The sequence below is a fragment of the Prionailurus viverrinus genome, chromosome E1 (assembly GCF_022837055.1).
Source record: "Prionailurus viverrinus isolate Anna chromosome E1, UM_Priviv_1.0, whole genome shotgun sequence".
In the NCBI taxonomy this organism is placed as follows: domain Eukaryota; kingdom Metazoa; phylum Chordata; class Mammalia; order Carnivora; family Felidae; genus Prionailurus; species Prionailurus viverrinus.
In genome coordinates this window covers 46,735,730-46,857,625 of record NC_062574.1, presented here as the reverse complement: position 1 = coordinate 46,857,625, position 121,896 = coordinate 46,735,730, and the positions used below count along the sequence as shown (strand labels likewise).

At 55.8% G+C, this 121,896-nt stretch overlaps 6 protein-coding genes and 1 long non-coding RNA gene across 21 annotated transcripts in view; 4 read left to right on the top strand and 3 right to left on the bottom strand.

Annotated features, from left to right (window-relative positions):
• The first annotated feature begins 255 nt into the window (after positions 1-255).
• On the top strand, positions 256-12,458 carry GRIN2C (glutamate ionotropic receptor NMDA type subunit 2C). The gene is made up of 12 exons (XM_047832825.1): positions 256-904; positions 3,172-3,770; positions 4,101-4,215; positions 5,157-5,368; positions 5,524-5,686; positions 6,023-6,176; positions 7,524-7,649; positions 7,980-8,209; positions 8,593-8,753; positions 9,287-9,474; positions 10,401-10,633; positions 11,056-12,458. Exons 1-12 carry the CDS (start codon positions 506-508, stop codon positions 12,148-12,150), a joined length of 3,675 nt encoding a protein of 1,224 aa, XP_047688781.1. The 5' UTR covers positions 256-505; the 3' UTR covers positions 12,151-12,458.
• Positions 12,459-14,942: 2,484 nt separating this feature from the next.
• Positions 14,943-74,856, bottom strand: TMEM104 (transmembrane protein 104). Its single transcript, XM_047832826.1, has 10 exons — positions 74,767-74,856; positions 74,019-74,140; positions 65,580-65,701; positions 63,282-63,363; positions 62,703-62,799; positions 61,885-61,965; positions 58,567-58,666; positions 58,037-58,145; positions 33,763-33,856; positions 14,943-18,975 (listed from the first exon to the last, which is right to left on the bottom strand). The coding sequence occupies exons 2-10, from the start codon at positions 74,061-74,063 to the stop codon at positions 18,215-18,217; spliced, it is 1,491 nt and encodes a 496-aa protein (XP_047688782.1). The 5' UTR covers positions 74,064-74,140; positions 74,767-74,856; the 3' UTR covers positions 14,943-18,214.
• A 108-nt stretch (positions 74,857-74,964) lies between these two features.
• Positions 74,965-79,088, top strand: NAT9 (N-acetyltransferase 9 (putative)). 6 transcript variants are annotated; one of them, XM_047832829.1, is made up of 7 exons: positions 74,965-75,072; positions 75,705-75,790; positions 76,715-76,824; positions 77,349-77,492; positions 78,076-78,135; positions 78,357-78,451; positions 78,557-79,088. In XM_047832829.1, exons 2-7 carry the CDS (start codon positions 75,714-75,716, stop codon positions 78,689-78,691), a joined length of 621 nt encoding a protein of 206 aa, XP_047688785.1. In that variant the 5' UTR covers positions 74,965-75,072; positions 75,705-75,713; the 3' UTR covers positions 78,692-79,088. The 6 variants fall into 6 exon arrangements, with proteins under 6 accessions (XP_047688785.1, XP_047688784.1, XP_047688787.1 ...); XM_047832828.1 differs by having other exon boundaries at positions 74,977-75,101; XM_047832831.1 differs by having other exon boundaries at positions 74,988-75,101; positions 75,544-75,790; positions 78,360-78,451.
• Positions 79,089-80,890: 1,802 nt separating this feature from the next.
• Positions 80,891-98,799, bottom strand: NHERF1 (NHERF family PDZ scaffold protein 1). The gene is made up of 6 exons (XM_047832636.1): positions 98,102-98,799; positions 86,655-86,816; positions 85,612-85,765; positions 83,292-83,332; positions 82,062-82,151; positions 80,891-81,815 (listed from the first exon to the last, which is right to left on the bottom strand). Exons 1-6 carry the CDS (start codon positions 98,561-98,563, stop codon positions 81,624-81,626), a joined length of 1,101 nt encoding a protein of 366 aa, XP_047688592.1. The 5' UTR covers positions 98,564-98,799; the 3' UTR covers positions 80,891-81,623.
• A 1,009-nt stretch (positions 98,800-99,808) lies between these two features.
• Positions 99,809-108,704, bottom strand: RAB37 (RAB37, member RAS oncogene family). 9 transcript variants are annotated; one of them, XM_047832637.1, is made up of 10 exons: positions 108,471-108,616; positions 108,225-108,322; positions 105,303-105,413; positions 104,212-104,253; positions 103,641-103,707; positions 103,509-103,561; positions 102,477-102,542; positions 101,804-101,860; positions 101,650-101,726; positions 99,809-101,456 (listed from the first exon to the last, which is right to left on the bottom strand). In XM_047832637.1, the coding sequence occupies exons 2-10, from the start codon at positions 108,306-108,308 to the stop codon at positions 101,351-101,353; spliced, it is 663 nt and encodes a 220-aa protein (XP_047688593.1). In that variant the 5' UTR covers positions 108,309-108,322; positions 108,471-108,616; the 3' UTR covers positions 99,809-101,350. The 9 variants fall into 9 exon arrangements, 1 of the variants encoding a protein (XP_047688593.1); XR_007146828.1 differs by lacking the exon at positions 108,471-108,616 and having other exon boundaries at positions 101,441-101,456; positions 101,804-102,542; positions 108,225-108,362; XR_007146829.1 differs by lacking the exon at positions 99,809-101,456 and having other exon boundaries at positions 101,635-101,726; positions 101,804-102,542; positions 108,471-108,703.
• Positions 107,879-114,729, top strand: LOC125151510 (uncharacterized). Its single transcript, XR_007146835.1, has 4 exons — positions 107,879-108,333; positions 110,038-110,266; positions 114,056-114,343; positions 114,425-114,729. It is a non-coding gene; the product is annotated as an uncharacterized LOC125151510 (long non-coding RNA).
• Positions 114,730-121,483: 6,754 nt separating this feature from the next.
• Positions 121,484-121,896, top strand: part of LOC125152051 (CMRF35-like molecule 1) — a 14,292-nt gene continuing 13,879 nt past the window's right edge. Inside the window, exon 1 of one of the 2 annotated variants that reach the window (XM_047833747.1) lies at positions 121,484-121,642. In XM_047833747.1, coding sequence (XP_047689703.1) covers positions 121,600-121,642 — 43 coding nt within the window. In that variant the 5' untranslated portion in view covers positions 121,484-121,599. The remainder of the gene's footprint in view (positions 121,643-121,896) is intronic. The other variant, XM_047833746.1, reaches the window with a different exon arrangement.

The window sequence follows — 121,896 nt, the reverse complement described above, 5'->3', positions numbered from 1 at the left end:
AGAAAACCTACCTGAGTGGCTTCCCCAGGACCACACGGCTAGTCAGTGGCGGAGCTGGGACTTGAACTCAGGTCTGTCTGACTCAAATCCATGCACCTGGACACCAGACTAGCATTTTCAGTGTGTCCTCCCAGGGTAGGGCCCAGACAGATGAGTTTCCAAGGCTCTGGCCTTTGCAGCCAAGCACACTGTTCAACAGCAGAATGGAAGTCATGAGCACTGATGGGGACTCCCGTTTTTCCTGCCCCCACCCCTCCAGAGAGCCCTGGGGACGCTCAGCTAACCTGTCTCTTTCTCTTTATCTGTGTCTGGCTCTCCCTCCCTCTCTGCCTCTCTTTGTGGAGGGAGGTTTTCTCCTTTTTTCTTTCATCCTTGGGATGTATGTGTCTCTGACTCCTCCCCCCCCCCCCCCCGCACTGTGTGCTCATCTTTTCTCTTCGTGCTTCTGTCTTCTGTCTCCCTCCCTGTACCCACCCTGATCTCTCTGCAGGACCCTCTGGTGGACATGGGTGGTGCCCTGGGGCCCGCCCTGCTGCTCACTTCACTCCTCGGTGCCTGGGCAGGGCTGGGCCCGGGGCAGGGTGAGCAAGCTATGACGGTGGCCGTAGTGTTTGGCAGCTCGGGGCCACCGCAGGCCCAAGCTCGTACCCGCCTCACCTCCCAGAGCTTCGTGGACCTGCCTCTGGAGATCCAGCCGCTCACCGTGGGGGTCAACAACACCAATCCCAGCAGCCTCCTCACCCAGATCTGCGGGCTCCTAGGCGCTGCCCGCGTCCATGGCATCGTCTTTGAGGACAACATGGGCACCGAGGCCGTGGCCCAGATCCTGGACTTCATCTCCTCCCAGACCCATGTGCCCATCCTCAGCATCAGTGGGGGCTCTGCTGTGGTCCTCACCCCCAAGGTGCCTGTCCAAACTCATGTCCCCTCATCCCGTGGGCCGGGAGCCGGGCTGGGGCTGCAAGAGCGGGGCTGAGGCTGGGCCAGGGAGAGACTTCAGCTCTGGGAAGCTGGGATTGGGTGGTACCAGCAGGTGTTGGGGGCTGAGGGTGTGACAAGGGTGACGGGGGAAGAGGCTGTGACAATTATGTCCTCGTGTTCTAGAAGATAAACTTTCTGGGCTGCTTTCACATTGTGTCTGGATGAGGCGGGGTGGGTGGCAAGCTCACCTCTGGTGGGAAGCCCCGGCCCACCTTCTCTCTGCTTCTCGGGCCTTCCTCGGTCAAGCTCCAGACTCAGGGGCAGAGGCCAGGCTGGGCAGGGGATCCGATGCAGTTAACCTGCAGGGAACACCCAGTGTCAGGCCAGTGTCCCAAGCATGGGGGAGGCATGCCCTCACAGATCTGCAGCCCGTGGAGACAGTTCTAAAGACACGCTAATCTACAGTCACAGCTGGGACAAGCATTCTGAAGGAAAAACACAGGAGGGTCTAAGAGGGCCCCGTTTGGGTAGAGGGTTGGTCAGAAGGTCTCCTAAGAAATCATATAGAAGCTGAGGCCTGGAGGATGAGGGAGAGTTGGCAAGGTGTGTGTGTGGGGGGGGTTCAAATGGGGGGCAGTGTTCCCACCGGAGGCATCAGATGGTGTGAAGGCAGCTAGGTGAAGGAGTTGGGAGGATTTGAGAGAAGGTTGGAGACGGGGGTGGGATTCTGAGCACGCAGGAAGATATTTGGGTTTTATCCTAAGTAACTGGAGAGCCAAAGAAGGTGTTGAGGGGAGAGACCTATCTGATTTGCCTTTCTTTTATGATTATTTTTTATTAGGGAGAAACTTGAGCATACATAAAAGTAGAAGTGTATAATGACCCCATGTACCATCCACCCCTGACCAACCCTGCCCCATCCTTCTCCCCACTACTCCTCTCTCTTCTGTGTCATTCTGAGGCAAAGCCCAAGCATCCTATTGTCCCACCCAGACATATGTCAGTATATATCTCTAATAGATAAGGGCTTAAAAACCGAACCACCACATGATCACATCTAGAAAATAATAAAAACTCCTTAACATCATCAAATATCCAGCCGGCGTTCAAATTCCCCCCTTGTTTCATAAACATCTTAAGTGCTTATTTTTATTAAAAATTTTTTTTAACGTTTATTTATTTTTGAGACAGAGAGAGACAGAGCATGAATGGGGAAGGGACAGAGAGAGAGGGAGACACAGAATCAGAAGCAGGCTCCAGGCTCTGAGCCATCAGCCCAGAGCCCGACTCGGGGCTCGAACTCACAGACCACGAGATCGTGACCTGAGCTGAAGTTGGATGCTTAACCGACTGAGCCACCCAGGCGCCCTAAGTGCTTATTTTTAAATTTGGTTGCTTGAATCAAGAAACCAGTTAGGTTTCCACGTGGCGATTGGCTGACGTGGCTTCAGAGCCACAATCTCTAGGATCCTCCAACATCTCCTTTTCTTGCAATTTGCCTGTGGGAAGAACTGGGTTACTTGTCCTGTAGGGTTGTGCCCGGTTTGCTTTTTTAAAGACGGGGACAGCAGTCGCAGTGTGGCCAAATCTTGGAGGGCCTACGGTGGCAGGAGGGACCCCTCAGTTAGCAGGGGATTGCCCTAGTCCAGGCTCGAGCTGGCGTGCCCTTGGCATTTGTGATGGTGGAGGCAGTGGGGAGTTGGAACCTTCTCACCCACAGGGCTCCGTGGGGTGTTTTCCTAGGAAGCTTTGGTCCTGGCAGTAGCTCTCAGCGTGGTGGCTGTCTTAACAGTGCTTTAGAAAAATACAGACGCCCAGAGTCCCATCTCTGAAAGTCTGATTCAGTTGGTCTGAGGCATTGCTTCCCAAACTAGCGGGCTCAAGAATCACCTGAAGAGCGTGTCAAGGTACAGATTCATGGGCGCCATCCCCAGAGGTTCTGATCCAGTAGGTGTGCGATGCGCCCGAGAATGTGCATTTCCGACACGCTCCCAGGTGACAGCTGATGCTGCTGGGCTTTGATCCGGCATTGGTCGGGCGCGAGCCCGCAAAAAGCCCTCCAGATGATTCTAATGGGCAGCAGGGGCTAGGGACCACATCGGGGGCGGGAGGCGGGTGTTGCAGCACAGGGTCTCCCGGGACGCCCCGCGTCTAGGGGACGCGGGCGCATTAGGGGACTGCAGGAGGAGGCAGAAGTTGGGGCGGGGCGCGCCGAGCCCCGCCCCGACTCAGGCCCCGCCCCGCCCCCAGGAGCCGGGCTCGGCCTTCCTGCAGCTGGGCGTTTCCCTGGAGCAGCAGCTGCAGGTGCTGTTCAAGGTGCTGGAGGAGTACGACTGGAGCGCGTTCGCCGTCATCACCAGCCTGCACCCGGGGCACGCGCTCTTCCTGGAGGGGGTGCGCGCCGTCGCCGACGCCAGCTACCTGAGCTGGCGGCTGCTGGACGTGCTCACGCTGGAGCTGGGCCCGGGCGGGCAGCGCGCACACACCCAGCGCCTGCTGCGCCAGCTCGACGCCCCGGTGCTGGTGGCCTACTGCTCGCGCGAGGAGGCCGAGGTGCTTTTCGCCGAGGCGGCGCAGGCCGGCCTGGTGGGGCCCGGACACGTGTGGCTGGTGCCCAGCCTGGCGCTGGGGAGCACCGACGCGCCTCCCGCCGCCTTCCCCGTGGGGCTCATCAGCGTCGTCACCGAGAGCTGGCGCCTCAGCCTGCGCCAGAAGGTCCGCGACGGCGTGGCCATCCTGGCCCTGGGCGCCCACGGCTACCAGCGGCAGCACGGCGCCCTGCCCTCCCCGGCTGGGGACTGTCGTGGCCACCCTGGGCCCATCAGCCCTGCCCGGAAGGCCTTCTACAGGTGGGCACCTGCCCAGGGCACGGAGGGGGAGGGGGCCGCTTCAGCGGACCTGGGTGGCTACACCTCCCACTAGCTGTGTGCCTGGGGCCAAGTTAACCTCACCTCTCTGGGCTTAGTTTCTTCAACTGAAAAAGAAGCCAGGTATGAGGTGTGGTGAGGATTGCAGGGGGAGGGGTGTCAATACAAAGAAACAACAATAATTGCACAGTCAGTGCTACTTGGGGGTGGTGATAGTGGTGACATAGAAGGTGGGGGAGGGGGCATCTGGTCCTGGGCAGGGCTGCTGGCAGAGCTAACCAGGGACACCCTGGTTTCTCTCCCCCATCGCAGGCACCTACTGAATGTCACCTGGGAGGGCCGAGACTTCTCCTTCAGCCCTGGTGGGTACCTGGTCCAGCCCACCATGGTTGTGATCGCCCTCAACCGTCACCGCCTCTGGGAGATGGTGAGAAGGGGGTGAGCCCAGGGTCCCTCGGTATCCTCTCATTTTGTCCCTAGTCCCTCTTGTCCCACAGCTGAGCAGAGGGTCCCTTCTGCCCTTCATCCAGCCCCTCATCCTTCAGGTCTCAGCTGAAACATTTGCACCTGCGCCAGGGTGGGTGCTGCATCTCGGCTCAGGGCTCGACTAGCACCCTAGCCTCCCTCCAATACAGAACTGATCAAACACTCTTATCATCTAGTCCGGCCCCTGGGGGAGTAACCCACAGCTATGCTGGCCAGGTGGACATGTAAACAAATAGATTTGGGGATGCTCAGTGCTTGAGGAGAGATGTGTGCAAAGCATTATGGGGGGGGGGGGAAGAGGAGGGCCAGAAACCGGTTCTGCCTTCAAAGGAAGAAACGGGGGAAAGATTCACAGAAGTTGGGACGTTTGGGTTGGGCTGTGGAGGGTTGAGTCGGAGGCCATCAGGAAGGGATACTAGCCTGGTATAGACAGAGGGGCAGAAGGGTCTGGGACATTTTAAAGTGATTTGTTTGGGGGGGGGGGTGTAGAGACTGAGGAGGAAGTGTGGGGAGGGGTAAGGTGGGCCCGAGTGTGGAAAACTTTGAGTACTGGGCAAAGGACTTTGTGCTGAGGTGGGGGGTAGGGAGGGTGGGGAGATGTCTCAGGTCTGGGCTCGAGGAAGATGCTGCAGGCCAGCAGCAGTGGGGTGGCTAGATGGGAAGGCGTGGGGGCCAGAGGCTGGGAGGAGACTGTAGGGAGCCCCCCCCCCTTTCTGGTCCATGCACAGCCCCTTGCTCTGCTCTCCAAGTGCTCCTGCCCCAAAGCTCCCCAGGTTAGGGAGGGACACTCTTGGCCCTGGCAGGTCCCACCAGAGGCCCCCACCTAGAAGGTAGGGGTAATCGGGCTGGAGGTCCCAGGCTGAAGCTGGTCACCTTTTGCAGGTGGGGCGCTGGGACCATGGTGTCCTCCACATGAAGTACCCAGTGTGGCCTCGCTATAGTGCCTCCCTGCAGCCTGTAGTGGACAGCCGGCACCTGACGGTGGCCACGCTGGAAGAGCGGCCCTTTGTCATTGTGGAGAGCCCTGACCCCAGCACGGGCGGCTGTGTGCCCAACACTGTGCCCTGCCGCAGGCAGAGCAACCACACCTTCAGGTCCGTGCGAGGGTGCAGGAAGGCCCGGTGTGAGCTGTGTGCTGCCGTGTGACGGAGGCGCGTGTGTCTTATGCCTGGGTGTGGGGGCAGGGGCCACCTGCCAAACTGGGAGTTGCTGCTGGCTCTGACTGCTGGTGGTCTCTTGGTGGCAGCAGCGGTGACACGGCCCCCTACACCAAGCTCTGCTGTAAGGGCTTCTGCATTGACATCCTCAAGAAGCTGGCCAAGGTGGTCAAGTTCTCCTATGACCTGTACCTGGTGACCAACGGCAAGCATGGCAAGAGGGTTCGAGGCGTGTGGAACGGCATGATCGGGGAGGTAGGCCCGCCCTTGCAGTCCACCTGAGCCCACCTCCCTGCCCGCCCGCCACCCCAGGCCCCATGCATCACTCAGCCATCCCTAGATGTTCCTGTGCCGGGGGTCAGTCAGGGCGGAGCCTGGGGCCAGCTCCCATGGCTCTCCCAGTCGGCAGGGGAGATGGGTTGTCACCAGTGATGCTCCCTGGGGTGGTCAGTAGTGCAAGTGGGGCTCTGAGGACCCCAGATGGGAACAGCCCACTCAGTCAGGGGGGTGGTAGACGAGGGTGGGGGCTGTGGAGAGTGCTCCAGCCTGTGGGACCCCTCCTCCAACCCGGCCCGGCCCCCATGACCCCAGGTGTACTACCAGCGGGCAGACATGGCCATCGGCTCCCTCACCATCAACGAGGAGCGTTCCGAGATTGTGGACTTCTCTGTGCCTTTTGTGGAGACGGGCATCAGTGTGATGGTGGCACGCAGCAATGGCACCGTGTCCCCCTCGGCCTTCCTGGGTGCGGCTCTGGGTGGGCGGGGATGGCTCTGGGGTCTGAGGCGCAGGCGCAGAGACGGGGAGTTTGGGGTGGGCCTTAGAGGGCCAGCGCAGCCGCGGGCGCCTTGGAGGTTGGCCGGAGGCCTGAGCTGCAGGACGGTAGGATGCAGAGGGATAGGAGGCGAAGTCCGTGTTCCATCTGAGTCTGAGTGTTGGGTAAGGAGGGTGGAGGGGTCACTGTGAGGGGCAGGGAAACCGGGAAGGCAGGCCGACTTCAGGAGGCGCCTGGGAGGCTGGGACACACCAGGGGAGAAGCTTCGCAGGGAGCTGGAGGAGCCAACCCAGAGAGTGGGAAGTAGCAGTAGGAATTCAGCCTTGTGGGGGCAAGCCCCTTCGTGCCAGGCCTCACACTAGCTGCTGGGGAGACAGCCACAGTCCTGGCCGCTGCCCAGCGTCCTGTCAGGAAGTCAGTGGGCCCTGGAGTGGGGGATTTTCAGAGAGCCCCGAGGACAGGCAAGCCTCAGCCAGAAGCAGAAGAGAGAATCCCCTTCCTGCTGTGTGGCCTTGAGCAAGTCACTGAACCTCTCTGATCAGGATTCCTCAGCTGCGTAAGAGACAATAAGCCCCACCCCCACGGGATGGGCATTGCGGCAAAGGACACAGTGCTTATGGCAGTAATGCCTGCTTGCTCTGGGAGACTGAAGCCACTGAACAGATTGGTCAGAGAAGCTCAGTTGGTCTCCCCAGCCTCTGGGGCTTCGGGGCCCCGTCAGGAGGATCAAGAGTGAGACTTGATCTCAGAGACCCTGATTCCAGGCAGAACAAACAGCCAGCCATCAACGCTGGGCCAGGCGGGGCACTTCCAGAACAGGAGTGTGGTTAGGGGTGCTGGCAGTCGAGGGAGGAGAGGGAAAGAGAATTCCTTGGGCATGCTGATGATACTTGAGATCAGGCTGGGTGGGGAGGAGGAGGGAGATGGGAGATGGAGTGGGTTGCAGGCAAGGGGGTGGGAGAGGAAGGGGAGAGAGCATGGGGTGTAAACTCCCTTTTTGTGAAAGGAAGTTGGGGGTCGGTGTGGGATCCAGGGGAGATGTGTAGTCAAAGGGAAGTTTCCTGGGGTGGGGTGATGGGACCTGGTCCCAGGGCAGAGGGGAAGGAGAGACAGAGAATGCTGGAGAGCCTGATCTCTCTTGGGGGTGGTCTCTCCTGGCGCCCTGCTGCTCTGAGAGTCAGAGACCCCTTGGCTCAGTCCTCGGAGCTGACGGGCCCCACTTTGACCATGAGGACGCACCTGTCTGCACCCAGTGCTCTGGGCTGTGGGTGGGAAGGACAGTAGTGAGGCCTCTGAGCTGCCTCCCTCTGTTCCCAGAGCCCTACAGCCCTTCAGTGTGGGTGATGATGTTTGTCATGTGTCTCACCGTGGTGGCCATCACAGTCTTCATGTTTGAGTACTTCAGCCCTGTCAGCTACAACCAGAACCTCACCAGTGGCAAGAGTAGGCTCTCACCTAGGCCTGGGAGGGAGGGAGCATTCTGGACGGGTGGGCTCAGGGCTGCAGGGGCCCTACAGAGAAGGCTGGATCCTGGGGGAGGTCTCTGGCTTTTGGACAGCAAGCAGGGGCCAATCAGATATATGAGAGAGAGAGAGAGAGAGAAAGAGAGAGAGAGAAAGAGAGAGAGAGAGAGAGAGAGAGAGAGAGAATGAGAGAGAGAAAAGGGAGACAAGGTGGGTTGGCTTGCCCTGGAGGGGCGATGGCTGGGGATAGGGCCCCACCCAGGACAGAGTGAAGACTGGGGTCCCTCTGTGCCCACCCTCTCACCCCCAGAGTCTGGGGGCCCATCCTTCACCATCGGCAAGTCTGTGTGGCTGCTGTGGGCGCTGGTCTTCAACAACTCGGTGCCCATCGAGAACCCCCGAGGCACCACCAGCAAGATCATGGTCCTAGTCTGGGCCTTCTTCGCCGTCATTTTCCTCGCCAGCTACACCGCCAACTTGGCCGCCTTCATGATCCAGGAGCAGTACATCGATACTGTGTCTGGCCTCAGTGATAAGAAGGTTCTGGGGCTACAGCTAGCAGAGGGCGAGGGGTGCTGAGAGCAGGGGTAGGCCTGTGGGACACAAAAGGGGAATCTGAAATGGAGCGGGGAGTAGGAAGGAGCTGGAGACCTGGTTGAGGGGAGGGCTGGGGCCTGGGGCGAAGGGGTGGATGGCTCAGGTGCACCGACAGAGTGGCCTTGGGTAAGTCTCTTCCTGACCTGGCCTCAGGTTTCACCGTTTGTAAAACGCAGGAGTGGCCCAGACGGTCTCTCTCAGACTCCTGTGCCCTCACTCTGCAAGTGCAGACTCCAGGGCTGGGCGCCGGGGATGGGGTCGGGGAGCGCTGGTGTGTCCGCAGGCTTGGACGGAGGTGACGAATGGCGCCTGCCCTCTGCCTGCAGTTTCAGCGGCCTCAAGATCAGTACCCACCCTTCCGCTTCGGCACGGTGCCCAACGGCAGCACAGAGCGGAACATTCGCAGCAACTACCGAGAGATGCACACCCACATGGTCAAGTTCAACCAGCGTTCGGTGGAGGATGCGCTCACCAGCCTCAAGATGGGGTGGGTCCTCAGCCCTGCACCCACCCTCTGACCGTCTCTACCCACATGGCTCCCCGTTGACCAGCCTCAGCTCTGGCCCTGTCTGGGAGACCCAAGGTGGAGACATGGAGGCCGGGGTGTCCTGTAGGACTCGTAGGGAAGGGGGAGGGAGGTCTGGGGGCAGAGTGAAGTTTCAAGCAAAACTGGAGGCCCACCATTTGGCCCACAGATGCAGCTGAGATACTGAGCAGGGTTCAGCCTTCATCTGAGTGGTGGCTGTGACCTTCTTAGGGTCCTAGGGAGACGGAGGGGCTGGGCACGGAGGGAGTGTTCTCTGGAGGCAGAGGGTCCCCTGGCCTCTCTGAGAGGAGGGGAGGTGGGGTCCCTGAGCTATGGAAAAGGGCTCTTCTCTGCATTCAGGATCCAGGGGAACCAGAGAAGTCTCTGCCCACCCATCCCGCCTGGTCAGTGCTCAGTGGGCTCACACAGCCCAGACCCCTGTCAGGCCCCAGGTTGGGTATCCTCACCTCACATGACCCCTGGCCTGTCCCCAGGAAGCTGGATGCCTTCATCTATGATGCTGCTGTCCTCAACTACATGGCGGGCAAGGACGAGGGCTGCAAGCTGGTCACCATTGGCTCTGGCAAGGTTTTTGCCACCACTGGCTACGGCATCGCCATGCAGAAGGACTCCCACTGGAAGCGGGCCATAGACCTGGCGCTCCTGCAGTTCCTGGGGGATGGTGGGTGCTGCTGCTGGGGGCCTGGGGTCCAGGGTGGGCCGTGGAACCTGAGGTGGGGACAGCTGCCTGATGGCCGGTCAGCATCTCCACTACCATTCTCTGAGTCCCAGGGCCTGTGGGCAGGAAGAGGTCTCTGGGAGTGAGGCTGGGGCAGGGAGGATGGGAGGGTGGCATTTGGAAGGACCACATGGAAACCTGGGGAAGGGGTGGGCTTGCCAGGAGGGAGTGGGAAATAGGATTTCAGGAGGCTCCCTGGAGGGCAGGAAGACAGGAAGGAGCTCAGGCCACACAGTGGGGCTTGGGGGAGGCTGACATCCTTTTTTCTCTAGACCCCTGTCCTGGCCATTTCCATCTTGAGATCACCTAGGATAGTGCCAAGGGCCTGCCTCATCCCAGAGCTGGGGCTCAGGCTTGCCTTGGGACAGGGGGCTCACATATGTAAGCAGTACAGCGGAACCTGCCCCCAAACCCAGAACTTTCAGCGCTATGAGGTCAAACTGATTTTCCATCAGTGCCACAGATTGACAGTGATAGCAGTTAAGGTGCTGGGATGTCCTAGAGGACCTGGGCTTTTAGTCTCTGTGTGCCAAGCTCTGTGCCTGGCTTGTAGATGACCAATAGGTTTGACCCAGGTGTGAATGATAGGTAACATACCACGTCTGCCAGCTTTTACTGGGTGTGTGTGTGTGGGGGTGGGCATGTCCAAGGCTGGCACTGTCTACCCCAGCCCCCACTCTGCTTTCCTTTCTTCCTGCTCATTGCCACCTCCCTTCCCCCACCCCCATCCTGCCCTTGCTGGCTAGATCCCTCTGTGCTCCTGTAAGGGGCTGGCTCCAGACCCCTCCTTGCTCCAGGCTTGGGCGAGCATTGGGAGGGTCTTTCCTGAGCCAGGTGTGCCCCCACCCCCCGCTCCCGCCTCTCGCCAGGGGAGACACAGAAGCTGGAGACAGTGTGGCTCTCGGGGATCTGCCAGAACGAGAAGAACGAGGTAATGAGCAGCAAGCTGGACATCGACAACATGGCGGGCGTCTTCTACATGCTGCTGGTGGCCATGGGACTGGCCCTGCTGGTCTTTGCCTGGGAGCACCTGGTCTACTGGAAGCTGCGCCACTCAGTGCCCAACACGTCTCGGCTGGACTTCCTGCTGGCTTTCAGTAGGGTGGGTGCCACCCCACCCCAGGCAGGTCCCAGCTTTAGGGGCACCAACCCAGATAAGTCAGAGCTGGCTATGGCCCCATGTACAGAGGTAAAAACTGAGGGCCTTCCAGCATCACACAGCAGAAGAGAAGCAGAGCCCTTCTGCAACAGGCTGGGCAGTGTTTCGGAGCCAGGCTGACCGGGTTCGAACCCTCACTGCTATTTACAAGCTGTGTGCCTTTAGGAAGAGATAACCTCTTGGAGCTTCAGATTGCTCCCTGGCAATTGCTCTCACAGTGGCGCAGTGCCGGGCGCATAGGAGGCGCTTAACGAATGTTAGTAGCTTCCTACCACTTCGGACGCCTGGGCTGGTGCTTGGACCGGGAGGCGGGAGGTCCCTGAGAGGAGCTGGCCACTCATGGCTGTCTCCTCCCGGCTGCCCAGGGCATCTACAGCTGCTTCAGCGGGGTGCAGAGCCTGGCCAGCCCCGCGCGGCCGCCCAGCCCGGACCTGACTGCCGGCTCGGCCCAGGCCAGCGTGCTCAAGATGCTGCAGGCGGCGCGTGACATGGTGACCACGGCTGGCGTGAGCAGCTCCCTGGACCGCGCCACGCGCACCATCGAGAGCTGGGGCAGCAGCCGCCGCGCTCCCCCGCCACCCGCCTGCCCCGGCCCGCGGCCACCCACGCCCGGCCCGTCCCCGGCGCCCAGCCCCCCGGGCCGGGGGCCGCCGGGCGGGGGTCGTGCCGCGCTGGCGCGCAGGGCTCCGCAGCTCCCGGGCCGCCCTCCGACGCCTGGGCCGTCGCCGCCAGACGTGTCCCGGGTGTCGGGCAGGCCGCCCCGGGAGGTGCGACGGCCGGTGCAGGCCGGGCGCGGCGGGCGGCACCTGTCGGCCTCCGAGCGGCGCGCGCTCCCAGCGCGCCCCCTGTCGCCCGAGCGCTGCCACTACAGCTCCTTCCCTCGAGCCGACCGGTCGGGGCGCCCCTTCCTCCCGCTCTTCCCGGAGCCCCCGGAGCCAGAGGACCTGCCGCTACTCGGGCCGGAGCAGCTGGCTCGGCGGGAGGCCCTGTTGCGCGAGGCCTGGGCCCAGGGTCCACGCCCGCGCCACGCTTCCCTGCCCAGCTCGGTGGCCGAGGCCTTCGTCCAGCCCCGGTCGCTGCCCACTGGGTGTGGCCGCCCGGCCTGCCGGCGCTTGGCGCAGGCGCCGTCGATGCGGCTGCCGTCCTACCGGGAGGCCTGCCAGGAGAGCGTGTGGGCCAGGGTCCCCGTCTGGCCGCACAGACAGCACGCCTGCCTGCACGCCCACGTGCCGCTTTGCTGGGGGGCCGTCTGTCCCCACCTCCCCCGCTGTGCCAGCCATGGCCCCTGGCTCACTGGGGCCTGGGGGCCTCCGAGGCACAGAGGCAGGACCCTGGGGCTGAGCACAGGCTACAGGGACAATGGGGGGCTGGAAGAGGTCAGCAGGGTGGCCTGTGGGACACACGGCTTCCCTGGACCTTGTACCTGGAGGCGGATCTCCAGCTTGGAGTCAGAAGTGTGAGGGGTCAGCTACTGTGGTTCCTGGTCAACTGGATTCTCTGCCTGGCACTTCCAGGGTTAGTGCGGGCAGGCGTTTCTGGATTCCGCCCTGAAATCCTGGCCTTGGGTCCCCAGTGACAGATGTCTTCCATGGTCAGTTGAGTGATCTCGGCGGTCTCCGGTCCTGGTGTGGTCCGGGTGGGCTGTTGTTGTCCTCTTATGCAAAGCCCTTCCCGCCTGTCCTGGAGTCACTGGGAGCAGTGATGTCTCCCTGCCCTGATGTTAGCTAGTTTCTAGTCAAGACTGCGGGGGCCTGGTGTAGGAGTATGGTGGCTGGAACTCGGGGTGGGGGCGGGGGCTGTCCCCCCACCCCCACCCCCTGCCCTCCCTGACTGGAGTTTCTTCTCAGAGCGCTGGGGCATTAAACAAATCTTTTACAACCCACTGGTCCTGGCTGCCTCATTCTGCATCCCTGGGAGGGAGGGGGGCACCATAGCCTATAGGCAATAAAGCACCTTTGGGGTATCCCAGCGGGCTGTCCGCCTAGAGAAGGTGGGCAGCTCCCTGTGGGGGAGTATCTGGGCAGCAGAAGCCGCTTGGTATTCAGTGGCTCCTACCCACCCTGGTGCTGGGTGTGACAAATGTGCTCAGCATGGGGGCTCTGGTGGTGACGGATGGAGTTCATCCTTCAATCCCCTTGAAAAGAGAGGCTCATGTCAGGGGCTGTGGGTGTCCTGCTTTGCCAGGGGCCCACCTGGAAGCCTGATGGTGTCATAGTGGGAATGGCAGAGGAGGTCTGCTGTGGGCAGCCTGTTGGGCTCTCCTGGGCCCTGGCTGGCTGTATTCTCTCCGTGGGGGATGTGCAGGGCTCCGAACTGCCTGCTGGCTCTGGAAGCTTGGCACAGGTGGCTTCCGAGGTCAGACACAGCTCAGCCTTGCTGGTGCTGGGACCCCTGGTGGGGGGGGGGGGGGGGAGAGATGGTCAGAGAATCTTCTGGATGTGTCAGTCCTTCACCCTCCCTCTGGGCTCCCAGCCCCACCTCCTTTCTCTGTCACATGTCATCAGTCCTGGACCATCTAGAAAGATGGCTCTTTTTTACAATTTCCAATGCTTTCACATCAGTGGTGAACATGTAGCCCCACAATGACTCTGTACAGTAAGCACTCATTCTTCCATTCCTTCCACAAACACGGTCAGTGTGATTGGTGCCGTCAGACCTTTACCAACCGTGAACATGTAAAGCCTGAGGCCTTTCTGTCCTTGACAAGTTGGGTGAGGCAGGGCAGAAATTACCTCCATGTAACAGGGAGGAGGTCGGGGAGGGCAATGCTGAATGCCAACAGCACGTGCAGCCGCTGCCCCGTGTCCTTTCCCATACATCCTTGCTGGATCCCAGGAAGCTGGGTCTCCTTTCCAGTCTCCAAACACTCTACTACTGGGGGTGGAGTCATGAAGACTGGAAGTTTTTTGTTTGGTTTTAGGCATGAGAGCAGCTGAGATGCTAGAGTGGGGGGAAATTTCTAAAAACCCTCCATTTGTGTCTGGAGAGCTGGACTATGCCAAGAATGGGAGGCCCTAGTCCATTAGTCAAGTTCGTGTCCTCTGCCCTATGAACTTCATGGATCCAGGTCCAGAATTGCAGTGGGGAGGGTGGACCTCAGGCACAGGTGGTAAATGTGGGTCTAGGTGAGTGCTCGAGGCCTTGGAGGGGAGTTTGACCTTGAATGCAGCCACCGGTGGTGAGAGAGTTAGGCCCCTGGACCTACCAGCTCCCCCTGGACCTGACCCCTCCCGCTCCCTGAATCTGAGTGCAGCTCTGGGTGAAGGGCTGCAGCAGGTAAGCCGGGAGGAGTCTTGAGATCCAGGCTGCTCTCCGCTCACTGCCCAAGATCATTAACCAAGAACTGGAAAGATAATTAAAAGCCAAACATGGAGCTGAGCCTGTTGCTGACTGGCTCCAAGGAGGGGCCCATCCTGCTCCTGGAGCCAGGCTCTAGGCTGCCTCATTCTTTCTCTAGGAATGTCTTCTGGGGAGAAGTGGGCCCCACAAGAAGTGGAGGCAGGGAAGATGCCTACTCTGGGTTCAGACCTTGCTTGGCCTGGCTCCCCAGCCTCTGGCTCAGAGCCATGATGCCCCCTGTGCCTCCACAGAGGACCAAGGGACCTGCACTATCGAGAAGAGGGCAGAAAGCCTGGTGGGGGGAGGAGGGAGCTGTGTCGCAAGGCCATAGGTGATTAATCATCATAAACAAAGGCCCGACTGTGTAGCAGAGAGCGAGCTGAGTCCACCCAGACGCCAGGCACCCAGATGCTGGCTTCTTTGTTTGGTGGGAAACAAGAGGGGGCCCTTGGTCACCTGTCTCAGTAGGAGGAACTCCTATCTCTCTGCTGCTGCACGGCTGTCTCCTCGCCGGGCTTTACTGAGAGGCTCGTCGTCCACACCACCTCTCTCCTGGGGCCCGTGAGCGGGCAGGGAGCAAAGAGCTTAGCAGGAGGTGGGTATGATGGCCTTGGTCAGGATACCTGGGCTTTAGTCCCAGCTCCAGAAGTCTCCAGCAGGGCCTGGGTTTGGCTCTTTGAAAGTGTCCTTAGGCTCCCTGGAGCCAGAGACCACTTTCTCTCCCAAAGCCCTCCGGACCCTGAAGCATTCAGACCAGTTTCTTGTTTCTGAATTGTAGCAGGCAGTTGCTACAATTCATCAGGCGGCTATGAAACCAACCAGGTGCCTGCGGACCCAAACCGGGGTCTTCAGTGAGTCTGGGGCCTGTGGCTACGAGTGTGGTTATGGCTGGCAGTGACAAGGGAGCCAGACATCAGTACAGAGTAGCTTTATTGAGCACTTCTGCGCCAGGCACTGAGCTCACTACTTAAGTTCCCACAACCGGTCAGTGGCGCAGGTACTATTGTCCCCGTGCTACAAATGACGAGGAAGAGTAGGAGGCTCGCTGCCTGCATGGGGCAGTTCTGCCTTCTTGGTCCATGGTCTTAATCCCCAGATTATGCCAAGGTCCACGCAGAGAGCACCCAGCACGGTGCCTGGCACATGCCAGGCACTGAGAAGCTATCACTTCTCCTTTTCTCCAACTGACACCACCGTGAGCCCCAGCCCTGGGGAGGAGGGACTGAGAACCTCTCCCGCAGTCCTGGATCTGTTTCAGGAGACCCAGCTTTTCAGTGGCCCTTAGCAGAGCCAACTGGGTGTCAGCCCTGCCCAGGAATCTGACCCTGAGACAGGCGTGGTCTCAGCCTTACACCTGCCCTAAGTCACATGGCCCTGTGCCAGGCCCCTCCCCCGGGACTGGTTTCTCATGAGGTGGGAAGCGGCCCCCATTCCCCCCCCGCCCCCCAACTCTGACTCTAGTTTCTATTGCCGAGGCTGCTCCCGGCCCCGTGTGGTGAGAACAGCTGTGTAGCTAAGGGCCTGGCAAGGTGCCCGCTGCCCACCTTCCACCACTCAGCAGTGCCTCCCAGCCTGTCACCTGCCATCTGCCCCATCTATAAGCCCGCAGCCGCCTCGCTGGCCTCAGGTGAGGGAACAGGCAGGAGCCCCTAGCAAAATGGCATGAGGGAACACGGTCTCCCACCTTGGCCTGGCCTCGGGGTCAGTCCGGGTGAAAGGCGTTAGGTGGAGGCTGGTGGGTTTATGTCCTCCTCCACGGAGACATCTGTACCCAGGTCAGGCTGGGCCGCATCCTTTTCTGCCCTCCCCACCAGTGACCTCGGGGGCCCATCTGTAAAATGGAAATCAGGAGCCAGCTCGCCCCCCTCACCACACTGACGTAAGCACTTGCAGCCAAGTGTGCCTGACGCACGTGGTGAACAAGCATCATCGCGGTTCTGTCTGGCTGTTGGGCCTTCTCCCCCTTGCCCTAAGCCCCCTGGCTATCAGCAGTAGAGAGGAAGACGACCCCATCTGACCTCCAGCAGGTGAACACGGAGCTGTAAAGGATCCCAGACAGTGGCAGTGGTGAGCGCCCTGGGTTACCGTCAGGGATGTGGCCAGCTAGGGCTGATTCCGTCCCTCTGGGCCTGGGGCTGCTCAGCTTGGAGTAGGGGAACGCAGCCACCAGACTGCACTGCTGTGTGGCTCCAGATTGCCACATTAATCAACCTGGGCTTTATGATGCTAATAAATTTGCGTCCAAAATTTGGTTTGGAGCCTGGGGCAGCAGGATGATTTAATTTGCTTTGTCCCTAAGCAAGAGGGAGTGTAAATGGAGAAGGGTAAGGACCGATGTTTTGAGTTTTCAGCAAACAGCTGGGCAGCTGCAGATCAGCCCAAGCCATGGGTGTCCATCACCCAGGGGCCCTCCCTGCTCTGCCCACCGGGGGTGGGGCCTCCTGGGAAGAAGCCACAATGGCACATGGGGAAGGGTCGTCTATTTTCCACATGGATGGAAAATCACGTTTGGGGACCAGCTGCGAGATGTGTGGCAGCAGTGAGAAAGCAGACCATGGCCAATCACGACCAGGGGTTCTCACAGGCTGGGGCAGCCAGGGGCTGGGGCGGGGGTAGCACTGCCTGTGGACTCCCCAGGTCCTCCTCCCTCTCCTTCGGAGACCATCAAGGGCCCCAGGACACCCGGTGGTGTCGCTCCGTCCAAGGTACGAACACTGCGCCATGCAGGGAAGGCTGCGGAGATCCCCTAACGAGAGCTGAGCAAGGCACTAAAATCAAAAGGGGGATGGGGTGGGGGCTTGAGACCCCACCCCAGAGAGGCAGCTCCAGGTCAAGCTGCTTTGGGCTCCAGGACAGGTGGGGCCAGGCCCAGGGTTGGGGGCACGCCAGGGAGGGTCAGGAAGGACCCCCAGGTCCTGAAGCGGAAGGCACATTGAAAATGCAGAGTTTGCTAGTCACCTGTGTTTCCGAGAAGGGCTGGCCCAGAAGGTGCATGCATGCCTGTGACAGGGAGGGGACCACGGAAGAGCTGGTGAGGTGGCCAGGAAGCCACCCCTCCTTCCGTGAGAATGGTGGCTGATGCCCCATCTCACTCCACAGCACCCAAAGGTCACAGAGAGTATGAACAGAGCACCCAGAGCCTGGCTTAAAAGGGAGCCACGTGAGCCACATTTAGTGCTGGAGTGGGAGCAGGGACAGCCAAGCCTGCTCTTGCTTCGCAGACCTGACCTCTGACAGGGTGGGAGGCACAGCCTGCTCACCGCTACATGCCCAGGGTGCCCCCGAGCCACCGTGATGGTGGGTGGGGGTAGCTCCCTTTAGTGGTCCTTATGCACCGCCCCCCTGTACTGCAGGAGACCCTGAGGGCCCCAGTGGGGCAGTCAGGAGAGCAGAGAATCCCTTTGAGGGGTCACAGGCTCTGGGCTTTAAACTGGCTGCCAGGCGGCTGTGCCCTGAGGAAGGACTGCTCCTGCCTGATGCTCCTGAGTCACCCCTGGTTCAGGAGCTCAGCCAGGTGCTGGCACCCACAGCAAGGGCCCTCAGAGCCACAGTCAAGGGACCCTGGTGCCTATCAGCACTTCCTGTTGTCATCGGGGCTGGCCAGGCCTTCTCTGGGGAGTGGAGTGGCACCTGGCCACTCGAGGCCTGAGGGGAAGGTGGGACCTGCCTGTCACTGGCAGTCCTGGTGGGGAGGAGAGTTAGGGCCTGGGATTTGCCCCAAAAAGGCAGCAGCTACGAGTGGAGTTTTCCCAGACGAGGATGCAGGAGGGGCAGGACGGAGGAGGATGGGACGTGGCCTCTGGTATAAATAACGGGAGGGCCAGCACTGCGTCCCTACTGTGCGGTGGGAGGAGCCCGCCCCTGGCAAGTAAAGCAGTAACCGGTCCTGGAACTGGGACGGCTGTGTGCCCAGGTTGTGCGGCTAGGCTGGCCAGCGGCAGCCCCAGGCAGGGGGGCCTGGGAGACAGGCTGCCCTGACGAGTGAAGCGAGGCGCGGACTGCGTGGGATCCTGGGTGGAGAGAAGACCCCTAGCAGGAGACGTGGAGGGTGCCCTCCGCAAGTCTGGCCTCGCCTGCCCCATGCAACCCTGGGAAGGAACTAGCTCTTGGCTCTGCAGGCGGGAAGGTGAGTGATGGGGCCAGAGTGGAGCCCCTGCCTCTCTCGTCACCGGACACATTTTGCCATCAGACCTTGGTCTCACTGAGGACGATGTTGGCAGTGACAAAGAAGAAGCAGGAGAAAGCCCAGAGCAGCACAAAGCCCACCCAGAAGGCGTGGCGGAAAGGGGACCTGTGCTTGTTGATGGTCCCGTAGCCCAGGGCCAGCTGGGTGTCCTTGCGGCTGTGGTACACCAGGAAGGCGGGGATGACGTACTGGATGCCCGTGCCTGCGTAGGCCCCTGTGATGCCCACCAGGGACTCCAGGTCGTGGGTGCAGAAGGCCACCAGCACCGGGGGCAGCAGGGTGATGGTGGGGAACACCACGCGGTCCACCACCCAGGGGTACGTGCCCCCGTCACGGTGGAAAAGTGTTTTCCAGTTGTTGCGGAGGGTCACGGCGATGATGGGGAAGTTGGTGCTGATGGTGAAGACAGGGAAAAGGCCCAGGAAGAAGCGCACGGCAGCCAGGCTCACGACATCGCAGCGCGCGAAGTTGAGGGTGTACATGTCCATGAGGCTGTCGCCGCGGAAGCAGAAGATGGCGGTGAAGCAGAGAAGGCCGTAGAAGGCGAGGATCAGCACGTAGTCCAGGAAGACCAGGCGTGTGAGGTGGCGCTTGGAGGACACCGGTGTGACAAGGGATGGCAGCGAGTGCTGGCACATGAAGGAGTAGACGCACACCCCAAACAGGTTCCGGACCCCGGAGAAGTCAGCCAGGGGCGGGTGCCCCTCTCTGTGCCCGTTCCCGATGCGGACCAGGGCCAGCACGATCATGATGGCAAAAGCTGAAAAACAAGAGGGCAGTTGGCCAGCTGAGTGGGAACCGGCCCTTCCCTGGGGAGTAGTCGGTTCAGTGGCACCTGCCCAGGGACCAGAGCGCCAGGGGAATCCCGGAGTTCACGTGACCCTGATGATCACGTCGTGGGGCAGGTCAGCCGTGGCTGCAGACCACGCTACCCCTCCCCAGCAAATAAGGGAATGGATCTCTTGGGGGGCCTGGGCATGAGAGGGGGCTGCGTGGGGCGGTCAGCATGCGCCCGCCCAGGCGCTGCCCAGCTCCCTTAGGGGGCTTCTCTTGGAGCAGGCCTAGGTCGGAACTTGTGCTCACACTCCCTCTCTTGGCTTAGAGAATGTATGCATGGGGAGTAGGGGCACAGAAAATGTGGGAGGGGGAGTCCTCCTGGGCCACGGGCACCTGCATCTGAGGGGGTGGGGAGTGGGAAAGTACGCTGGTAGTTCTGCACAGAGGTGGGCACCCAGGGGCCTACACCAGGCAGGAGGTGGGGGGGAGATGGCACCAAGACCAAGGCTGGGAAGAGCTGAGCCCTCTGAGCTGCTGGCATCAAGGCAGGAGGCAAATGGCACGTGGCTCTGCGGTCCTGGGCCTGGTGGCAGCGGTAGGGGACAAGGGAGTACCTCTGACCCAGGTTACCTATAGGACAGAAGGGGGCCTTGCATCTGTTCAGAGCAAACAGGGCCCCGACTGGCCTCACCCGGCAGCCTTTTACAACAGCCCTCCTAAGGTCTTATACCTGGAGCTGGGCTCATCGGCTGGGGCTCCAGTATGCAAGCTCCCGAAGGCAGACACACTTCTACATCCGGCTGGTGCCCCTCTGTGTCTCTGGCTTCCTGCATCTGCTATCCAGATTGCCCAGAACCCTCACTGTTAGCCATCGACACACACAGGCACCACTGGTGTCCCCTAACCCGTGTGTCTGTTCAGACCAGACCTGATGGCCTCTCTAGCCTGTCCCCCAGGATAGTTATGTCTCTCATTGGGCCACACGGGAGAGCAGGAAAAAGGACAGCGGGCTGAAAGAGGCCGGTTCCCAGACATGCAACTCTCCTCCCCAGCCCATCACAGGCACAGGGTCCCTCCCTGCCATCCCCTCAGGCCACATCCCACTCCCTGGCTCCCTGGAAGGAAGTGGCCTTTCTCCTGGGACTCACAGAAAGCCGGACCAGTGTCTTCCCACAATGACACTTGGGAGAGCAATGGACAGAAACGTCATCTATCACTTGTAATCAGAAATGTCTGATACCAGGGACAGCAGCCAGGGTGGGTGGTGCGGGGGGGGGGGAAGGAAGAGGCCTGTGCAAATTGCCAATAAAGAAGATGATTTGTTTCCTCTTCAGCCCGCTCTGGCCGCTCCTGACTCTGAGTGCCCCACAACTCTTGCTGCTCAGAGACATGGCCCCTCTTCCTTCTGTGCTCTGGTCGGTCAAGGCGAAAATGACGACCCAGCCCCTCCTGTGGGGTCTTAGCCTGGAGAACTGCCTCTGGATTAACCCTCTGGAGGGTGGGGAGGGGCTACAGGGCAGCCCAGAACCCTGCCAGCCTGGCTCATCCGATCTCTGGAGGTGAGTGCAGGAGGGGTGTGTAGGGCAGAGATCCGTGTGGAAGAGCCACAGCACAGAAGTGCACTGGGGCAGGGTGGAGGCGGAGGCCCCTGTGTGCCAGGGAGTCTATCTGGTGCCAGAAAGGGTTACAACACAGAGCTTGGCAGTCTGGGGCTGGGGTGGGGGTGGGGGCCTGGGGCCGCCTGGTGATTAGCTATTCCAAACTATGGAAGCAACCCAAATGCTCATCGACTGGTGAATGGATAAAGAAGATGTGGTGTATACATTGTGGAATATTAGTCGGTGATCAAAAAGAATGAAATCTTGCCGTTTGAAACAACATGGATGGAACTAGAGTGTATTATGCTAAGCAAAGTCAGTCAGAGAAAGATAAATATGATTTCACTCATATGTGGAATTTAAGAAACAAAAAAGACGAACACAGGGGAAGGGAAGGAAAAATAAGGGAAAAACAGGGAGGGGGACAAAACGGAGGAGACTCTTAAATACAAACAGGGTTGCTGGAGGGGTGTTGGGTGGGGGATGGGCTAAATGGAAGACCGGCATTAAGGTCACTTGTTGGGATGAGCACTGGGTGTTACATGTAAGTGATGAATCAGTACACTCTACTCCTGAAATCGTTATTCCGCTCTATGTTAACTAACTTGGATTTAAATAAAATTAAAAAAAAAAAAAAAAAAGAGGCTGCGGCAGGCGGTTCTGCCATAGGTTACGCCCCGGGGTCAGCCGCTGTAAGGCAAGATTCAAAACCTGCTCTGCCACCACCATTTCAGGTGTCACCTCGACACCTGGTGTGACTAGCTTGGAAACAGGCTAGTGGAGAAGCTGGCCCTGTGGCTCGGGCTCCGAGCCCTGGGCGCGGTGGGGGAGGAGGCAGAGGGCTGGCAACTCCCAGTCACTGCTGCCTCCAGCCCTGGATGCTGGTAGTGCCTCTCTGCCCGCCTTCGTCCTCAACGCTACATCTCCGGCAAGGTGTAGGACAGGCAGGCTTGCTGGTTCCAGGGTGAGCGGTCGGGACAGCCCTGACGGCGGGAAGGTGTTGTCCTTCCTGCGAATACACATATTTCTGGAGGTTCCCCAAAGGCAAGAGACGGGAGTTTTTAAAGCACACGAATTCGTGGGCAGCCTCCGCCCCGACAGTACAGCTACTGACAGTCTGGAGTCACTGCCTCGGGGGCTGGGTCTTTACGTCAATGACGGCATAGGGCGTTTTCTAGAACTTTCAGGATGGTTACAAAGGCATGGCTGTGGGAGATAAGAAAACTTATCTTATAATCTTCTAGCTATAATTAGGTTTGCATCACCATGCTGTCACCCCACCTTGCTGCCTTACTCAAGTCTATTACCAAAAATCAGATCTACCTCCAGGGGCTAGATGCTGGGTCCTATCCAGGAATGAAGACACAAGAGGCTCTTGGGAGGCAATTCCGGGAAAATTAAAAAGTGGCCACATCATGGGGCTTTAGCTCCTGGATAAGGGCCTGGAGGGGACAGTCTCACCTGGGGGCCACCCTGGGTGAGCCCCACACCCATCGGCCACACCGGCACTGCTCTGTTGGAAGCTCACACAGCTATGTGACTTGCCAGCACGGGAAAGCCGGGGGGGGGGCTTCATTCGCCCCCTGGATCCTGACCAAGCGTCTGCTGGGTGCCAGGCCCCACCCTGCTCTCGGGACACGCAGGCTCCAGTCAGGGGGAAGAGGGCCATTCATCGGAGCAGCATGTGATGAGCACACCGCTCAGAGCTGAGAAGCTCTCTGGAGGGAGGGCACATGATGCCCCGGAGCAGACGCCCCAGGAACAGAGCGAGCCTGGGCTTGGAACACAGTGGGGGCCGGCTCTGGGCGGACGAGCCCCGGCAAAGCTTAGGAAGAGGCGGTGGAAGTGGGAAAGTCCCACCAGGGACTTTCGGCGCCCCCCACCCCAATCCCTGTGAGGACACAGGGTAGGTGCTGGGCTATGTCCTCAGGAGTGGAGAGGGAAGGGCAAATGTTCTGGCCTGGTCTCCAAGTTGGCAAGTTCAAAAGAAACGAGTGATGCCCCAGATGTTGTACTGGAGGGACAGAGAGGGAAGGGGCAGGAAGGAAGCAGGAGAGCCTGGTGTGGGTGGCTCTGATCTCAAGGGGCCCAGGACTGGAGGCACCCATCTGGCTATCTGGCCTCTGCCCTTGTGACCACACCCCCCCATCCCTGGCTCCTCCCTCCCAAGGCTGCTGGACAGCCATCTCCTAGACTGATGGTCCCGTCCCTAGGAGACAGCTGCTCCTCAAACCCATTAGGCCTGTTAATAAATCAAGATGAAATGAGGGTGACAGTCTGTGAGCGACAGACTCTGTCAGGAGCATGACAGAGGGCAGAGTTCTGAGCATACACGTTGATGCCCGAGACTTGGCCGGCCCCTGCCACAGACACTTGTGCCCACCCGGCCGAGGCCGTGTGGGAGGTGTGGATGGACAGAGGACAGAACGCTGAGAGCTCCTCGACATCTTGCTGACCAGGGCCTGCAGTCCCAGAGGGCAGGGATGGCTTGTCTTCTCTCTGACCCTCACAGGCCACGCTCGGAGAGCCCACGTGACCGGACGTGGGTCAATATCCACATCCGCCTGCACTGGCACTGGAACTCACACTCCGAGGGGAGAGGAGAGGCAGTGAGCTGCCGGGGAGGATTCTGTGGCAGGGAAGGAGGTGAGGGCCTGACACAGGTCACATGAGGAGTGGCTGTCGGCCTTGGAAGGTGCAGCTGCGTGGTGGTGAGACAGGACATGAGCCTTCTCTTTAAACAGTGGAAGTAACAGCCAACGTGAAAAACTTGCGCTTGTTCTGAGTAACTCCTGGCTCAGCTGGGACCACCCACCCATCCACCCATTCGACAAAGCTGTTCCGAGTGCTCACGTGTGTCGGCGCTCTTCTGGGCACGGAGTAAATGCCACCCCTGTCCTGGAGCCTACGGCCCAGAGGAACCAACAGGTACGGGTTGCAGAGACAAATTACAACAGAAGAAAGAATTGGCTAACGGCCACATCAGCTGCAGGGGAGGTGATGAGATCCCTGTCCAGCGCACCTGGGCACAAGACCACCTGGGGTAACAGCGGGAGACCAGGCCCCAGGCCCCGATTCTGGCTGTCACAGTCCCTCGCCGCAGGAGGTGGAGAGGGGCCAGAGGCGGGGCCCCAGGGAGCGTTTGTTTCTAGGCTCCCACTGACGTAGCCAGGGGAGGTGGGCTACTCTCACCCGCTCATTCTGGCAGCTGCTCGGGGTTCCCGTGCCGGCCTCACCACATCCATTCGCCCTGAGCCGCAGCCTGGCCCCCTTCCCACACGTCCGGTCCTTGGGAGCCCTGGGCAGATGGCTTAGAGAGGACACCTCCCTTCCCTTTCTGAGGAGGCCAGGTTCAGAGTGAATTTATACCATGAATGTCCCGCATGACAATGTCAGTGTCCCATCACAGGGACGTTGGTGGCTTAAGCATCCCATCACAGGGATATTGGCGACTTAAGCAGGTGCCCTCTCACAACGTTTACCCAGGCACTGACTCGGCTCTCAAAGGGGTCCGAAGAGAAACACTGCTTTCCAGAGGCAGCCTCCTGCCCCTCCTCTCTTTTGCCAGCAAGAGCCTGATAAGCTCGGGCCAGGAGCTGCGGGGCCTCACGGCTGTCTGTCTAGCCTCACAGCCAGTCTCCTTTCAGAGAGTAGGACAGGTGGGCCAACACCTTTCTGAGCTCCTGCCAAGGGGCAAAGATGGTCCCAATTTACAAGGGGAGGAGTGAGAGACGAAAGCAGTGCTCAGCCTCCCCTGGCTCCCCGGCTCCTGAGTCTGCAACCTCTCTTGGGCCCCTCGCCCTGAGCCTCATTGGTTGTATGAAGCCATAGATGGGTCCAGGTCTCCCGGGAGCCAGAGCTGACTTGCTCTTGGGACAAGCAGGGGTCTGAGGTTGGGACCCAGGGCTCTGATGCATACTTCCTGAGAATCCAACCAGCAACTGTAGTTTACTTCTCTTGGGGCTCTGGGTAGGGGCAGAAATCAGAATGGTCATTAGCCAGCTTTGTCCTCCATGCATCAAACCCATCCCTGGGTAAGACCCAGCCTCTGGGCCATGGTGAGGCTCCCCCTCACTGCTCTTGGAGCGTGGGTGAGGCCTGGGAAGGGCTCCACTTTCCTTACAAAATGCTGGAGTCTGTGTAACACTGGCATGAGCTGGACCACCTGCCCTGGCACCACTGGAATTGGGGAACACGGGGCAGGGCTCTCCTTGCCTGGAGGAGGGCAGGGCAGAATTCTCCCAGGAGCTCCCTGTCCCTCCCCCAGGACTCTCCCCACAGTGGTGCTACAGGCACCCAGGCCCTTCCACAGTCAGCTGCTGTATCCTGCCTTGCTTTGGCAGGGTGCTTCCTGGAGAGCTGCTCCTCGAGTCTCTGACCTCTGGACCTGGCCCCAGAAGTCCCGAGGCTGTGCTGTCCCAAATACCTTGCTGCTCTGAGCTCCCTGAGTGGCTCTAGCTCTGACACAGGCGAGGCAGAGGCTATCCATCAAGGCAGCTGTCAGGAGGACGGCACTCTCTTCTCCAAGCAGAGAATCAACATGCCAGGGCTAATGATAATGAATGGCCGTGCTGTGCCCATCATCAGAGCTGGATCCGGGGAGGATCTGGCACCAGCTTCCTCCTTCACCACGGTGCTGCCCTCGGAGGATGCTGGGGCACAGATGTGTCTCTCGTTAGGCTGGTCAGAGGTTGGCCTGGGCCTCCGGAGACTCAGGAGGGCAGGGAGGAGTTGATGGGGTAACACCAGCCTGCGCTGAGAACAGTGAAAGACCGAGCAGTTTCTGGGCCCTAAAAGCAGGAGCAGGTGACTGGGCATTTGTTCCTTAAGTAACAGGACCAACTGGGAATGGAGAGCTGTTCTGTTCTGCAGGTTCCTGAGACCCACAGGGCTGGGGGTGTGAGTGGAGCTCACCTCTAGAAGCTCAAACGCCCTGGAAACCACCAGTAGGGGAGGGAAGCCGCTGCTCGTCCTCGAAACAAGCTCAGCTTCTCAAGTTACACTGGGTTCCGCGCTGAACTGTGTCATCTTGGGTGATCTTGTCACCTCCCACTGCTTCCATTTTACCACCTTTGAAAACAGAGGTGACCAGGGGCACCTGGGTGGCTCAGTCGGTTAAGCCTCCTACTTTGGTTCAGGTTATGATCTCACGGTTCGTGGGCTGGAGCCCTGCATCAGGCTCTGTGCTGACAGCTTGGACCCTGGAGCCTGCTCTGAATCCTGTGTCTCCCTCTCTCTCTCTGCCCCTCCCCTACTCACGCTTTTTTTTCTCTCTCTCTCAAAAACAAATAAACATTTTAGGGGCAACTGGGTGGCTCAGTCAGTTAAGCACTGGACTTCAGCTCAGGTCATGATCTCATGGTTTATGGGTTGGAGCCCCACGTCAGGCTCTGTGCTGACAGCTCAGGGCCTGGAGCCTGCTTCCAATTCTGTGTCTCCCTCTCTCTCTGCCCCTTCCCTGCTCATGTTCTCTCTCTCTCTCTCTCTCAAAAATAAACAAACATTAAAAAAAAATGGAGGTGATCATAGCAGAATCATGGGGGACAGGGTAGGATGGTGCAACAAAGCCTGGCCCAAGACATCTCTCAGGAACACAGAAGTCACTTTTATCATTGTAGAAACCGTATATCCCATCCTGATAACCCTGGTCCTGGGCAGGCAGGAACCTGTCGATCCCCAGTTCTCACATGATTCTCCTTTTGCTACAAGCAGGGGCTGGGATCATACTAGTGACGCTCCCCCTTGCTGGGCCAGTCATAACTCTTCCAGGAACATCCCCTGTTCTGGGCGTCTCTGGCAGGGGCATCAGACCTGGGCTGCTCACACCTGCTCTGTGAACCAAGCGGCTCCCTCTTGCTCCACAGGAGGCCAAACAAGGCCAAGCTGTCCCCACCACTCTGTCACCTGTGGGGACTCTGGGTGCGTGCTCTCTCCACCAGGGGCCAAGACTGCAAAGGAATGATGTTTGGATTTGGGCAGCTTGCACCGGTCCCTCCTTCCTTGGTCGTCACCCTCCCACCTGAACACAGGCTGTGGGTCTGGGTGGGGGCTCCTTTCACGCCTGAGGAAACAGGACATACTGGTCTCTGGCTGGGAGGGGTTCCCTTGGGGAAAAATGAGAAGCTGCTTGCACGGATGTGCTTGTCCACAAACGTCTAGGGCCTGGGTCAGATTTTATCTTAGGTCACAAGACATTCTGTGATTACTGGCCTTGCCTGCGGTAACTCACACAGAGTCACCTGTGTTTCCACCGAAGGGAGGGAATTCAGAGCTGATCTATGTTCCCATGCTGAGCCAGCCCCTGTGCCCTCTGGGGGACTCCAGCTCTGTTGTCCTCATGGTCATTGTCATCGTCATCATCACGGAAGCAGAAGAGGACGCCTGGGTGACTAACTTACAGGACTGAGGCTCTACTCTGTGGCTGAATTATTTACCACAAAGAACTCAGAGCAGGGTCAGTCCCTCTTTCCAAGTGTGCCATGAGGAGGGGGCCCTGGGCAAAGAGCAGGCATTTGAGTCTCTAAAGCTATCAGGTCTCAAGTCCGAAATCAAGAGTTCTGGCCTTTCCATCCTTCCCCTTTCCACACCCTCCCAGCACAGCAAGTGGCGGCCGGGAGACAAGTGTCTCAATTTTTCATCCTTACGTTGTCAGAGCAAGCTCAGTTCGTAACGGCTGGGACAGCGAGACCATGGGGCCTCTGGTTACTAGCCGACTAATCTCCTTCCGAGATTGCAAACATAAAACTTCGGCACTGTCACCTTTCCTGAAGGCCGTTCAGTCCTCTCCTCTTATTGTGGCCTGAAATTATCTCCCCCTCCAACTGCTATGTGGAAGCCCTGACCCCCAAGGAGATAGCTTGGAGATGGGGCCTCTAAGGAGGTAACAAAGGTTAAATGGGGTCATAAGGGTGGGCTCTCATCTGACGGGACCAGCATTCTTCTAAGAGGCGCAAGAGATGCCAGAGCTCTCTCCCTGCCCACAGAGAGAAGCCTCCACGAGGAACAGTAGAAAGGTGGCCGTCTACACGCCAGAAGAGAGGTCTCACCATAAACCAACTCTGCCAGCCCCTTGATCTTGGGTTTCTAGCCCCCAGAACCAAGAAAATAAATCTCTACTGTTCAGGCCTCCCAGCCTGTAGTATTGGGCTATGGCAGCCTGAGCCGACCAAGGCGTCTCCTCACCAGCAGCTAGATGCACAGACAAACCAGGATGGAGAAAAAGAGAATGGAGAAAACCAGGAGAGGCCGTGTGCCCACGGGGCGCGTGGTTCCCTGGGTCTGGATGCAAATCCAGGAGCCCCACTAGCTCTGAGACACCTAGGGCTGCCTGTGACGCATGCCTGAGGTTCACTCTGGCCTGTGTGAAGCCCAGTTCTGAGCAGTCACACACCTGCAGCCGCTGTCACTGGTCAGAGACCTCACCCTGCTCATCACAAGCTGGGCCTTACCTCCCTCCCCTTGCCAGTGTCCAGGCAGCTGGCCCGCGACCTCCTGGGTTCGGCTGATGGCCCGGTCAGTGCGAGTCTCAGCCACAAGCAGAGCAGAGCTGTTGGCAGGAAAGGCTGCCCACAGGAGTGGGGGAGGGGGGGACGCGTGTGGTGGCCTTTGCTCAGGGCCCAGCAGGGCTCTTGGGTCAGTCCTGTTAATGAAAGGGGTGCTTTGGTGGTGTGGGGCTGGCTTTCCAGCAAACTTTCACTGGGTGCCCACCCTGCCCCGAGAGCAGTAAGACAGAAACTCCAGCTTCCTTTCCTTGAAACTGACCTCGGCGTTTGCAGAGAGAACTTTTAGAAAACCGAGGATGAAGACCAAAATGAAACACATACAGAAAGTTTTCCTGGACTCCCTCCACTGGCTGAGGCACAAGGGGAAGCCACATACTTGATGGCCCAGGAAAGCCCTGGACAGTGGCCCAGAGAGGGTAGGCAGGGAGCACAGGCCGACAGCAGCACGAGACGCTGCCGAAGGCCGAAGCTGGCCGGCTGCTCAAAGGGGGCCGATATGTTGCCTTCATTTTGGGAGGGGGTCCCTCCTGCACCTTTGAGAAGCACTAGTCGGGGGACAGCAGTGAGCGGCTGTGGAGGAATTCACACACCAAACTGGCATGTTGAGCAAACAGGATGTGGGGAACAGATGGCCCAGGCAGAGAAGACCCCTGGCTGCCGGCGGTGACAGATCAGGGCGGTCCCACCAACAGACACTCAGCTGAATCAGTCATGGATCTGCAGGGGGGTCAGCCGAGCGGCCACAGATAATCTGGGGGACAGGTTGAAAGCAGAGCCCTTATGTTCCCCGGTGACGGTCTCCTCCTGGGGACCTTCTGCTTCTCGGGCCACCACTGCCGAGTCCCACCTCTCCCTGCTGGCTCGGTCTGAAGACAAATCTGGGGCACCTGCTGGGGGGAGGCAGGGAGCGCTGGGCTGAGGAGCTTCATGAGGTTTGAGTTTGCCCACAGACGCTCGGAGAGGCTGGCGCCTGACCCACTTTGAGGGGAGCACAGAGACGGGCGCAATACGCACGGCGTTGTTCTGAATACACAATCAGAGGAAGGAGCCCTGTGGGTCCTCGCCAGCCCAGACCGAGGAGGGCTGTTGTGCTTTATTAGAAAGAATCGGGTTTTTAATAACACCAAATGGGGCACCCCAGGCTGAGCCAGCTGTGTGTGTCCCCAATGGGGAGGCGCCCGCGGCGGAAGCTGGTAATGGGGGTTAAAGTAATGATGCTGCCTCGGCCCCTCCAGCTGAAGAGCTCCCTGCCAGGCTCCCAGGTGGGGACAGTCTAGTCATTTGCTTAGTGGCTTAGGGCTCAGACTCTGTGGCCCCAGCTCCTGGGTCTGTGGGACAGCACTTCCGGCTGTATCTCTGCCAAGTGTCCCCGGGCTACTGACCCCTGACAGAGTGAGAGTCAGGACCTAAAGAGGAAGCCCCGGGCCATTCTGTGAGATGTGCCTGCTGCTCCTTTTTCTCAGGCTCAAGCTTCCTTGAAGGTGGTGAGGGTGAGGGCTGGTGGGGCTGCCAGGGTGCACGGGGGACCGGCGCTGGGGTGGGTGGGGAGGGGGCTGACAGAGCCAAATGGCAGTGCTTCAAGATCTCACTGCCAGAGCCACAGCTCATTCTGGAGGTGGCTGGGGCCATGTCCCTGATCCCAGGGCCACCACAGATGATGACAGCAGGCCTGCACACTGTGGCTAATACATGAATGCTGACCCAGGGCCAGGCACTGTGCTAACAGCCCTTTCCACACGATCCCAGATCCCATCTTATCTTCAGGGCCGAGCCCTGCCTTGGCCATGGCCAGACAAGGAGGCTGGCTGAGGCAGGCCTGGGCTGTTGGTGCACCCCGGGACGAAGTTGAAGGGAACAATGGGAGGAGGGGCCAGAGCTGAAGCCCTGGGCTCCCGAGCCTGCCACTGATCTGAAGCCGCAGCCCTGGGGCAGGTGACGGGACAGCAAAGGGGGGTCAGGCAGTCCATGGAGGCCTGAACAGTTTCACTTGCCGGATGGCAACTGGAGACCTTCAGAGGCACCTGTGACCCAGATCTCCCAAACTGACCAGCCTGGTCTCCCCAGAATTTATTTGGGGAGGAAAAGAGATGAATCAACGCTGGCACTTGTCATATATGCTGTGACATTTTCCGGGACAAGTGGCTACTTGCAAAGGCCATCCAACCCTTTAAGCCCTTTTCTGGCGGCACGAGAGGCATCCGGGGCTGATGAACTGGAGGACGGTGTGGAGGAAGGCCTCGAGGAACCAGCCTAAAGGCTTCTCAGCCGGTCCTGAGCTCTGGGGGCCCTGCTCGGGGCGGGGCTCCTGCAGTCTTCCCCAGCCTCATTTCAACAGATGGCAGAACAAATTCCTAATTAAGCTCAAGAAAGTTTCCGGCTCAGCACATTTATTTATGATTTTCCGGTCCCTTTGGTGCTCATTCTTCCCTTTTGTCTTCCTAGAACCCAAGTCGGCTTATTGCCACCCTGCGCTCCCGCTCGGCTCTCTTGGACCGTCTGGGCCCTAATCTGGGGAGAGGGAAGGGGCAGGGTGTGCGGGAGTGTGGGAAAGGAGGGAGGGTCACGGGGGGACACGGCCACACAGCTGCTTCTCAGAAGCAAGATGTAAAGGAGTTCATTGCAAACTGAAACTTGACGCAGACTTGCGGGGACAAACGGGGGTTTGGTGCTGTTAGAGTGCTAGAAAAATCACCTGGGGTGAGCCTGGCCCCCTTGCAAATGCTCAGTGGGCAGAACCCGCCCTCCCCGCAGTAGAGGCTGCCTGTCCGCTGGTCCTGGGCAGCTCCCTGGGATTCTGTCCCCTGCCTCGGCTCCTGATGCTGTGTGGGTGCCCGGGGCCATGACGAGGGAAACACCTCCCACCGGATCCACGGAGGAAAGGGCCCTGGTGGCTCCCACGCCCCCAGCTGGGAATCAAAACCTAGGCTTGGCTACAATTTAGAGTTGACCTAACTGGGCAATTCTTTCACTTCAGAGGGTTCTGTGTCACACAGAGGTTTGCTTTCTAAGTGCAGGGGTCTGACGCTCTCAGGAAGTAAAAGGACTGTCTGCTCAGTCACCCGGAGCGCTCGAGCACAGGTCTGCAGAGAGGCCAGTGCCATCTGATTATCTCTTGGATCGAAGGGAGAGAAGAGACAAACGACTTGCATTGACAACAATGTCACCATGCAAACACGTGAGTGTGGAGGACCTTCACATGCCGGTCTCTCCCACAGGCCCTCTCTGCTGACAAGCACCCCCCCCCCCACCCCGGCCCAGGGCGACCACCACCTTGCTCTGCAAAACGGTGTCACAAGGGGGCAGGACAGCCAGCCATGGTGGGTGGGGAGGGGAACAGAGCAGTGTTCTAAAGCAATCTGAGCCTCTGATTGCACTCTGTGAACCTGGTTCTGGGGAGGAGAGGGCTCGAACAGCAGCATGGAAGGGGGAAGGGCTGCTCTGAGAGGCTTTTGAGGTCCCGGGGGCCCTGCTGGCAACAGAAACTCAGTGCTTTCTCTGCAGGTGGGAGCCGAGCGCGGGCCAGGTCTCAGGTCTGGGGGATGTCTCATATCCTGCACACGGACAATCACTCTTTATTTCCTGTCAGCCTCCTCCTCCCGCTCTTGACCATCTCCTTCCTTTTAATGAATGTATTGCTCACCAGACGCAGGAAGGACTTGGTCACGCTCAACAGGCTCAGGGGTGTTTCGGAAGCTATGAACTGTCACTATCTGGGTAGCTCTCTTGTGGGCTGACACGGGGATCCATCATGGTGGCTAAAGCGAGGAGTCCTTCCACGTCTCTCTGCCCTGCCTCTACCCTCCCCCGTGGCTGTTGATGCAGCGGGTCAAGGACAGCCAATCCTAAGTGGGGGAGGGGCAAGACTTTCAGGACCTTGGGACCTGCCTGTAGGGAGCAGAGGAGGGCCAGGAGGAGAGGAGGAATTCTTTCCTCTGAGTACTGCTTTACTGAGAGAACTTTTCCTTCTGCAGGTCACTGGGGCTTTCACCTACTTCCTAGAAGCAGACTTGTAAGAAGAAGGGTGGAGAGCAGTGGCTGTGATCCCGGCTGATCCCAACTTTGGGAAGCCCTCCTGGCACACAAAAGGGCTCAATTCTAGCACCATACCCTCGGGGCCAGCGCGATCCTCATGTTCTAAGTAATGAGTTCTCATTTTCCCCCAGGTGGTCTTGTTACTTTAACCCAGGGCTTTGAGATGTGTGAATAACATTTGCAAACAGCACTGCACAGGTGCGTATAGGACTGGACCGGCTGAGCGGGGTAGGTAAGGAAGCCCGCCCCATCCAGGGATTGGACAAGTGCCCTCCTGCTCCCTGCACTTGGCTGGGTGATGAAAGACAGGTTTTTCATGTTACAGAGGCCTCAAAGTTCACACAGCAGTGATTGGTCCTGCTCTCAATTCCTTGCAAGGAAAGACCGAGGTGGAAAGAAGTTACAGGCTGCTGCACTGGGCTCAAGGCAGGACTTCCCAGTGCTGACCACCATCCCTTCAGAGTGGAGCAGGGGCCTTCCTCACCACGAGCTCCTGGGCAAGAGGTCACTCTGTGTGCACGCTCGTGGAGCCTGCCCTTGGGGGAGCAGGGGCCTGTGCTGGATGCCTGCCATGGTCCCTTCCCATGGAGATACCAAGACCCCTATGACGCGGTGGCTCCTCACGTTGGGATCCTGTAATCCCGAGTAGAGTAGGCGGAACCAGAAGATCGGATGCGCCAGAATTGCCAGAAATCACTGTTATCAGAAGCTGCTCCGTGCTCGTCACGATCTAATCGAGTGCTGGCATGGCATGAGAAACAAGGTGCACCCTGAGTCCTGATGCTGGGTGAGGGAGCAGAGGCAGTGGCAGAGGAAGTAGAGAAGAGAGTCGGGAGGGAGGGGACACGACCCCGGGGTCCTCGGGGACTTCTGTGCCTGGGCAGGTGAGGTGCTGGAGGTGGGCAGACTCACTCTGCCAGGCCTCTCCATCACAACAGCAACAGTGTTCTATGCTTTTAGCCCAAAACAGGAATACAAATGATCCTGGAGCATGTGCCCGCCAACAGGGGCTGCAGGGACCCCACACCCTCTGGTCCTGGGTCTAAAGGGCTCAGCAGCGTGGACCTTCCAGAATGGTGCGGCGGAATGAATGAGCTCCCAACCACAAACCTGCTTTAGCGGGTAGAAACCCCCAAACTACCCCTGGGGACAGTGGTGCTCTTGTTCAGCAGGGCATCAGTCAAAAGGCATCATGGATAAGGTGTCTTTTCAGGCCCTGCTGGCCAGGAATGTGGAGGTGGCTGCCACAGCCCACTGGGTTTTTGACTGCCACACGGTGCACCCACGAGAAGGCAGAGCAGTGCCGCTCTTGTGGCCTGAGGGAGCAGAGACAGACCCGGGAGTGTAGGAGCCTTGGCCCAGCCTGTGGGTTTTTGGGGGGGGGGGGGGGCGGCGCACGTGGGTGTGTGAAAAAGGCTGGGCTTAGCTCTGGCTCTGTCCCCACTATGTGATCCTGAAGTCGGTACTGTATTTCCACACTACTGAAAAGGTGGGCAGAGTCCCTGCATCCTCTTGGCCTTTAAGAGCCCAAGGAACCCCTGCCACATTCCAGCTATGCCGCGAGGGCTCACACACGCTCGGAACGGGTAAGGGAAGGGCAAGGGGAGAAAGGACAGACTCGAGACGTTTCTCACTCACCAACCCATCTCATCAGGGAGGTCAGGATCTGCAGGTACTTGGTCTTCTGGACGTCAAAGAAGGTGAAGGGTCCAAGGAGGAGAGTGAAGACAGCCTGTAATGACAAAAACTAGCATGAGGGGGTGAAGGGGCTGGGTGCACGTGTGGGAAGGACACGCCGCCCACGCAGCCTCTGCCCGCGGTGGGCACCTGGACCCACGAGGCTCCCTGGTGGCAAACAGCATCACGTGGTGCATTCCCCTGGGTGCAACAGAAATCCAGAGCCCTGCCGTCAGCCGTTCCTCATGCCTCCCGTCCAGAGACTACCTTCTGGGCTAGCCCCAGGCGACAACCCAGGGACATTGTCGGCTACTTCTCTTCAACAAACGCTGAGGGGTTCCTGGACCAGGCACACAGCTGGGCACGAAAACCAATTCGGTGTGAGACGACAGGGAGATGAAGATCTGAAAGGAAGCCCAGGTGTGCCTCAGGCCCCCAGAGTCTACTGGAAAGAAAGGACCGGGGAGGACGGGACACAGGGGCCCTGACAACACAGCGCTGTGGAGACAACACCGTTCTGAAGGCTTCAGAGGAAAGAAGTCATCAGGATGTCGTTAATCAGCAATGTTTATAACTTAAAGAGAAGGGAAAACCTGGAGAGCCAGAGCCAGTGGCTTCCAGGGCAAATCTCTCAGAGGAACGTCCTGGACCAAGAAGAGAACGGGCCACAGCCAGGAAAACTGGGAGATGAGTGTGGGGCTCAGTTCTCTTTCCCTTTGGAGAACAGGGAAAAGAAATTAAGAAAAAAAAGAAATCAAGCTCTGTCTTAGAAAACCAGTCTGGGGGAAATCTGAACCCTCTGTGCAAAAGAAAATGGGGGTAAAACCTGGCACAGCAGAGCTGGGCGGGGGGCTGAGGGAAGGTTAGGATTTCCTGCCAAATTGGATGCTCGGGGAGCAGAGAATTAAAAGCTGCTGGTTGGAGTTATGATGATGGGACCATTTCCAATCTGCCACTTCGGAAGCAGCAGAGGCATCAGACCTTATTAACATTTACACTGCGCCATTTTATCACGTTAATGCTAATGACACTCGCCAGAGGTGCGGCAGGCGGCAGAGGCCCGAATGTGGGGAGCAGGGCCCGCTTTGGGGAGTCAGGCTCTGGCCCTGTGATCTGGGTGAAGATATCACAGCTGCTCAGCCTGGCGGCCAGTCCCCGGCTCCCTGGCTCCCTGGCTCCCCCGTGACAGGGTGACAGGCAGGCGGGCGCTGGCGGAAGGGGGGCTGTGCCCGTCCCTCCCCCACCCCCAACCCCAAGGAGAGCAGGATGTGGGAGAAGCTGTGACCTCTTATCCAAGTCCATTATCACTGTGAGAATGAATGACACCAAAGACTAAAGTAGTGCTTAAGGAGAAGGCTCTAATTAGCTGGGGAACAAGGCCTCCAGGAGGGCTCCAGGGCTGGGAGACTTCTGGAAAGGGCTTTCTGCTGGGGGCCTGCAGCCAGCTCTGCTTCTGTCAGGAGGAGGCGAAGCAATGCCATTAGGCTAGGGGTGCTGGGGGGGAGGAGCAGAGAGGGGGGAACACGGCGGGGTGGGGGGCGGTGTCCCCTGCAGGCCAGGACTCAGTGAGGCAGAATCACCAGCCCCACAGAGCAAGCCGGCTTTTGCAGCAGCATCAGCCCGGCATTTTGGAAAATAACCACTTTAGGGAAACTTCAACAGAATTTCTTTTTTGAAGGCTGGGAGAGGCAGGGTCTTGAGGAATTATCGACAAAGCCACTTGCCACAAATCTCTCCAAATAACCATGACCTGCCCCAAACTGGACTCCTGGCACATCCAGGCAGGCGTGGGCACTCCACCTCTGACCTGTGATGCCCACTGGACACGCTGGATGTTTTCTCAGGGTGCCGGCGGGGGGGGGGGGGGGGCGCTACGTGGGAGGCCAGATCTCATCTTTGAAGCCTAAGGAATGGCTTTTAGAGGGCTCTGCTACGTAAAGCCGGGGGGCGGGGCAGTGCAGGAGAACCAGCCCCCACGACGATGACGACGGGCAGGGAATCTTGCTACTGCAGCCTGCACAGGTCCCTCCCCAGATGCTAGAGCCCCCTCCCTGGCAGCTGTCTACCACCATCCACTTTCTGCATGAGGACAAGGTTTAACAACACCCTGCAGGGTGGGATCCCAGCCCACCTGAGAGCTTCCCTCTAGTTAAACACATCAAGCAGACAGCCACATCCCAAAAAGGTCGAGTAGAAGTGTGTGCGAGGTGCCATCTGCGTGATGGGGAACGGGAGTCTAGACGGGCGCGGAATGAGGGTCCCCACCTGCCTGGCACTCCCACATCCGGTCCTAGGGACCGCAGTGGGGACTGGCAGCGAGGGTTTCTTCTGGAAGACCCGGTCAACAGCTGTGACACCCACGGCGGGGACGGCGGCTGGGATGTGGTTTCTTCCAGCGCTCAGGAGCACAGACTGACGGCATCGCTCTGGAAGCACAGGGCAAAAGCGCACGGACCGCCACACAGCAGCCCTCGAGTGGCGGCGAGCTCACGCGTCGTTGGGGGGGGGCCCAGACGAGACACACAGCACAGGCTGGGCTAATTAAGGAACAGGTGTCCTCTGCAAATTAGTTAGAGCCAGACTCGGCGCCCGCAGGGGCCGGCATCCAGAGCCGGAAAGGACACCGCCGTGAGGCTGCCCGGTCTCTGGGAAGAAAGGGGGCGTGGGAGGAGAAACAGCCCCCGTGTTCCCATGGTCTAGTGGGGACAGAGTTCATCTCTGAATGCTGAACGGCCAAGCGTGGCACCTTCTGTTTTCCCTTTCCTTTTTCAAAAAGAAGAGATAAAAAGCCAAAAGACAGCCTATCCTCTTGGGTCTTCTCGTCTAGCCCACATGACATTATGAATTAGCTGGCTCCTGAGCAAGTGTCCAACCCCCAAATGCCATTGATCAGTTCAAACTCAGACTCTGTTCAAGGACTCTCCGAGCCCGACTCATCACAGGAGGCAGAGACACCAACTGCTGCAGACAGATGCGTTTTGTAAAAAGAAAAAATAAAGAACCATTCTCTGGTTTCTAACTAAATCTTCAAACTGGCCACTGGGAAAAAAGGTCTGAGACAGACCTGAGAGGGTGCAATGGGGGCCGCTCGGGTCTCTTCTTGGGTCGGTGAGTTTAAATGTGCACCTAAGGCCCCACGGCAACCTTGCCAGTCTTGATGGACGCAAGGCAGTTCACGCTGCTAATGAAACCCCAGCAATGTTTGGGCGTGGCTCTTCCAGTGTCCTGGTGGCACTCCAAAGGTAACACGGCTGCCTCCCTTCTGTGTCCCCCATATAGGCTAAGCACATCCAGTTGTGCCAGCTCCAAACTTCCAACAACCCCTCACTCCTTCCTTACTCTGTGCTAGTGCCTCGTGACTACTGTAATTTGGTGGCTTAAAACCACAGAAATGTATTTGTCACCATCCTGGAGGGGAAGCGGAGCATACAGCATGGGCCCCTGACCTTGTGTGGGTGGGGCTGTGGTGGGGGCACCCAGGTGAACGTCACAGACAAAATGATACCTAAAGTAAGAGGAATCAGGTAGGCAAAGGTCTGGGGAGAGTTCAGGACGATCCCTCGGGGAATCTGCCCCATCCTTCTGACCCTGTCCTCTCCCTCCTGGGCCCAGAGCCAGCTGGTGCCAGTGTCATCTCCCACACTCAGCCCCAGCCACACCTGCATCTTTCTTGTGCAATTCTCAAGGGCTTGTCATTTTGGAGATGACAAAGTCCAGTGGCCCATGATCTGGCTCCAGCCATCTTTTTCAACCTTGTCTCTGAAGACACTGCCCCCAGAACCTACTAGCCAGCAGTCCCAGGCTGCACTGCGAGTCTCTGATGTGCCCAGAGCCTCCAGCCGTCGGGCCTTTGCTCGGCAAGCTCCACTTCTGCTGGCCAAAGTTCTACTCCTGGTCCCAGTCCAAAGTCCACTCCTGCTCCCAGCTGTTGTCTTCCGCTTCCCCTCCCTGGAATCAGCCATGCCTCCTCCCCCAGGGGTCCTCTCTGGCTCCACCAGGGTAGCAGCTGCCGCTCCTGCACATCCACATTCCCACAGTGCTGGGCACGGTGCCCCCCACGGGAGGGCTGACCCGACTGTGCACACCCCAGAGGACCGGGCTGGCAGGAGGCGGCACATTTCCTCCAGAAATGAGACCCAAGGACCAGGGAATAGAGACCCAGCCCTCGGCCTGCCAGAGGCGGGAAGGGAATCCCCTCCTTAAAACCAGTCTGAGGGACGTGGGAAAGGCTGGTGTGGGCTGCACTTAGGGATTCCCAGCACAGGACGGTGGCTCTGCTGAGACCCCGAAGCCCAGATGCTCATGCCCGCACGAGCTGGCTGGCGTCTGGGAACTGAAGGCTACCCGCTACCTCAGGCCGCCACCTTCCTGCTGAGAGTGGTTCAGAGCTATCTGAGCAGCCAGGCCTCAGCCACGGAATGGGAGAAAACACCCGCCACTCAAGACAGCGGGTCTTTGCCTCAGAAACCCTCGAGTCGGAGCGGCCGAGGCTGAGCCACACTCACCACCTGCCTCCGCCGTTTTGAGTTCTTCTAACTCCACAACCCACTCACAGAGGAAAGGCTCCCCTGACACAACTCCACCTTGTTTTGCCCACAGAACGAGCCCAGGACTGGCTGCAGGTCATGTCCTTTGCCAAGTGTATGGGACGGGGAGGCAGGAGTGGGTGCGTCGGTGCAGGAGCACACAAGCACGGCAGCCTGATTGCCATCTCCCCGGGCCCAAATCCCCTGCAGGGTTAGCTGGTCAGGGAAACCACGTGGATGTTGGAAGCTGCTGCTGGTTCCACTCAAAAGCCCATTCCTGCATCTGGTTGCCGTGTTCTGTCCGGTCAATCGCTGCCTCATGTCCGCGCTGCCCCGTGAGACGTCACTCCCTGATGCCGCAGGTTCGTGGCGCTTTGCAAAGTGTGCTCGCACGTGGGGGCGCCTGGGTGGCTCAGTCGGTTAAGCTTCAGACTTCGGCTCAGGTCATGATCTCGCGGTTCGTGAGTTCGAGCTCCAAGTTGGGCTCTCTTCTGTCAGCACAGAGCCTGCTTCTGATCCTCTGTTCCTCTCTCTTTCTCTCTGCCCCCTCCCCTGCTTGTGTTCTCTCTCTCTCTCTCAAAAATAAACATTAAAAAAACAACAGCAAAAAACAAAGTGCTCACACGTGTGGTCTCGTGTCCTGTTCCCGGCCATCTGTGAGGTCACCAGGCAGGTGACGATGCCTCATTTTAGCGATGAGGGGGCTGAGGGACCAGGGAGGTGTGCAGACAGTACAAAAGTGGTGGGGGTTGGGGGGGGTGAGGAGCGGAAGTCTCCTGACCCTGTCCCCCCAACCGCTGCGATCCCTGTACGCCGCATCCTGTTGGGCTGTCTTTCCAGCACCTCCTATCCCCACATCACACTACTCAGCCTCATGCCTTTACCCTCGTGATTCCACCTGCTGGCACAGAACTCCCCTTTCTACCTCCCTCACTCCCATCACCTTCGAAGCTCTGCTGGGGGGCCAGTCTCCTCCACAAGTTCCTCCTCCCTGGGGCCCTTGCCTGGATTACCAAATGCACAGTCAGTACCACATTACCGAATTCTGGTAGGTTCTGAGTTGCTCCTTTCTCATGGGTTGATTTTGTGCACACATCGCCCCCACCCCCAGCAGAGTACCAGCACCATGATGGCAAGGACTGTGTCCCTGTTCGCCCCAATACCTAGGAAGGCTTGGCACACGTGAGATGCCCAGTGAGCATCTGCAGAGTATGGTGAATTTGGAGGAGGCGGCGGCTGGTGGACAGGTGTTACCTTGGAGTGGAAGAAGAGGCAACCCCAGCCTTGCTGACTTGCCTCGTACCCTCCACCGGTCCCTCCTGCCACTGGCAGCATCTGAGCAGAGTGCACGGTGCACGGGCGGGCAAGTAACCCCCTCTGCCTGAGAGCAGTTTACGGTGTCAGGGGAAAAAAAAAATTCTCCTCCCCAAAGAGCTGTGAAATCAACATACTCTGATTTAGGAAGAGCAAATTAAAACAGTGTTTGCTCTGAGAGTACCCACTGGTTTCAAAAGAGAAGGATATTCAGCCCTAACAAGGAGAAAAGGCCCCTCTGAGAAGAGCCTGGGGCTCTCGGCTGCCCTCCGTCAGCCACACCTCCCTGGACCCCAGCAATGAAGGGGCTCGGATCCCAGGGGGCTGTGACCACTCTGTGAATCTGCCTGGCCCCTCAGAAGGGGTGACATCCGAGAAGAAACCTATGCCAGAAACCTAAAGGTCGTCGAGGAAACGACTCATTCCCTGTCCACCTCTGGGAGACTGCAGACTCAGAGGTGCCTGTCACAGATGGCTACTCACCAGTCCTTGTCTTACAAAACAAAATTAAAGCCCCACATCCTGTTTGCTGTCACTTCTTCTCCTGCTGGGAAGAGGCGCGGCGGACTGCAGCTTCTGATCGGAACTTAAACTTGGGTGAACTTCAACAGCACCCCTCGTCCACTTCACTCCCCTCCAAACAAGAGCAGGGGCGGGGGGTGGGGGGAGAGGGTGTGCTGTTCAGGGGGGAAAGGGAAGACAGGAGAGAACAAGGTGCTGAAGCGACGGCCACCATACAGAACAAATGTCCTAAGAACCTCTGAGCAAGTCCACGGGACAAAGATGGATGCACCAATTACCTCCTGTGACAAGGGGTGGGGAGGAAACCTAGCAGAGAAGCAGACAGCTGACTGTCGATCCGGCCGGGGAGGGCTCTGTCTCCCGACCTAGACATAAGCAAAGGGGCAGCATCCCGAGGGGACGAAGGCCAAATGGTCAAGGAAGCCAGCAGTTCCAGCGAAGCATGAAGGTGATGCTTCTGCGGTGTTCTCTGGCTCCTGGGGTCGAGAGGAACCATGGAGCTGAGGGAGGTGGGGCAACCTGGCTGAGGCTCCTACAAATACGGACAAGGTGGCGGCCGGGAGACCTGCTAGATGGGCCAGTTCCCCGAGTGCCTGCAGGGTTATTTAGTTCCTTTAAAAGTGAGGGCCAACAATAGCCCAATTATGGAAAGAGCCTGAATGTCCATCAACTGACGAACGGATAAAGAAGACGTGGTTTATATATACAATGGAATGCTATTTGGCAGTGAGAAAGAATGAAATCTGGCCACTTGCAGCAACGTGGATGGAACTGGAGGGTATTACGCTGAGTGACATAAGTCAGGCAGAGAAAGACAGTTACCATATGTTTTCAATCATATGTGGATCCTGAGAAAGAAACTTAACAGAGAACCATGGGGGAGGAGAAGGGGGAAAAAAGTTACAGAGAGGGAGGGAGGCAAACCATAAGAGACTTAAATACTGAGAACAGGGGCGCCTGGGTGGCGCAGTCGGTTAAGCGTCCGACTTCAGCCAGGTCACGATCTCGCGGTCCGTGAGTTCGAGCCCCGCGTCAGGCTCTGGGCTGATGGCTCAGAGCCTGGAGCCTGTTTCCGATTCTGTGTCTCCCTCTCCCTCTGCCCCTCCCCCATTCATGCTCTGTCTCTCTCTGTCCCAAAAATAAATAAACGTTGAAAAAAAAATTAAAAAAAAAAAAGAATAAACAAAAATACTGAGAACAAACTGAGGGTTAACGGGGGGTGGGGGAGAGGGGAAAGTGGGTGATGGGTATTGAAGAGGGCACTTGTTGGGATGAACACTGAGGGTTGTATGGCAACCAGTCTGACAATAAATTATATTTAGTATAAAAAAAATGAGGTCTTTGGGGCTCATCTGCTTGTAGCTCCCACAGGGCAGTGAGATAGAGCTTCCATGAGGATTCAGGTATCAGCAGCTTCCTCTGCACTTCACCTATCAGCTCCCGGAGTTTGTTTCATTCATTTATTTAGAGAGGGGGAGGGATAGAGAGGGACGGAGGGAAGATGAATGGGGGAGGGGCAGAGAGCGAGGTGGGGGGAGAGAGAATCCCAAGCAGGCTCTGCACTGTCAGTGTGGAGCCTGATGCGGGGCTCAAACCCATGAACTGTGAGATCATGACCTGAGCCAAAACCAAGAGTCAGAGGCTCAACCGACTGAGCCACCCAGGGACCCCAAGCTCCCAGAGTTTCAACATAAAAGACTAGCTGATCCATCTGGAGCCTTTTTTGGTCTAGCATTTGGGGTAGGTGGGTGGGGGCTTGGTTTCTCTATTAGTGTAGCAGGAGTGACAAGTAACAAGTCTTGAAGGGGAATGGTGACATACTGCCTGGTCTGCCCTCAACACGCAGGGCTGACCAGGGGCGTGGTGTTGGCATGAGCAGGGCTCAGGACTGCTGGCTCAGGCAAAGGCAGGGCCACGCTGGGGGCACAGCGGAGCTCTGGACCGATCCCGGAGGCTATCTCTAATGATAAAAGAAATGAACGTCCAGCTTACAGGGCCGTCTTCGTTCCAGGGTGCTAGGGGTTAAGAGTTAATTGGGGTTAATGAGAACACAGCATGAACCCATCCCTAAACGGGAAGTGAACTTTCCAGGCGTCCTTGAAGTGCGTGAAGAAATGTTCAAGGATTCTATTTTTATTTCTCAAGTGGCTGTGAACATTTTGGTTTGGGAGTTTTTATTTTCTCAACTTGAATGACAATGTCTGGAGATTTATCCGCAAAAAGGAGGGGAGCCTGGAGTCAGCGAGGGACCGCCGGGGGGACCACAGGTTTCAGGGCCACGTGCGCAGGGCAGGTGTTCGCATCCTGACACTGCCCTGGCTAACCTTGAGACCCTGGAGCATTAATGAACTTCTCAAAGCACATCACGTGTGCACAGGTGTTCAACAAACATCAGCACTGGCCATCTGACCCCAAGAGTATCGGCACCCAACCGTGTTATTGCACCCACGCTTATCAGTCCACCAGACACCCCGGGTGGGGGACTGCAAACAGAGCCCAAGTGAGGACCTCCAGCCAAAGAACGTCAGGTCACTACTACTCCTGTGCCCGAGTTTAGTAATGGTCCAAATCCTCTGTGGGGGAGTTCAAGTTCTTCCGAACCAGACAGAAAGGATCAGCCATCACGCAGAGGATGGAGAGCGCCTGACAACAGGCAGAGGCCCCGGTGGTCAAGCCCAGGGAACCATTATCACAGCTCACTTGCCAAAACCCTGCGATGAGACGCACCATCTAGAGGAGGGCGTCTGGGTTCCACAGAAGGATCGGTGTTTTCACGTGAAACTCCGAGCGGCCACTTTCCGAAGGCCCAGCTCCGCGAGGGGCTGGCCCAGAGCAGCACCTGTGGAGCCTCGCTGTGGGAGAGGGCTCTGCCGGGACAGGCTGCTGCATTTCAGACACCAGCCCAACCACAATGGGGATGCGGCCAACCTTCGCCCAACCATTACTCGGTGGAGAACGAGTCATAGAGCCAGCTGGAGGCCGGATGCCTCTTTCAGCACACCTGGCCACCCACAGCACAGATGCGCGTCGGCCCAACGCCCCCCCAGAACGTGCTGCATCTTACTGTCCCTGCGCCACCCCACCCTCCCAAACCCTCACCTAGAAGGGATCGAGAGATTGCAGACTCAGGTAATGCCTGAAAATAAAAATGGAGAGCTGACGCCCAAGGACTCTAAAACAGTGTGTGTTCCTAGAGCACACACTCTTCTCCGGCTATCACCTCATGACACCCTGCAGCAGAAAACCAAGTCCACTCCCATCAAACAAGTCAGCCCCACTCAGAATGAGTGAGTGTGGAGACACGCAATACCCGCAAAAGTCAAGTGTGTACTTGCTGGAAGATGCCGGGCCCCAAGCAAAGGCAATAACGGGCCCAAAGGTAAAGACTCTTCAGGGCGTCCTCACGCGGCCCCTGAGCTACAGGACAGAGGCAAGTAACCAAACCGACACCGCAGCTGATCAGACCAGGATCAGGAGGAAAGCCTTGTCCCTCTGCTGGTCAACTGAGAAGACGGGGAGACTCTGGGGCACCTTCCCCGCAGAGCAGGAGGCTGGCCAGTGAGGTCACACCTGAACAACTTTTGCTGAAATACTGGGGAAACAGGATTTGTCTCGATATGGGGGTGGGGGGTTGGGAGAATGACTTCCAGGAGAAACCATGGATGGGGGCGCTGCTCCCAAGGCTGCACACGCAGACAGCTCCAGCTGTCACAAGCCCAGCATGCCCCCTCCCAGAGGCATGCTGGGGCCGGCACGGAAGAGAACAGAGGAGAAGCTCCAGACTGAGAGCTCAGGGAATGGCTTGCTGGAGGCCAGCAGGAGAGTGACAGCCACAACACAGGCTGCAACACCCCTGGACCACCCCTGGCCAACACCTGAGGAGCCTGGGTGACGCTGTTCCCTGGGTTCCCAGCACCGTCAGCCTGGAGACAGCCAGGGTGCTCACAAGGCACTTCCTGCTCCGGGTTAGTCCCCAAACACACCAAGTGAAAAGCCGCCTGTGACTGACAGTTGAAAGCATTTCCATGTCCCCTGCTCCAAATCTTCGGCTTTTTTCTCAAAGCAACCGGAAATAAGGCAGATGCAGAAAAGGACCCAGATAACGTCCTTCTCTGAACCCTCTGCCCTAAACAGCCCCTGCCCTGCTTCGATGAAACAGAAATTCTTAGTTAGGGACCTGAGGTCTGTAACCTGCGTTTACGGTTTTCCCTCTGGGAGGCAAAAGGAAGAAAGAGAGGGAAAAAAAAACGCATCTCCTCCTGAACCCATAGATGGCAAAAAACAAGTATCAGGAAACTCATTCCAAGTTTCAGTCGTCAAGGAGCATGATGTCTCACTGAGGAGCCTGGCTGCTGAACTCTGTGCTAAAGACGTGTGGTTCAAAGAGCTACCTGGGAGAGAAAGGTCACGACCCATGGCAGGGCTCCCTCAGTACCGGGAGGCCTGGCTGTGCACCCCCCGGGAAACGACTCATGTGCTGTAACCGCCACTGGATGGTCATCTTTCTAGAAGGCATGCCGTGGCTCTCAGGCATCTGTCTCCACCACTGCGTCGTGATCCCCTGCCCCGGCCTCTGGAATTGGGACAAGCCCCACATACCTGGTCAGGTGTCCCCTGCCTCGGCCCAAGCCCCTCGTTGGGAGATGGCCGGGAACCGGGTTTGCAGGGGACGCTGTTGGCAGGGGGAACGGCTGTGACCACAGAAAGGCTGCTCTCACACTGGAGCCTTTGGATATGTCCTGGGAGGCTGACCCGTCACCCAGAGAAAGCTTTTCCTTGAAGCCGAGAGAACTGCCACCACTGAACACATCCTGGGTGCTCACACAACAGCAGCTTCCATCGAAGACCTCTTCCTGACCCCGACACCCTGTGAATTGGTTACTGGCTCCCCTCCAGAAGACTGAGGAAAAGGGGGGCAAAACAGCTTGTCTAGACCTCACAGCAACGATCAGATCAGAACTCAGGCTGTGTGTACTCAAGGCCGGTCCCCTTTTTTAGGACACTTACTGCCTCCCCTGATTATGCCCTAGAGAAAGTCTCTCCATACCCCCCCCCCCCCGCCCCTGCAAAGCTGCCTCCTGGGTGGGGGGTGGGGAGAGGGCTGGTCCGGTCCAGTGGGGTCAGCCTGGCATGGCCGCTGCTCGCCTCAGCCCCGCTGGAGGACAGGCCTGCATGCCTGTGCTGTCTCTTCCTCAGCTCAGAAGCCAGATGGTGCCTGGGGGTGGGCAGAGTTCCAAGGATTTGGTGCCAGAACTGCAACCCTTGTGGTTTGGGGGGAGGAAAGATAAATATTGTGGAAAACCCACACAGTCACTCACTTAATGATCATACACCATCCGGGCTTATTAAGGGCAGCGTGGCTTCTCACGAGCACGAGAGAGATGGGGCCGCACCCACCTGCCCAGGTGAGAAGATGGAGAGGCCTGACCTTGGACTGGGAGGGCTTTAAGGACAGTGATGACAAGGAGGCAGGTGGGACAGAGGGGGTGCGGGAGGAAGGCTGGGGGCTCTGCCTAGAGAAACAGACCTGCCTCTGGAGCTGGCACCGTCCCAACACTTCACTGCTTGCATTTCAGGCGCCAAAGAGGAGGGGGTGGTGATGGGTGAGCCACCCTAGACCTCCTGGCATGTGGACAGCTCCTGATTGTCCCCCTCTGCCTTCAGTCCCCAAAGACAGGGTGCCTCTAAGGCCACGCTGAGGGGTCGCTTTGTCCTGGCAGCGAGGCACAGAAGCTGACCCGTGCCTTTGGGAAAGGAGAAGCCCACTGGGTGTGGAATTTCTGGCGGGAGTGGTGGCTGCCAGCCGTGATGAGCCACGGGCATCAGTAGCCCCAAAGGCTTATGGAGGAACTGGGCCAGTGCTGGCCACGGACCCAGCAGTGGCCCCACGCACCTGAGTGCTCTCGTTCATTCAAATGTTCACAGAGCAACTGCCCTCTGTGAGGCCCATGCTGGCTCCAGACGTGTGGATCGAGCACAGCCCTGACCTCGAGATGCTTACAGTGGCACCCAGTACCTGAATACACACAAAAGTCCAATTATTGCCACGGCAGCGGTTTGGGGGGTGGGGAGAGTAATGGCCACATGACTTCAAAGGAGACACTGGAGTGCAGCTTCCAATGAATAAGTGCTTGTCAGACTCTGAAGCAAGGGAAAGGCACGTGATGGGCATGGAGTCATGTAAGCACCCAGCGTCTCTGGAGGACAATGGCTGGTGAGTGTGGGGCAGAGGTGAGAGAGAAGGTTCCAGAAGGAGAATGGAGCAGACCACAACACGTAAAGGAGTGTAAATGTTGCCTTGTGGAGAGGAACTTGAACAGGCTTTAAGCTGGGAAAGGACAGCCACGTCTACCTACAACTAACATTAGGAGAATAAAACAACAGCAAAGCTCCATGGCCTTGGGGCAATCCTCGTGCCTAGAGGTGGCTGGGCCAGCACTGCGGGGCTGGGGCTGGGGCTGGGGCTGAGCACTGCCTCCTGCGCCCTGGCTCCAGGCTCCCCTGAGCGCCCCGGGGAGGACTCTTCTCTGTCCTAATGGGACAAGGCATAAAAGGGACTGTACTCATTTGAACTGTAAGTTCTGGGGGCAGAAGACAGAAGGCACAGCAGGGATATCCTGGCCAGTGGGCCACGGCGCTAAATGGGTAACAGTGCCACCTAGGCCCTTCTGGTGAGCCTCTCGGGAGCCAGCGTGAGTGAGCAGATGCCAAGATGTTAACTTCCCCTTCACTGCAGGCTTGGTTTACCGGTTCTCACTTTTTAGCCACTTGAAATCTCTCCACGGAGATTCAAGACCTGCTCTGGGTCTCGGCATGTTTACGCTGGATGTCAGGGAAGGGGAGATGACGGGTCTACGGCACTACTTCCCCCAGGGCTGTGCTCTGCCTCACGCGTGAGAAAGCTGGAGAAACGTGTCTGGCTTGGCCACGTGACCCAGGGCCTGGAAAGAGCTGCCAGGGCCAGGCTGAGGGTCAACTGGTCCTAAGAGCAAGAGGACTCGAGGGGAACAGGTGGAGTCTGTGGCGAGTGACAGAGATGGGAGTCTCTCTCTTTTTGGAGAAAAGTACCCACACCCCAACCACCTGATTCTGTTGGGAGTTAAGCTGACTTTCACTGGCTGGTACATGCACCTCATGGACGTTAGAGCTGAGCTAACGCAGAGCTGTTAGCGCCTCTAGTAACGAGCTGGAACCCAACTGCTTTGGGTGTCCCTGTCCTGAGGACACGAGGAGGCTGAGCCATTGCCCTCTGCCACCTCAACTGCCTGGCGTTCGTGTGGCACTCGACGAGAGGCGCCAGGTGACGGCTGCGGGTGCTCCTGGCGCCTTCCCTTCCCCGTTCCACTCTTCCCACTTGTCTCAGTGTGGGAAGAGCGGATGGCGGTGGGAATGCTCCGTGCTGGAGCTGGAGGGGAGGGAGGGAAGGAAGTCAGGTGCCCAGAACATGGGAGCCCTGCAGAGAGGAGCACAGGCCAAGCTGGCTCCACCCCTTCTCTGCTGACGTCAGACCTCGAAATAGACAGATTAGGGAGCAGGATTCTTTGCCGACACTGAGTAACCTTGGAGGTGGGGAAGGAGGGGAGACAGGGCATCAAGCTGGCTAACAAGCTCTGTCCAATTGGGTATAAGAAATCACACTAACATCTCCAGCTTCCCCCCTAGTCGATGGTCAGAGTAAAGGCCTCTCCATGGGGTTGGCATGCTATGGGCTCTAAGAGGAAGCTGAGAGCACCATCCATAGGCACCCAGGGGAATCTGCTGGCCCCGGGATCAACAAAGAAGCCACTAGCAAAGGGATGCTGCTGGAACCCTTTTCTCCCGGGGACACCCAGAGTCTAAAAACAGTCTGATCAGAGGGGTGATGCTGTTCCCTGTCTGCATGGAAGCGTGTGAGTCATCAACTCCAGTATGTCACTTGTGACATCAGGCTGGAGACCTGTGGACGTGTGGCCATCATCTTTCCCTGGAAGAGGCAAGGCACCATGAAGTCCCTGACCACTGCCTCCACTGCTGTAGCCTGGGCGACCAGAGCAGGCCTCTCCCCGGGACACTGGGGGCTGGCAAGACCATTTACCATTGTGACAGGTCCTCTGCCAGTAGAATTTCTCAAAGGGGAGAATGCACAGACTTGTCTGCAGAACTGGTTGAAAATGCAGATTCCTGGGCCCTGTAGCCTTAGATCTGCTACATTCGGCCTGGGGCAGGACCCAGGAATGTGTATTTTTAACAAGTACCTGAAGTTGGTTCCTGGAACCAAACTTTGAGACAGAGTTCAGGCTCATGCTCCTGACCTGGGGGAAGGCACAGAGCTGGACAGTGTTCTTAGGGGCTCATGGGTGGAGCAAAGCCTCCCTACAGTGGTGGGGGGTGCACATCACAGACTGGCAGGGGCCTTTCAGTCCCCGTCGGCATCCAGCACTTGGCCAGGCAGCGTCTTGCCTCCTCTTGTCAAGGTTTTCAGAGAACGTCTCAATCGGTAGCTAGATGAGGTTCTTCCTGTAGCCAAACTTACTGTGCCCTGCTGCGCTCTGTGACCCTTCCTTCCAGATTCACACTCACCACGAAGCATCTGCTCAGCAACACGCTCGTCGGCACCTCCCTTTGCACTTGAAGGCTTATTAAAATGTACCTGGGTCTGCTCTCAGCCAACCCATGAGACAGCCAGGACTCATGCTAATTAATCAGATGTCATCATTAATATGCACCCTAATTGTTCAGCTCCCCTGATGCCCATCATGCCCGGGCCATAGGCATCTCTCTGCTGGCTGCAAACCCTCTGGGCTTCCTTGGCTCCTGCTTTTCTCTGCTGGGCTGCCCTACGGTCTGGAGAATGTGTCCACAGATACTTTTATTCTCGGCAGCTTGCGCGGCTAGCGCCGCTGGCTGGGATGCCGGCAACACAGAGGAGCGCGGTTATTACTTTAGAATGAGTGCTTTATTTAATTAAACAATTACTGGTGGGGCCCTGGGGCGCTATTTAGAAAGACACCAGATTCTGCTCACAACAGACACCCTGTAACAGAGAGTGAGCGTCACTCAGGGAGCAGGCACAGCCCCACGAACCTCAGCAGGGCTGTCCCGAGTACCAGGGTTCTCTGTGCAACAAAAGCATCGGAGAGACACAGACACAGGGCGGGAGGTGGAAACGGTTTGGCACGTACAGTTTCCAGTTTAGTTAGCACAAAATATTCAAGAACATTCCATCTTCCTCTGAAACCACTGGCGGGCTGCTGGGTTCTAGATGGCAGTTTCTTCCCTGTACTTCTGGGGGAAATGGGATGGAAAGGGGGCAGGAGGGGAGTGGGAGGTATGAAATCAACCAGGACGTTTCCTCAGAGACTACAAAGTCACTGTTAGTTCTTTGTCCAGAAAGGGAAGCAGAGGGGATGTGGAGCACGGAGGCGGCCTGGGTTGCAGTGTTTGGGGTCAGTCCGGAGCAGCTTGAGGGGAACGGATTAAAACACACGCAGGGGTCAGTGACAGGGTCGGCCCAGGACGCCTGCGGAGTGAGGAACCAGGTGTCCATTCTTGCTCATGCTACTCACAGAGAAGGTGCGCTCAAGCCCAAGCTCAGGCTGCCTGGGATCAGCGTGGAGTGTGGATAAAATGGTCCTGAAAAAGCACAGTGCAGAAGGTCCCCAGCGGGGATGAACATTCCCCATGGAGACCTATTTGGAAGCTCCCCAACCAAATTGGCCTGTGCAGGAGTGCAGGCTGTGGGTATACACTTATAAGCCCTGCGAAGCTTCCCAGCCTGTGTGTGTGTGTGTGTGTGTGTGTGTGTGTGTGTGTGTGTGTGCGCGCGCGCGCACAGCCCCAGCTCTCTCGTAGGTGGACTGCTCACGTCCACCCCAACCCCACGTCTGCCTGCTTCCACAAGCACCGGGCTTTGGATTGCTGCACCTTTGCACGTTACCACGTGGATACTCCCTTTACAAGAGACAGGCTTCTAAAAGTTCTATTTCTAAATACTTAGTTTTCACAGAATGACATTTTACACACACTAGGAAAACCAAGTACTCAAGAGAAACCTGCAGCGAGTCCTTCTGTACAATAAGGGAGCACTTTGTAATAAATAATCCCCCCCCCCCCCAGTTTGTTTTGGACTTTTGGATAGTGGGGTTTCTTAGGAGCTGAGTATGCGAGGGTGGGGTGGCCAGGTTATGGCACACAGGATGACTCCCCCCCCCACCCCATCCCAAAGCACCTCCCTGGTTGAACTGAGGATGGGGCAGGGTTGAAGGACAAGAATCCAGGCAAGTCAGTCTGACATCTACCCATGTGCCCAGGAGTCAAAGCAGCTTGCTCTGGGCAAGTGGTGTTTGTAAGCACGTACTTGTGACTTCCCAGACAACAGATACAGGGGTAGAGACCTGGGACGCCCTAACAGAGGCAGAGAGACACGCAAACTGCCACTGTGACCTGGGGGGTCTGGGCAGTTCACCTGGCTCAGGAGCTAGGATGCAAGTTCCCTTCACCCAAGAGGACAGAGAACGCAGGACCCCTACCGATGGCAACGAGCAGCCTCTGAGGCTTGGGCAAGGGATGGTGGGGACCGTCCAGGAGTAGCTAGTCCCACCATCTTGTGATCCAAACCCCCATCACCTGGTATTTTTACAGGGAGCGCAGAGGAGGCAGTGCTGGGCATTAGGTGTCATCCCCTCACCCGGAGTGTCACGTGCTGGCTGTGGCAGAGGCGGGACGTGGGGGTGATGGATGGTTGGCTTAAAGCCAGCCGACAAAACCCACGTCCCTGAGAGCGCATTAAAGACAAAAACAACAATCCTCTCACTGAGCTGGGGGAGGAAGCTTGGGCCAAACACCCAAACGTGCTGGGGGTGGGGCAGGGGGCAGCGATCACCATGGTCTGGAGCCATGCTGGGCAGCGGCTGGGCAGGCACTGGGGATGGGCTGGAGGCTGCACCCAGGCAGCAGTGGCCGTGGGTGACAGGTGGGGTGCTGGGGGGCTCACGGGGTCCCTTGGCAGGAGTTTGAGAGACCCAGTAATGGGATGAGTGACAGCACAATCTGAATCTCATTTAGAAAGGGCTAGACTAGGGGGATGGAAAACACCAAAAAACAAGAGGCCATTCCCGGGATGAGATATAGACACAGCTCCCTAGAAAAAAAGAGAGAGAGAGAGAAAGAAAAAGACAGGCCTGTCCCTGTGTTATTGATTTCCTTGAAAAAGAGAGACAAGCTAATCCTTTAAAGTCAGTCACTTCAACGTGAGCACCAGTGCTCGTGTGAAGTCAGAATTCCCTCAACATTAGAGCCCCAGCTCCTGTCTGGACTGTGGGCACACACATTCTTGGGGCATAGGGCAGAAATCCATTCATTCTTCCTTGAGCCCCAGCATCACGGGTTGAAAGCAGAGGCTCAGCACGTGGGGGAGACCATGCCCTCGGGCAGGAGTCCGCCCAGAGGTTCAAGCAGACACTCCACAGCTGGCAGAAGACGCTGCAGACCAGCACCAAGCCGAGCTCCCGGAGCGCGGTCAGGCCCGGGTCACCAGGGCTACCCCGCTCACTGCACCTGCAGGGGGTGCCCAGTAAGACTGGCAGCTTCCCACGAGTGAGTGGGGAGAAAGTGCGAGAGGCCAAGCAAATGGACCTTTCTGAGCCTCCGGACTGAGTGAAGAGGAAAGGAGCACACTGAGGGGAGGAAGAAAAGGGAAAAAAGGATGGGTCTCCCTGGTGGTCGCCAAACGGTCACCATCCCACCAAGGAGGCACTCTGATGTTCCAGACCCCGTAAGCAACCCCACGCAGCCAGGAATCTCCTCTCAGCCCGTTACCGAGTCCCCAACTCATGTGCATCAGACAGGAGGGCAGTGTGGCCCAGAGAAGGGAAACCATCATCAGGCCATTTGTGGGCTTAGCACCCTGCTCTCCGCTTCCAGACACAGCCAGCCTGTGAGCCCCGCCCTAAAGACAGCTCATCTGCCCTGTCAGTTCCCGCCAGCCCTCGGGCGCCACCCTTCCTAGCTGACTGCTGAATTCCATCCCACATTCCTGACGGTGGTGGCAAATCCGGGGGCAGCACCCATACTGCATCCGACTGGGACTGTGCTCTGGGGCGCATGGAGGTGCCTCTGGAGGGGTGCGGCAGTGTTCCCAAGAGTCCCCATGTCCTGTTGAGTCACTGCTGCTGTGAAACCTTGCTAGCCCACACTCACTTTCTTCCTCGCTGGTCCTGAAGGCCTCTAGGCCACCTCCTGCCCCAGAATTGGTAAGAATACATATTCAAGTGATGGCAGAGGTGACCCACTTATTAGCAGATGCCACAGCTCCAGGGCACAGTGGCTGATGCTGAAAGAACACAGAAAGAGGCTGTGGCAGGGACAGGAATCGTCCTTGGGAAGACGCGTCCAATTCTAGAGCTCCTTGAGTGTGAGAAGTCCGCTCTACTATCTAGGAGCAAGGGGCGGTAAGACAGGCAGCAAATCCATCAGGCAGACAGGCAGGGCGCACACACACACGGATCACTGAACACACACCCGCCTGGACAGCGTCGCCCGCAACCCTCTGTAAACGTCAAGCTCCAAGGGCTGACAGACGGGTGCGACCTGCCCCTCCTCCCGGGCCTCATGGTGGGGGGCTGCATGCAAGCCCAGCAAGCCTGTTTCCAGGGTTGGAGGATGGGGACGGGAACCCCAGGAGCCAGGCTCCTGTCCCTGCCTCGGGCCTGCGGCCCAGGGGAAGTCACTGTCCCCACATGTCAGTTTTCTCTGCTGTAAAGTGGGATGATGCCTCACTGTGCGGCTGGGAGGGCCACATCAGAAAGTAAGTGGTGACACAGTACACACACACACCAACGCCGTGGGAGGAAGGGCCGGCTGAGGCCTGGCACTGCCAGCAGGCACCTCACTCGCCTCGCCACCTCCTCACAAAGAGGACATTTACCCCTTGAGTGGTACTGTTTTAGGAAGAGACCACTGGGTTTTAAAAGAGGGACTGTTGGGAGTATGGAGGTTCCTCAAAAAATTAAAAACAGAACCACCCTGGGGCGCCTGGGTGGCGCAGTCGGTTAAGCATCTGACTTCAGCCAGGTCACGATCTCGCGCTCCGTGAGTTCGAGCCCCGCGACAGGCTCTGGGCTGATGGCTCGGAGCCTGGACCCTGTTTCCGATTCTGTGTCTCCCTCTCTCTCTGCCCCTCCCCCGTTCATGCTCTGTCTCTCTCTGTCCCAAAAATAAATAAACGTTGAAAAAAAAATTTTTTTAAAAAACAGAACCACCCTATGACCCAGCGGTTGCCCTGCTAGGTATTTATCCAAAGGATACAGGTGTGCTGACTTGAAGGGACACATGCACCCCCATGTTTATAGCAGCACTATGGACAACAGCCAACATATGGAAAGAGCACAAATGTCCACCTACTGATAAATGGATAAAGAAGATGTGATATGTGTATATATAATGGAATATTACTTGGTGATCACAAAGAATGAGATCTTGCCGTTTGCAACAATGCAGATGGAACTAGAATGTATCACACTAAGCAAAATCAGTCAGGCAGAGAAAGACAAATATCACAGGATCTCACTCATATGTGGAATTTAAGAAACAGAACGGATGAGCATAGGGGAAGAGAAGGAAAAATAAGATAAAAACAGGGAGGGGGACAAACCAAAAGAGACTCTTAAATACAAAGGACAAACTGAGGGTTGCTGGCCGGGTGTTGGGTGGGGGGGATGGGCTAAATGGGTGATGGGCATTAAGGAGGACACTTGTTGGGATGAGCACTGGGTATGATATGTAAGTGATAAATCACTAAATTCTATTCCTGGAATCATTATTACACTATAAGTTAACCAACTTGGATTTAAATTAAAAAAACAATTTAAAAAATGCTATTAACAAAAATAAAAAAAAAAAAGAGGGGGGACTATTGAGGCACCTGGGTGGCTCAGTCCATTGGGCGTTTGACTCTTGATTTCAGCTCAGCTCATGATCTCACAGCTTGTGAGTTAGTTGTGAGTCAGCGCTCTGTATCGGGCTCTGTGCTGACAGTGCAGAGCCTGCTTGGGATTCTCTCTCCCTCTCTCCTACTCCTCTAGGTAACCTACTCCTCTAGGAAGAGTCCGGCAGATAGAACTCCCTAAACTCCTCAGCCCCCAACGCACACCCCACTTCTTCAAGGGGGTGTCCGGCAGAGGGCGGCAGGTCATCTGTCAGGCACTTGCAGGCTGCCATCTCTCTCCCGGGCCACCCATGCCCTGGAGGTGGATGTCACAGCTCTTGTATCAAGGCAAGATGGGGAGCCAGGGTGACCTTGTCCTGTCCCAAGGCAGCCCACAAGGGGCCCCCACTTGGCACCATCAGTTTGTAGCCGAGTTTCCAGCCAGGATGAGCTCCGCTCTGCCATCTGCCCTCCCAGCTCTGCCTGGCCGGTGCCTGCTGGGCTGCCGGTCACCCAGCAGCATCTGTCCACCTGTAAGAGGCAGCGGCTGCTCCTGCGAAACGTGAGGAGCTTTCAGCACTCGGGGAGTCCCACCGTGGCCCTAGGGCTTCCCTGACGCTTTAGAGGCGGTGGCAATGACAGGGCCAGGCCCTGGGCGAGGGGTGCGAGTGACAGGCTGGAAGCACCGCAGGGATGAGGAAGTGAAACGAGCACTTGGCAGTGGCCTGGACTCCAGGGGACAGCAGCATACGTCCTGCCTCCCTGACACTCAGGACGGTTGGATTCCTGGACGGAACTGATTTATACACAATCCTACCACTTCACCACTGGTCCCTGGCTCCCCACTGCACAGGACAGAATGAAATGCTCAATTCTGACTTTGTTTCCTAGTGAAACCGGAGAAAGTCTGCAGAAAGAATCCCAAGATACTCCTCAGCCTGGAGGCGAGGTTACTGGTTTGAAAGAGTTGGGGCACCCAACACTTTCCTACTGATCCTTCAAAGGGGCAGGGGAGGTGGGCGGGGGGTGGGGTTCTAAGAATCCAAGCAGCTGACAGCAGGTCCTGATGTTAATTCTCACAGGCCCTTGCAATGGCCCAGGTCACTCACTGCTGGCTCCAGCTGCAGAGGCTTGTGGGGACGCCCCTGGAAAGCACATGTGACTCACGGGACCCCTGCCTCCCAGCACCCCGTTCTGTGACTACTTCAGAGAAGGAGACAGAGAGACTGACTCATATCAGCTGCACTGGCAATCACAGGATGTGGACGGAGGTCGCAGGGTGCAGGAGGGGAGGAGGAATTTTCCATTTGTTAAAGTCAAGGGCTTTGGGAGGCGACTGGTGGCCGCCGGTGGAGAAAGCTCCCTTCTTATCGTGATGCCATACACAGGCTGGCCTCTGGGCATAGTTAATATCCCAAATATTCTCATTCTGTGTGTGCATTTCAGTAGCATTCCTAGGAAGACACAGACGAGATCATTTCCAAAGGACTTTCTGAAAATTAAGTCACAAAATAAAAGCCTGTATCCTTATTTCCCAGGATGTACCATCCCAGAATAGCAACGAAGAGATGGTTCTTATGAGGCCCTTCAAAACATGCCGGCCTGGTAGGTGCCTCGTCTACCTGAGACAAGGTGACTGTGCATGGGGTGGGGGTGCTTTAAAGCTGCCTGATGCTTTGCCCCATCTTTTGGTGAAGTCTGTCTGGCTGCTGCCAAAATCAGAAACCGCTGGTAGAAAGAGGCCTAACGGGAGTCTCTAGAAGGGATGAACAATCTCCTGAACGTGAATGACTGAGGGGCAGGGAGGGGGGAGTACAACCCTCCTCCTAAAGAGGTCACATGACGATGGAATAAAGACACAGGGATGAGCCCTGTGGGTCAGACTGGGAGTGGGGGTGGGGGGTGGGGGAAATGCCCCTGTCACCTGCAGCAGAGCTCAGGACCAAGGAAGGAAACCCCTTCCAGCACACTGAGGGTGGGAGGCCCGCAGGTGGACGCACAGCAGCCAGCGTTGAGGGTTGGGACGTGCGTTCTTCAGAGCTACACGCAAAGCTGTAAAATGACATCTGAGACAATGCGGAGTTCTGTCTGCCCTGAATTTCTCGACAACAGGCAGAAGAGTACATGTGAACTGAATACCTTCTGAGCAAACCCAGGCCCCCGGCGGTGGACTGGGAGGTGGGGGGTGGGGGTGGGGGCAACAACCGAGAGAGAACGGGCTCTGCTTCTGCTCACCCTCCCCTTCCGATCTCTGTAGCTTTGGCAGGCCCGGTGGCAATCAGCCCTATGAGTTATAAGTGCAATATCTGAAATTTGAAGGCGGTAATTAATGCCTGTCTGCTTTCCTGAACGGCTCCTTCTGTTCGGTCAGGGAGCTATTGAGATTCAAGGAGGGAGGCTCCCGTCATGTGGAAGGTTTACAGGAATAAGTGAAGGAACAATTTAATAAGGCAATAATAACGCTTCTAAATAATTTACCAGACAAATGGCAGCAGCCAATATTCCCAGTACTCTGTATCTGTGTTGCTGGGGAGGGGACGTGCCAGGTAGATTCAGCACAAAGTCTAACAGCCTCTCGTGGAAAGACCCACCTGAGGTCTGGTGCCTCTGCCCTGGATATGCTCCTGTGTCTGTGTTGAGCCTCTTGGACCCTTTCCTCCACCTCCTCCTTCAGCCAGTTAGGAACTAGAGCTCTAGAGCCTTACATTTAACTAACACTTTGGCTAATTTAATCAATGATGGTCTGTTTAAATGCTAAGAGGCTAACAGGCCTCAGCTGGGCTGCCCTCCCAGCGGCCCCCCCCCCCCCCCCCAGACTGGGGAAGCAGGGAATAGTGCCAGGGAATGAACCTGCTACCAAATCCCCACCAGACCTGTGGTGGGGTGGCAGGAGTGGGGGGGGGTGGATCTGACATATGATTCTAGCCACAGGTGAATGAGGGAGAGAAACACCAGACCATTCGACTGCTCCAGCAACACAGAAGTGGAAAACAAATCTCTCCCGTGGCCTGGGCCACAGGACTCCTTTGGCAGGTCCACGGGGCAGGACTGGGAAGGCAAAACCACCCTTCGGTGTCCCTGGGTTAACAAACTCCAAACCAGGTGACACAGCTGGCAGGTCCTACACAAGCCCTTTGCCAGGACAGAAAACAAGGAGACCAACTCCCCAAAAGGCTCAGCTCTCTCCTGAACCCTGCCTCCCAGCCCCATAGCAGCCAAGTGGCCACGTGTCAAACTGTGTGTCACCTCACACACCTAAATATGTGTCAGGGTTGAGGAGGACCAAGAGGAGGCAGAGAATATTAATGGATGCCGCAAAAGGGAAAGGGAAGCATTTCTGAGTCCCGCCCACAAAGCAGGCAGAGATAAATAACTGCCTCTGGTTTCGTATCTTATTACCCAAGACCCGTCTGGCGTGGTTTTCGGCTCCAACTCTCCCCGCCCCAATGGCACAGAGCAACCGAGAACAGCCTGGAGATTCATCTTCTTCCCTTGTCTGCAGGGAGGAGGGAAGACAGGGAGAGAGCTGGGCTGATCCTTCCCTATCTGGAGAGCCTGTGTGTGGTCAGGGCCAACCGTGAGATGGCTCAGTCCTGCAGGCCCAGTCAGGAAGCCCGGCACCTACCATATGCTCCGGGGCTGGCCAGGAGTAAGGTCAAAACGCGGCAAGTCTCTGGAAAATTAGTTCTGACACTCTTGAAGAGCTGTGCTCAGGATGACCCTCAAACCCCGAGTGAAATTTACAAGCGTTCAGGGCCCGGAGCTGGCAACGACCCGGATGCCAGCTACAAGTCACACGCGACTGAGGCCTGGTCACCGGGACACACAGGCTACGTTCTCAGTAACGTGGTCAGTTTTGTGCCCAGGGCCGTGACCCCAGTAACCAGCCAGAGCGTGGAGCTGTGCAGACCCTCCTCTCTGGTTCAAATGCCCCCAGCCACCCAGGCTGGGCAGAGGCGAGGCCACTCACCAGGTAGATGCGGTAGGCGTCCACGCGGCGCAGGGGCCCCCAGCACGGGTCCGTGTCGTTGTGCTTGGTGTCGGCCTCCACACCACAGGACTCGTTGCCAGTGGCACTGCTGATAAAGAGAAGAGTGGCTCAGTGTGGCCCCCGCTCAGCTGGAAGCAGACAGGACGCAATGTTACTAATTATTAGCCACCGCTGAGCCTCTGCTCCCACCGCCACTGCTTCAGGGCCAGACAGCCTGACTCTCCACGAATCACGCCCTCCTCCTAGGGCAGGTGCCACTGTTCCCAGAGCGCCATGTCCTGGCAGCTCAGGAGCCCCTGGTGGGAATCCTAGTCATCTTCCCAATGGGGCAGGGCGGGGGACAATGACGAGGGGCACGTTTCCAAAGGACAAAGTGCACAGCCGGCTGCAGTACATGCAGAAAAGGGCCTCGGGCATCTCTGTCCTTTAGATGCTGACAGTTTGCTTGGTGTTGTGCTTCTACCAAAAGCTCTGCCCAACTGGCCGAGCAGGGCAAGGGGGACACTCACCAAGTCACCTGCATGAGGGAGAAGGGCACGGCGGCAGCATAGATGGCCAAATCCCCGTACAGGTAAATGATGATGCAGAAATAGAACAAGTTGACCCCCACTGAAAGGAACAGAGTCATTGGTCAGGGAGCCACAGAGACGCCCATGTTCTTTTCTGATGGTGAAGTCTCTACCTCTTCCATAGCTTTCCTTTCTCAGGCTGTTTACTTTCTACAAAAAGAAAACAACAGCGTCCTGTGGCTTGTGCTGCCTGATTGGTTACACTGCGATGCGGCAGGAGACACAGCCAACCCGGACTTTCACCTGTGAGGCTAAATGAGGCTTGCAGCATCAGACGCTCCGAAAGCAGGCAAATGCAGGGCAGTGTGAGGTGGGGGCTGGCTGGGGAGGCTCAGAGGGGCCTTCATGCTTGGGACAAGCTGCCTGGGCAGGAGAAGGGGAGGGACCCTGAGTCAGGAGGCTGAACCCAAGTGTGCCTGGATCAGGGCCCCTTTGCAGCCAAACACAGGACTCTACAATAGAGGCTGGTGGAAAACAAAACAAAAAATGGTCCAGCTTCTGAAGCTGAAATCAAGAGGGTAAAAAGCCCTTGATTTCTAAAGACCAAGTGCCTCGTTCTGTGTCTGACTATTCACCAAGCCCTGGATGGGAAGAGGTGGCTGGGGGTGCTGGTGACAGAGGGGGCAGTAGGAGGGGGCACTTAAGACAAGCTCATGGTCAAAATGGTTGCAAGGGAGGACGCTGCCTTTGGAAGCTCCCTCCACAGAGGCAAACCTTGCTCCCCTCTTCCTCTGGGTGGGGGAGGGCTGAACCAGGAACTGGGAATGTAGGCTCTAGCCCCAGTGCTACTGACCTTGCTTCCTGACCCTGGCAAGTCCCTGACTATATTCGATCCTGTACAGCGAGAACTGTACCTGTGCTAAATTCCATGTGTGATTCGAGCTTTAAAGACCAGGTGTAAAAGCTCTGAAAAAAAGCATCCGGGCTCTACAACCTCAGGGTCATGCCCCCAGACAGCCAGTCTCAAACTCCTGTTCAGACTGACTGCTCATTTTTGATGTCACTGGTCTTAAGCTGCTGGCTTCTCTGAGAACAGAAAAAAAAAATGAAGTGACAGTTCCCTTCTAATCCTGGTGGCTCTGAAGAGCCTCTGGGGTCCCCAAGGGGAAAGCCAGGGACATGTTCCTCCTGGGCTATTTGAGGTCAGCTCTGCTCCTAGGAGTCTGGGGGAAAAAGACTAGGAAAATACGGTTCTTGCAAGAACTCTGGAGGGCCTCAGACAAAGTCAATGTCCAAGCTTAGTGGCCCCTGGGGTCTGGCTGTCACTCAAACCCCACGCTCCAGGTACAGCCTGTGACCCAGCCTGTCTTTCTGCTCTGACACCAATGTTCTCTGCAGAGAGGTGGTGCCCCCCCCCTCACCCTCCCTCCACTCGCCTGTGGACTACGGTGCCAGCTCTGGTTATAAACTGCCATTGACCCTCCCTGATCAATAAATTTCATTACTAGACACAAAATAGGGGGATCAATGAACTTCCTGAGAAGACAGCAATGACGAGGCCTGGCACTGCTGGTCACAAGTGAGCCTGGACCCCAAGGGGGCTTGTTGTGGGGGGTGGGGGGGGGTCTTCCAAAGGGGAAGAGAACTGCCCATGAATTAGGAATAGAACAGAGCAGTGGTTTCCCCCCCAGAGTGCGATTGCCTCACAATCCTCACCGGGGACATCTGCCAACATTTGAAGATGTTTTGGTTGTCAAAACTGACAGGTGCTATTGGCACCTAGTGGGTGGAGGCCAAGGATGCTGCTTAACATCCCACAATGCACAGGACAGGCCCCACAACAAAGAAGGACCCAGTCTAAGTGTCAATAGTGCCGAGCGTGGGAAACGCTAAGCAGAGGAGACAGTGTCCCCTAAGTGTGAGGCTGCTCTTGTATGAAAGTGCTCCTTTTTTTTCTGTTAGATTTGGGTAAACTAGAAGTCTCGTCTGGAGGGGGAGAAAAAAACACCAAAACCACGGGTTCCCAGAATTGTTACAGAAGTCAGGGCAGACTGTAAAACATGCTCATCGGAAAGGAAGTTTCAAAGGCGGATGGCCTCCCTCCAATGTGCGTTTTCTCTCCAAAGTTTGCGTTTGCAGGGGGATTGGGTGCGGCTGCCAGGGGGAAATGTTTATGCTCTTATCTTCGTCTAATGAGATGGGGAGAGGTAGAAATGGAGCCAAGGAAAATCACAGAGTGGGCTGGACACAACCAGTCTGATTTTCACAAATTCTGGAAGCCTCTGTGAGGCTGGTAGGGAAGCAGGAACCAGACCCTCAGGCAATCATTGGCTGATGATCATGACATTCCAGACTGGACGGTCAAATCACACCACCAGTGATAAACCAAATGCTTAATGTCCTGAAAAGCAGTCGAGAAGACTCTGGTTTCTATAATTCCCCAGGCTCCAAGTTACTGCAGCCACACTGGAGATGGGAAAGAATCGGTGGAGATGCCACCCCTCTGTGACCAAAGGACAGAGGATCTTCCAAAGATAAAATCCTTACAAAGACAGGATTTATTGAGATGTGTCTGACTGTCTCTGAAGGGGAAACGGACAGGTTTGGGTACTGAAAAACCATACCCTTAAACAGCACATCTTCCAAAGAACAACATTTGCCAGGGAGGTATAGAGTGTTGTCACAGAACACCCAGCGACCCAGCGTCTGAGCTGGGGGTGGGGTGGGGGGATCGTTTCAGCTGTAACCAGTCCTGCTAAGGAGCAGGTAGAGTGAGGAGGGGTCATGATCAGACACAGATTCCAAGACCTTGTGTGTGGACTCCTGGCGCCCTCTGCTGGCCACTGGTGGAGAGAGGGGGAGAGAGAGAGAGAGAGAGAGAGAGAGAGAGAGAGAGACACACACACACACACACACAGACAGGCACACACACACAGAGGCATGTGCATGGTGTATCCCACCACTGTCACAGGTAGCTGCCCTGTGTTGTTCTAGACTGAACAGTCCAGAAGGAAAGAGAGACAAGTCAGAAGCAATCAAGCAAGAGGCATAAAACTACCAGCCAGCTCCACTGGCTTCCTTCCTTGGAAAGCTGCTTAGGATTCCTGACCTCTATGAGCAGGAAGAGCCAAGGAGCTGCTTCTCTATTTCTAATGCTGATGAGTGGGGAGAGATTCAGGAAAACAACGACAGCAGCTCAGGCCTCTCGGCAAGGTGGTCTCGCAAACGCACTGGGATCTGGCCGACGCCGTCAGCCCCCTCCCTAGTTGTCAAGGTCTCTCGGACTGCCCTCACCCCACCTTGAGAAAGAACTCATACCTTTATTGAAGAACATGGAAGCCATCTGTCCCATCTCCACCCGGTCTGTGATTTCAAAAAGGTTCAGAGATCCACGTCTCTCTGTGGAGCCAAAAGGACAAGGAAGAGAAAGTGGTTTTCATTCAGAGAAGCTCCTAGAGGGGGCACTAAGTTCACTAAATTCTCTAGACTGAGGAAATCCTCAAGCATTTCAAATTCTCTTTATTTTTTTTAAGTTTCTTTATTTTGAGAGAGAGTGAGCACAAGTGGGGTAGGAGCAGAGAGAGAGAGAGCAGGGAGAGAGAGAATCCCAAGCAGGCTCCACGCTGTCAGCACAGAGCCTGACGCGGGGCTCGAACTCACAAACCACGAGATCATGACCCGAGTTGAAACCAAGAGTTGGATGCTCAACTAACTGAGTCACCCAGGTGCCTCAGCATTTCAAATTCTTGCTAAAACTTCTAATGTTTCTCCACTTGAAATGTGTAAAACAATATATAGAAAGGGATCCAGGGGTGCTGGTAATGGAGGGGAGAAGAAAAGCTGGGTCACGTGGCCCTGGCTCGGCTGGAGTGGGGAGGGACCTGTCAGACATGCGTGATTGGTGGGACAGGAGGATGAGTCGAACACCTCACATCGGTTCAAGCTTCCAGTGTGCCCAGGGTGATGAGGTGAGTAGCCTGACCCAGCCGCTAACATGAGCAAGTGGTGAATCCCGGGTCCCTGGTTAGTGCTCTGGCCTGATGGTCTCTGCAGAGAGACTCCCTTGCTCTCTCTACAAGGGAAGAAGCTTGTGGACCAGAGGGAGGTGCCTGCTGGCCTGTAACCCCAAGACTTACGCACTGAAAGGATGGGTCGTTTCTCTGCCCGCTCGTAGTTGTCCTGAACAAGGACGTCACTGTCGGAGGCTGTGGAGGAGTCCTCCTCTTCCTCCTCCTAGGAGGGGGTGGGGCAGGGGGAGGGAGGGGACAAACAAGGAAAAAAGAGGGGCACATAACTCTACAGAAAACCCACGGGAAAATGGAAAACCCATTTCCTTTGATCTTTCTTTCCAGAAGGCATCTAATTAGGGGCACCTCTCAACACCTCCGTGCTGTCACATGAGAAGGCACAGACACGCAGATGTCAGATCTGAAGCTGCAATGCTGTTCCTGGGACTAGAGGTTCAGAATGATGAGTGAGCTCATGGTAGGGGGCTCAAGGGGACCCCTGACATGATGCTAAGGGAGCAGAGGCTGCATGTGTTCAGTGAGCTTATGTGGCTGTAAAGCTTTGGCTCTGGAACAAGGGTCTTGGAGACGTGCAGTGGACGTGAGCCCCCTACACATCGGGAGGGAAAGAACTGGCCCCTGAGGGCTGCCTCTTCTAGCACACAATTGGCCAGAGGCGCAGCCTGGAGACAAGGGCAATGCACACACCTGGTGGTTTTCCATCCTTTTCCAGTGGAGCTGAGCGTTGGCCGCGGCCATGGCCTCTATCACGAAGGTAGTCGTCACAAAGCTGCGGAGTAAGGCCACAGTTTAATTGCCAAAGGCAGGCGGGAGGTTGGAGGTGGCACAGTGAAAAAGGAAAAATCGTTTCAAGACCAAGAAGCCCAAAGCATTCTCTCTTCTGAGAGCCGTTCCCTAGGGGACTTTTGAGATGCATTTGACCTGGTAAAATGTGTGTGCGTAAGGGATGTCTTGCGTGCTTGCCTTCATGCCCTTGTCTATGTTTAGAATATGTTTTGATGCACGGGAGAGAGGGGTGTGAAATAAGCTGATGGGGGCCGGGGGTAGAGCGTGAGCCTGGGGGAAGAGGGGACATGGGGCGATGTGGTACCGCACACCAAGAGGGGGCCTGCTGGGGGCAGAGCAGGGAGGAGGCCGATTCACAATGGGCCTTCTGAAAGCTTCTGGGAAGGGCAGCAGGCAGCTCTCCACTCTCCGTGCTGGGACACAGACAAGCAGTCAGCTCCCAGGTCCATTCACTGATGGACGGGGCACAGCATGGATAACTGGAAAGGACATTAGGTTCCAGAATGTGTTTCCATGTTTCTGTCTTTCCTTCCTTTTTCGGCAGTACCTTTACTTTCCTAATAACCTAGCAAATGTAAAAATAAGCTTGCATTTTTATGGCTCGAGTCAAAAAGGACACTGAGAGGTGGCACCAGACATTTGCTGTGGAGTCAAACTAGAGTCCAGAACCACCTCCTCTCTTCTTCCGCTTAGGGAAGCTGGAGAGGCCCAGACTTCAGCCGGAGCTGGAGTGCATGGGTCCTCCAGTCAGCAGAGCTGTGGGGCAGGGTGGAGGGGAGGGGGAGGGAGCCACCCTCCTGCTGGTAAACCCAAGGGTGGAGTCTCTCCGTGCTGAAGGACCCCAGACAGCACAGTCATCTCCCTCCTTCTTGAGGCTCTAGCCCAGCCCTCCTCAAGTGCCTTCACTTGCCACAGGCTGACTGCTCAGCCACATCTGCTCCATCTTGGGGGGTGGAGGGCAGCCAGTCCTGAAACTCCCATTCCAGGGCCTCAGCACCTTCTGGAAAGGTTTCTCATTATCTTGCCTAAGTGACCATTTTAAGGACTTCAGATTTTCCCTTCTTTTTGCAAATAAAACTAGAATCAATCTTAGTTAAGGCATAAAAAGGATTCTCATGGTTGCACAAAGCCAACTCATCGATCATGTTCAAATATAAATGGGCTGAGCAGGGAGGGGACATGGCCGCCCCTACCTGGGGGCCCCCAATAATCACCTCCCATTCAGACAGCTGCCTGTGCTGAAGGTCCTTTAAAGGGGACAGCAGAGCCACAGAAGGACAAGGACTTGCAGTATGTAATGAGCCAAGGATGGCCACGAAACCCCCCCAAGAGAAAATGAGTGAAGAAACAGAAATGTGAGCGTTTTCCCATCCAGCCTCTTCTACGTCCCAATTTGCTTCACCTGTAACCCAACCCAAGAACAGTGCCTGGTGTCACTTCTCCCAGGGAAGGTCCTTCTGAGGGGTGTTTCCAGGTGTTCCCTTGCCTCTTTTTGGCAGCCTGTAGATTCCCACCTGGAAATGCATAGTCCTAAATCCCTTACGAGCCTGGGGCACTTGCTGAATGACTCCCCGCCTGCATGCAGAATCCGAGAGGAGCCTCAAGTAGGATCTACCCTCTGTGAGGCACCAGCTGGTGAACCCCACACACCTGGCTCTAGGAGCGGGTGCCCCTGAAAGCTTGGGAAGGCACCGGGCACCTCTTTGCTGCCAGGCACAAAGTGGGCTGAGATTAACATGTGATTATGAGCCTCCCCGTGTGTTAATAATCACTTACTTTGTGGGCTATCTTAAGCAAATTCTAAATTCCAAACTGACTTCCCTTATCACTGTAGATGTTTGTCAGATTCTTTTTCTGTAGCCAGGTGGTATTTTCTCGAAGAACAAAAATTGATGATGGTACCATCACTAAAGCATACAACCAGGGAGGTCAACCAGCCAGAGAGGCAACGTGAGCGCCATGTGAAACATTCCAAAGCCCAGTTGGATGTCTTGACTCTTAACTGATTAGATTGTGTAACTGCTCCGTTAGCATGAGACCTGGAGGCCTTTGCGTCTCCTTTCCTGTCTCTGGGCCACTCTGGTTAGGATTCACCGTGGACATCTCCCTGCCCCCCCGGGCACGCTCCCTCATGTTAATGAAGGGAAGTCAGGACTCCCTGGGCAGCCTCCTCCCGGCCCCTGCGTGCCAGCCTCTTACCTCATGAAGCCCAGGAACACCAGCAGGACCAGGCTGACGAGCCACCCGGCGGTGGCAAAGGCCTTGGGCATGGTGAGTGCACCAGTGCCCACGATGAGGTTAAACATGTACACCAGTCCTACCTGGAAGCAACAGAAGTGACCTTCAAGCTCTGAAATTAATTAACCTCTCCCGGCAGTGGCTCCCAAAGATGACCCTGGGTGACAGCTAAACTGGAGGCAGGGAGGCCAGAGAAGCAGGTCAGAAGGGAGAATTCGGCCGAGGTTCTAAGAAGGCGTGCTGTGCAACCAAATGCTAGGGAAGGGAACATCAACACTTGGAAGGCTAAAGTCCCGCCTCCTGTCGGACCTTCCAAGAGGTCTCCGGTGTTTGGTTCCTTCTCTGCTTTTGGGCACCGTCCCATCACCTTGCCATTTCCTAGCATTCAAAGCTGCATCTCAGAGGTTAGCTCTCTGCCCAACCAGGCTGCAGGCTTCCTGAGGATACACTGCCACATCTGGGGTACCCGGCGCAAGGATGAACCGCAGCGCTGACCTCAAAAAACCTCCACTCCTCCCAAGACCTCTCAGCACATGACCCAACCCTGCTCTCATCCATTCTTGCCATTGTCCTTTGGGATGTCAACATTCATGCTGCTTCCTTTTCCCTACCGTCCTGCCCACACTGACTTCAGGGATTCTTATGTAAATTGACATAGAATTCACATGTCATGAAATTCACCCTTTTAAGGTATTTGCCAATGACATATCTGATAAAGGATTAGCATCCAAAATATATACAAAAACTTAAACAGTAGCCAAAACCCAAATAATCCAATTAAAAAATGGGCAGAAGACATGAACAGACATTTCCCCAAAGAAGACATCCAGATGGCCTACGGACACATGCAAAGATGCTCAACATCAGTCATCAGGGAAATGCAAATGCAAATCAAAGCGAGACATCACCTCACACCTGTCAGAATGGCTGAAATCAACAACACAAGAAACAACAAGTGTTGGCAAGGATGTGGAGAGACAGGAACCCTCGTGCACTGCTGGTGGGAATGTAAACTGGTGTAACCACTGTGGAAAACAGTATGGTGGCACCACAAAAAGTTAAAAATAGAACTACCTATGATCCAGCAATTGCATTACTGGGCATTTACCCAAGAAATACCAAAAACACTAATTCAAAGAGATACATGCACCCCTATGTTAACTGCAGCATTATTTATGACAGCCAAATTATGGAAACAGCCCAAGTGTCCATCAACAGATGAATGGATAAAGAAGTGGCATATATACATACACACACACACACACACACACACAGTGAAATGTTATTCAGCTATAAAAAGAATGAAATCTTGCCATTTGCAACAACATGGGTGGATTTAGAAAGTGTAACGCTAAATAAGTCAATGCAGAAAGATAAATACCGTATGATTTCTCTCATATGTAGAATTTAAGAAACAAAATGAAGGAGCAAAGGGAAAAAAAGAGACTAAGAAATAGGGAATTAACTACAGAGAACTAACTGATGGGTACCAGAGGGGAGGTGGTGGGGTGATGGGGGAAATAGGTGACGGGGGTTACGGGGTGCACTTGTTGTGATGAGCACCTGGGGTTGTATGGGACTGAATCACTCTAACACTGTATGTTAACTATACTGGGATTAAAATTTAAAAACTTAATTAAAAAAACCACCCTTTTATTTTTTTATTTTTTTTTTTTTTAAATTTTTTTTTTCAACATTTATTTATTTTTGGGACAGAGAGAGACAGAGCATGAACGGGGGAGGGGCAGAGAGAGAGGGAGACACAGAATCGGAAACAGGCTCCAGGCTCCGAGCCATCAGCCCAGAGCCCGACGCGGGGCTCGAACTCACGGACCGCGAGATCGTGACCTGAGCTGAAGTCAGACGCTTAACCGACTGCGCCACCCAGGCGCCCCATAAAAACCACCCTTTTAAAGGACACAATTTACTGGTTCTTAGCACCATCATCTAATTCTGCTTCATCACTCCAAAAAGAAGGCAGGTACCCACGAGCAGACCCTCTCCCTCGCCCCTGACAACCAGGCTCTGCGTGCAATTCCTGAGTCACTGACTTCGGATTTTAAATTCTCATTCACACTGACTTGACTCTAGCTGCTTTTTTTTTTTTTTTTAATGTATTTTTGAGAGAGAGAGAGAGCATGCATGCAACAGTGTGTGTGTCAGGGAGGGGGAGAGAGAGAGAGAGGGGGAGAGAGAAGGGAAGAGAGAGGGGGAGAGAGAGACACACACACACACACACACACACACACACACACACACACACACACACACACACACACAGAGTCCAAAGCAGGCTCCAGGCTCCGAGCTGTCAGCACAGAGCTCGACGCAGGGCTCGAACTCACGAACCGTGAGATCATGACCTGAGCCAAAGTCGGACGTTCAACCAAATGAGCCACCCAGGCGCTCCTTGACTCTAGTTGTTAATTGTAATGTTCCTGTTTCTAGATCTCGATCAGGAAATTCCTTTCTCTGAGCTGAAGCCTCCTGCAGCCTTGTCCATTCCCACCAACACCTGCAGTCCCCCCACCCTCCCCACGCAAGCCACCCCCTCCACTCTGGCCGCATTTGCATTCTTTGGCCTCATGTACAATGGGCTAGTTCCACAAAGTGCTCTCTACCCTCTACCCATGATTCACACACCCTCCCCCGTTCTGACCCTCCCGACCCCAGCCTTGGACAGACCCAGCGCCTGCTTCCTCTATTTCCTATATGAAGCTGCTAAAAGTTCCTGGAATTTTTTTTTTTTTTTAATTATAATGACTGGTTTTACCACAGATGAATGGTTCCTTCACCTGTGCTCCAACAGCATTGATTTTCTTTATTCCACCATGGACTTCTTGGCATTTCCCACAGGAAACCTCTTCAAGCCCTAGCCCCTGACCTCCACCTCTCTCAGTTGAAGGCTGCTTCCTGTGTCACAGAGGTGACTGAGGCCATCTGATGTGCCCTCCGCCAGCTTCCCTCCCTCTTCATTCAACAATCAGTGTCTGCATCTTTCTCACTCCCTCTCTACCCATGGGGAACTTGTGACCTTCCTCCTGCACCCGAATTTCTGGGCTCAGTCCTTCTTTCTGGAATCTTCTTCCTACCAGCTCCTCCCCTCTGCCTACAAATGTCCTTGACACCTTTAAAACACCACCCTCTCGGGGCGCCTGGGTGGCTTAGTCGGTTAAGCGTCAGACTTCAGCTCAGGTCATGATCTCATGGTTTGTAGGTTCCAGCCCTGCATTGGGCTCTGTGCTGACAGCGCATAGAGCCTGCTTGGGATTCTTGGTCTCCCTCTCTCTCTGCCCCTCTCCCACTCACACTCTTTCAAAAATAAACAAACATTAAAAAAAAAAACCCACAATCCTCTCACTACCCTTAACCCCACTCACCAAAGAAGCTACTTATTTCCTCTACCTTCATTTCCAAGTTTCTGTACTTTGCGTTTCCACCCCCAGAGCACTTTTGAAACGATGTTCTTCAAAATCACCAATGACCTCCTATTTGCCCAATCCAATGACTTTCTTAGTCTTTACTCCTTCTTACGCTCTGATGTAAACTGTCTCCTTTCCCTCAGCAACTTCACTCAGTCCTGTGGCTTCACCTCCGCATCAGTCTTTCTACAGACCTCAAATCCACGGTCTCTAGTCACCCCCGCCTCTCCCCTCCCGCGTATTCCAGTCCTAGCGATTCTACTTCTGAAGAGTCTTTTGTTGCTACCTCTGGTCATACTCCCGTTTACAACCTAAATCGCTTCCAGCCTGGCTGTGACTGTTGCTTCCTAACGGGTCTTCCTGTGTTCTACGACATTGGCTCATTTACAGTTTGCTTTACTGCTTATCCTTGTTTAAAACAGCAACAGAAACACTTAATCTCTGTGAACACCTACCCATCTCTCATTTTTACTTCCTTGTTCTTTGAAATATGTACTTTTTATATATGTATGTGTGTATATATACACACGTATATGTATAAATTTTTAAGTTTATTTTGAGAGAGACTGCACAAGCAAGAGAGAGGGGCAGGGAGTGGGGAGGGAGGGGGAGAGGGAAAGAGAGGGAGGGAGTGGAGGGAGAGGGAGAGAGAGAATCCCAAGCAGGCTCTATGCTCAGCGCAGAGCCTGATGTGGGGGTTGATCCCATGACCCTGGGATCACAACCTGAGATGAAATCAGGAGTTAGACACTTAACTGACTGAGCCACCCAGGCACCCTGTGCTTCTCTGTATTTGGAAAATTTTTCTAAAACAACCATGTACTGAATTTTTTATCACACAAATTGGGGCCCATTCTCCCAGCGTTGTTGTTGTCGTTGCTGTTTTAATAGAGCTGGGGGATAAGGGGCCGGGCAGTGGTTAGGGAGGGACAGGCTTCTAGGCAGGCGCTAAGTGCACATCTGAGTGCTGGATAGGAAGGCATCCTGCAGACGGGAAAGAGCTCTGCTCACAGTCTGTTTACACTTGGCACAGGCCACCGGCCCCTCAAATCCCACCCAGCACTTGGACACACGCAAATGCTGCTTCCCCCACAAAGCCCTTCCAGTCTCGCCCCCCACTTTTGAGCCCCTAGAGCAAGAATACTTCCTATGTCCTGGTTCTCGACATTGGTGTACTCATCCATTCCCCATTGCTACAACTGAAGTCCCGGTGTCGCTTCTCAGGGTGCCTGGCACACAGCCTCCAGCTAGGAATCCTTGGCTGAGCTGATTGGACCTGGCGAAGTCCTCTCTAACGTAAGCCTCACAGTCTCTGTCCCGTTGTAAACACCATGGTCTCAGTGTGATCACACAGACAGATCCCAGAAGGATTAAACCAAGGTTGAACCGTGTTCCTACATCTCTCCCTGCAGCTTTGTTCTCCGCATGTTGCCCTTCTAAGCAAGAACACATATGAAGGGTAGACCCTTTTTATTTATGGAAAATGGCCTTGGTGAAGGTTCTCGTGAGAGGGAAAGTGACGGTTCTTTGCCAAAAAGTTTTGTAACAGTACAAGAGGCATTTTTGAATTCAGTGATACCTGAAGGTCTTGAGATGAAGGGTCAAGGGTCTATCTCTGGCTGAGCACTGTTGGAATTTGGGGCCAGATTCTTCTGTTGTGGGGCTGTCCTGTGGATTGTAGGATGTTTAGTAGCATCCCTGGTCTCTACCCACTAGGTTCTAGTACTCCCCAGCCTCGTGCCTGTGCTGGGATGATCACAAACATCTCCAGACGTTGCCAAATGTCCTGGGATATGGGGGGAGAGGGACAAGACTGCCACCAGCTGAGAACCACTGCTGATAAAGACATAATCCCAACAGAAACTTCAAATAAGTCTCAGCGAAAAAGACCTTTGAAGGGCGCCTGGGTGCAGTCAGTTGAGCGTCTGACTCTTGATTTTGGCTCAGGTCACGACCTCAGTCAGTTAAGCGTCTGACTTGGTTTTGGCTCAGGTCACGATCTCAGGGTTGTGGGACTAAGCCCCCACATCATCAGGCTCCGTGCTGGGCATGGAGCTCTAATAAAAATTAAAAATTTCTGATTAAAAAAAAAAAACACCCTTAAGAACTTTACAAAAGGAGTTAACTGAGATACGCGCTGTTAGCAGTTAGGAGCAGAAATGGGCAGTCACACTTCTCTTGCACTACTGACATTCTTCAGTTTCAAAGGGAGTACTCTGGGCCTAGGGGGGCTCAGGGAGCCCTGTAGGATAACATGATATGTCTTCACCTTCCTGGCAAGAGTTAAACCCTTCTGACCTTCAGCAAAGGTGTCAGCGAGGACCAACCAGGAGTAGACTTATGGAGCAGGAAGCAGATCTGAGCTAAGCCACAAGCCAGGTCAAAGGTAGTTGTGGGGCAGGAGGAAGAGGAAGGAGACGTTCTCTTCTGCTGGTTACCTGAGGGTTCTGTGGGGACAGCCTCGTGGAAAGTGTGGCCAAAAGCAGAATAAAGCCCCGCTGCAGGCTAAACCGTCTTTTCTCCTTCTCCACTCTTCCTCGGGATGGGGGACCTGCTCCCCTGTGCTCTAGGGACGTCACTGCAGCGTTCCTGCTGCCTTACCTAATGCCCGGCGGCCTCACCCCCAGATGTGCACGAGGCAGGAGTTAACGGTGGTTTCTGCCCGCTTCCCCAATGAAGGGGAATTTGTCAAAGGAACTTGTCAAAGGAAACAGAAGGCCAAAGAGATGCGGAAGCAAGCGGCTTGTCCTTCGAAAGCAACAGCAACGATCTTTGGCAAGACTGGCTGGCGAGGGGGGCCCTTGGCCACTGACCCTTGTGCAGGTGGTGGTCCACTGCATCCTCTATTTGGATCACACAATCCCCGAAGTCCTGAGCCACTCCTGGTCCCCGTAAATAGGGAAACAGACATGCCTGTTCTGAGATCGCTTTGACGAGGTGGGGGTGGCATGTGGGCCTGAACCGTGTTCTGAATCCGGCACTCTCCTTGAGAGGGCCTGACAGGTAAGTCCTCTGAGGCCAGTCTGCCGAGTACAGGTATTTTTATGCAGAACAATGCAAGCTAAGGCAACCATCCCTAACACCCGCGAAGCAGAAAAGACCTGACAACAGGGCAACACAGAGGTAGGGAGAGGCTCTGTGTTGCGAATAAACCAAGTTATGGGCTGATGCACCTTCGTGAACCAAGTAAGTGCTCAGTGTCTCGGTTTCCCAAGACCTCGAGAGCGGGTCATGCCTGTCCTGTGCTGAGCAGGGGATTCCAAGCCATGTCCGCAGTGGAGGGAGTTCCACTGCTTTTCTGGGCTCTGCCGATGGAGAACCCTATGCCCTTCTCCTGGTCCCACAAGGGATCAAGAACCTCTCTCCCAGGATGGCAGAGTCAGGGGAAAACTCAGGAAAAAGGCATGATCTCTCCTCAAACCCTGACCGCTAACTCCTGCCTAATACCACCTCACCACCGCCCATCTCTTCCCATCTCTCTCCACCGGTAGGCTAAGAGAATGCAAGCAGTTGTTTATGGCAAATGCCCAGAGTAGGCCCTCAAACAAAACCAGTCACACAGGAAAACCGGGGGTGGGAAGCAGAACCCACTGAGGCCTTCAGGCCTACTGCCCAATTTCCCGTGGGTATACGCCGACGTGTGAAATGATTATGTGAACTGGAGACACACGAGAAAGTGAGCATATCAAAATATATTCCTTTTCAAAATTCAGTGTAACTCGTTTTCTCATCTCTAAGCATACAGATGCTCTGAGAAGCAGCAGGAACTTTTATGGACAATGTAGACACTTCACTGCTGATACCAGGAGGAAGCTGTGAGCTGTTACCCAATTCCTCAGATGAAAGGACCACAATGAGACTCAGTCCAAAGTTCAAGAAAGACTTCCCTCGATAAATTATTGAGGGGAAGGAGGCTCTTTTAGTGCTACACACAAAAGGCACAGATCCAGTAGGAACACTCTGGTGTGAAAATGGCTTTTTGCCAGCTATTTTCAGAGATGCTTATTTATTTATTTACTTATTTGAGAGAGACAGCATGAGTGGTGGAGGGGCAGAGAGAGAGAGGAAGAGAGCATTCCAAGCAGGCTCCACACTGTCAGCACAGAGCCTGATGCGGGACTTGAACTCACAAACTGTGAGATCACCACCTGAGCCGAAATTAAGAGATGCTTAATTGACTGAGCCACCCAGGTGCCCCTCAGAGATGCTTCCTTATCCATCACACCACGGCTGGAGGGTCTAGGAAGCTAGCAGAAACAAAGCAGGGATTCCACAGGTTAGGTCGATCTAGAAAGAGGACTTTTGCTACTTAAGGCAGTGCTGCTTTTCCCTGGGATACTTAGTAGCAACATGAGTCAATCATGTGATTATTCCAATCCTCCAGCTAGGTATCCAGGCAAGAGGACTCTGATGTAACCACGACCAATCTTTTTATTACACAAGGAAGATAAACTGGGTGTACCGGTGGGAGGTGGGGGCCGAGGGTAACGCAGACCCAACACAGTAAGAAATCAGTCCTTCTAATTGTTCTAATTACAGACTCCAGCAAACTGCCCTTGGAAGTCTCTGCTTTCTCTGCCTCTTACGCCATCCGAGACCATAAAAGCTGCACAACTTACAACTCAGCTGGCAACCAAAGTACTTTCAAACTGCTGAGATGAGCAAACCCAGAGGCAGCAGCTGTCAATCACCATCTACCCACAGCAGCACAGCCCGAAAGTGTTAGTGGCCCCGGCATAAATATCGCAAGGCGTGACCAAGTCAGTTTTGTTTCCTTGACCACTCTGACCAGCATCTACCACGTGAGCCAACTCCCATCACATGCTCTGAGCCAGGACAGCCGCAACGTGGCTCCTGCTGAATGGAGTTCCCCACCCTGGCTTTCGCCAGGGTCCAAAAGCAGCGGCAATCGCTAGTACAGTCGAGGAAGCACCGTGCTTCTCTAGGAGCCGGTGGCAACCATGTGGGTAAAACTCACGTAGGGAGAATAGAGCTCCCCGGTCTCTGTGATTTCTCCCGCCATTTCCAAAAGTGAGGAAGGGTCGGTGGGCAGCCGAGTTTCTTTAGGTTTCTTCTCTTTCCGCCGGCTCCTGTGGCTCCCTAAGGCAAAAGAGCAGACTTCAACTTTCTGATAGACCTCGATGGGGGTGGGGGCACTTCTGGATGGCGCCCCTCCCCCCGCACTTTTATTACAGACGTGGCCTCAACATCTGCCATGAGAGACAGCCCTAGATGACTGACACCAGGGTGGTTTCCTCGAACTTTTTCCTTGCTGTGCGGGGCATGAATGCATCCAGGGCCGCTCAGACTCCAAGTGAAACGAGGAGACCCACAAGCCACGAAGTCTCCCCCAACACAAGCGCCCCCTTTGCACACTCTGAGGTGGCTATCCACGTTTGATGTCAGGAACAGCGAGCTCGCTACCACACACGGCAGCCCAAGTAACTGTCACCTCCGCCTAGGGCAACTAACTGGGGGCTTTTCCAGGTCGCCTCCCAACCCAACTCCTGGTCCCCAAACCTCTCCTTTGGAACGAGTCCTCCATTCCCCGCCCCCCCCCCCCAGCCACCTGTATTTTGCCCTGCCTCTGGGCTCCCCAGCCTCAAGCCTCCCCCTCTTCTCAAGAGCCCCGCTCCGAGCCTTTCCCCGACTTATGTCTCCCTCCCGGAGGGGCCCCGAGTCTGGCGCCGACCCAGCCCATCCCACCCTCCCGCCGGACCGGACACCTGCACGGCGGCTGACTCCCGGCCGCCGCCTCCAACCCCTCCGCTGCCGCCGGCGCCAGCTGTCCCGCACCAGCGCGCGCAGCGCGCATGCGCCCGCGTTCGGAGCCCACCTAGCCCGTGCGCGCCCTGGGCGGGGCGCAGCACGCTGATTGGGCGCCTTGCGGAGGCGGGACCGGGATTGGGCCGGGGCGGCCGCCGTCTGCGTGGCGGAAACCGGGGAGGGGCGCTCCCACGCGCGTGCGGGCTGGGAGGCCGCGGGCCGGTGGGGAAGCTGGGCTTGTCTCAGGAGGCGGATCGCCCCCTCGGGTGGGGATGCTTTCTTCGGCGGGGAGTGGGTGTGTGTTGAGCCGTTCTGGGACCCCGGTGTTGGGGGGGGGGGTGGGGAAGGAAGGGATCGAGGAGAGTAGCCCACAGGTCCACACTAAGGGGAGGGGAGTGAGAATTTAAGTCTGCCTCACCCTAAAGGAGCCTAATTAGGCTTGGCTTGGTGGGTAGGGAGGAGAGAGGGCCCGAGTCAGGTGGGGGTGGGGGGGTGGTCGCTGGGAGAAGGGGTTGGAAATAGGCTTAAAGCGGGGCTGAAAGTTGATCGTGGGACCGAGTGTCAGGACTGGGGCGCGTGATGGGAGCTTTGGGGTTAAGTGTCGGTACTTGAGCTCCGGGCTTCCACGTTCGGCGAGGTGGGACACGCAGACACGGCAGCTCAGGCTTAACCCCCTGAGATGCGATTCAAGAATTGTTTAATTATCTTTAACCAGCCCGCTTCCCCTTCTCTCAAAGGGTCTAGAGTCGTGTTCTCTGAAGTGTTTGGAAGGAAAGAAGGACCAAGGTTCTTCTGACAGCTTAGCCCCCGGGAGACATTCAGTGAACTGAAGGCTCAGGGCTCCCACCCTAAGTGGGAGGAAACAAGGTCCTGAAGTGCTTGCCCTCCCCACCTGCAGGCTGCTACCATGAGATTAAATGAGAACACCTTGCTGCTGGGAAAGAAGGTGGTGCTGGTACCCTACACCTCAGAGCACGTGCCTAGGTAAGGGTCCACCTAACATGGGGTGCAAGCCAGTTCTCCAAGGTGCAGCCAGGAGGGCCTCCCTTCCTTAGCCCCAAACTCAGAGGCTATTTCCTCTAAGAAGGAGAAGCATCATCGCTTGGAGCAGTAATGACAGAAAAAAGTGGATGCTGAAGCAGAGGACGACTTCCCTTCAAGTTACTCATCCCCCGCTTTTCCCTTTCATCCTCCCAGCTTCCTTTTTGGACTTTCAGCAAGGAATTATTTAAAGTGAATGTGTAAGAAAAGAAGGAACTGCCCAATTGTAAATTAGTGACGTTCTTCTGGCGTCAGTGAATATGCTCCGTTCTTGAAGACTTAATGTCAGCTTGTCATAAAACTGAGCTGATGGGTTGTTCTGATGTCTACTGTTTTTAAGAGGCCAGAACTGAGTCGCAGGGTCAGACTCTTGTGTGTGTGGGGGGGTGGGGGGTGGGGGGTGGTAATTGGCAATTGACAGATGTCTCGTAGACTGGGATGGTGCGGATGTGGGGGTGTATTCTCTATTTGCAGTTTTTCTTTTTGGGGGTTCCTGTGCTCGGCCTTTGTGGAGATCTTTCCAGCCTTCCTTACTGAGGTCAGCCTGCTATACACTTCCACTCAGGAATTTGAGGAATGTTTGAGTTCAGACTGCTCCCCCGCACTGACCCCTGAGACCGGATGGGAAGCTGGACAGACAGAACTGATCCCTCCTGCTGCTCTCTTGTAGGACCAGCCTGCTTCTGGGTCTTGTGCTGGTGGCTCTCTGTCTTAGGAACTACTGTGACCCTTTCCTTGGGTCTTTTATGAGCCCTGTGTTAGCCTTGTGGGCCTCTCTTTTCTACCAATCTCCTCATCTCATAAAATGTCAGGCCCGTGCTTCTGAATCAGTCCTGCATGCCAGAGGTCATCCCCCTGTCCCTACAGGTACCACGAGTGGATGAAATCAGAGGAGCTGCAGCGTTTGACAGCCTCTGAGCCCCTGACCCTGGAGCAAGAGTATTCGATGCAGCAGAGCTGGCGGGAAGATGCAGACAGTGAGAAGCAGAAGCCCTGTGCTGGCTCCAGAGGCAGTCTCCTGGTTCCCTCTCTCCCTTTCTCATTCCCAGCTGTAGCCCTTCCAGGGCCACAGAAACTTTGTGAAAAGCCCTTCATGAAAAATCCGGAAAGTGCCTGAAACCGTCATACTCTTATGCCCACTGAAGCCAGTCCCCCTGGCTGACGCTTCTGTCTTCTTCCCCACTCACTGCATCAGGCCTGGGAGAGAGAGTAAAGCATTTGGGGCTCTGGCTGTAAATTGAGGCCCTGCCCCTCACATCTCTTGCACAAACCCAGTTGTGGTTACTGCTCCCTGAGAATACAGCTGCTGTTCAGGGGAGACTGTCTTTTCCCGAGTGAGGCAAATTTAGGGCTTTGTAATCCGCTAAAGGGAGCTCTGGGTGCCTTTTTCTCCCGGCGGACAGAGGCGATGTTCTGCAGCTCTCTGGTTTGGGTGGGAAGACTGTCGTTACTCCCCTGCTTTGGGGAGTGCAGGCGATAACCCTGTCGCCTCCCTCCTCAGAGTGCACATTCATTGTGCTGGATGCAGAGAAGTGGCAGGCCCAGCCACGCACCACTGAAGAGAGCTGCATGGCGGGAGATGTGAACCTCTTCCTCACAGATCCAGGGGACCCCTCCTTGGGGGAGATTGAGGTCATGATTGCAGGTTTGTTCCACCTGGCCCTGCCTTCCCTCCCTTCTGGCCCTCGATCTGCTGAACCCTAAGCCAGCTGGGGCTGCAGAGGGTCCTCAGCTCAATGGAAGGTTCCACGTTAGTAAGGCCAGCACCTAGTGGCTCACCCATGGAGGTTTCCTTTATTCCCATGTTATGCTTAGATGCGAATTTAACCTTTGGTTTGGGGGTCTTCCAACTTCATCATGCCCCATCCTTGCTGGGGGTGGGGGGACTGGGGACCCTCCCAAAATAAATGAGCATATCTGGAGCATCTTCCCATGCTGTGGGAGGAGCCCCTCTAGTTTGTGTCCTTCTTGGTCCACAGCCTTTCCCCAAAACTGTCCTGAGGCAGCACACTGAGGTTAAAGGGTCAGCTTTGGGGTCAGGTTGCTGGGGGTCTCTAAGCTGTGAGCGCTTGTGCAGGTCATTTTAATTTCTGTGTCTGTATTATTATCTGCACAATGGTAATAATAGTACTGTGTAGGGCTGCGAAGGATGAGATGAGGTTTTAGCTGTCCAGGACCTGCGGTGGAGCCTGGCACACAGCATCAGTGACTATCATTGTTTTTCTTAGAGCCCAGCTGCAGGGGCAAAGGCTTTGGCACCGAGGCTGTTCTCATGATGATGTCTTATGGTAAGGAAGTCTGAGCAGACAGTGGGAGAAGTGGCCAGGCCCAGGTGAGGGTGAGGGCACATGAGGGCATGTTGGGAGTGGGCCTTCTCCAGGCCTGGGGGGGGGGGGGGGGCAGGTGACAGGTGCCTCCAAGGCAAAATGGGACAGGAAGGACAGGAGGTGTGTGTGGGAGGGGGGCTTCACCCTGTGGCTTGTCCCTCTCTTTTGATCTTCTCTGGGAGGAGTGTCCAAGCTAGGTCTGACCAAGTTTGAGGCTAAAATTGGGCAAGGAAATGAACCAAGTATCCGGATGTTCCGGAAGCTTCACTTTGAGCAGGTAAGGATGTCACTGGTGGGAGGGTGAGGCCTGGGTGGTGAGCCCCAGTGGTGCTAGAGCTCATAGCTGTAACTTAGCTGGGTCTGCTCTCTCTGGTTCACATAGGTGGCTGTGAGTAGCGTTTTTCAAGAGGTGACGCTCAGACTGACAGTGACTCAACATGAGCGGCAGTGGCTTCTGGAGCAGACCAGCCATGTGCAGGAGAAGTGCTATAGAGATGGGCTGTCAGAGTCCCATTGACCACTGACCTTGCGGGCAGCCACCCTGTGTGAATGGGGGTGGTGGGACCACGCAGTCCAAAGGAGGTGAACCTTTGAGGCCTTTGGGGCAGAGTGCTTCTACCTCCATCTAGCCTGGGAGCCTCCTTTTGGGGCCCTTCAGATTCTGGGCTGGACTTGCCTTGGCTTCCCTCAGGCTGGCAGTGTGGATGAACTGCGCCAGGGCTGGCCAGGAGAAACCTGGAGTGGACTCTCGGACCTGGAGTGGACAGCACGAATTCACCGGAGGCAGGGTGGAGGTGGGAACAGAGGTGAATGGGGGCCTGGTGCATGGCCAGGATGCCCCCTTTCCCTTGGAAGGGCAGAGGCGGTGCCCTGGAGTGGAGGCCCTGACCTGGAGTAAAGTGTACTGCACAGCACTTTCCCCTGCTTTCTCCTTGGGCCTCAGTGGTGAGCCACCAGAAGGTCCAGCCTGCAGCGTCTAGTCCAGCGTGGTAGGATCAGGGCAGGAGGAGCTCAGTCTGCTTTTGTTCTGCATTAGTAGGCTAAGTGTGACCCCAAGAAGTTTGGAAGTGAACGAGCTAGGCCCTGAAAAACAGGAGGCTTGGAAAGTGAGCATGTGTCCTTTGTCCTTGCTGCTTCTCTTTGGACCCAGGAGTGAGTTTTGGATGCAGCTGCTTGTGGCTGAAGCACCGCTCTGTTGAAGCCTGGAGCCTCTGCTCAGTTGCAAGGGCTGCAGGAGGAAGCAGAAGCCACTCAGCGGTACCTTCCTGAAGGTACCTGTGATCTCTTACTCTCCACCCCTCACTTCTCTGCCTCCGGGAGCAGCTGCACCTGACAGAGCCACAAGGAGGCGCCAGAGGCACAGGTTCGGGACCGCCAGGCTGCCTGGTGCTTTAACAGGCAGAGAGCTGGGCCAGGTCTCCCAATTCAGAGCGAGGGGGTGGGGGCTGGGGGAACGCCCCTGGATTCCTAACTGTCCAGTCATGATCTGCTGTGGTTATCAAGGCTAGACACGTTTCAAAACAGTCACGGAAGAGACCCTCAAGGGTACCTAGGGTATTCCCAAGGGGAGGAAACCTGCAGGTGAATTGCAGTGATTTGCTCAAGGTGCCGGAGCATTTGATGGCAGAGCCAGAACTACTGCTGAGGGCCTCAGTTCCCAGTCCCCTTGATCCTGGTGAATCCCACTAGAATCTGACTGCATTTGGAAGCCCCCTTTGTACTGTGTCCGGCCCCTCAGTGGTAGGGAAGGGGTAGGAGTTCTGGCCTTCAGCTTAGTCAGAGGCCCCCAGGGCTTCCCTACTCAACAGGTGAGGTAGGGAGGGGTCCCTCCACTGCCCTGTGGGGCAGTCTTCAGGCCTTGCTTACCTGAAGGGACCTCGACATGGGCCAAAGGATAATGGCAAGGTTAGGAGGGGGCGGGCCAGACCCCAGGCCGTTGGTACCGTGAAAAGGTTTGGAATGGTTTCTCTTAACCACTGGTGGGACTCTAAGCCCTAACTAGAGACCAAGATGTCCAGATAGTGACTCATTCTTAACTCCCTTTGATTAGCTGTCTCTTGCAGCATCAACTTCTCTTCCTTCTCTGCAAGCACCAACCCAGGAGCCTCTGGGCCTGGCAGTGTCAGCCCTTGCGGGCCACTTTGGCAGGCTTCTGGGATGTGGCCTCAGGTGCCACGGGTGTAAGAGCCCTGGATCTTTTTGAGGAGGAGCAGGGCATTTTGCCCTTGGAAAGTCCCTTCCACCCCACCTGACACAGAGCATGTCCTGGGACTCAGTGGGCTGGGTTTGTTTTCCCCTAGTCCTGGAGAGCTGCCCTCCAATCCTGTCCACGGCCAGATAAGATAGAAAATCTGGTGCCAGCTCAGCCCACTCCAGGGGATCCTGCACCCCACTGGCTGAGTGGAAAGATCAAAGTCTTCGTATTCCAAATGCAGCTCCATTTGGGATTCACAGTTTCAGCGCTCTTGAATTAAAACTGCATAAAGCCTTCTGACTGTGTAGATCTTACCTCCCACTTCCTACAACTGTTTCTCTGGGGCAGGACTTGTGCAAAGCTCAGGCAGCTGCAGGGCCCAAGGCCCTCTGATTTATAGCTGCCCACATTCTGTTCCCTGGCCTGGAGTCAGAGAGCCCTGGACTGTCTTCCCGTCCAGCTGTACCCTACCCCGTCAGCCAGAGGCTACCCAGGGCTCTAAAGGAAGACACAGAGGCCAAGGCGGTTTGGAAGCCAGTTGAATTTCTGATGGGAGTTTCCTTACAGTGGGGTGGCTGGGCAGGAGGTGGCCAGACCCTCCCCATGTTGCCCGGGGCTCCCGGTGGTGAGGGGGGGGGGGGGCGTGTAGTAGGAGCAAAAACAAAGTTTAAGGCTAAGGTTGCTGCTATATCCTGGATGCAACAACCTGGAAAATCATGTTAATCAAGGAAACAAAAATCCCTCTAAACTCTGTCTGTGGTACTGCACTCAAAAAAAAAAAAAAAAAAAATCAAATGAACAAAAGTAAATGCCCCAGCCGCAGCTCTGAGAACGACGGGCCCCTGTCCATTCCACAGCGTTGCTGTAATCAGCAGTCCTTGATTAACCTTTGACTCATCACTTGGGGTCGTGAAAGAACAGGACCTCTTGCCTGACCCCTTGCTTGGTATGGGTTTCACTGAGGTCCCAGGGGTGTGGTGAGGGCGCCCCTGGTAGGCTGAAGCACGCAGGAGACGCAGGCCAGAGTCTGCTTGCTGACTGGGGCAGGTTGGAAACATTGACCTTCCCCGAGGTAAGGGAAGAGCACGGTTCTCTAGAAAAATCAGATTCACCGATAGAGGAGGGACGCTGGTGCTGATTTGTGTGTAGATTAGGGAGGGGAGTGAGTGGGGAGGAGGGAGAGGGAGCTGGCTCGGGTGGGGCAGGGGGGCTGGCCCAGTCGCACCAGCTTTCCCTGGTGCCCGCAGGAGGACACTCAGAAGTTGCTGAAGAGTTCGTTTTTCTTGCTCCAGTCCATCTGCGGAGCCCGCTTGTTGCTGCGTTTCTGGTGAGCCCTCTCTTTGGCCACGGCCAGGGAGATGTTGAAGTCCAGGATGGGGTCGGAGGAGGAAGAGGTAGACGAGGGTGCTGTGGAGTCCTGTTTCCTGGGGCTGTCTTGGGAATTCAGCTGCAAAGAGGAGGAGGCGGCGGCAGAGGGCCGGGAGTCAGTGCCTGGCGAGGCGTCCCGGTCCTCAGCCTCGGCAAGGTGGCCGGCTCCCTTGGGGCAGTGCCCAGGGAAGCCAGGTCACAAGAACAGAACGTGGCATGGCATGTGACCTCCAAGGTAGGCTGGCGTGCCAGGAACGAGCGTGGCCTGGGAATGGGCTTCCCGTAACTCAGTGCCACCCTCTGCCCGCCCGCCCGGCCAGCCTACCTCCTCACTGGTATCACTGGAGGTGGATCTTGCCAGGGCTGATCTGGGGCTCTCAGATGCTACCTCAGCCAGGACTTCACGGCTGTTCTCCTGAAACAGAGAGGAGGGGTGTGGGTTGGCAAGGGATGGGGTGGGGGAGTCCTGAAGAAGAGAGGAGCCCCCAGGGGAGACCGGTGCCCAGTCAGAGAAGCTCCCCTCAAACCTTTAACACCCACCCCAGAGCCCCACTGCCTGAGCCTGGCGGGGCCCCTCAGGGATTGACAGTTTTACATTCCTCTAAGGATCAGAGGGCAGCCTGGTTCCACCACCCAGGTGGGAGTGACCATTGTGGGATTAGCGGAACTGCTCACACAGAACCCCCTCCCCAGCCCTCCCAAAGGAGCCTTCAGGGTTGACTAGCCTTTGGGGCCAATGACCATGGAGGGTGAGGCACAGGGAGCCTCCGCTTGGCACCGGGAACATGTGTGATACTCCCTGAATTCCTTCTGGCCTACCTGTTTACTTGGACTTGACCCTAGGAATCTTGAAACCTTTACCCCAAAGTAACCAAGAAGGGCTTTGAAGGAATAAGGCTGATGAGAGTTCTAGGCCCACCGATGGGGTGACACAAAGTTCAGGTGGGCCCTGGGGGGGAGCCCTTGGGGAGGGGAGACCTTTCAGTAGACCCCGCAGAGAGCTCCAGCTCTGTGGTCCAACTCTGAGTCAGCCTGTCTCGGAGTGAAGGTCTTGGCCAAGGCTCCGACTTGGTGCTCAGCCTCTGCCTGGGTTCCTCTGCAGCCTCAGCTGGCACCAGGCCCCACCATCTCTTCCCCAGCCTCCACTGCCTTCTCTTCCCTTCCGCCCAGGGAGGAGGGGAGGAGGGGCTTTGTTCTTCCAACCCAGACTGGAAGCAGCAGGGCCCAGGCAGCGTGCGTCCAGACACTGAAGCTCTGTTCTTGGGGGGAAGAAAGGCCTCTTCTGTACGGTGGGGAGTTGGAGGCGGGGTTTGTCACCAGGATGGCGGGCTGCAGAGGGGCCCGGCCAGGCCTCTCTCTCTCCTGACTGCCCTGGCGCTAGGCAGGGGTTGAGGGGTGCACCGGCAGTTCTATAGCTTGGAGCTCAGAAGGGAGCAGCTTGGAAACGGGGGTTTCAACCTGAGCCACACAGCTGTCCCTGTCCCAACCATGCCACCTTCCACCCTTCTGCAGCCCCGCATGAGAGCCAGAGAAGTGTTAGAGGGCCTGCCTTTACCTTCCGGATCTCCCCATTGGTAAAGGGCTCGGGCAGGGGACCTACGGGAAGGAAAAAACAGCAGAGGTGAGTCCAGAAGCTCTGGGGAATGCGGACAGAGTGGTGCCTGGAGAGGAGGGAGAGCTTTGGGGTTTAGGCCATAATTAGACCTTGTTCCCTACGTCAGTGTTTAAGTATCTTGACTGCAACCTTCTAGAAGTCTGTCTGACTTTCTGGTGACCCAGCACACACACAGAGACTCCACACGTGTAACAGAAGTTTCACGAAACAACATCTCCCCTGCTGCTTCATCAATGCTCTCCAGTGTTTTTGATTCAGTTTCGTTCAAAGAAGTATGCTGGTCTCTGCTAAGTTGATCTCATGAACCACTGATGGGTAATGAGCTATTTGGAAAACCAATGTTCTAGATGGGGATGAAATTCCAGGCTGGCTGCCTAAGACCTGGGAAGCAGATCCCTGGGCCTTGGCACTAGGGCCTGATTCAGTGGGTCTGGAATGGGCCTAGGAATCGACATTTTTCAAATGGCTCCTAGGTAGTGATGCTGTCACCAGAATTGGAACTACACCCCAGATTATGGTTAGTACCTGCCTTGGCTGAAAGAGAAACTAATCCCACCTCGTGCTTGCCAATGTGAAGGCAAGGGGATGAGGGGGCTCAGGGCAGTGTCCTGAGTGTGCCCTCCCCCTGCCATGGGAAAACTGGTGGTGGCAGGAGGGGTCAGAAGGAGAGACACCAGCCTGGGGTCCCCGTTCCACCTCTGGGGACTGGTCAGCCTGGGTGGATTTCTTCTGAGCTCTTCGTTTAATGTCATCGTGCATCTTTCGTGCTGGCCTGGACGGCAGGCACACCGGATTCTCATCATTTCCTCCTTGTTGCTACCCACGGCCTTCCCGCGATGGCCAAGCAGGGGACTGCTGGGACCCGGAGACACTCACTCTCCCACTCCCCCCATGCTGGCCCCTTCTCCACTAGGGCCAGGCTGTCTCATGTGGTCAGGAGGCAGCTGCTGGGAGGGGGGCATTCTTCTTGCGGACAGTTACACCCAGCTGGGAGGAGGAGGGCGGCCTGGAGACCGCAGGAGAGACACCTGGGGAGGAGACCTGCCCCCAGGCCTCTCCCAGTGCAGCTTCTCTGGCTCGAGGCTTCGCTCACAGTAGTTCTCAGGGCCCATCCCACCCAGCCAGAGAGATAAGAAGAAGGAATGTCCGAGGGCTGATTTCTTAGGAGTAGGTGGGGGAAGGATGCCAGAGGCGGCAGGGGAAGGTATTGGAGGAGCCTCGCGGAATCCAGATTCCAGCTGTCTTCCCCAAACCGCGTTGCCAAGAGGAAGGCTGGGGCTTCTTGGGGCCTCAGTTTGCTCTCACCGAAGAAAGGAACTACCTGGGCTATCTGGTTTCTATGAACATGGGAAACAAGGATGAGGCAGTGCCTGACCGCCCGTGCCTAGAGTCTGCGGGGGACTTCCACCTGACCCATCCCTGCTTCCAGGACCGCCCCCCCACCCCCACCCCAGGACCCACCTGGCCCCTCCACCTAGGGATAGGGGTCTGTGGCAGGACCTCTGAGTAGATCACCCTCCTACAAATAAAATCCTGACACCCTGAGGGAGGCCCCACCCGCTGCAAAGTCCAAAGAGGTCCCACCTACCCTACACCCCCCTCCCCAACTCCCCCAGGAGCCATTTTCCCAGGGAGAAAGTCCAGACCAGGGAGTGAGGGTTGCTTAACTCCTCACTGCCCTCGGGTGGCAGGGTTGCCCGGTTTGGCTTGGACTTGGGCAGGGGGAGGTGCCAGGCTTGGCAGTGTAATATGGGGGATGGGGAGGGCAGGGGCCCAGGGACCAAGGAGGGACCCACTGCTCTCTAGAGCCAGTGAGCCTGGGTTTCCAAGACAACCTGAGAGAAGGGAGGGGAGGCACTGGGCCCCTGTCACTGGACTCTGATCTGACCAAGCGGAGCTGGAGTTAACCCTTCCCTTGCGGCAGCACTGCCTGGAGAACCTGCGAGGGGTGCGGGGATGGGGGGCTGAGGCTTCCCTCTGGTGCTGCTGCTTTGGCCTGGGAATGAGTGCCTCTGTCCCATCTCGCCGTCCCTCATGCTGGCCTCACCCTGTCATATGCCATCCTCAGAAAGCCACTGCCATCCCCGCTTCCTCTCCTGACACCAGGCTCCTTTCCCAATCTCCACCTTTGGCCCCCCCCGAAGGAGAGGGAGGGAGCTGAGGCAGGAAGCTGCCCACCCCTCCCCTGGGACACAGTAAAATCTAGAGCACTGGCCAACATCCTTGATTTGGGGGCCTCCGGCTGCCCCACCCAGCTCACCGTTCAGATGCTCCTGAGACGGGGTCACTTTGCATTTCTTGAAGAACTCATCGGTTTCCTTGTCTACCACCAGCAGCTTGGTCTCGTCCCCACCAGCCTTGATGGCAGATACCACATCTGCGTGCTGCTTGCCCTCCATACAGACCCCGTTCACCTGTGGGTGGGGACAGGGGTTAGCGGCACAGTTTTGGAGGGGTAGGTGGAGGGAGGTACAAATGGTCCTCTTGGTCCTCGGCCAGGTGGCAGTCTGGGGACACTGAGGCCCCCCCCTGCCCAGTTGCCTGTGGAGTCTTAAAGTAAGCCAAGTGGTCCTCCCACCTGACAGTCAAATGAGGAGGCAGGACACATGAGAAAAGCCAAAGAAAATATGGAGAAAAGACTAAACAAACACAGCTGGGACAGGAAAGATAGGGGAGGCCTGGGTTGGGCCCTAGCGTTTCTATGTACTTGTGTCCGACTTCCCTCTCTGGGCCGTGGTTTGCTCACGTGTAAAATGAGAAGTCTTGGGAGAGCTGATCTTCTAGCTCTAAGGTTCTAAGACTGAGATTCCGGGGCCTGCCCGAGGCACAAGGTTCACATTTCCTTTCCTCCTGAGCACTGCACAAGAGTGTTTGACTGCACCTGCTGGCACGGAGGCCTCCAGCAGTGGGAAACTCTGCAGGTGGCCACATACATCCACTGGGATGGATGGGTGGCTGAATCTTGAGCCTGTCTCTTGGTAAAGAGCCCAGAGGAGGTGGGGGCAGGAAAGAAGTCCGTCCATCATCCACCACCACCACCCACCCATCCATCCATCCATCCTCCCTCCCTCCCTCCCCTCCTGCCTACCCACTTACCACTTTTCTCCTCTCTCTGGCTTCCTCCCTCCTTCCCTCCCTCCCTCCCTCCCTCCCTCCATCCATCCCTCCATCTACCTGGCATCTGTGGGCTACCTGGGCCCCATGGACTAACCAAGGAGCAGACAGGGTGATGGCTCCCCCAGGAATTGCTTATCTGTGGGGATGCAGTCAGGAAGGGCCTGGGAAGAGGGTGAGAATCACTACCTCCACGATGCGGTCCTGAGCCCGGAGCCCCGAGGCCTCGGCAGGTGAGTCTGGGTCCACTGCCCGGATGAACTGGCCTGGCTTGGACTTATCGCTGTGCAAGTTGAAGCCGTAGCCATTGGCACCCTTCTTCATGGTGCAGAGCCGAGGCCGAAGCTCACGCTGTGGGGATAAAGGAGGGTCTATGACCATTCTCCATCACTGGAGGTCCCGCTCTCCCTGCCCTGTGCCTGATAGTCACCCCCCCCCCCCCCCATCAAAGAAACACTGGGGAATAAGGCAAGTTTGCTGAGCTCCCACAGAACAATTCGACAATTTGAGAATGCTGGGCTGGGCCCCAGAAGACCTGTGCAGAGATTTGGCATTGTAGCAAACAGCTCAGGTGCCTGTCCAAGCCAGCCGCCTTTTCTGTTAAATGGGAGGCAGGACCACATTAGCTCAAGTCCCTCCCCTTGTGACATTCTAAGGTAAATAGTGTTATTCTGATTGCTACTTTCTCCCTCCCCTCTAAAAGTTCAGCCTGGCTAGGTGACTGGGGATCCCTGGCCCTTTTGTACCCAGATCTCTGCAGCGGGGGAGGCAGGGCAGGTGTTTACTGAAAGCTGGTCAGCATGTTTATAGTAAAGCCTTTCCCCATCAAGCCAAATGGCCCAGCCAAAAGGAAGGAAGCAGGCAGCCAGATGACCACAGACTGGGGAGAAGCACAGCCAGAGGTCCTGGACAGGACAGGGACCCCCCCATCAGCAGAACCAAGGCTGAGGGCAAAGGCAGCCATAGAACCCCAAAGAACCTGTTGGTCCCCAAGGAGCCTGAACGGGGAAGGGGCCATGAAATCAGGGCTGGGCTGAAGGGAGCCCTGTGTGGCTGCAGCCCAGAGTGGGGACCTACTGAAAGGGCTCAGGCAGGTTTCTCTCAAGCACTCAGACACTCTGCTGAAAATGTTTTTCACCATCCTTGGTCCAACTTAAGCAGCTTAGCCCAGAAGCTGCAGGCCTAGGGACACATTTACATGATGGAGGGAATCTGGGTGTGCAAGGCCCAAGCAACTGAAACCTTGACCAGAAGCCTGAGCCTGAGGCCTGGCTTGGGGGACCCTCTCCCCCGCCTCCCAGGCCTGGCTGGGCAGGGCTGCAGCAGCCCGTCTACTAGCTCTTGGTGATCCCCCCCACAGGCCACCAGGCAATGAGCAATGGCGGGGGTCAAGACCCTGGCTGGCAGGGGCCAGCTTCCCCACTTAGTAGTTATGTGACCTGGGGCAAGTTATTTCCTTCTTAGCGCCTTAGGTTCCTCATTTGTAGGGCATTCTTCTTGTCACCTGCCTCCCAGGGTCCCAGGGTTGCTCTGAGGCCAAGTGAGATAATTAGCATAGGTAGAAACACTTTACAACTCCCAAATCCCTGTGCACTCGGACTCGGACTCGTAGACTTTCTCAGCGTTGGGGACACTAATGAATAATCCCCTGAAGCAGAGAAGAGAGATTCTGGGGGTGAGGGTGGGGGCCAGTTTGCTCTGAAATGCCAGTCCCAAGCTGGAAGTAGAGCTGGCAAGGGAGGGCAGGGAAGGAGAGGAGGGCTTACAGGCCTCCTGCCTGAACTTGCCAGCCCCAGGAGGCAGCTACCATCTGGGGCTCCCCACCCCTCCACTCTCAGGGGGGTGGCTGAAGGGTGACTTTGCCTTCCTTCAACTGCCCAGGCAGGTCTTTCCCTGTGTTTCAGGATGTTGGTGGGGGCTGTGGAGAGGAAGTTAGGAGGGAGAGGTGATGGTTGGACCCTAATCTGGGCCAGAGGCCCTGGGCCCTTCTCCTCCAGCAGGCTCTGCTCAACCCAGAACAACAGCAAAGACAAAGATGTGAGCGTAAAAAGTGTGTGTGTGTGGCCGGGGGCACGGAGGCACCCTCTCCCCAGGGGCCGTGAAGCATCCCCTTCTCCCAAGCTCTCCAGGTCCCCTGGGCTCCTCACTGCAGGGCACAGTCCCAGGAGGCCCCCTGCCACCACCTGCCTCATTCATCTCTCCCCTCCGCCCAACCCCCACAGCCCTCCCAGTCTCCAGGGGATCTTGTTCCGGAGTTAGTGAGGCTCTTCTCCCCTCCAGCTAATCCCTCCACAAAGCTGACAGCCCAGCCCTCCCCCAGGCCGAGGTGAGCAGGAACAGGTCTGACCAGTGCCACCAGGCAGGCTCGGCTCGGCTTTCCACAGCTAGGCTGAGCTCACGATCACCCTGAGAAAGTGGGGAGGAGAATCAAGACGGGGCGGGGAGGGGGGGGAATGGGACGGGGCAGCTCTGACATCCTTGCTCCTCCCCACCTCACTCCAAAGAGCCTTCCCTAGCAACCTGGCTGGGGCTGGTCACCCCCATTTTTAAGACGGAGAAACCGAGACTCCACATGTTAAGCCCACTGCCTGATGTCATAGGGCTTTACGGTGCAAGAGCCAGAGCTCCAATCAGGTCTCTGACTTGGACCCCGAGTTCCTTACACCATTTGTGGGCTGGTCCTGAAGGACCCAAGTCCAGACTGGGAGGAGGCCCAGTTGGAGCCCGGGCCTCTGCAGGAGTCAGTCGTAAACACGGGTTGCCTTCCCGTGGTGCGCCCTCCCACCGTGGCTGCAGTCTCTGCAGGGAGGCAGCTGGTCGCTGATGAAACCACAGCCTTCCTTCCGGGTGCTCAAGGTCTTAAGGCTTCTTGCGGCCAGAGCTCCAGCCTGAGCTGGGGGAGCCTGGTGGCTCCGGGAGTGCTCCTGGCCAGCAGGGCGATTAATCGGCCTGGGTCTCTGTGCTAGAGGCTTCCCTTCCTGATCCCTCTGCGTATCTCCCTGGACGCCCGTGTCTGGTGATCTGTCATTAAAGCCGGAGGGCCTGCTTTGAACCTCACTCCCCTCTGTCAAGTACCAAGCTATTAGGATTAGAGGAAATGGGGCTCGGTTACCCCATTGCTCCCTTTCCCCTGCACTGGGACCTGCTCCACTGCCCTCTGGGGGTAGCTGAGCAGGGAGAAGCGCCAGGTGGTTTTCTGAAGCGCTCAGACACCTTTAAGGGCCCCAACTAGCTCCCTCCTTCCCAAGTCCCCTTCCCACAGGAGGGGTGGAGGCTTCCAATTCCTCCAGAGAGACCAGCCTGATTCTGTCCACCCCTCCCCCAGCTGTCTCCAGGAGGTGTCACTGCCAGCTGCTGAGTCAGCCCATCAAAGGAGCCCATCCCAACCAGGGTGGAGGCTGGTGCTGGCATGAGGAGTCCCCCGGGGGCAGCCTCCCTGGGAATCTGGCGGGGAGGGCTGGCCCAGCACCCCCAGACCTGAAGTAGGACCTGGGTTCTGCTTCTGGGGAAAAGGGTAGATGGAAAGTCCAGGCCATCCTGGTCCTGGTGCGTGGCGGGCAACTTCCCGTGGGGAACATGGCCTCAAGAGGGTTCAGAGTACCAGGTGGGGCTCCCAGTAACGATGACAGCTCAGAAGCAGAAATCAGAATCTGCTCAGCGAGGAGCCTGGCGGAGACCAGGAAGCAAGAGGAAGGAACAAGAGGCAACGGTGGCCAAAGAGCAGTGCAAATGGGCTGGGGCGGGGGGGGGGGGGGGGGGGGCTGGGGGGCTGGATGGGTCTGAATCTCACTTCCAAGCAACACCAGACAAGCTTGCCAGAAAAGACCCCGTCAGGAGAAGTGCCTCCAGACTCTACTCCTGGAGTCTTCTCCCACCCTCAGGTTGTGAGGCTGTCCCAAATCCTGTCACAGGCCCCTGTGGCCATCCTCTCCATTCTCTCTTCTCTCCCAGGGAGCCCAGCCCAGCCCCGAGTGGCCGCCCAGTCACCTCCACCCACGCAGCCCAGGGAGCGGAATGCGGGCACGTTATTCAATAGGTGCCACCAGCAGCCACCTGGAAAGCTGAGGAAAGTCGATACCCTAATCCCAGTGCCCGTCTCTGGGGAGCAGGCCCAGGGCCGCTCCCTGTTGCTCCTAAGGGGAGGGCTGCTGGGGGCCGACGCCCCAATGAGCCCAGCCCCTCCCTGATCGGTGTCATGGTGATGGCCCTACAGAAAACAGCCAGGTTGCTTCCAGAAGGGAGCCAGCTGTGGGTCCCAGAAGGAATGGGTTGAAAGAGCAGGAAGACCACCGGGGTGGCTAAGGGAACAACAGAGGTGACCCTCACCTCCCAAACCTGCCCTTCCCCCAACCCAACCCAGCCAAGGGCTCTTGTTTTTGCAGATAAGATTGATGCTTGCTGCCCCACACAGGGAGATCAGCCCCAACAATGGGGTGGGTGAGGGGAGGGGGGAAGGTGGGGAAGGAGTCCTGGCTGTTCTGGTGGGGGTGGGATACAGGGTATGCTGGGCATTAAGGCACCGTGACTGCTCTGGGAGGCAGCTCAGTTGTTCCATGGGACTCTGGACACACAAGCTTGGGCCTGGTACCAGCTCTTCAAGGAAGCCATGATGGATGGCGAGAGCTGGCCTGGCCTGAGGGTGACACATGACTGGGCAGCAAGGGGGCACTGTCCTTAGGGCAGGTTGGGAAGTGACCAGGAGCTCAGACCAGAGCCCTAGGTTTAAAGGTATCCTCTCCTCACCCAGGGTACAGAGGGCTTGGCTGCCACTGCCTGCTGCCCCACGGTCCTGATATGGCTTCAGTTCACCCTAGAGGACCTTTCCCACCCAGGTCTGTACGGACTGAGGGATGTCGGACACCTCCATTGGCAAAAAAGGAGCTACTCTAGCCCCTGGTCCTGTCCTTCCTGTTTCCCAGTGGGAAGGCCCCTCTTGGGAGCCCAACTGGGGTGGGATCCTGGAGAGAAACATATGCTCAAGCGGGGGCTGCTTCGCCAACGCAACACGCAGGGGCCCTGAGCCAGCTTCTCCCTCTGGTTCTTTTCTCCTGGTGCTGGCCAGAGACCCACCCAAAGGAGTTTGGCTCAGGTCTCCCCAGGGCTGGGCAAGCCTGGGACGGAGCAGCCTGGTACGTGGGCTGCTTGCTGCCTGGCTGGACACCATCCAGGCTGGCCGCCCCATGCCTGCCTGCCCCGCGGGCACTGCATTCTCGTCCCTTCTCATCCCTCACCCTCCTCCCAGAAGCCACTGGATTTAACTCCTGCAGGCTGTCCCAAGACCGACGAAGACCCTCAGGGAGCCTGTATACTTGGGGCCCTATTGAAATAAATAGCAGCTACCGTTTCATGAGCACTTACTATGTGCCAAGGACTGCACTAGGATTTTACGTGTACTTTCTCATTCAAACCCAACTATAGTCCTGCGAGGAAGGTATCATTGCCCTCGTTTCCCAGAGAAGGAAACTCAGGTCCAAAGAAATCACGTAAATGGCTCGAGTACCCAGCTGAGGGGAGAAGGCAGGCTCAGAACCCAGATGTGGGGCAGCACTGCCCGACAGAAACAGGATGTCAGGCTGGCAGGTAATTTAAAATTACACTAAAGTAAAAACAAACAAGAGAAATTAACTTTAAGTATCTTATTTAACACGATATGCCCCAAACTGTTATCATTTCAACACGTAATCCACTTAAAAATATTTAACAGCATTACTGTTACTTCCTCTCGTTTGTACTACGTCTTCCAAATCTGGTGTGCATTTCACACTGCTAGCACATCTCAAGTGCCAAGAGCCACATGCGGCAGGTGGCGGCCACAATGGCCCGCTGATATTTCTAAAGGCCTCACTCTCAACCATTACGCTGTCAGCCCCAAACGCTTTTCTAAATCAGCCCCCAAGTTTGAATCGGGCACCATGACCTTATAAAGCACCCTTATACCGGACGACAACAATGAGCCAGTGGCACTTGAATCCCATTTTTAGGAAACCCGTGCCACCTGCCCTTTCCTAGGGCACAGGAAACTAAACATTGCCCAGAGGGCTATGTGGTGAGTTGTTCTGTTCCAGGGGAGAAGGAAGGCCAAGGCCAACAGTCAAGGATGGCCTTCAGAAGGGGCCCTTTGTGCTACAGGGAAGCCCCAAAGCCAGCAAAGGTGGATTCTTAGGACCCAGGGGGTTGGGAGTGGGGTAGAGACTTGGTGGCCAGACTCCTAGCCCCAGCCCATTGCAGAAGAAGGGTGAGGCCACTTCTGGGCGGAGGCCTTCCATCAGGGCTGACACATTTTCCTAATGGTGCTGAAGGCCATCCCTTAGGGACAGAAGCTACCTGGACCCTTCCTTGCAAGGAGCTGATGCAAGCAAGCCTGAATTCATGCCATGGCGATGGCTCTTATGTGACGGGCAGAGACACCCAGCAGGACACTCAGGCCCTCAAGGTCAACCCAACTGTATGGCCAAATGGATGTGTAGGCAATGGAGCCAGAGAGAGGTGGGTTCCAAGATACACCCCAGCTATGTGGTAAAGGCTCATTAGCTGAGAGCCCTGGGGCCAGCCAGCTGAACTGGCCAAGCTTCAGTTTCCACATGTAGACCGTTGGGGGCTAATACCGGCCTCGCGGGGCGGTCGTGTAGATTAAAGGACGTGAGGCATGTTTAATGCACAGCACGTTATTGAACACTTACTATCAACTCACAAAATGCAGAAAATAATACCCAATTTGCAGGGTTGTCAGGGGAATCCATGAAATTAGCATCGATATCTTTATGGCACGAGGCTGGACACTAGAAATTTTGAGTCTCCTTCCCCGGCAGGGCTACTCAGAGCAGCAAGATGAACACCTAATATCTAATATCGGGATGGAGAACCCTGGCTTCTCTCTGTAAAAGGCTTGCAGCACCAATGAAACCCTGGCTACGCCCCTTCCTCCCCTAACTCCTAAGTGCTCCCCCACTTCCCCAGGGCCCCATGGGGTGGGAAGTGTGGAGAGGAAGAGAAGGGCCCCTATCTAGACATACAGAGAAGAGCGCCCCATTCTCTCTCTCCAATTTAACTTTACAGGAACCTGGTAAGAACCAGGAGAGAAAGAGACCCCAAATATGTGGCTTAAGAGCAGGAACCAACACACAAACTATCACACATACCCATCTATTTAAAATCCAGACACCCTGCAGTTCAAACCCTGTTCTGCCCTCCCAAACTCTAACTTGGTCGGTGTGAAATGGCCTGCCTGTCCTGGGAAAGAAGCTGGTAGGCTTCCAGGTAATTGTGCCCACGCACCCACCTTGCTGCCTGGGGGGTGCCTGCACTCTTTTCTTTCTCTTCTCTTTTCTTTTCTGTTTTCTTTTCTTTTCTTTTCTTTCTTTCCCTCTCTCTTTCTCTTTCTTTTTTTTTTAAAAAAAATTTTTTTTTTCAACGTTTATTTATTTTTGGGACAGAGAGAGACAGAGCATGAACGGGGGAGGGGCAGAGAGAGAGGGAGACACAGAGTCGGAAACAGGCTCCAGGCTCTGAGCCGTCAGCCCAGAGCCTGACGCGGGGCTCGAACTCACGGACCGCGAGATCGTGACCTGGCTGAAGTCGGACGCTTAACCGACTGCGCCACCCAGGCGCCCCGTCTCTTTCTTTTTTTAATTTAAGTTTTATTTATTTTTTAAGTAGGCTCCATGCCCAACATGGGGATCAAACTCACGATCCCGGGACCAAGAGTCGCATGCTCCAACTGCCCTGGCCTGCACCGTTTCTGCCTCTGGGATCAGGGTCAGGTCTGGCACGAAACCACCCCAAGCTGGGCACTGACACACTGAGACACACACATACATCCCTCTTATGCCATCAAGTCTCCCCCAAACCCTGCAAGGTGGGGTATTGGTGTTCCCATTTCACAGAAGTAGAAGCTGAAGGTTGCAGGCCACAGTAGAAAATTGGGGTACCAGAGCCAGCTAACACAGAAGCCCAGAATTTTAGCCTTCTAAGTCTTAAAATGGAAGCTTCCAGCAGGCAAGAGAAAAGAGTGGGTAGGTACTGCCTGGAATTCTGATCTCTGGGTGTGCCCGAGGCGCAAATGGGCCCAGGTATGCTGGACTGACATGAATTAGGATAAAGGTCCCTGGTGGTTATCATGCATTCATTCGTTCAAAAATTATGTGAGCCCCTCCCTCCTCTGTGCCAGGTACAGCGCTGGGGATATAAACACAAAGAAGACACAGTTGTTGCCCTCTTCACCACTGCAGCGGAGGTCAAGATCACGAACAGATGATTCAAATATTGCGTGTTCAGAGCAATAAAAGATGCGGGACAGGGAGGAGGAGGTGAGCAAAGAAAAGGCTCATTCTGGGGGTGCCCCGGGGGCTCAGTCGGTTAAGCCTCCCACTCTGGATTTCGGCTCAGATCATGATCTCACGGTTCATGGGTTCGAGTCCCACATCAGGCTCTGCAATGCGGAACCTGCTTGGGATTCTTTCTCTTCCCCTCTCTCTACCCTTCCTGGGTTCAATCTCATGCTCTTAAAATAAATAAACTTTGGGGGGGTGGGGAAAGCTCATTCTGTCTGCAGGGTCAAGGAAAGGCTCCACAAGGCTGTGAGTGGTTTTCGGAGAGTGTGCCTTGTGGAGAAGGGGACTGATAAGTCCCCAGGCTGAAGGGTAGCATCGGGATGTACTGGGTTGCTGTACTGGGATGGGCTGTGGAACCCCTTTTGATTATTTGAGAACAGTGGCCTCTCACTGAGCACTCACTGAGCACCAGGCTGGGACACAGATGCACTTGCCCAGGCAGAGGCCGATCCAGGGCTGGCTGCCCCATGGGTGGGCATGCAACAATCACTGTGAAATACTTCTCAACTCAAATACCAACAGCGACGTTCGCTGAGCACTTACTTAGTGCCAGGCACAGAACGACTGCCTTTCAGACCGCCCCATGTGATCCCAACCCCAGGTGCAAGCTGTTAGGCTCCCACCTTACACAAGAGGAAACAGAGGCCTAGAAAGGTTAAGATACGTGGCTCGGGGAGGCCCAGCTAGTACAGCTGAGCTGGCTCAGGCCGGGCCAGGCACCACTGTGACTGTGGGAGCTGTGGGCAGGGGCGTTGCTGCGCCTCTCTCCGAGGGGGTAGGGAGAGTCACCGACAAAGCAGGTGGGCAGAGCTCCAAGTCCCCTCCACCTGCTCCTCCAACAGCACTACAGGCACCCCCACGCCCTCTGCCCTGTATGATTCTTGACCCAGTCTGGTCTTTCCAGTGAGATGTCACCTGCCACCCACTCTTCGTGCAGCACTGTCCCACATAACACCTTTTTCACTTGTGAGAGCCAATGAAGATACCCTAATAGCCCCCACTTTGCAAACATATTCAGGCTAAAACTAACTTAGTAAAACTCAAATTCTTTATAGGAGATGCCTTTTAGGGAAAAAAATAACTCTTATTATGTTTATTAACTTTTTTTTTTCTTTTTGGCAATGACAAGGGTGGGTCACCTGCATGGCCACCATACCAGAGTTCATGGGAATTTCCTACCAGAGGCACTGGCTATGCAGGAAGATGAAAGGGTCCTCGCACAAATGCCTGGGCAGAAAGAAAGGTGCTCAATTCAGCATCCACTTGGGGCTTGAGTGCTTCCCATTATTTGTAAAATTCTAGAGAAGGCGGGTGTCACTGTGTTACAACGCACCCCACTTTACAGATGGGAGAACCAAGGCTCAGATAAGTTATGTGACTTGACTGTTGACCTAAAACCCCAAGAGGCCTGGTGATGGTGTCCCCAGGACTGGCTGGAGGGGATTCTACTCCCTTCTGGCCTAACAAAGCAGGAACAAACGCAGTTGTCACATGACCATCGGGGGGATCGGATTCTGTGGTCACCTAGAAAGCAGGAAGTGAAGCTCCCCTGCTTTTTCAGCAGGCATGGTGGGAGCGAATGTGCTAGGTCAAGCCTCCATGTTCCTGGCATCATCCACCTCCCCACCCAGGCCCTCCTGCACCCAGCAGCAAAAAAAAAAAAAAAAAAAGAAAGAAAAACTGAAAGGGCAATGGGAGGAGCTGAACATAACAGTATCTTGGTGGGGGATGGGGGCGGGGAGGTGGTTACTTGTGCCAAAGTCCAGAAAAAAGGGGGGGGGGGGGGAGAACGGCAAATCGATGCACTCAGCACAAAGTTCAAACTGGATTTCTGCCTGGGACCAGAAGTCAGGGGTTCCAACTCCGCGGTGTCAAGCCCCTGCCAGGGATGCTCCCACCCCTCCCCCACCCTTGCCAACGCCAGCTTGGCAGTGGCAGGAAGTGGGAGCCTGGCGGCCTTGGTATTCCCAGCACCCAGCTCTGGCTGGACGGGGCTCCTGGTGACCTCACTTCCACGAAACCAGCTGGTCCTCTCCGGCTCCACCTTCTACCTTAAGGCTGAACAGTGCCCTTTCTCTGTCCAGGGAAGCTTCTGCTGGCACCATGGATACTCCTGCCACAGGCTGCCACCAGGTGGAGAGCTGGTGCAAGCCAAATGGGCCCTGAGAGGCCTAGCTCCCCACAATCTGCACCCCAAGGCGTCCCCCTTCACTCCCTGGGGACAGGAGGCTCTCATCACCACTCCTGTTTTGCTACTGACCCTCCTGCAGCTGGTCCACACTGGGATCGTTTGGGGGAACACCAAACTTGGGCAAAAAGTAACCAGCCTGCTTCGTGTCCCAGGACTGGAGTGAGACAAGATGATGACAGGGCAAGACCACCTGCCCCTGGTGAGTGCTGCTGGCCTCGGGACACCGGACCACTCTCCCCACCCTCCCCCCAGCCTGTTCCCTTCTTCCAAAGTCCTCCCCTCCCATTCCCAGATACAAGCTGGCGCTTACTCCTCACATTCCTGAGACTCATAAATCCTCCTGGGTGGCAGAGCCGCCACCACCTCCGAGACGCCTCTGCACCTCCTCCCCGCACCCCACCCCCACACTTCGCCCTGAGATGGCGGGGCTTCGTCTCCTCTTAAAAGTCACACTGTACTTCAGGAGGATGAAGTCCAGCCAGGCTGAGGTTAATGATACACACACCAGCCGGCGGGGCGGAGGGGGGGGGGTAGTCAGGGGGGGGAGGTGCGGGGAGAAGCCTGTGGGCGACCCCTCCCCTCCTTGTGCTGGGGCTCGGCACAGTAAAGGGGCGGTTATTCCTCTTGCTTTTTGAAATCGGGGAGGCGGTCGCTTCACCCCGGCTTCAGCTACCACCCACAGGGGCCGTGGAGGAAGCTGGCACCTCTGGTGCGGCTGGGAGTCGGGTGGCCGACGTGGGGCGGGATTGGGGGGTTCCGAAGAACGGGAACAGATACCGCCAACAGAACCGAGGAAGGGGGACTGGGCTCCCCTGAGCCACCCTCCTTCACCCCCACTCCCAAAGGCCAAGGGACAAGAAGTGCAGGTGGCAAGGCGCTCAGGATCCCAGCCCAGTCTGGGGAGGGAGGGGCGTGGGGGTGGCGGGACGCAGCCCCAATTCAGCAACTGCCAGTTTGACCTGTCGGCGGGAGGGCGGAAGCAGCCTCCCGTTCGAGGATCTAGTTTCAGAAAGACAAGGCAGGCGCGGGGATGGGCGTCCGAGGGGCGCCTGGGTCTCTCCCGATCCCCACTCCCACCCCTTTCCAGTCGCGGCTGGGTCCCGGCCCACACTTACCCGCTCCGGACAGCTCTTCTCCACCTCGCGCGGTTCTGGCGCGGCGGCCTGCGGCTCATTTTCGCTACCAGCCCCCTGCGCCTCGGTGGCGGCCGGCGGCTCGGCCTGCCCGGGCCCGTCTTGGGCTCGCAGCAGCTCCTCCCGGACCTGGACACCCAGCTTCTGCAGTCGCTCGTCCGTCTCGGGGTCGACCACCAGCAGGCGCACTGCGTTGAGCGCGGCGCGGATGCGGCTCACCACCTGCTGGTGGGTCTCTTTCTCTACGTTCTCGCCGTTCACTTCCACCAGCCGGTCTCCGGCCAGCAGCCCCGACTTCTCGGCTGGCGAACCGGGCTCCACCAGCCGGATGAACTGGCCCACCTTGCCCTTCTCCCCGTGCAGGTGGAAGCCGTAGCCGTTCGGACCCTTCTCCAGGCAGCAGAGCCGGGGTAGGGGCGCCCCGGCCGCCGCGTCCGCGCTCATCTCGCCCGGCTCAGTGGTGCGACGTGGGGTCCTGTTGGGGGCTGGGGGCGGGACGGTCCAGCCCTTCTCTCCTCCCTGTGGACCGGCAGGCAGGAGGGAGCGCAGGAGGGAATCCCCGCGCCTTCAGACTGGCTGAACAAGCAGGTGTGCGGCGAGCTGTGGCCCCGAACTGCTAGAAGTTGGAGCAGGAACGCGTGGACCAATCCCCTCCCCGCGCGGCGTCTGAGCGATGCCGAATCTGCTCCAGCCCCTTATTCCGGGGGCGGGGTCGCGCCGAGGGTGTGGACACCAAGGCCCAATCAGAAGCCACGGACAGGGGCGCTCGGGCCGGGTGAACAACTCTGACCAATGGGAACGCTCAGGGGCGGGGCCCAGTGCTCTGCGCGGCGCCCCGCGGCGCAAGAAGAAAGAAGGCTCAGGAAGTGGAAGTGTTTGTTACCAAGTGGCCGGAGTTGAGGCGGGGGGCGGGGCGAGTTCCTGGTACTGGGCGGAGGGACCCTTAGGCTCAGTTCTGGTTTTCCTACATTTGGCGGGGATTGTGGAGAGCCAACCTTTGGGTAAAGGAGTCTAACGTTTTAACAGCCTTTAGCTAAAACCTTGTGTGCACTCCAATGAGGGGTGGGAGCGACTGTTGCCGGGGAAACCGCTCCAGCTCCGGGGCTGCAGGGTCGCAAAAGTCTTACGAACAAGACGAGGTGCACCTCTGACCCAACACAGTTGTTTGAATAACGACATTTTCCCGTTCGTGGAGTCACTTTGCGTTGTCCAAGGACACGCTTACAGGGGTGCGGGCTCTCATCCTCGCTGGGACTGTGTGAGGGCTCAGCAGGGAGCCCAGGCTTCCCCGGGGCTGCCTACTGAGGACAGGCCACCTAGGACAAGGGTGTGAACACTGGCGTCAGCGTTTGGCTAGGGAAGTGGGGGAAGAGAGGCAGAACAGAGTCTGGTAACCAATCTCTGAGTACAGCGAGCAGAGGATAAACAGCCCTGGCTTTTTCCAATAGAAAACAAAAAACAAAACAAAACCAAAAAAACCCGAATGGGACCATCAGATAAACCTTTCAGCTCCTGGCCCAGGGAGAGGCTGGGGTGCCGGTTGGTTAAGGGTGAGGTGAGCAGTTGGGGGCATTGAAGGATGAGGATCAAATGATTTGGGCAGTGACAGTTCCCCCAACATGCATCATTTCAACACGATCTCCCCTGTCCCCTCTCCGTGCGCACCTCAAAGAAGCAGCGGACAGGGTGTACTTTCCAAATTCTGCAATTTAATTCTGAAAACACAAATGCGGCCCATGTGATTCGGTCTCCTGTGACCTGCCTTGGGCCCCAGAAGAGCCCAGCAAGGTCAGGCTCCTCCCTGCTTCGCCTGGGAGAAGCCTAGGAGAGTTTCCTTATCAGGCCCAAGTTGGAGCTGCTGACTCTGCTCAGAGAGCAAGATTTCTGCCTTGAAAGCAAATGCAATAGCCTCAGAAATGTGAAGTGTGTACTTCTTCCTCTATCCTCTCCCTTGCCCTTGGCCTGGAGAGCTAGAGTAAAGGTGCCTCCAGGTCATGACCCACATATCTCCTGTCCACCTCCGTTTGCTGTAGTCAGGGACCTGGGAGACCGGTGACTTTGGCCCTACATAAACTCTGCTGACTCTCACCTCACCCCAGTCTTACTCAAATGACCTTGTTTTGCACACTGTGTTGGTTTACCCAGTAATGGGTGACTTCTCACTCCCTAACTTGGCTCAGTGGGAGGAGAGATGGAGAGTTTTGGCCTTGGTGTCTGTCTGGAAGCGAAAAGGCATGAGTGGTCACGGAGGAGACAGCGCTTGGGTTTGGGGGGATATGTGTGGTGGGGTGAGGTTTGCTCAGTTCTGCCTCCCATCTGCTCCAGAAGTCAGAGGTGTCTCCTTAACTGACTCTTAATCCAGTAGAAGCACTGTGGCTGCTAGAGGTAGGCTGTGGGGGTGCATACCTGCCAAAGGTTTGAGATAGGAGAAAAACCTTTCCCTGGCTGTGACCTCAGGTGTCTAGCGGCACAAGCAAAAAGGTAGAGAAGACCAGGGGTTCCGGGAGGTGGGGTTCCCCTGGGACCCAAGGTCCAGAGAACAGGAACCAGATGTTTTCGGCTTGTGAGCTGGAGGAAAAGGGGCACATGTCCCAGAGGGGGGCTAGGAAAGCCAGAGGCAGCCAAACAGATAGACTTAGTCTGGATCACTCCTCCCCCCTGCACCCACAGAGCTCCGTCACTGCCTGATCTCCACATCTCTTATCTTCCCTAGCCTTGGTCTAGCTCCCGGCACCAGGGACCATCTTACTGGGGAAGACTGTTCCCTGGGAGCTGGAGGAAATGAAAGTTGGGGGGTCTGCTTAGCCTCTCCCGTTGAGGCGAAGGTGGCCACAGGGTCACATCTGGCCCTCACGCTGCAGAAGTGCGTCACTGCCCTCTGGTGCTGAACTGAAGCAACACCACCCTTGTCAAGGTTAGGAGGGAGCCTCAGCCCCCCAAGTCCAAGTAGCAGAAGGCAAAAGGGCCACCAGCTCCCTGCCTTGTTTTTCTGGTGCCCTGCCTCCCCCCTCCCTCCCTTTTTGTATTACATTATGTGTCATTAGGATGAAATAAATATTTTACCCTCCCCCAGGATGCAGGGAAACTAAGCAACTAGGGTAGGGGTGGGAGTACAGCTCCCGCTTGGGAAGGGGCTGTCCACTGGGTCCCCCAACTCCCAGCCTCGCAGAATAAACCAGATCTGGGGGGAGAAGGCTGCATCCGCGGGGGCCTCTGGAGCCCCCTTGGTATTCACAAGACGGAGCAGCAGCTGGGCCGTTTCTTCTGGGACTCCACAAAGTCTCGGATCTGGAAGCTGGGCCCATCGGGCTGCCACAGGGCTCTGTATTTCAGCTCCCTTGAAGAGGAAGAAGCAGTGGGCTGGGCAGGGAGTGAACAGCTGCACCCTCCCCACTCCCACAGCTCGGGGCTACTGGATGCAGCATGCACAATGTGGTTGGGCCAGGGGCTGGGCCAGGGGCCAGGCCCTACTGGATTCCCAGATGGTGCCACCCTGCTCTGCACGGTTCTCTTCCTTGCTCGGCTCTTACTTGGCAATGGCCAGAAAGGCTAACTCCACATTCATGCCCGTCTTGGCGCTGGTCTCCATGAAGGGAACGCCGTACTCCTGCCAGGAAGAGAATGTCCTCAGGGCCAGCCTCTGGCCGTCCCCACCTCTCACCCTGCCCACGGGGAGTCACTTACCCTGGCCAGTGTCTCTCCGTCCTCCGAACGGATCACCCGTTCACTGCTCACATCTGCCTGTCAAGCCCAGGTGGGTCACTCTGGGGAAGAAAACCTCCACCCCCAGCTGCCCCTTCTCAGGCCCTGGCTGGCCCTTCTTTTGCCTGAGGAGCAGCCACTGCCTGCCCTCTGCTGGTGGCCTATGGGACTGCGGGTGGTAGGCTTGGCCCCCCCCCCCCCCCCCCCCCCCCCGCCCTGCCCACCAGGGTTTCTGCCTTGTTCAGGCAGTTACCCAGCTCCCAGCCAGGGGATCTCACTGCCACTTGGTGAGATGGGAAACTGTCCTTCGCAGGGGTGTGGTGACCAGCCTCAGAGAGATGACAGTAGTTGGGGCTAACCTTTGCTACTTTCAGCGCCTCAGCTGTGACCCTACTACTGTGATCTAATCGAGGCTGAACAGCTGGGTGTCCCTGGATCTCTCAGACCGCAGCTTGGGCTCTCCCTGGAGGGGAGAAGCTTTAAGAGGGCAGATGAGATGGGCTGAAGCTGCCACATAAGTCTGACCCTTGCCGTGGAGTCTGGAAAGAAACCTGTGCTGGAAGGATGTCCAGCTAACCCTCTGGGGCAACTGTGGGGCTGGGTGGAGCGAGTGGTGTGGCAGTGGGGCAGGAGGTGCGGGGATGGGCTCGCTCACCTTGTTGCCAAGCAGCATGATCACCACATCCCTCTGGGCATACTCGTGAATCTCAGTGAGCCAGGCCTGTGGGAGACGACGAGCTGAGCCAGGCCAGGCCTGAGACCCAGCCCTTCCCCCCTCCCTCTCCCCTGCCCTTCTTCCGTCCTGTTGGTTTTCCTGGGCTACTCACTGCCCTCCCTGAATTCTCTCATTTGCATCTTTGTACTGGCCTCTCCAGTCTCGATCAGTTTTTCCTAGCCAACCCCAAATGCCGCAACTCCCTGTTCTAGAGAAGCCGAGATGGCAGAGCTTTCTCTCCTAAATCAGCTGGGAGTCATCAGCGATTTCCTGGCTGCCCTGCTGAGGATTCTAAGGCCCCTTCAGGGCTCAGTGATCAAAAATACTGTGATTGATTAGTGATGTCTACCAGGAGCATGAAGTCAGAGGTGACGAGTGCCACAGATCTCCATCCTCTTTATAAGCTGTTTTATATCTGTATGTTTTGGTTTCTCCTCCCCCCTCCCCCCCCCCCCGCCAAACCCCACCCCTATTTGCTTGGCAACCCCTGAGGTCAGGCAGCTGTGAAACCTTTATGGTGCTGTGCACACAGTGGGTGTTTGTACTTGTTGAATTTTTATCCCTACTCTCTTTTAATGGTTTGGCGGGGACAGAACTGCTCACTGCCTGAATCACTGTCTTGCAAGCTGGGCTGGATGTATGGGTAGAGACTTTCCTGCCTGGGTTCTCCCCTTGGCCTCTGTGGGTAATTGTCCAGGGTGGAGCTGGGTACTTTCTGAACACTCTGTCATGAAATGCGCTCATGAATCACGGGCAGGGCCAAGCAGGTGGCACAGGCACCCAACAGCCTGCCTGGCCTTTATGCCCACATGCTGCCCAGGAGCAGTTTATTACTTCTGAGTCACAGCTCAGGTGTTTTTCAACAGGCAGCGGTGTTCTGGGTTCCACCCCTTCCCCATAAAGCAGGAAGCAGTCCTAGCCTGCAGAGGCCCCGCCCCGGCTGCTTCTGGGTGGCCTGTGGAGGGGACCTACCCGGATGTTGTCGAAGGAAGATTTGTTGGTGATGTCGTACAGCAGGAGCAAGGCTGCGGGAGGAAAGAGAGCTCACACAGGGGACGTGGGGCGGAAGGCTGGGCATTACGCGTGGGCTTGGGAAGGACTCACCCTGGGCATCTCGGTAGTAGGCATGGGTGACGCTGCGGAACCGCTCTTGCCCGGCGGTATCCCAGATCTAGGAAGGGACAGACAAATGGTCAGAAGGAGGCAGCCTGCGGGGACTCTGCTGGGTCGAGCGAACCCACTCTGGAGTGTAAGAGATGTGTGGGGAGGTGGGCTGTTTTCTGCTGTAGGTGCTCAGGGCCTTCTGAACATCTGACGGTGCCCCGGAGGGGGGCATTAAGTTCTCAAGCTGGGTCAGGCTATAGCCCCTTCCCTAGCCCAGGGGTTGGGGGTGTCCTGTATCCTAGAGCATATGAGGCCTGGGAAACTGGCGGTTGGGGGGTGGGGGGAGCTGGAGCAAGCCGAGGCTTGTCTGAAGGCATGTGGAGCTGCCTTTGATAGAGGGTGCTGGGAACTGCTTTTTCAACAAATATCAAACAAACAAAAGCCGTTTCCTCTGGGCCCCACAGGAAATTGCCCCAGGCGGAGGGCAGGGCTGGGGGCCTTCTGTGGTTTGGGTGAGGAGCAGGGGCGGGGCTCCACCATCACCCTCCTTCCCCGGCAGCCTTCTTCTCACCTGCAGCTTCACCCTGACACCATCCACAGTCACCACTTTGTTCTGAAAGAGAAAAGGGCAGAGGGAGGGTGGATTTGGAAAGCAGGGGAGGCTGGGGTCCTAGGCATCCAACAGAGCAGCAGACATCCTGCTGGTGGCTCCCCAGGGCTGAAGGGGGTGCGGTGAGCCCGGGAGGCATCTCCAGCCAGATCACCTCTTCAGGGCAGCAGAACCCTGTCTCCAAATATCCCCGTGACACAGTTCTCCCTTCTGGGGACTTGTCTGCTAACATGCCAGGGCCGGAGCCCAAGAACCTGCCTGACTCTCCCTAGACCTCAGCAGGCAGCACAGGACTGGGGGAGCCCCCGCCTCTTTCCCACTTCCACTGGTCTCTCCTGGAGCTCCGCCCCATCCTGCCAAGGCGAGCCCTTAGAGATAAGAACCACCCCCCCCCCCCCCCCCCCCAGCATCCTGGGCACTACAGAGGCTCGATCAGCAGAATCTGCTTTCCCCTAGCTGCTCACTCGTTCTCCAGAGGGAAGCTTCAGTTCTCCTCCCATTGGGAGGGAGGCACCCAGCCTCTGCACAGCCTCCTTCCCCCCACCCTCCAGCCTGGGTTAGACCTTACTCTCCCGGAACCTTTGTGCTATGTCCCTGCTGCAGATCTGTAAACATGGGTTCCTCTAGACGAGAGGGAGGGAGCCTGGTGAGCTGCTCTCTCCCCACAGAGCCAGCCCGGCTCTTCAACCTAATGTAGTGCTGTGCTTCTGGGAACTCCAGAAAGACAGGGAGACCTCTGAGGCCTTGCCAGAAGGGCCCAGCTCAAGGGGCAAACAGCAAGGGGACCGAAGGCCAGGAAACTCAGCTCACACCCTGGGATGTGTCTGCCCTGTTCTGGGGCAGAATTGTAAGACTTATCCTATAGGTGGGCAAGGAGCCCACCATGCCCAGACTCCTTGAACCTGGCCACCTCTGTGGTCCCTGGTGCCCTCTGGACAGTGAGCCACAGCAGCTCTGAGGAGCCAGGGCAGGCAAGGAGAGGACAGCACCCTGGGCCTGAGCTGTGGTCCCCCTGGCTTGCTGCTGGCAGGAGGAGCCTACAGCTACCTCACCCTGAAGTCTATGCCGACGGTGGCTATGAAGGTCCCGGACAGGAAGGCCCCGTCTTTGAATTGGATCAGGAAACAGGTTTTGCCAACGCCTGAGTCTCCCAGAAGCATCACCTAAGAGATGGGGGCAGAGGCAGTTAATGGGGAGTTGGGTCAAATTTCTGGGCATCCAGGGAGAGAGGCCCTAGAAAGAGGGGCAGAGGGCCAGGGACGGATGCTGTCAGCACTGAGGGGCACCTGCTTCTGGAAAGCCCGCTGCTGCCTTCACCCTGCCTCTCCTTGGCTCAGCTCATTTTTCAGGCCCTCCCTCTGACTCTCTTGTCCTCACCCAATTTCCTGGAAGCCTGTGTTGAGACCTCAGCACTAACAGGTGAGCAACTGTGCTTGGTGGCCCCAAAGAACCACCACACTTACATGGTCTAGACTCTGGCCCCATTCTCCCCTTGCCACACCAAGCTGGGATTCCCTCTCTGTCAGCGTGGATTCTGCATGTGTGCGCCTGGGTGGATGGGGCTATACTGCCCAGAAGGGAAGTGTTAATACCTTGGACAGGGATTCCCACCCACGGGAGGGTATCAGATCTGATGGGGGAGGGCACTGTCATTTGCAAGGGCATATTCTAAAATTACAACTGCTGTTTTTTTTTTGGTTTTTTTTTTTGTCACAACATTTACCTGGAATTTTCTAATGACATTTAGTGTTTACAAAAGGGTTGCATGAACTAGGGAGGGTTGAAATTGATACTGAAATGGGGAGACAATGAATCTGAAGTTCCTTCTGCAGAAACCTCTCCAGTGGGACAAATGGCGGCAAACTGGCATCCCCGGGTCCCTGTAGGGGAGGGAGTGTGGGGGTGTGTGTGTCTCTCCCCTTTATTCTTGGCCAGTCACTGCTCATCTATCTTCTTTTGAGGACAAGTGGGGGCAGGGGAAGGGAGCCCTCTGTCCAGTCATTCCTCAATCTTGGAGACCAGAGGTCTGGACTAATGCTGGAACTTTCCCAATTGGCTGCTTACATACTTAAAGGATTGAGCATAGACTAGGCTTGAGTTACTTTTGAGGCTCTGACCTTGACAACGGAGCCCAGAGGCTTTCCTGGCTGTGGGCTCGATGTACTGGGATTAGCTAGCTTTGGTGGAAAGGTAAAGGGTCTGAGCAAAAGGGATACAGAGGCTGGGGTCCTGGCTTCTAAATGGCCTACTGAGGGACGTTAGGAAGATTTCTTAACCCTTCTGTGGCATGGCTTCCACGGTGACTAGAAGGGAGAAAGGGTGATTTCATTGAGGCCTCTTTAGAGTTGGTTAACGCCTAGGACCAATAAACTGCCTAAGACTAGGGAAAGAGCGGCCCAGGGCTGGGTAGGGCCTGCCTGTGGCCCCCATTCCCTCTAATTGGGTCCAAGGAGCTCCAGCCAGGCTCTTCCCAGGCTGGCCTGCACTCAGTCTCCTGGGGCAAGCCTGGGGGAAGCAGGCTGCTGGAGGCCAGGGGTCAACTCTCCACAGATGCTGCTTGGCCCAGGGAGGGGGGGGTGCAGAGGGGGGTTGGTGGAGAGCTGGGGGCTGGGGAGCCCTTGGAGCCTGCGCTGCTCCCTGGCTCTGCATCCTAGCCCTTGAGCGGGGAGGAGGGAGGGTGACTCCAGTATACTTTACAGATCACGACCGCCTTAAACAAAAGATGCCCACCACCCCCCACCCAGCCAGGCAATTCTACCAAACACAAACAGCTGCCCAGCCTTGCCACCTCCTTGGCAAATGGCCCAGCTGGACTGTCAGGCCAGGAGGTCAGGTGGTCCCCACCAGCCTAGGGGCTGGCCCTTAGCAGCTCCCCCTCCCCTGAAGGCACAGGGGCCCATTTCCTGCCACCAGCCCACACAGGACGCCTATCTTAACGGCTCTGGGTGAGTAAGTGACTTACAGACTGGCTTCCCCTGAAACAAGGGGGGGTGGAGGCCTCAGTTCCTGGTGAGAGTGAGCCTGGGGTGGGGGTGGGGGAGGAAACCGAGGCACAAAAAGAGGCAGGTCTCTTTCAAGGCCACGCAGCATGAGGCAGGGCAGCCCTCACTCATCCCCAAACTTGCAAAGGAAGATTGGAAGCCCTGGGCTCCCTCAGCACCTCTTTCAGAGTTCTGGGTACCCGCCTCCGCCATGCGCCCCAGGGTGGGGTGGGTGGGGTGGGGAGGTGTCTGTCCTCCACCTTCACCTGCTTCTGTAACAGGGCAGCCCTCTAGAGGAAACCGGCCTCAGAGAGCTGACTTCAGCTCCCCCATGGGGGACTTGTGATGAACCAACAAAATCTTTCTCAGGTTCTAAAAATTCCCAGGTGGGCCTGCATTTTGGTTAGCAACATCCTCCTGGAGGAAGGCGGGAGGAAATGGCTGCAGCAGTGGAAAGGGAAGGGGTACGGCTTGGGGGCAGCTGGGGACCTAAAGAACTTCAGGCCTAAGGCCTTGAAACTGGATGTTAAGTCTCAGGGGAGAGCTTAGCTGGGAAAAGGGCGTTAACGACAAATGCTCCGCCGCCAGGGGGCGTCCTCTCTGCGTCTCCAGGCATCCCTATTTCCCAGCATTCGGGATGCCTGTGCCCAGGAGGGTTGAGCGCTTAACCTTTACGCAGAGGCATGGGGTTCCCGGGAGATCATATCGCCCGGGGTGTGCAGAAGGAAATTGGGTTGGGGTCCGCTGTGTGGGCAGTCAATCGCTCCTTCCGACCTTCCTCTTCCCACCCTCGCTGAGCCAGCCCAGACGTCGGCAGTCTCCACCCTTCCTCCCTGCTCCGGGAGACCCGGCTCCCTGGGGGAAGGGCTGAAGGCAACGCAGACGCAGCCAGCCAAGAGGCTTGGGCCAGGGTCTCAGGGCAAAGGGCGTGGGAAGGGCTGGCCCTCAGAGCCGGTTGGGGAGTCCCCAGTACTGGGCACAGTGCCCACCCACCTTGCCCGTGACATCGTAGCTCGGACTGCAGGGCGGGGAGTGCTCGGGCGCCTCTCCATCCCGGGTGGCAGCGGCGCCAGACATGCCCGTCACGTCTCCTGGACGAGAGGTGAGCTAGGACTGGTGGCGGGCGGGGGACAGTGCCGGGACCTCCCCGCCTTAGGCTCCACCCAATCCTTCCCCCCTCCACCGCCCCAGCCCGGACCCCCACAGGCTCCTCCCTATGTCTCGCCACCCCGAAGATACCTGCCTGGTGCAGGCTGTCTCGCGAGGGCGCGCACAACCACAGGTCAGCGCCAGAGGGGCAGGCGTGCCCCGAGCAAATTGGGCCGGCTTCGTGCTCCGAGGACGTGGAACGAATCCAGCCCGAGGACCGGTCCCCAAAGGTCGCAGGCTGCCCGGGCTAGGTTCCCACAGGGAGCCGTCTCCGGAAACCTAGCCTGTAGCGCTAGGTCTGGCAGCGCTGCGACCCGGGGTTCCGCGCCCGGGTTCCCGCTGCCGCTGCACAGCGCGGCCTGCAGGGGGCGCCCGAGCCCCGGCCAGCTGGCGGCCGACCGGCATCCCCCGGTCGCGGTTGGGGTGGGGGTGAGGTTGTGGGCTGGGAAGGCCCCGGTGCAGCGAGGCACGATTTTTGAGAGGAGGCGTGCATGCTGAGCACAGAGCACAGGCAGTTTTGCTTTTGCTAATGCACCCCAGCCCGAGCTCCTCTGAATGTAATTTTATTTACCCACCGAAATTCACCTTGCATCACATTTACAACTGTGGCTTTTCGCGGTCCCTGGTGGGTGCTAGGGTTTTGACCCTTTAGCACAGATCACCTCTCATTTCTCCCTGATCTGTTGGGCTGTGCCCCGAATGTTCCAGCATGGGAAAGCCTCCCCCGACCCCAAACCTCCCAATCTCGGCGCCCCTGAAGGCAGGGCTGGCCCTATTCACCTGTGCTCCTCAGCCCCTGTCCCTGAGCAGGCCTTAAATATTTAGTAGTAAATGAATTCATGGAGTCGTGGATCATTTTGAGCAGTCTCAAGGACAACCCAGGAATCCTGCAGTTCCTGGTGGCAGACAGTGGGAGTGTGGCCTGGGTGGCCCTGCCCTGCGCTTCAGGGGCTAACCGCTTAATTACTCCTGTGCCAACATTCTGCACAAGCACCCACAGCTTACCATGGAACTGGGTGGCTGCATTACAGCGGGACTGACCGAAGGCTGTGTCGGGGGAGAAGGGCATCGGTACCTCTTGACTTAGGTGCTGGGGGTAAAGCGCAAGGGGCAGATGTGGCTTATGGGTGACTATAGGCCTGGTGGGGACTGTGTGCACACATTCCTCTAGCCCTGTGAGTCTTGGCATTGGCCAGAGCTATTTTCTGGAGCTGGGCTTGCCATAACCTCTTGTGTACATAGGGTGGGGCTCAGAGAGCCACCTACGGGATCAGAACTCTGCAGATGTGCGTTTATTGCCTGCTATTCAGAGGCAAGAGTCTCTTGCTGCAAATACAACCCCAGTCCATTCAGTGTCTCAGGCTCTAAGCTCCTGAGGGCTCACGAGAACCCCGCAGGGGCAAACGTTTTCAGAGCCAGAGGGTAATGGCCGAGGAGAAATGAGAGAAAGGAAGTGAGTGACATGGCCCTCGCTCACCTTCCACTGCAAACCACACTGTTACGGGTGTCCTTCAAAGCCTCTATTGAGGTCCCAGCCCCTAGTCCCTCAGAATGTGACCTTATTTGGAAAGGGGGTTGTTGCAGGGATGATTAGTTAAGGTGAAGTCATACAGGAATAGGGTAAGCCCTTAATCCAATATGACTGATGTCCTTATAGGAAGAGGAGCAGACACGCAGGGAGAAGCCGGCCATGTGAACACAGACGCAGAGATCCGAGTGGTGTATTTACAAGCCAACAAATGGCGAGCATCGCCAGGAGCCACCAGAAGCTGGAGGAGGCAAAGAAGGAGACCCCCGCCTCCCGCCCCCCAGAGCCTTCAGAGGGCTTCTAACTTCCAGCTGTGGTTTGTGTTGTTGGCTCAACCAAGATCCTCCTTTGTCCTGTGGTAGGTTTGGGAGAGCCAGATCTGTCCTGTCTCCGCCTGCTTTGGGCTCTCAGTGTGATTACACACTTTCTTCCTTCTGATGGGCCAGTCGTCTAGCCTTTCTTACCAGGCTAGTGGCAAAATTTGGAGGTCCCACCCCTCCGCATCTGTGGGGTGTGAGTCACAGTCTTTAGGTCCGCATCCACACCAACATTCATCCCACTGTGCACCCTCTGAGTCTGACAGGCAGAAGGATGGGCACGGAGTGGGGGAGAAGGCTGGTGGCTGTGAGGGCTCCCCCTGACCTTGTGTGCGGAGGGGCAGACTGGGCATGGGCCTGAGGTGGGGGATGCCTGGCGTGGCAGCCTGGTCCAAGGCTTCAGGAATTGTCTGGGAAGCCTTGCTCTCCTGGGACTCAGCCCTGCCCTTCCCAGCACTCTGGAGCCTGCTCATGGGAGAAACCTGCACTCTCTGGCCAGGCTCTCATTTCTTTTTCACTCTGAATCCCGGCCACCATGAATCCTCGCCTTCCTTGCTGTGACCCAACCAGAAAGCCTAGTTTCTGGGGTTCCCCTTCTCTCTTCCTGCCAGTGTGGCCATCCCAGTCCCGAGTGTGGTCCTACAGGCCCTGTGCCCTGCTCTATCCTGATCCCGAGGAGATCCAGGAAGAGACAGAGTGCTAAAAACAGAACTTTGACCCTTGGCCTGCCAGCTCCCTAGGACCCATGTGACAGTGTTAAATTTGGACTGTGCTTAAAATTTTAAGCCGTCCCTTTGCCTCTCCATATTCTTATTGCCCTAGAAAGTAGACCTGAGCAATCTATATCAAGATATCCTTTCTAGGGGTGCCTGGGTGGCTGAGTCAGTTAAACATCTGACTCTTGATTTTAGCTCAGGTCATGATCTCATAGTTCGTGAGTCCGAGCCCCGCGTTGGCCTCCATGCTGACTGCGCGGAGCCTGCGTGGGATTCTCTCTCCCCACCCCTCTCAAAATAAATAAATAAACTTTAAAAAGGAGGCATTCTTTCTAGTTTCCAGTTGTGTTCAGCCAAAGGGGAGCCCCAGGAGATGTGGGAACAGGAGGAGAGCAGGGTAGTGGGGGGAGCTGACTTGTATCCTGGGGTAGCTCTGGGAGGGTTACCATGAGTTGCCGTGTTCCTCCACTGAGGGTCACAGGTCCTGCCGGCCAGCTCTCTCCATGAAGCCTTGTGTCCCTGAGCTCTGGCTTCGGTTCCCTCCCCTCATTTTTTTAGGCTAGGGTTGGAGTGGAGGCCCTGTGTATGCACGGCCACTGCACCATACCTCCTGGTTCCCCAACACCCTGCTTCCACCTTGGTAAGTAGTCTTCTTGTTAAACCTCCCTGAATGATCCAATGTGAGTGTCCACCTGCTTCCTGCTGGGACCCTCACAGATACACACTGGGGCCCCAGAGTCTGGGAGGGCTTACTGTGAATCCGATGCCCACGGTGGCCGAGAAGGAGCCAGGGATGAACTTGCCCTGGTCGAACTGAACCAGCAGAGATGTCTTCCCCACACCGCTGTCACCCACCAGGATGGTCTGAAAGGGAGCAAGAGAGGGGTGAGCGTCTGCAGTGTGCATGGGGCTTCTGAGATGCCATTGTGGCTGTGGGAGCAGGCTCCTTCTAATGCACGCGCACACACACACACACACACACACAGAACTCTTGATTTCCTATCAAAGTCACTGAAGAGGCATGAGAGTATAGGAGAAACCTTGTCACCCCATGTTGATGAATATCTGAAGGGACCGTGAGAACTTGCCTCTCAGACTTCCGACCAAGAGGGCATACTGACTGACACCCACTGTGCTCTCTGTGGTCCCCCACAGTGTGCTTGCACTGAGGACGTGCTTCTTACAGGCAGTTCCCAGCCAAAGTCACGGTATGGTAGGGGCACTGAGGCAGGTCTGTCACTGGGAGCCACAAGATTCCCCTAACGGCCGAATTTGGCTTGAGGATTTCCTCACCATTTCACGGATCCTTCCAGAGACTTTCACACAACCTTCCTGCCCTTTCTCCTTCGCTTGGGGTCATACCTGCCTCATGATCTGCGGGCTCTCCCCACCTCTCCCAGCTTCCTACCCGATTTCTTTCATAAGTATTTCACCTAATAAAATCCCTGCACTTGTAATTCCCTTTGGCACCAGCTTCTCGGAAGAGAATGTCTGGAGACATGCCTTGGGAAGAGTTTATACTTGGTCATGGAGCAGGGCATTGGAGACACAGCATTTCAAGGGAAACAGAGTTTCAGAAAGAAGGGCCTGGCTACTTTTGTACATGAAGGAAGCAGTGGGGAGAATTAGCCTGGGAGGTCAGGTGCTATATTTGGAAGAAAATCATAAGCAACAGACAGGAAATATACATGCACCTGGAGGCCTGGGACTGACAAGCTCTCAAAGAATGAATGAATGAATGAATGAGTGGGTAAATGCCTTAGTTTCAAAATGGATAGTAGCTACTTTCCAAAGACAACCCTTCAAGATCACTGGAAAGGCTTAAGAGATGCCAACTTTAGCTGGACTCGTAAAACCATAAAGATATAAAAACCCCAAAATGTAAAAGTGTAATGATGGACAGGTTCTCCTGGGGTTGGACCCATGGTCCCAACATTGTTTGGCTCTGACAGTGGCACTGAGCTAGCAGCAGGGCAAACATGGGATTGTTTGTGATGTTGACTTTGAATGTCCCCTGACTTGTGGTCCCCCATACCCATTTCCAAACCAAATTCGATTCAGCTTTTATTTCCTCCTGGGTTAAAGGGCTCCATTTGCTTGTGTGCAGTGGCTTTAATAATTTACATCTCAGGGGCCCTGGGTGGCTCAGTCAGTTAAGCTTCAGCTTAGGGCATGATCTTGAGGCTCATGGCTTTGAGCCCCACCTCCGGCTCTATGCTGACAGTGTGGAGCCTACTTGGGATTCTCTCTCTTTCCCTCTCTTCCTGCCCCTCCCTCACTTGCACTTTCTCTCTCTCTCAAAAACAAGTAAATGAAAACAATATAATAATTTACATCTCAAATCCAATTTCCTCAGGCTTGAAGAGGGGCTTCCTAGAAAGACTATTCCAGAATGTAAAGGTTCAGTCCGCTCATGTCCACCTTCTTCATTTATTAAAGGATATAACGTATTGACATTCTTTTCCCCTTTATTCTTTTCCTTTTCCTTTCCCTTTCTTCTCTCCTCATATGAAAACATTTCCATCTTAATGGGAATTTCTCCGGTTTGGTGGGAACACGGTTCATGGTGACAAGGTTCAGCATTTCAGGTCCTGCTGAATCCTGTCTGGGGGCAGGGGCAGGATGCTGCCGCCATGTTTTGGTGCAGAACTTCTGAGAATCCTATGTTCAAACCTGGCTTCTTGGTTGGGAGGAAGATATATGGGTCAAGGTAGGAAGTAGGAAGATAGGATACACTTGATTTGATCAAATTAAAAAAAAATTTAATGTTTATTTATTTTTGAGAGAGAGAGAGAGCATGAGCTGGGGAGGAGCAGAGAGAGAGGGAGACAGAGAATCTGAAGCAGGCTCCAGGCTCTGAGATGTCAGCACAAAGCCCGGGGCGGGACTTGAACCCACAAATCGCGAGGTCATGACCTGAGCTGAAGTCAGACGCTTAACTGAATGAGCCACCAAGGTGCCTCTTGATTTAATCATTTTAAGCTTGCATTTAGAATAATAAAATATTGAGACATGTGGTCTATGGGTGTCCATTTGTATTCTAAACGTTATGGATGAGGCTGCCTAAATCCATCACCTTAGATACACTATGGAGTTATTCTCTTCACTCAACAGCTGCCAGGATTTTCCTGAAGATTCTCCAGGTTGGCCCCAAATCTCACTGCTTGGAGAAGCTGAATGTCAACTTTGGATCCAGAATTTCTATTGCACCTTCCCTCCTCTGAAGCATTTGTGAAAATGTTAATGAATCGTGGTTCAAACAGAGACCTCTGTGCCAACTCTGCCACCATTCAGACAAGTGTTTCCGTTCTGTCTTAAGTCAGTTGGTTTATGTTTGTATTTGGCTCCATCCATTCCAAAAGGAATTTGAGGAATTCAAAACCCGCCTACACCAGAGGCCAGGTAATGATGCCGCCTGAAGCAATCTTCCGCCCCAGAGTGACCTGGCTTGTCCCTATATCTGAGCGTTACATTTGCTTTTAGATTTCCTGGCATCCACGACAAAATGGGAAGCTAGATGGGGTATGTAGTATTTATTGCCTGAGTCTTCTCAATGAGTGAGTATTTTCTGCCGGCATGCGATGTGGAGAGGAATCTCTTATGTGGATTCTTATATGAGGGGCCTCTAGTGACAAAATGGAAGAGTTGGGATTTTGCAGAGAAGGTGAAGCTTTTCCTATAGCTTTTCTATTGACTCTTTTTTTCATATAAAATTTTTTTTTAATGTTTATTCATTTTTGAGAGACAGAGAGAGACAGAGCATGAGCAGGGAAGGGGCAGAGAGAGAGGGAGACGCAGAATCCGAAGCAGGCTCCAGGCTCTGAGCTGTCAGCACAGAGCCTGACACGGGGCTCGAACTCACGAACTGTGAGATCATGACCTGAGCTGAAGTCGGGCGCTCAACCGACTGAGCCACCCAAGTGCCCCTCTATTGACTCTTGCTAAAAGCCAGGGCCTGACATTAAATCGCACTTCAGCAGACACTTCTCAGTGGGAGCTGGGCAAATGTTGCCTAAGCGCTCTGCTTTCCTGTGACTTCCTGACTCAAGGGGAACACTTAGAAAACCTAGGTGAATGGGGTGGTTACCATGGCTCCTAATTGACTCTGAGCCACCTTCTTAATCAGACAGGGAATTCAGATGCCATAAAGAAAAAGATAGATAGATCTGACTGTACAGACATAAAAATGTCCTGGTTGACAGAAGATACCAAAATGAAATGAGAAATGATGGAGAGGAAATATTTGCAAGATGTATGACAGACAAAGTGTTAATACACGTAGTAGGGTAAAGAGCTCTCAAAAGAAAATCTCAGTAGGAAAGTGAACAAAGAATATGAGTGCATAGATTTTGTGTGTGTGTGTGTGTGTGTGTGTGTGTGTGTGTGTAAATGTGTGTAAATGTGTCTACCTGGCCAGGCTATAGCATGTAGTTATTCAATTAAACACGAATCTCTATGTTGCTGTGAAGGTATGTTATAGATGTACAGATTATATATTACAGATATACAATCGGTTGACTTGTAAATCTTCAATAATCTGGATGGGCCTCATCCAATTAATTGAAAGAACTTAGAGCAAAACTGAGGTTTCCCCGAGGAAGAAGAAATTCTGTTCAAAATTGTAGCATCAGCTTCTCCCTGAGAATTTTCAGCCTGCCAGTCTACCCTACAGATTTTGGACAGGCCAGCCCCCCAGAGTCACGAAAGCCAATTCCTTGAACTAAACATCTCTCAGTATATTTCATCCTGGTATGTTTCTCTGAATCAATATAACATATAATGCTTTGGTAAAAGTATGATAAGGGTCAACATTGGCTGAGAGTTGGGGAAGCAAACACTCGTACTTAACACCATTGGTGGGAACATACGTTGGGGCATTTGGAAGAGCAACTGACAATATCTACTGAAGTTACGAATACAAATTCCTTTGTCTCAACAGTTCTATGGCTTTAGTGCACAAGTTCACCAAGATATGTGTACAAGGATGTTCATCGCAGCATTTGTAAGCGCAAATAATCCAGCAATTGGGACTGCTTAAATAAACTGTAGGGGCGCCTGGGTGGCTCAGTCAGTTGAGCGTCCGACTTCGGCTCAGGTCATGATCTCAAAGTCTGTGAGTTCGAGCCCCGCGTCGGGCTCTGTGCTGACGGCTTGGAGCCTGGAGCCTGCTTCAGATTCTGTGTCTCCCTATCTCTCTGCTCCTCCCCTGCTCACACTCCCTCTCTCTCTCAAAAATAAATAAAGATTAAAAAAAACCCCGAACTGTAGAATATCCATATAGTGCAATACTGCGAAGCTGATAAAAGAATGAGGTAGGGGTGCCTGGCTGGCTGGCTCTGTTGGTAAAGCATGGGACTCTTGATCTCAGGGTCGTTGAGTTCAAGCCCCACATTGAGTGTAGAGATTGCTTAAAAAGAAAAGAAAAAAAGAATGAGGTAGATCTCTATGTGCTGTTTGGGAAAAATGATATTATGGAGTAAAAATAGGAGCAGCAAGATATGCTTGTGTGCTGACTTATGTTGACTTCACCTAGATACACAATGGAATTATATGGGTGTGTATGCTTCTCTACAGGGAGGCAGCAGAGACCGACAGTGGCTACCTTTGAGGTTCTGGGGTGGTGGGGTGGGGAATGGGGGTGGGGAAAAGGCTTACTTTTCGCTTTATCTCTACCTTATTTAATTATTTTATTTAATGTTTATTTCTTTATTTTTGAGAGAGAGAGAGAGAGCATGCGCAAGCTGGAGAGGGGCAGAGAGAGAGAGGGACACAGAGAATCCGAAGCAGGCTCCAGGCTCTGAGCCGTCAGCACAAGCCCGGCGCGGGGCTCGAACTCACAGACCGCGAGATCATGACCTGAGCCGAAGTCGGACGCTCAACCGACCGAGCCACCCAGGCACCCCTAATTACCTTTTAAAGAAAAGTGTTAACAGGGAGTATTTCAGAGTGGGCATTATCAGTCATGTTTTCTTTTTGTACTTTTCTGTATTAAAAATCCCTAGTAAGTGTAATAAAGTGGTTGACGAAGTAAATTCATACACGAGTGATCCTTTACTTAACGTGGAATAAATTGCTTTTCCACAGAAAAGAGTAAAACATTCGTTCTGGATATATATATATATATATATATATATATATTTCATGTCCAGTGCAGAACCCAGTGTGGGGCTTGAACTCACAACCCTGAGATCAAGACCTGAGCTGAGATCAAGAGTCTGACGCTTAACTAACTGAGCCACCAGGGCACCCCCACGTACATGTATTTACCAACAGTTGTCTTTGCATGGGGGGATCAGGAGTGATTTAAAATGCATTCTTCGTGTTCATTTATATTCCATTCTCCTTCTGTAATGAACACACACTCCTTTGTAATTCGGAAATATGTCCGTGTGTGTTGGGAGGCATACTGTGCTGGGTAACTCACGTAAAAGCAAATAGGAACACTGATGTCTAGCCTAACTGTTGCCGAACAGATGCTTGATTTCATTTTTTCCAAACGAATCTAGCCGCTACGCAATGCTTAAAGAAACGTCAAGTTTCTGAATGGCAGCATTTCACTTTGTGGATTTCAGCGAGTATTACCTTGGATACCCGAGGGGCACGTGGTAAGGCAGCCCTTGCTCTGTCCTGAAAATTCGTGGGGCTCCTTCACCTCGTACTTGCAGAGGGTTAACCGCCTCTCTGGAGCCCTATGTTTTTCTCAAAAAGAATCTTTGCCTCTGCCTGAGTGCCTGGATAAGAACTTGGTGGAGACTTTGCTTCCCATTCCATAGACTGCAGAAAAAGGGCATTTGATCTGGAAACTGGGAAGGTCAGTGTTACCAGTGACTTGCTTTGTTAGATTAAGTTCCAGTTCCTGATAATACATCCTTTCATTCTGGGGGAACCTATTTTAAATTTTTTTTTTTCAACGTTTATTTGTTTTTGGGACAGAGAGAGACAGAGCATGAACGGGGGAGGGGCAGAGAGAGAGGGAGACACAGAATCGGAAACAGGCTCCAGGCTCTGAGCCATCAGCCCAGAGCCCGATGTGGGGCTCGAACTCCCGGACCGCGAGATTGTGACCTGGCTGAAGTCGGACGCTTAACCGACTGCGCCACCCAGGTGCCCCGGGGGGAACCTATTTTAGAAAAAACCATGGAGCGGATACCCTGCTGACAACCAGCTCAAGGATGTGCTGTCTTATTAACTCTTGGTTGTCAGGTTCTCTCTTCATTGTGAGCACTGAACAGGACCAGGGGGCAGCTGGCTTCTCTCAACCCATCCAGCAGGAGGCAGGATGGCATTCTTTACGAGCCAGACCCAGGGTTGAATCCTGGCTTTGCCAATTACTAGCGTGTGAACTTGGACAAGTTACTTGCTCTCTGAGCTTAGATCTCTTTATTTGAAAAATGAGAGTAACGTCGCCTTTCCTCTGTATTTGTAGTGAGGACCTGATGTGATAACTGTATAAAATATGGAGCATAGCACGTAGTGGGTAGAAAAGATGAGGTGTGGTTGGGTCCCAGGTGAACTGAAAGAGTTCAGAACAGTGGTTGAGAACAATTATGGTTGATGACAGTCCACAGTTCCTTAGCAGACCTTACAGGGCCAGGGTAAGAATGACGGCGTGCTGAAAACGGTTCATTTGTTTCTTCGTTTTCCAACAATTATTTATTGAGCATCTATTATGTGCCAAATGTGCTTTTAGCCACTGGGGATACTGCTCTCAGGGATCTTCTAATCCAGAGTGGGAGAGACCCAACAAGACCGGTTCTTTCAGTCCAGGACCTCCTCCACCAGTGAATAGTTTGGGTTCTGAAAATACCGCAGTTTGCGAGTCCACAGTGACTGAGAGAAATAGCTTGAGCAAATCTCTGTTCCTTATAACCCGGAGAACCCAACAAAGGCATCAACATACACGCGTGTCACATCCACACGCATCCACATGCATCCATGTGTTCACGCCAATTACCATGACACACACAGTATGTACACATCTATAACACACACGTGTGCACACGCAGCACAAACAGCACAATACATGTATGTATATATAGCTCCCACACATGCCTACGTATAAACACGGATGCACCACACATATGTTTATCCATGCATGCACACACACCCACGCATCCACAAGCACCTGTATTCATGCACGTGCATGTGTGCATTCACACGCACACACAGACTCACACACACACACAGGTACTTTTAGGGCAAGGGAGCCTCAGATGATCTACCCAATCCTTTCTTTCATAGATGGGAACGTGGAAGCCCACGGAAGGAACTGACTCATGCAGAAGTCAATGGCCAAGCTGGGACTAGGGCCATCCTTTGAGGATGCAGGGTCCCCAGAACAGTCTGACTTTCCTGGAGTCCCCAGAGACATTTGTTTAGAGGAGCAGTCTTGCCACCACTCAGAGACACTCAAAGATAATTCTCTGTTCTTAAATTTTTTTTTAAATTTTTTTTCCAACGTTTTTATTTATTTTTGGGACAGAGAGAGACAGAGCATGAATGAGGGAAGGGCAGAGAGAGAGGGAGACACAGAATTGGAAACAGGCTCCAGGCTCTGAGCCATCAGCCCAGAGCCTGACGAGGGGCTCGAACTCACGGACCGCGAGATCGTGACCTGGCTGAAGTCGGACGCTTAACCGACTGCGCCACCCAGGCGCCCCTTAAATTTTTTTTTAATGTTTATTTAATTTTGAAGGGGAGAGAGACGGAGCGTGAGTGGGGGGAGGGGCAGAGAGAGAGGGAGACCCAGAACCCAAAGCAGGCTCCAGGCTCTGAGGTGTCAGCACAGAGCCCGATGCGGGACTCTAACCCACAAACCGCGAGATCATGACCTGAGCCGAAGTCGGCTGCTCAACCGACTGAGCCACCCAGGTGCTCCTTTGTTCTTGATGCAAAAGGGAATCCTTGGGGCGCCTGGGTGGCGCAGTCGGTTAAGCGGCCGACTTCAGCCAGGTCACGATCTCGCGGTCCGTGAGTTCGAGCCCCGCGTCGGGCTCTGGGCTGATGGCTCAGAGCCTGGAGCCAGTTTCCGATTCTGTGTCTCCCTCTCTCTCTGCCCCTCCCCCGTTCATGCTCTGTCTCTCTCTGTCCCAAAAATAAATAAACGTTGAAAAAAAAAATTAAAAAAAAAAAAAAGGGAATCCTTCTTGGGTAAGCTGGGCCCAGGAGCCAGGGCCAGGCCGCAGGCAGAATTTGGAGGACCTCAGATGCTGGTCGCTCCTTACCGAATATGCCCAAGAAAGGAAAGGTTACCCACAACTCTCCAAACATCTGCCTCCCTGTTTTCCAGGACTGGCCCAAGTTGCTTAATTCCTCAGTCATTTCCCCTGCAAGACGAATAGTGTCTGTGTTTGCAGAGGCCAATGTCTCTCAGCATAACCGTACAGTGCCCTGGGCAGAGGACGGGCTTGTCGAGCAGTGGGGACAGAGGGCTGACCCGAGCCCTCACTCGGGATTGTTGATCTTAGTTTGGAGATATGTAAAGTGAAAGGCTGTCTCTGGCCACATCCTGGAAAAGCTCGGCTTATCAGCTGGAGTATTTTTCTACGCAAACAAGCCTCCTGCGTACCTGCTCCTTCCTGATCAGGGTGAGAGGGGCTTACGTCCCTCCTTGGGACTCCCTCGCTTCTCAAGATGTCACAGGGTATGCGTGACACAGAGCAAAAGTGGCTCCGGGAGCAGGGGTACGAGAAAGGGCCCTATGGGTTCCTAGCATCTGGGCTCCACCCCAGGGCCTGCTGGGATCCTGATGGGGAGGATGGGGGACGGACATAAAACTGTCAGGAAGAAGGAGTAAGGCAGGCAAAGCTGGTGTTGCTCTTCTTCCTACTTCCACAGGTCGTTATTGTAAGGTGGGGGGTGTGGAGCGAGGGGGTAATAGCCATGAGCAATGAGCCATTTTCTTCAGGAAGGAGTCCCTGGTAGAACTGACAAGTGTCTGGAGGGGTCAGGCTGGTATCAATATCCACAAGCTCTCACTTGGTGGTCTGGGGCACAGCAGAGAGTTTCCAGTATGTTCTGAGGACAGAGGCCCCTCTTGCCCATCGGACCGCGAGTTCCCTGCTCACATCCCCCTACTCTTTGAACCCTTTTCTTTGAAGTCTGGGGTTTGATACCCTCCACCCCCTCATTCCAATCTCTGGTCTAGAATTTCTCCTCTGGCTTTTGGGCTTTGGCCCAACCTCCCCCACAGCTGAGCTCCTGGGCTCCCAAGGCTGCATCTGAAATTCCATGTTTCTGGCATTGTATCCCTCAGCCTTGGCTCTCCCAGGCCTCCGGGATGGAGCTGCGTTCCCTCCACCCAGTCTTCTCGCCAGAGGAGAAGCATTGGGTAAGAACCAGCCCGACCCGTGGGGTCCAGGTCTGCAAATTTCCGCAAGGCTTAGAAGGAGTGGCTGAGTCCTCTTTTTAGAGACCCCATCATGGTTGCAGACAGGAAGGTATTTCTCAAAAGCTTGCTTATGATCACTGTGACTTGTTTCATTGCTCGTTGCCTTGAGATCTCACCCGTTCTACCTCCTTCTGCTTTTTGCTTATTCACTGGTGGGAAGTGGCCAAAGGAGGAAGTGCAAGACGGAGAGAAAGCAGAAGGGTTGGAAGATGCGGGAGCTGAGTCGGAGCTGACTGGCTCCACCAAGGGGGGCCCGGGCAAAGACAAGATGCACGGGTTCCTGTTCTTCCTTTTCCTTTTCCAGCTTGCAGGTGAGTGGGGCCCGGGTCTGTGCCAGAGAAGAGCTTCTGGGGCAGGAAGAAGGGGGCCCAGCAAGGGGTCCCGCTGAGAAGCAGGCTCCATTCTAAGGAGATTCTCCAAGTAGTGAGTCTGTGTGTGTCATCTACTCTATTCCTCTCCCGGGGTTTTGGTGCCCACTGTTGCCAGTGTGGAAATGTCAATGGTGCCTTCATAAAGGAGGCACAAGGCAGAAAAGGCATAATTCCTGACCACCTGGGGGCTGATA

Bases quoted from the DNA above. Each gene is read 5' to 3' on its own strand.
- NHERF1 (XM_047832636.1), bottom strand. From the start codon at position 98,563: ATGAGCGCGGACGCGGCGGCCGGGGCGCCCCTACCCCGGCTCTGCTGC. The intron at 83,333-85,611 runs GTGAGCTGGGTG...TCCTTCCCGTAG, and splicing joins GTCTCAGGAGCATCTGAACG to GTCCCCTGCCCGAGCCCTTT. The intron at 81,816-82,061 runs GTAGGCTGGCCG...TCCTCTTTGCAG, and splicing joins CCAGTGATACCAGTGAGGAG to CTGAATTCCCAAGACAGCCC.
- NAT9 (XM_047832829.1), top strand. From the start codon at position 75,714: ATGAGATTAAATGAGAACACCTTGCTGCTGGGAAAGAAGGTGGTGCTG. The intron at 75,791-76,714 runs GTAAGGGTCCAC...CTGTCCCTACAG, and splicing joins ACCTCAGAGCACGTGCCTAG to GTACCACGAGTGGATGAAAT. The intron at 78,452-78,556 runs GTAAGGATGTCA...TGGTTCACATAG, and splicing joins GGAAGCTTCACTTTGAGCAG to GTGGCTGTGAGTAGCGTTTT.
- TMEM104 (XM_047832826.1), bottom strand. From the start codon at position 74,063: ATGGCGGGAGAAATCACAGAGACCGGGGAGCTCTATTCTCCCTAC. The intron at 65,702-74,018 runs GTGAGTTTTACC...TGTTGCTTCCAG, and splicing joins GGGAGCTCTATTCTCCCTAC to GTAGGACTGGTGTACATGTT. The intron at 61,966-62,702 runs GTAAGTCTTGGG...TTGGCTCCACAG, and splicing joins ACGACCCATCCTTTCAGTGC to AGAGACGTGGATCTCTGAAC.
- GRIN2C (XM_047832825.1), top strand. From the start codon at position 506: ATGGGTGGTGCCCTGGGGCCCGCCCTGCTGCTCACTTCACTCCTCGGT. The intron at 905-3,171 runs GTGCCTGTCCAA...CCCCGCCCCCAG, and splicing joins CTGTGGTCCTCACCCCCAAG to GAGCCGGGCTCGGCCTTCCT. The intron at 3,771-4,100 runs GTGGGCACCTGC...CCCCCATCGCAG, and splicing joins GCCCGGAAGGCCTTCTACAG to GCACCTACTGAATGTCACCT.
- RAB37 (XM_047832637.1), bottom strand. From the start codon at position 108,308: ATGTCTGGCGCCGCTGCCACCCGGGATGGAGAGGCGCCCGAGCACTCC. The intron at 105,414-108,224 runs GTGGGTGGGCAC...CCCATCTCTTAG, and splicing joins GCTACGATGTCACGGGCAAG to GTGATGCTTCTGGGAGACTC. The intron at 101,861-102,476 runs GTGAGCGAGCCC...TGGGCTTGACAG, and splicing joins TCATGCTGCTTGGCAACAAG to GCAGATGTGAGCAGTGAACG.